The sequence below is a fragment of the Spinacia oleracea genome, chromosome 6 (genome assembly GCF_020520425.1).
Source record: "Spinacia oleracea cultivar Varoflay chromosome 6, BTI_SOV_V1, whole genome shotgun sequence".
Lineage (NCBI taxonomy): Eukaryota > Viridiplantae > Streptophyta > Magnoliopsida > Caryophyllales > Amaranthaceae > Spinacia > Spinacia oleracea.
Genome location: NC_079492.1, coordinates 123428104 through 123572282, shown reverse-complemented (window position 1 = coordinate 123572282; position 144179 = coordinate 123428104). Strand labels below are relative to the sequence as shown.

The 144179-nt window shown below is 36.1% G+C and overlaps 9 protein-coding genes, 1 long non-coding RNA gene and 1 pseudogene across 21 annotated transcripts in view; 4 read left to right on the top strand and 7 right to left on the bottom strand.

Annotated features, from left to right (window-relative positions):
- LOC110788618 (protein LOW PSII ACCUMULATION 1, chloroplastic) overlaps positions 1-6807 on the bottom strand; it is an 11682-nt gene extending 4875 nt beyond the window's left edge. The window contains exons 1-2 of the mRNA XM_021993249.2: positions 6515-6807; positions 3496-3599 (exon numbers count right to left, since the gene is read on the bottom strand). Of these exons, the coding sequence (XP_021848941.1) occupies positions 3496-3599; positions 6515-6769 (359 nt within the window). The 5' untranslated portion in view covers positions 6770-6807. The remainder of the gene's footprint in view (positions 1-3495; positions 3600-6514) is intronic.
- A 25565-nt stretch (positions 6808-32372) lies between these two features.
- LOC110788593 (uncharacterized) lies at positions 32373-34015 on the bottom strand. Its single transcript, XR_002533411.2, has 3 exons — positions 33405-34015; positions 33224-33286; positions 32373-32634 (listed from the first exon to the last, which is right to left on the bottom strand). It is a non-coding gene; the product is annotated as an uncharacterized lncRNA (long non-coding RNA).
- Positions 34016-41018: 7003 nt separating this feature from the next.
- Positions 41019-43995, top strand: LOC110788594 (putative indole-3-acetic acid-amido synthetase GH3.9). The gene is made up of 4 exons (XM_021993212.2): positions 41019-41596; positions 41673-41774; positions 42212-43029; positions 43191-43995. The coding sequence occupies exons 1-4, from the start codon at positions 41307-41309 to the stop codon at positions 43757-43759; spliced, it is 1779 nt and encodes a 592-aa protein (XP_021848904.1). The 5' UTR covers positions 41019-41306; the 3' UTR covers positions 43760-43995.
- A 5615-nt stretch (positions 43996-49610) lies between these two features.
- On the top strand, positions 49611-58360 carry LOC110788619 (heavy metal-associated isoprenylated plant protein 36). Of its 12 annotated transcripts, XM_056830748.1 has the most exons (8): positions 49629-49766; positions 51146-51223; positions 51841-51935; positions 53691-53730; positions 53854-53959; positions 54497-56615; positions 56714-56789; positions 57003-58360. In XM_056830748.1, exons 6-8 carry the CDS (start codon positions 56571-56573, stop codon positions 58103-58105), a joined length of 1224 nt encoding a protein of 407 aa, XP_056686726.1. In that variant the 5' UTR covers positions 49629-49766; positions 51146-51223; positions 51841-51935; positions 53691-53730; positions 53854-53959; positions 54497-56570; the 3' UTR covers positions 58106-58360. The 12 variants fall into 12 exon arrangements, with proteins under 12 accessions (XP_021848943.1, XP_056686729.1, XP_021848942.1 ...); XM_021993251.2 differs by lacking the exon at positions 51146-51223 and having other exon boundaries at positions 49611-49766; positions 56293-56615; XM_056830751.1 differs by lacking the exon at positions 51146-51223 and having other exon boundaries at positions 49611-49766; positions 56221-56292.
- Positions 58361-61261: 2901 nt separating this feature from the next.
- Positions 61262-63557, bottom strand: LOC110788595 (glutathione S-transferase-like; annotated as a pseudogene).
- A 287-nt stretch (positions 63558-63844) lies between these two features.
- On the top strand, positions 63845-64982 carry LOC130463565 (uncharacterized). Its single transcript, XM_056832731.1, has 3 exons — positions 63845-64071; positions 64610-64716; positions 64768-64982. The coding sequence occupies exons 1-3, from the start codon at positions 63845-63847 to the stop codon at positions 64980-64982; spliced, it is 549 nt and encodes a 182-aa protein (XP_056688709.1).
- A 3780-nt stretch (positions 64983-68762) lies between these two features.
- On the bottom strand, positions 68763-70494 carry LOC130464335 (uncharacterized). The gene is made up of 3 exons (XM_056833859.1): positions 70129-70494; positions 69670-70018; positions 68763-69486 (listed from the first exon to the last, which is right to left on the bottom strand). Exons 1-3 carry the CDS (start codon positions 70486-70488, stop codon positions 68801-68803), a joined length of 1395 nt encoding a protein of 464 aa, XP_056689837.1. The 5' UTR covers positions 70489-70494; the 3' UTR covers positions 68763-68800.
- Positions 70495-81329: 10835 nt separating this feature from the next.
- Positions 81330-83379, bottom strand: LOC130463564 (uncharacterized). Its single transcript, XM_056832730.1, has 2 exons — positions 82889-83379; positions 81330-82665 (listed from the first exon to the last, which is right to left on the bottom strand). Exon 2 carries the CDS (start codon positions 82662-82664, stop codon positions 81330-81332), a length of 1335 nt encoding a protein of 444 aa, XP_056688708.1. The 5' UTR covers position 82665; positions 82889-83379.
- A 23841-nt stretch (positions 83380-107220) lies between these two features.
- LOC110795427 (glutathione S-transferase) lies at positions 107221-109365 on the bottom strand. The gene is made up of 3 exons (XM_022000434.2): positions 109090-109365; positions 107916-107964; positions 107221-107814 (listed from the first exon to the last, which is right to left on the bottom strand). The coding sequence occupies exons 1-3, from the start codon at positions 109234-109236 to the stop codon at positions 107366-107368; spliced, it is 645 nt and encodes a 214-aa protein (XP_021856126.1). The 5' UTR covers positions 109237-109365; the 3' UTR covers positions 107221-107365.
- A 7022-nt stretch (positions 109366-116387) lies between these two features.
- Positions 116388-119830, top strand: LOC110795450 (uncharacterized). The gene is made up of 3 exons (XM_022000465.2): positions 116388-116396; positions 117234-119208; positions 119400-119830. The coding sequence occupies exons 1-3, from the start codon at positions 116388-116390 to the stop codon at positions 119828-119830; spliced, it is 2415 nt and encodes an 804-aa protein (XP_021856157.2).
- A 14642-nt stretch (positions 119831-134472) lies between these two features.
- Positions 134473-136701, bottom strand: LOC130463563 (uncharacterized). Its single transcript, XM_056832729.1, has 3 exons — positions 136182-136701; positions 135572-135995; positions 134473-135472 (listed from the first exon to the last, which is right to left on the bottom strand). Exons 1-3 carry the CDS (start codon positions 136699-136701, stop codon positions 134473-134475), a joined length of 1944 nt encoding a protein of 647 aa, XP_056688707.1.
- Positions 136702-144179: the final 7478 nt, after the last annotated feature.

Below are 144179 nucleotides of genomic sequence, written 5' to 3'. Positions count from 1 at the left end.
AGATCTTTAAAACACTGGAGTCCCATTCGCACAGGAAAAAAAAGAAGCTACTCACACAAAGCAACTGATTAAACAAGAAGGAGAACAACAGCATGCACAAAAAGGGACACATTGTACTGATTATCAGAGTTTCAATTACTCAGATGACCCTAGTTCTTCTTCCTCATGTCTACTAATACTAATAGTTACTTCATCAGATAATCTTCAAGAAGCGTATTTCCAGGATAAATCTGGGAACCAAAATAAAAGGAGAAACCTTTTTATTTTATAATTGTATGTAGAAGGAAGAAAACAATATATGTGTTTCTTTTAAAGGGAATCAATCAGCAAGTTTAGTAGCAAGTCATGGCATTTCCAGTAAATATGGTCTGTGGTACTTATACCCTCTCTTCTCTTCTCCTACTTTTTTAAACTAAAAATATCTGTACCATCGATCAATACATTTTTTTTACTGACTGAAACTGATATTTACTGATTCATTAGTACTCCGTAAAAGGTCACTGATTTTTATTTATTAAAATTGATTTTTACTGAATAATACCGATTATACTGATTAAATCTGATTGTAGTTAAAATACTGATTTTTAGTGAACATAAGAGCACAGGGGTTCATGCTGTTATGAATTTCTTGAAGCTTCTCCAACTTAGGTTTAAAAGCATCTCTAATAGAATAATAATTTATATGACTGGTAGCTAGTCCTATAGAAAGGAAACCTTTGGATCGGATATAATCCATGCAGTCATGACCATAGATTTGAAGTATGTATCCATGCAGTATACGACATCTTAGTGGATACTAGGCTACTACTACCTCTATCCTTGAAGATGTGCATTTATTGAAATGGTCGAAGTTAGAAAATTTTGACCGTCTTTGGTAGCTTATAAACAAGATAAAATATTATCAAGTGAGATCTTTGTTACTTTCACACCCTGGTTAACCAGGGGTGTCGAGTGTCAATGCGACATGACACTCTACAAGTGCCTTGAGAAGTGTCGACACCCGTGAGGAAAAAGGATCCGAAATCAAGTGTCGAGATGGGAGAAGAGAAAAAGAGAATCAAAAAGTTCAATTTACTGCCCTCCTCCGCAACATACGGCCTCTTCTTCTTCCTTTCCTTTGTTATTTTTTATTTTTATAACCCATGTAATATACGCCGTACTCCGTAACTCATAGTTGTACACCATATTTCTTCCTTGTTTTTATCTCCCTCATTGATTTTATTTCTATATACTTTTATTTTATAATTAATTATTTTTATGAAAACAAATGTCAGAAAGAATTTTTCCGATATTTTATACAATAGCCGCGCCTAAAGAACTAGTCAAGACACTCCTTTGACCGTGTCGCTGTGTCTGCAAAATTTTGTATCTAATGTCAGATCCTCCGACACCTTGTCGGGCATGACACCTAAATCCGTCTGGCCAACATAGAGTGGGATTTGATTAGATCCCTTTCACTGTGAATTTTCATAATAACTTTTTAAAATATAGCTTTATAGATAATAATGGCAAAGGTGTGCATTGTAGACCACGTAAAATGCAATGGCTAAATCTTCAAGGAAAGAAGGTAGTACAAAGATTATAAAGGCTATCAAATTATGACAAGTTACGGAACTCTAATCTAGAAAACAAAGTGAAAATAGGCAGGAATTTGGTGATCAATTACAATGGAGGAGAACAAATACTATTCTTCCAATAATGATGGACTAAATTAAAATGACCGCCTGTTTGCTTCTGTCTTAACGGGCAGCAGATGTGAAGCTGCATACTTTCAACCTCCTCCACCTTGTCATGGCCCATGGACATGTGTGCTTTTACAGGCATTGAGGTTATACTAATGATTGCTTGGACGATAAAGAATTGAACAAAGTGGCAAACATTACAAAAAAAATGGAACCTATCAAAGACAATCAGTTTTACTACCTTCAGTCAGACACACATAGCAATAAAGGGCTTCTCAAAGTATCAAATAGACCTACACACTTAATGAAGTACAAATATGTATCAGGGGTGGTTTTACGACTTGATGACATGCTAGAAAATAAGAATTCTCATTTATATTTTATTAAAAAAGGGCATTTTAAGTCTACTACAAATACAATAACACCCATCCCCACCCAACTCCAAATGGATATTACTTGAACATTAAAAAATTTAGCTTGCAAATTTATGAACTACTTTTAGTGAAGACATATGATCATTGTAATGTACTACTTTCTTTTATAACGCACCAAGGCCTTCATAAAGTATGCCTGAAAAAGAAAAATAGCAGATGGGGAATTATAAAATATTTGCCCATGATTCAAGATTTTTTTCGAGATTCAAACTTCACTAGACTCGCACACACAATAAGCTTGTTTAATACAGGCAATTCATCCTTATTCCCAAAAGGATGGGAATCATGGGATGCATGAACCCCACAAAGACCCTCTTCCCCTGTTGCTTCTATCTAGTGCTCCATACTCTTGTAAAGCCACTTTCTTCATGTCATATTTGACTTTCCTCATCCAAGTCATTTTTGGTCTTCCTCGACTTCCTTATAGAGCATCATCTGGTCGACACCTCCCAAACCGGCATAGTAGATTCTCCTTTATCTTATCCTGAATATCGGCAACTCCAACTTTCTTCTGAACATCTACAATCCTAATTCTATCCCTCAAGGTGTTCCTACACATCCATCCCAAATTCCCAACATACGCAACTTTGTCGGTCTAGTTTCCATCCTATAGAATTTCTCCTGTTAACCTTAATGGCACACTATGACCGCACAATAATTCTGTCATTGCTCTCTATATAAGCAACCCAAACTTAGTTCTACTATACTTAATCTATCAAAATGTCAGGCATGATAAAAATCAATGTGTTAAGCGATGTTTAGCTCACCTGAATCATCCCTATCTGAACTTTATTCTTCTAATCTGAACTTATTTTTTCAATTCTGAACTGATAAATTTTTTTATAACGAAGAACAAAAATAAAAACTATGATTATTATTACAAGATCTAAATATCTAATGTCATAAATCATACTTAAAACTGTTCTTATTTAAGTATATATCATTGTTAATTTGTTATACTAACTTACATATAAATAAAATTTTAAAAAATAAACAAACACAAGATTTGTTTTTATCATACTTATCTAATCCAACCTACAGTAATTTTTTTATCCGAAATACTTAATAATAAGGTCTTGAAATAAGGTGAACTAAACAAGGCCTAATTATTGTTATATTTTAAAAAATTTCCCCTTGTTTTCTCTTATGGAAATTCTATACAAAATTTAATAAAAAAAGCACAATAGTCAATTGATATTCTGTTTTCTAAATAAGTGCTTCTTAACCTACGAGTTACAATCATAAAACGCCCCGCATTGTGTAATGGAGAAAACTAATAAACTCTCAATGTAGATTTCTGAAACCTGTAGGCGAGTTAGATAACAGGTTCTGAAGCACTCTTATTCAAATTTGGATCACAAGGAAGATCAATTTGTTACCTGTAGGCATGACAACATGCTTTATTGTACAGTGCTGCCTGTGCTTCCATAGTATTAGGATTTAAGCTAAGTGCTGTATCAAATTGTACCAGAGCTTCTCTAACCTGCAAAATGCAAGTGGCCACTATCAGTCACACACACAATGCTTCAACTTTCAATTCAATGAACTAAAAATGAGAATCACTTGTTGCAACAGGTAACAATACCAATTTAAAACTGAAGACTGAAAAGGAGAATGGAGGTGCATGATAACGAATTACTGTCAGAGACTCAGAAGATGATTTTGGAATCCCAAGGTCTAGACTTGGGAACCAAGAATATCTACAGTTCTACACACATATACTCTTTCCATTGGGGAATCAAGAATTCACGACAGACCTAGAACTTGGATTGTTAGGTCAACCATGAGCAAATACCCCAATAGATTCCAAAGTCAAAATTGCGACACATAAAGAGGTACCACTTAAGTAGCTAAGATAAAGGAATGACCAGCCTCTCTATTGGCTTATACCCGTTAGGAGTAAGGCTATGCACATAGACCTCCCCAGCCGGCTGCTCCCAATGGCAAGTGGGACCTGTAATGGGTGATTACCATTGTGAGGAAATTTGTATTGTACAGCAAGTTGTGCGTACCAGTGTACAACCAAGGCTAAATTTTCTTTTTTGCTCAATAGGGGACCTATGAGTGAGAAAATATTGAGTGAGGTTATACTATGTGCATGGTAAAACTGGTTGTTCCATGAATGCTTTGTCGTTCTTGTAGCGTTAAGAGAAACACTTAGCTTCCACAAGTTGCATGGCAGAAAATAGGTGCTTCTATGTTCATCATTACTTAACTTCACTGATTGCATGGTGAAAAAAGGCAATGGCTTGTGTTTAGATAACCACTAAGGCTCTAATTCATTAAGAGGAACCAAATCCAATGAACTAAGCACCTGTGCGTATATGAATTCTTAATCACAAGACTGATTCACTGAGATCTGAAGATCAAAAGTAGACTGGTACCATGATTATGAGAATCCAAACTCTGGGAAAGGTATACATAGATGGTTTTGGACTTTGGAGTTTAGCCAACAATTGGGAAAGCCGAATTTGTATTCTTGTTCCCACAGAATCAGCACCAACCAATGGTATCAAGTCTAAATGATCCAAAACAGGTGAAACAAGAACAAAATTTTACACAAAATGAGGTTGGAGTTGTCTAGGTTTTCTACATCGGGAGAAACTGTTTGGATGACGTACTTGCATAAGACTCATGAGTGATGAAGTATCCTCATCCCAACTACTACATTACAGTATTTTACTGATTCTTGAAGTGAGTATCCATTCTCAAATCATTTCTGATGTATCCAAGTCCAGTACTGATCATTTGCTTTATTAGGACATAAAATATGCCAATATGGGAAGCCATTCACAAAACAAGAGGTGGTGCTCTAAATGCTAATCTAGTTTGCCACTCTATTGAAGTACCCAGAAAAGTTAGATCTATTTTTATTTCTAACTGCGGCTTCACACCCCTTTCTTCCAACACCAAAAAAGAAAAATAAATAGACAGATGCTCACCAATAATGGTTAATTCCAAGGAAGAAGCAGTTAGCAAACAAATATGAGCAAGAAAAACAAATATCTCATAGATAAATCTTACGAAGCATTTCATAGAAACTGTTAAAAAACAAACTACGTGAATACGATAAGTAAAGTATCTTAAAGAAGACATAGGGCATGACACTTTAAAGCAGCTTAACGCAGACACACCGGGAATATAGAGGTCCTATAGCCTTGACTTTAGGCAAGAGGCAAAAGTGGGTTCTTAGGAGGAATAACCAAATAAGGCACAAATCTTTGACTAAATATTAAGTCATAATTAAGAATACTATAAAACTGAAACACCTACTGAAAATATTCTATGGCATTCGCAGAATTTCTCATATTAATGCCTCATAATGCCATAAATTTGGGAAACATTATTGAGCAGGATAGTAAGGTTGTGTACGTAAAGATCCTGAACTAGCCCTACAGATGGTTATGCTGTGAGCTTTGTGCCTTAATGGTGCGCTTCTTAATACTTTGTGGTAGTGGTCTAGTGTGTGACTTAAAACTATATGATCAAGTGACTTTTGGGGAAAATTTCAGGAGAATGTCTTACTTCCACACAAAAAGAAAATCAAGAATAAGAAGTATATATTTCGAGTAGTCCTAGACTCCTACATGTCTAAGATATGCATGAAGGATGGAGTTTTGATAAAACTTCCTAGGTGGCTTGAGAAACTAATAAGAAGCTTAGTCTTGACTTCATTTTCATCAAGTGTTTTTAACCTTAGATTCAAAGTACTTCACTTTGTCTTGACTCTTGATGTTTTGAGATTCAACGTACCAGGTTACTACGGTGAAAATTTGCCTCATTTGGTTATTTGAATTCAAGTGTGACAAGTAAATTAAACTGGCACCAAAAATCTGTTGTGTGCTCCTGCAGGGGTGAATCAAACTTAGGTCCACTTTTGGTGCGATGAGCTTATTCTTCCTTGTCCTCTCCAAGTATCAATTGCATTTTACTACTATAAGGAGTTAGAACATCAACAACAGATGGAAAATTCAAAGCCATATAATTGTTGATTTTGTCGAATTTGGATGGCCAAAGAACTCAAGGAGCCTTTCCCCACAACATTGGTCATGTTTTCATATAGTTAAACATTATTTTGAAGCATCCAGTACCAAGTTGTGGACTTCAATTTTTGAAATTTCAATTTAGAACAAGTTAGCTCATTTCTTATCCATCACAAAGCCGATCCACGTTCTTTCACTGAACAATCAACCAGATTAAAGTCCATCAAACATTCAACTCAGAAAACAAAATTCCAATTCCGAAATTCTAAAGCAAGGCAAAATAAAAAAATATTCACATGAAATTTCCACAAGGAAGCAAATAATCATCAAAATTGAAACAAACCCACATCACAGAACCCCATAAAAGATAGAACATAATCATTGAAATGAATGAAAGACAGACAGACAGACATACCCGTCCTTTAGAAAAGAGAGAGAGACCCGTGTTGACGCATGACTCCGCCGTCTGCGCAGCCGTCTCCGGCGGTGGTGGTGAAGACGAAGAACAACAAGTGATGAGAGAGAATCGAACCCTTATGTGGGCAGTTGAATACTTGGGAATGGAGTTGAAGAACCATTGTCTTCTTTTACTGATTGTTGAATGATGATTGGGTTTTGGATTTGAGAAACAGAGGATTCGGTGATGGAGGACAAGTGAAGCCACTGCCATCTGATTGAATTTACCACCAAAAAAAACGCAGAGAGGAAATAGGGGTTGTGTAATGTGTTATCCTGACCAGAAATGGTGGGGTCGCTAAGTGTTAATTGACCGTGGTCCGTGGCTCACTAGCTTTTTGGTGTTTATTTTTAGATACTCACTCCGTCCCAGAATAGTTGTTACACTCTCCTGGATACACAGTTTAATGCGATAAGTAGTAGTGTGGTTATCAATTGTTATTTTATTGAAAAGTATATATGTGATAGGAGTTAGTGGGATATTTTTTTAATTCAATGAGAGAGGGTGTGGGGACAAAAACAAATTTAGTGGGAAGAGAGGGACAATATTATAATTGTGGGGTCATTCCTGATTTAGAAGTGTAACAACTAATCTGGGACGGACGAAAAAGGAAAGTGTAACAACTAATTTGGGACGGAGGGAGTAAATCGGTAAAAAAAAAAAAACTCGATTCCGAAAACAAAAAATTTACTCTAACATGAACAAGATTTTTAGACTCAAAATTCAATTTAATCCGAATAGAAAGATTTGTCGGTTGATGTGAGTTGACTTAGAGTCAGTATGTTAAGTCAAAGGTAAAAAAAAAAGTTGATGATTGATGTGAGTTGAATAACATTTCTCTTCAATTTTTTCGTCAATAAAATGAATGTATGTTCACTTCTCTTTATGACAACATTGAAAAACAATTGAGTGCGGACGTGTAAGAGCATGCATGGGGTCGTGATGAAGGTGTATAGTTTGTAGCCTTGACTCGATTGCCCAAGAAAAGTTTTCCACAAAAGTTTCTAAAGTATTCAATGACTCTCATTTCACGTGATTTAATTACAAGTAAAAGCAAAATTTTCCACCCCACAAAATAAAATTCTCTAAACCGAGAGGCCCTCTCTCTAGATTTTTAGAGGCAACCACCGTGTAACAACCCAACTATCACTGAACCACCGTGTATCATCAACCAACTTTTTCAACAATTAAACCCAGTTTCGCAATTTCTATTCAAACCGTCTATACACAACTAATTCAAAATCATGACTACTCATTCAACCCACACACCCAACCTAAAGAACTATTTTAATCTTCCCCTCAAAAAAATGGGACCAAAAATTAATTTTAATCAAGAGGAACTATTAATTGGGGATAGAACTTATCCCATGGAGGTGATCGGAAAATTTGTAGACTCTGGAGATTTCTCTTGCAGAGCAATTCAAGACTGGATACTGCTCAACTGGACTACAAACATACAAATAAGAATTGAAGAATGATTTCTACTTGTTGTGTGTTTATGGGTCCCCTTATTTGATTGAAAGGGATACAGTTTGAAGGACTCTAAGAAGTTTAATCTGGTCACACCCTGGGAAATTGGTAACAATAGGAGACTTTAACCAAGTTGAGTTCAGAGGGCAGAAACTGGGGGGGGGGGGGGGGAACTCTTCTATGATAGGAGCACATAAATTCTCAAAATGGAGGATGGATTGTGGTCTGCTTGATATCCCATTCCATGGGGTTGCTTACACATGGTCGAATAATAGGGAAGGGGAAGGATTAATCTACGAGAGGCTGGATAGAGCCTATAGTTCAGCAAATTGGCTTGATACTTTCCCGAACGCTCTCGTTTGGAACTTACCGATACTCATTTCTGATCATAGCCCGATTATTTTGGATTCTTCACCGGCACCTACAACAAAGAAAATGCCTTACATACTAGAGTTGTGGTGCCTTAATGCGACCCAAGCTACTGCAATGATAAATAAGGCATGGAAGACCGAGTTTAATGGTTCAAGCATGTTCACACTTCAAGCAAAAAAGCGTGCAAGCATTGGTGTCTTGACTTTAAGAAACATAATATGCTGGATTGGAGATCGATTATTAATAACCTAGCAGTGAAACAAGATACCATTAACACTCTTGAAGAGGCGAACTCAGACCTTAATTCCAGAATTTCAGTAAAACAGGAAGCTAAGCTCAAGGAAGACTACTGAAGACAGCGAGCTAAATCGAAATGGGATTAACTGGGTGTCAAAACACAACCTTCTTCTTCAGGAGTGCAACAAGTAGAAAGGGCAGAAATGAAGTTAGAGCTTTGAAAACAAAGGAGGGAACATGGGTCACCTCCCCAACTGAGATAAAGGCAGATTTCACCCTACACAGACCTCTTCTCAGGGCTGCAAGAAACATCTGATGACCCTCAACTCTTATTTTATCTAACACTAACGCTTGTCTTTTGAATAATCCTTTTTGTATGCAAGAAGTAAATGAGGTAGTCTTTAGTATGAAAGGAGATAAGTCTCTTGGGCCGGACGATGTTCCACCAGCCTTTTTCCAGAAGAAATTGGATGCTATCTCACATGACGTCCTAAATGCGGATCTGAGTTTCTTGAATGGAGGCCATCTGCTCCGAGAGATGAATGAGACATACATCACAATCATCCCAAATACTAGTAGACCCGAGTCAGTTGCAGAGTTCAGAACAATCAGTCTTTGTAATACCTCATACAAAATCATCTCAAAGTGCTTAGTTCGTCGCTTGAAGACCATCATGAAGGAAATAACAGGTGACTTCCAAAATGCTTTTATTCCGGGTCGCCTCCTCTCAGATAATTGTCACATGGCACATGGGATGATGAACTCCATGAAGAGAATGAAAAAGGAAAAAAGGATGGCAGCGGTTCTCAAAGTCGACCTCAACAAAGCATATGAACGCATTAGTTGGGACTTCTTGGAGAAAACTCCTTCAAACAATGCAATTCCCGAAGGCCTGGGTTCGTTGGATACTGCAATGTGTCTCAAAGGCTTCTTACTCTATTTTAGTCAATGGAGATCCGTCTCCCAAGATTATTCCTAAAGCGGGGTTAAGACAAGGTGATCCCTTATCGCCTTACTTATTCATATTGTGTATGGAGTTTCTCTCTCACCGGCTAACGAGGCTGCAAACAGAAGGTACAATAGAGGGGATCAAAATCTCACGACACGCACCAATGATCAACCACCTGTATTTTGCCGACAATGCTTTGTTTTTCCTGAATGCCATCATTCAAAACTTTGGGGAGCTAAAGAAAGTGATGAGTGAGTTCTGCAACATATCTGGGGAAATGATAAGCATTCAAAAATCTTATGTCATTTTTTCCAACAATATGCACCACCGGTTCAAGAGAATCTTAAGAGGAATCATGGGAGTTCATGAACAACCGAAATCGGGGACCTACCTAGGGTGCCCTATTTAAGTAAATGGAATATCGAAAGGTGCCTTTACCCCTCTTGTAAAGAAGATTACACAAAAGTTGGCTTCATCGAATTTTGTAAAATTAAACCATTATGGGAAAATGATTTTAATTAATAGCATAGTGATTGCTATGGTCTCCCACCTTATGGCAGTATTCTTGGTTCCAAAGACAGTGTTCAGAAAGATCAACTCTCTCATGTTAAAGTTCTGGTGGTCCTCCTCCATGGACAAGCGCCCCATCTACTGGAGAAAACAATCCCTCTTAGAATGCCACAAATCTGAAGGGGATTAGGAATGAGGAACCTCAACTCCATAAACTTAGCCTTTCTTTTCAGACAAGCGTGGAGGATGCATTCGAAACCCAACTTACTTGTTAGTAGGGTCTTTAGGGCGAAGTACGCGGATGAGTGGTTCACCAATGCTGCCCAACAAAATATCTCTCGAACCCCCTTGTGGGAAGCAAGGGGCATAATGAAAACGGTTGCCACTATGAAACCGGGCCTAAGACAAATAATAGGAAATGAGAATCTCACAAAGGTGGAGGAAGACACTTGGGTGGGATGTCAACCAATTACTTTCAAGCCTAGCCTTCACCATTCTCGGTATAGGCCCATGTGGGTGGAAGAACTCTTAACAACAGATAGAGCTGTCACAAATAGAGTTGAAACCGGGCCTAAGACAAATAATAGGAAATGAGAATCTCACAAAGGTGGAGGAAGACACTTGGGTGGGCTGTCAACCAATTACTTTCAAGCCTAGCCTTCACTATTCTCGGTATAAGCCCATGTGGGTGGAAGAACTCTTAACAACAGAATCTCACAAAGGTGGAGGAAGACACTTGGGTGGGCTGTCAACCAATTACTTTCAAGCCTAGCCTTCACCATTCTCGGTATAGGCCCATGTGGGTGGAAGAACTCTTAACAACAGATAGAGCTGTCACAAATAGAGTAATAACGGTAATTACAGAATAATAAAATAGGCTTAAAAATACGGGGTGTTACATCCTTACCCTCTTAGAAAAAGTTTCGTCCTCGAAACTTGATAACTCAAAACTTAAGTTCAGTCTAAACTCTGATAATCATACGATGACATACTTTTTTAACAACCCAAAAGGTCATTCACTTCTCTTAAAATTCTTATTCTCAAAACTTAACATCTAATAACCCAAATAACGGTTACACCTCAAAATATTTCTCATATCCAAAGATCATACCCAGGCAGTGCAGAGCACTTTCGGCTGGGCTCCGCTCTGATACCATACTGTAACGCCCCGACTTTTTGGCTCCTTAATTAGCGGTAATTGTGAGGGGGTCGAAAAAGCACGAGGCTAATGCGTGACCTTGTCCCTCGTGGGTGTGACGTTTCTTTTTGTCAAATCAAGTGTAATTGGATTTCCTGTGAGTTTACACCCAATTGACTAGTAATATAGGAGTCACCATTCAGTTTTTAACGACAATGAGAAAAACTGACAAAACCCGGTTATCGTGACATAAAGGGAGTGCAATTATGTTTGACCACGACGGCCGTAGGTTCCCTTGTGATCCCTGGTGTGGGGATCTCTCAACATACACCCGCAAGGTAGAGATTGAGGGTTCGGGGGACTGTAACTACCGAGAGGAGTACTCGCTCTTCGATAACTCCAGAGGCAGGATATCCTTACTAGCTCAGCATAAATAATTGAAGGGACATGTGTTAACTATTAAACTAATCTGAGTTGATTTTAACAATATGCAACATATAATACTAGATCGAGCGCGATTATCTGATTTAGATTGTATTAAGGGACCTAGCATGATAATCCAATTTTCCAAAAATATCATATTTATTAGGCGTGATAGGACAATCAGATTTAGTTAGTTTAACAGTTCATAAAAAGGGCGAGGAAAGCAATTAAATCATGGAAAAGGGACACATTACGACGCACCCTTGAGAGGTGCGTCACGGTTCTCAGAAAACTAACCACTTTGACTTTGCTATTTCTCCTTTTATTTAACGAATCTCAAATTATGGGACAGGATACGTTCTGTTCGATTTATGGATCGATTGCGACAGAACGCGTGATCAGTTTTGCAGCGTGAGGCTTAGGCTTAGGGGTTTAGAGTCAATACTCAGAATAATAATTGTGTGTTGTTCTTTTTTCACGTCGAACTTGGGATATATTTATAGAAAGAGTTCGTGGAAAGATAGAATTGTAGAGCTCTAATCCACGAGGAATTAGGAAAGAATACGTCCCAGGTAATTTCAGCGCCCAGGCCTGGGCGCCGAAGATTTCGGCGCCCAGAGCCAGGCGTTGAAAATAGGATCTTGGCTGTTTTCTTAGTCAGATTCGGATTCCTAGAGTCCAGAGTGTTTGAGACTTAATCGAGTCTTTTAGTGCGTATTAACCTTGTGACGGAATGCGTCTGAGCCCGTTACGAACTCTAGGCTCGTTAGGATTTTAATTAATACGTGACTCTTATTTTCGAATCATATTAGGAATAGGATTCTCTCATAATCTCTATCTCATTTAGGATTTATGTTGGAGTGCAACACCTAATTCTGACAGGTTTCTATCTTTAATGACTTGCCACTTTTAACAACTACCCATTACGGCAGTTACTATTTTTAGCAGGTTTCCATAAATAGCAGGTTTCGGGTGAAATGAAAAGGGGAATTGAGATTCGTTATTTTATAGGAGATGCGTTGTCGAGTGGAGATTTATGTTCTCATCATCGAACCTTCCCTTTCGGGAATGGGGACAAAAGTAGGTGTCTACAGTTAGCCCCCACTTTGACTGATTCTTGGAGTAAGACGATGGTCAAAGTATTAGACGGAGTGCGTCGCACAAGCCATGGTGACCTGTTTTCGCGAGGGTCTCACGAGCCCCCGAGTGATAACATTTGACTTAAGGGTCATCACTTGAAATGTCGATATATCCCTCACGTGTCATTGGGATTTGTCAACGGATAGTATAGAATACTCCCTCACTTTGTCATTGGAAGTATCTAAAGAGGCGTAGAAACTCCCTCACTTTGTCATTGGGAGTAGCTACAGATGTTTTCGAAATCAAAGCTATAAAGTGTAATTGGGCCTGGCCAAGCCCAATCACGAGGTAAAAACGTTTTTAAAGATTCTCATTTCCAGGGTTAGCTAAACGAGAAAACCCCCTTGTTTTTATGGGACGTAAAACGAAGGAAAATCCAGCACATCGTTCTTTTTGGAAAAAACGGAAAACCATTCTTTTAAATTTTGGAAAAAAGGAAAGCTACTCACATCGTTCTTTTTTGGAAAAACGGAAAACCAATCTTTGGAGAGGGGAAGCTACTCACATCGTTCTTTTTTGGAAGAACGGAAAACCAATCTTTGGAAAAAAGGGAAGCTACTCACATCGTTCTTTTTTGAAAAAAACGAAAAACCAATCTTTGGAAAAAGGGGAAGCTACTCACATCGTTCTGAAGGAAATAATGCCCTTGGTCCAAGTATGCATTCTATGTTAAGTCTAATAAATGCGGTTCAGTATTAATTAACAAGTTAATAATTCAGTGAGATCAAGTGAGCTGAATGCCTAGCTAGAGGCCGCTTCAGTTCAAGTGGAATTAATGATATTAATCCACAGCTTACTCTTGACTGAACCCGTAGGGTCACACAAATAGTACGTAAACGGATCAAGTATTTAATGCCATTAAATACTCCATCTATGAATATTCGGAACCGACGGATCTTGGTTTCAGTGGGAGCTAAGATCGTCACAGGCAAGAAATGAATACTCCGGAAACGATGATATTGCCGGAAACGGAAATATGGATCGTATCGGAAATATGAATATTATCCAAGTCGTAGATGTTGCCGGAAACGAAAACATGGTACGTATCGGAAAATATTATTGGAAATGGAAATATTACCAGAATCGGAAATATTGCCGGAAACGGAAATATTGTCAGAATCGGAAATATTACCGGAATCGGAAAATAATTCCGGAAACGGAAATATTAAATATTGTTCGTATCGGAAATAGATTCCGGAAATGGAAATTTAAACGGAAGCGTATCGTACGAATTAGCATCGGACGAGGCTTGCCGGACGAAGGCCCAGCACGAAGCTGGGGCCATCGCCCAGCAAGCATGCGCGCCACAAGCCCAGCCAAGGCAGCGCCCAGGCCTACCGCAAGGCAGGCCCAGCGCGCGCCAAGGGCCACGGATGCGTGGGCCGTGCTGCGCGGGGCTGCTGCTCGCACGCGCATGGGCAGCCCTTGTGGCTGCCGTGTGTGTGTGAGTTTGTGCTCATGCGTGATTCCTGAATCTACAAGAGTCAGTGTATGATTAAATTTCTATTCCTAATTGGATAAATTAATTAAATAGAATTCATGTAGGATTCTAATTTCAATTAATTCGTATCCTACTAGGATTACGATTCCTTTTCCATAACTCTATAAATAAAGGCCTAGGGGTCATAATTTATACACAAGTTTCAAAGTATTCAAAAAGTGAGTTTTTGAGAGAAAATTAAAACACACATCTTGCTCATAAAGTGCCGAAATTTTCTAGTACCTTAAGGGCGATTCTAGTTGGTCAATCTTAAGGCGGATCCGGACGTGCTGTGGACTATCTACGGAGGGACGACACTTGGAGTCCTAAAAGACTTGTTCTTGTTCGGTTCGGGCGCAGCTAGGGAGGGCACGCAACAAAGAGTATGCATCTAAATTATGCTATATGATTATGTGTAAATAATATGTTGTCCTGGGTTAATGGTTGTTTCCGCATGATCTATGTAATGTCATATGTATCATAACCTAACAGTGGTATCACGAGCCCCTTATTATTTTCATAATCTAAATTGCATGAACATGGTTAAATATTACAAATTTGCAAGAATTAAAAGGGGTGATTAATTTTCGTAATTGTTAATTAATTGCAAATTGCGTTTATTTAATTATACGTACGCAATTTTTCGGCAGTTTCTTCATTTCTCATCCGAATTGAGTGATTTTTGTGTCAATTCCGCATGTAAAAGGCATTCTAAAATTTTGACAAAAATAGTTATTTTTCTGCCGAACCCAGAATTCTCAAATTCGAAGCCTAACTATGACTTTTCGAAGGTTTTAGTTTTTCGAATGCAAAATTTCGTAAATTTAAGATGTTAAATTAAATATTTGCGATTCTTGTTGATAAATCTTGAATTTTTGATTGACCTACTGCATATGTTTAACAAGTTTGAATGCCTAGTCTTGTTAATTATGCAATCTAATTTGTAATTATGATTAATTTGTTGAAAATTAGAATAATTTAGAATTAATTTGATTTTCATAATTAATTGTAATTTAATTAGAAACCTATGATTAAAAACCACCATAAAATTGTAAATTTATGATAAATTTTAAATTTTTATGACCTAGACTTGAATCCATAACAATCGGAAATCAATTGGATAATAAATTTTCGATTTTTCGCCCTAAAATTATGAAATTAATATTATTTATTAATTTGTCATTAATTTTAAATATAAATTTTAAATTTTTATGCGATTCGTTCATAAAACTTGCACGCACGAAGCAATGGACGCTTCGTGTTACCCTTAAGGGGTGTTGTATAATGCGGGCATGCGACGACGAGCAAGGGAGCTCGTCGCCCGTGCGGCACGAATGCAATGAGCAAGGGCGTAGTGCACGAGCACAAGGCAGCAGCCCTGCCTTGTGTCGTGTGCCACGAGCAATGGACGAATGGGCATGGGCGAAGGGCGAGCCAAGGCAGTCGCGTGTGGGCAGCAAGCGAGCTGCGCCACAACGCGCGCTGCCTCGCACAAGTGCGCGCAGCCTCGCGCGCAGCGAGCGCAAGCTCGCGTGCCACGAGCGCTGCGCCCAGCACTACTCGCGCGCACAGCGCGAGATGTCGCTCGCCCAGCGAGCGATGTCGCGCCCCAGCGAGCGATGGCTCGCGCGCACAGCGCGCGATGGCTCGCGCGCACAGCGCGCGATGTCGCCCGCCCAACGAGCGATGTCGCGCCCCAGCGAGCGATGGCTCGCGCACACAGCGAGCGAGCCAGCGCGCCCAGCGAGCGATGTCGCGCGCCCAGCGAGCGATCTCGCGCGCGCGCACTGCGAGCGATAGCTCGCGTGCGATGGGGCGCTGTGCGGAGGCTTGCGATAGGACAGCAGCAGCTATGCGACGAGCGCATGGGGTGCGCGCACATGGCCAGCAATGGCTGTGTGCGTACGGCCCATGGGCGTGCAACGCGTAGGATGTTTGCGTTACGATTAGATCGTTTTGAATGTTTAATTTGAAAATTTCAGTTCACGTAATTTCAATTAATTTTAAAATTAATAATTTGAATTAATTTTTTGGATTTTAATTTTGAATATTATAATTATAATAAATGGAATTTATTCTAATTATTTTACTAAAATTAAAATCATGAATTAATTTAAATACGACTGAAATTAAATTAAATTTTGGATTCAATTATAAATTGATATGAGCTTTAAATTTTAATTAAATTTGTATGTTTCCGGTTGGACTAGAAATACATTTTTATGTTTAAAATTGGTAAAGCATATGAATTTATTGGTTTAAGTGGGAGCGCTTTTTAGTCATAAACTCTTGATTAGGTCTACAAATCCTTAAGGTTAAAACAACTTGATTAGAATTAATAAGGACTGAATAATTGGTAGATTATTGGTGCCCTTGATTAATTGCTGCAAATGTTTACGTGATGCATAATGTGTTTTACTAACCAGCTATGTGGGCCATTCATGATAATGAATGGGTGAATGGTATATATTGTATATGTACTGTTTTGCAGGTTATGAAGTGACTAGTATGGCCCAAATAGGATAGAAAATATGGTCTGCGTACCATTAATTTGAATGTAATTGGTCTAAAGCACCAAAGTTATTTTTCAATTCAAATATGGTCTGCGTACCATCAAATAGTTGTAATTAGTTATAGCTTATCCTATTTGAAGAAAATGGTGCCTCCCACGGAGATTTTCAAGACGGACTTTGAAGTCAAAGCTTCAAGATGAAGTCGGGCCATACTAGATCACAAATATCTTATGCATGTTTTAAGTTATTTACTGTTTTAAATATGTCTTAAAATGCATGAGATCAAAAGCTTGATTATGTTGCATGATTAAGGATTTTAGTTCACTTAAAATCTAACCAACATAGTAAGAGCCTTAAGTTCCAAACTTAAAAATTGAGTTAAAAGGTGCCATGCCAAAATATACACTTGCTTGGATATCCTTTACATCAATCTAGTAATAGTTTTCGCTCAGCGAGGTGTTACTTATTGGTCCTAAAGGGGCAAGGTACACAAATAATTGTGAGTACATGTTAGTTTTGGTGAAACTCAACGATATAAGTAAGGAGTCCTTTTATGTCGTGGCAAATTCGATAGGTTTACCTAATAAGTTCTTAGACGTACCTATCAACCAAGAATAGTTTCTAGACTATTAGCAAAAGGCTTTTGCTTACCTAAGATGTTCTAGGATTAAGTCGACAAACTGTGCTTAGTTCTTCAATGATTTTAGGATCTTGGAATCATTTTATTCACACCTGCCGGAACACATAACTTGAATAAAATGCTTAATAAACATTGAATTATGCATGTATGCTGGAATTTAAGTTTATTAAGAGAAACTGTGAATGGTTATTTATTTGTTTATTCTTTTCAATTGTAGTTTTAATATGGCAAACAACAATCAAAACATCATCATGGGTTCTGAGCTTATGGTCAAGCTGAACCTGACAAATTTTCTTGAATGGGAAGCTAAGCTAGTTGAAATAGTCAAACTCAATGGACTTGAGTATGTACTGTCACATCCCATGCCAAGCTACTATGCCAGAGACATGACCCCTGAGAGATTTTACGCCTGGGATGCGGATCTCAAAAAGGTTATGAGTCTCATGCTGAACAATATCCCTGATGATTGGGCTAGAAGGTTTGTAGCCTATGAACCTTTTACGCTCATCAAGAATCTGAGGGATATCTGTCGTGGAAGTACGGAGGACAGGGACCTGAACGTCCATGAGTTGATTGAATCAATGTCTGGTCTAAAGGTTAGTTCTCCCAACAGGTGTTATAGGATGGAGGTCCAAGAAACACATGTTCAGCTCCTTCGCACTAAACAGAGGGTAGGCGTCCCACTGAGGTTCCATGTGGATCTTATGTGTTCATATTTTGATCGCCTAAGTCTACTAGGAACACCAATAAGCGAAAGGATGTCAGTCTCTGTCTTGCTCAATTCACTACACAGTGGGTTTGGTCGCTTCAAGCAACAATACCTAAGTGAACCAAGAGAAGAAACAGTTGCAGAATTTATTCACCTTGTCAGAAAGGCTGAAATAGTACTGGACTGTGAAGCCAAAGATTTACTCAAGGCTAGAAAGAGACCATTCAAGAAAGGTGGAAAGTCCAAGGGCAATGCTAAATCAAAGCAGGACAAGTCCACATCAAGCTGTCTTTATTGTGATGGAATAGGCCATTACAAAAGAGAATGTCCAAAGCTAAAGGAAGATCAGAAGAACGGAACAGTCGTTCCATCTTCAGGTATTTTCGTTATAGACTGTATACTTGCTAATTCAACTTCTTGGGTATTAGATACAGGTTGTGGCTCACACTTATGTTCCAATCCACAGGGACTAAGAAGAAGTAGAAAGTTAAGCAAGGGTGAAGTCGACCTACGAGTGGGAAATGGAGCACGGATTGCTGCATTAGCTGTAGGAACTTACTATTTGTCGTTGCCCTCCGGGCTAGTTTTGGAACTGGAAGAATGTTTCCATGTTCCAAGTCTTACTAAAAACATCATTTCAGTTTCTTGCTTAGATGCTAAGGGATTCTCCTTTTTAATAAAAGACAATAGTTGTTCGTTTTATTTTAAAGAGATGTTTTATGGATCTGCTAGATTAGTCAATGGACTTTATTTATTAAGATCACGACAAACAAGTATATAACATAAATACCAAAAAGGCCAAAAAGGATGATTCAGATCTCACCTATCTGTGGCATTGTCGATTAGGCCATATAAACTTGAAACGCTTAGAAAGACTTCAAAGAGAAGGAATTCTAGAACCATTTGACTTAGAGGATTATGGTAAATGCGAATCATGTTTACTTGGCAAAATGACAAAGCAACCTTTCTCTAAAGTTGGAGAAAGAGCAAATGAACTATTGGGTTTAATCCATACAGATGTATGTGGACCAATGAGTACAAATGCTAGAGGTGGTTTCAGCTACTTTATCACTTTCACTGATGACTTCAGTAGGTATATGTCTACCTAATGAAGCATAAGTCTGAATCCTTTGACAAATTCAAGGAATTTCAGAGTGAAGTAGAGAATCAATTAGGCAAGAAGATTAAGGCACTGCGGTCTGATAGAGGCGGTGAATATCTGAGCTATGAATTTGATGACCATCTGAAAGAATGTGGAATTCTATCAGAATTGACTCCTCCTGGAACACCACAATGGAACGGTGTGTCAGAACGGAGGAACAGAACCTTGCTAGACATGGTCAGGTCAATGATGGGTCAGGCCGAACTTCCATTAGAATTTTGGGGACATGCACTAAATACAGCTGCACTCACTATAAATAGAGCTCCGTCTAAAGCTGTCGAAAAGACTCCATACGAATTATGGTTTGGAAAGCCTCCAAATGTGTCTTTTCTTAAGATTTGGGGATGTGAAGTATACGTCAAACGATTAATTTCAGACAAACTTCATCCAAAATCTGACAAATGTATCCTTGTGGGCTATCCAAAGGAAACAAAGGGGTATTACTTCTACAATACATCTGAGAACAAAGTGTTTGTTGCTCGAGATGGTGTCTTTTTGGAGAAAGATCACATTTCCAAAATGACAAGTGGGAGAAAAGTAGACCTCGAAGAAATTCGAGTCGAACAACAAACTCTAGAGAATGCTCAAGATGACATTGAGGATGAAACTCAGAGATCTTTAGAAGAATCTGGTGAGAATCATGGTCAATCTAGAAATGTTACCCCGCGTAGATCGCAAAGATATAGATCTCAACCGGAAAGGTACTTAGGTATTTTGACGAACGAGAGCTATGACGTTCTATTACTTGAAAGTGATGAACCTGCGACTTACAAGCAAGCTATGACGAGCCCTAGCTCCAAGCAATGGCAAGAAGCCATGCAATCTGAATTAGACTCCATGTCTGAAAACCAAGTATGGGATTTGGTCGATTTGCCAGATGGCTACCAAGCCATTGGAAGCAAATGGGTTTTCAAACTGAAAAAGGACAAGGATGGGAAACTTGAAGTTTTCAAAGCTAGATTGGTTGCAAAAGGTTACAGGCAAGTCCACGGTGTGGATTACGATGAAACCTTTTCACCAGTTGCAATGCTAAAGTCTATTCGAATAATGTTAGCAATCGCTGCATATTACGATTACGAAATATGGCAGATGGATGTCAAAACTGCTTTCTTAAACGGCGTTTTAACAGAAACTGTGTTTATGACACAGCCTGAAGGTTTTGAGGATCCAAAGAATGCTAAAAAGGTATGCAAGCTAAAGAAGTCAATCTACGGATTGAAGCAGGCATCCAGGAGCTGGAATATACGTTTTGATGAAGCAGTCAGTGACTTTGGTTTCATCAAGAACGCGGACGAATCTTGTGTATACAAGAAGGTCAGTGGGAGCAAAATTGCTTTCCTAGTATTATATGTCGACGACATATTGCTTATCGGAAATGACATTCCTATGTTGAACTCTGTCAAGATTTGGCTTGGGAAATGTTTTTCGATGAAGGATCTAGGAGAAGCACAGTACATATTGGGCATCAAGATTTACAGGGATAGATCTAAAAAGATGATTGGACTTAGTCAAAGCACTTATATCAATAAGGTGCTTGATAGGTTCAAGATGGCGGACTCCAAGCGAGGCTACCTACCCATGTCTCATGGAATGACTCTAAGCAAGACTCAGTGCCCAAAAACACTTGATGAGCGTAGACGAATGAATGGGATTCCATATGCATCATTGATTGGGTCAATAATGTATGCTATGATATGTACACGCCCGGATATTGCGTACGCACTCAGTGCTACGAGCAGATACCAGTCAGACCCAGGAGAGGCGCATTGGACTGCTGCCAAGAACATTCTGAAGTACCTGAAAAGGCACAAAGATGACTTCCTGGTCTATGGTGGAGATGATGAATTAATTGTTAAAGGCTATACGGATGCAAGTTTCCAAACCGACAAAGATGATTTCAGATCACAGTCTGGGTTTGTCTTCTGCCTCAACGGAGGAGCAGTAAGCTGGAAAAGTGCTAAGCAAAGCACCATTGCGGATTCTACAACTGAAGCGGAGTACATTGCTGCACATGAAGCAGCAAAGGAAGCTATATGGCTAAGGAAGTTCATAGGAGAACTTGGTGTAGTCCCCTCCATTAAAGGACCAATAGCCCTGTATTGTGATAATAACGGAGCTATTGCACAGGCAAAAGAGCCTAGACACCACCAGAGAGTCAAGCATGTACTTCGTAGATTTCACCTTCTACGAGAGTTCGTTGAAAGAAAAGAAGTCGAGATAAGCAAAATTGGAACTGATGACAACATATCAGATCCATTAACTAAACCTCTGCCGCAAGCGAAGCACAACTCGCACACTGCAGCTATGGGAATCAAGCATATTGGAGAATGGCTTTGATGTCTCTGTTTAATGTTTTAAAGTTTTAGAGTTTAAATCTTTGTAAAACATTATTGGTTAATCATTCACAATAAATGAAAGAAATTCATTTTTCCATTTAATTTGTGGTTTATTAAATGATGAGTCCCTTCAACTTGACGATATATTCAAGATAGACTGTCAGGACCAGTCCTGTGACTAAGAAATGTCTATCAAGTGAACTTGAATGTCAAAGGTTGAAAATGGTCCCTAATCGGAGTTTTCTATAAAATTGGACGCATAGAAAACGTTAGACGATTAGAATGCAAGATGACTAGTAGTTCTGTTTCTTGAACTATGTGGACATGGCAATGTCATAATCATTTGCATAGATACTTACTTTGGGAAGACTAGTATCGGACAAGACCTATGAAACTTTACTGTAAGAGATGAAAATCTGTCATGAGTAAATTTCATTAAATTATTAGACACTAAATCCTCAATACCTGAGTGATTTGAGATTACTTATTTGAGAACTGGTTGCTTTGACGTTGACCAACCGTCGCACCGTAAAAGGAGGCTATAAAGGCAACGCTCAGGTAATCACCTATCAAACGAAGTCTAATCTCAAGATCGCAAGATTGGGATTGTCCTCCCATAAATCGGGAAGAGATGCTTAAAAGTTGTACAAGGCCACTCGGAGAGCTAGAAACTGTGAAATGCATGGCCGTGCTCGGATGAATCATAGGCTATGATTATCTGTTTATTTGATCAGTTGAACTCTGAAACCGAGGAACACCTCTGGACATAATAAGGATGACAACTCTTACCTTATGTTCAAGAGCAAGCATCGAGCGACAAAGGAATTAAGAAATGCACACTTGTCCCTAAGGACAAGTGGGAGACTGAAGGAAATAATGCCCTTGGTCCAAGTATGCATTCTATGTTAAGTCTAATAAATGCGGTTCAGTATTAATTAACAAGTTAATAATTCAGTGAGATCAAGTGAGCTGAATGCCTAGCTAGAGGCCGCTTCAGTTCAAGTGGAATTAATGATATTAATCCACAGCTTACTCTTGACTGAACCCGTAGGGTCACACAAATAGTACGTAAACGGATCAAGTATTTAATGGCATTAAATACTCCATCTATGAATATTCGGAACCGACGGATCTTGGTTTCAGTGGGAGCTAAGATCGTCACAGGCAAGAAATGAATACTCCGGAAACGATGATATTGCCGGAAACGGAAATATGGATCGTATCGGAAATATGAATATTATCCAAGTCGTAGATGTTGCCGGAAACGGAAACATGGTACGTATCGGAAAATATTATTGGAAATGGAAATATTACCAGAATCGGAAATATTGCCGGAAACGGAAATATTGTCAGAATCGGAAATATTACCGGAATCGGAAAATAATTCCGGAAACGGAAATATTAAATATTGTTCGTATCGGAAATAGATTCCGGAAATGGAAATTTAAACGGAAGCGTATCGTACGAATTAGCATCGGACGAGGCTTGCCGGACGAAGGCCCAGCACGAAGCTGGGGCCATCGCCCAGCAAGCATGCGCGCCACAAGCCCAGCCAAGGCAGCGCCCAGGCCTACCGCAAGGCAGGCCCAGCGCGCGCCAAGGGCCACGGATGCGTGGGCCGTGCTGCGCGGGGCTGCTGCTCGCACGCGCATGGGCAGCCCTTGTGGCTGCCGTGTGTGTGTGAGTTTGTGCTCATGCGTGATTCCTGAATCTACAAGAGTCAGTGTATGATTAAATTTCTATTCCTAATTGGATAAATTAATTAAATAGAATTCATGTAGGATTCTAATTTCAATTAATTCGTATCCTACTAGGATTACGATTCCTTTTCCATAACTCTATAAATAAAGGCCTAGGGGTCATAATTTATACACAAGTTTCAAAGTATTCAAAAAGTGAGTTTTTGAGAGAAAATTAAAACACACATCTTGCTCATAAAGTGCCGAAATTTTCTAGTACCTTAAGGGCGATTCTAGTTGGTCAATCTTAAGGCGGATCCGGACGTGCTGTGGACTATCTACGGAGGGACGACACTTGGAGTCCTAAAAGACTTGTTCTTGTTCGGTTCGGGCGCAGCTAGGGAGGGCACGCAACAAAGAGTATGCATCTAAATTATGCTATATGATTATGTGTAAATAATATGTTGTCCTGGGTTAATGGTTGTTTCCGCATGATCTATGTAATGTCATATGTATCATAACCTAACACGTTCTTTTTTGGAAAAACGGAAAACCAGAAAAAGTTATCGCTGCAGTGATTAAGGACCTGCGCGGTTAGTGACGCAGACCCCGTCGGCTAAAGATGGCGAGCCTGTCCGCTAAGGGTGGACACCCCGTCCAATAGAAGTGGACCAATCTGTTTTTGAAATTTGAAAATAAGGACCTACGCGGTTTTGTGACGTAGACCCCGCCGGCTAAAGATGGCGAACCTGTCCGCTAAGGGTGGACACCCCGTCCGATAGAAGTGGACGAATCTATTTTGAAATTTGTTTTGTGTTTATTTTTTGAAAATGAGGACCTACGTGGTTTGCGCCGTAGACCCCGCCGGCTGAAGATGGCGAGCCTGTTTCAATTTTTTTTTTTGAAGACTCTATTTTTCGAAAACTGAGGACCTGCGCGGCTAGTGACGCAGACCCCGCCCGCTGAAGGTGGACGAGCCCTGTCCGCTAAGGGTGGACGCCCCGCTCGCTGGAGGTGAGCGAACCTGAATTCGTCTTTTCGATTTGGGATTCGCGTGGTTCGTGGCGCGATCTTGCCCGATTGAGGTGGGCAAGTCCCTATTTCTTTTGTTCATCGTGATTTCTTTTGAGAATTTCTTTTATTCATTCTTGTAAGAGCGAATTCTTTCGAGGGATGCTCGGATTTAGTTGTAACCTGAAGGTGGGTTGACAACATGCTTAGACGGACCATTGTCTCGTGGTCATCATCTTTCATGGTTCTGAGCTAGTCTTTTCGGCTCAATTTTGCCACTACCTGGGTCCTTGATTAGGGGACTATGTATAAATATCAACGGCGACCTTTGTCTTGAGGTCGTAAACCGGTTTTATTTTTTGAGACATCCAAACACGGGATTTCGTACAACGTAGTCTGGGAATATTGTTTTAAGTTTGCATAGTATATATTTTCTTTCGAGCCCCCAAGCATTCGTGCTTGACGGTCATTTCTTGTCAAAGAGGTTCCTTGGGGATACGCATTCTATAATGTCCTTGATCGCGTTTGGGATTGTGCTCGTAAGTGCGAGCGATCTTTGTAGTGGTGTGCTACTCTTAACAAAGCCGTGAGGTGCGACTTTCGGTAAAGGAATCGGCAATTTTCAAGTCGAATAAATATGGCAGGGCCTAGTAGAAGTTAGGGCCTTTTTTGAGCCTGGGTTCATTTTTGGCGCCCAGGCCTGGGCGTTGAAATAATTTACGCCCAGGTGGGGCGTTGAAAGTGTTGTTTGGGCTGGTCTTTTGATGACACAATTGGGCTTCTTGTTTTTTTCGTTTATTTCACTTGGAAGTTCTATGTATTCTCTTTTCTTTTTTTTTCTTTTTTTTAGAACGTGATGATTTTCTCGAGAAGCCGTAGCCGATTGGTGGACTACGGTGCCTGTCGCTTTGGGGCGATTATTTTAAGGAACTGTTGCTCTTAAGGCGTACAGTTATTGCAATAGTTGGGCGAGTCTATGTGGCCCGAGGAACATACCTTGAGGCGTAAGATTTTGATCGCTCTTGTATATATTTTTTCCTTTTGAATGCGTTCGTGAATGTTCGATACTTAGAATGATGATATGTATGTGCGAACGAGCGTTCATAGAATGGCCGTTGTGTGCGGTCCATTAATCAGTTTGCTTGAATCATTTTTTTTTTAGCAATGACTGATTTTGAATAGTTTGCTTAGAAGCTTGATAGGGTTCAGGCCCATTCATGAAGTGGGCTCAAACATCGTGCCCTTTCGATTGTTCAAACTTTTGCTTCGAGATTTTTTTATTTTGCTATGGTTGTTTCGTAGCTTGGAGCCCCCAAGTATGCATGTTGGGATGCTTCCTTTTGGCGTACGATTTTTGTAGGTTCTTCCGAGAAAGATGCCTTGGGGTTCCGCTCGTGTAGGTGCGAGCTATCCCTTCCGTGGTAGGTAATATTTCGCTACCTTTAATCCTTAATATAGGAGTCGTGGGGCTTGCATTTTGAATTTGGGCGACAAGTAGTCTTTGCCTCTTTTACACATGCTCTTTGGTCGTGCCCGCATTAGTGCAATATGCCTTACTCTTTTTTTTTTAGACTTGTACCGTGGGATGGTTGAACTTATGGTGCGACGTAGGCTTGTGTGACCTAACCGCATGTATTAGATCATTTCTCCAGGTGTAGGGATATCATTATTATTTTTGCATTGGAGTACTTCATCACGCCTCGTTCAGGTGCTCGAACAAGTGTAGCACCTTCTGCGTGGTTTTGCACGGCTTATTACTTCGTTCGATGCGAGGATTCATAGGTGTTCCTTTCTTATTTTTATATCTAGGCAAAACTTGGCAGGTAGAAATATTCAGCGCCCAGGCTGGGGCGTTAAAGATATCGGCGCCCAGCTCTGGGCGTTAAAAATGATTTATGGGCAGAATTTGACAGTTTTTATCCTAGCTTTTTCTTTCGCTTTTGCTTTGGAACGATGTAGACTGTGTAACGGGCGCTTTATAGGGCGAGCGTTATGTGCAGTGGTTTGGTCAGAGTTTTGGTGACTTGCGATTTTCAGTTACCCTTGATAGTGGGGTGACTTTATATATTCTAAGTAGTGCTTTAGAAATTGGGAGGGGTTGTAGTCATTCTAAGGTTCGTTTTACACGATTAAAGCTTAGGATTGTGCCCCTGTTACGTGTGTATAGCATTAGCATCGAGAATTTGCGATAAAATTGTCATTTCGAGCATTTTTAGAGTATTTTTCTCAAGCCCCCAATTGTAGCTACGGGATTGGCTTGGTGCTATAATGCTTGGCATACGTTTTTATGTATTCATGGTGACATGTATCATGAATAGTTTGAACCAGACTCGTTTAGTGCCAGGTACGTTCGAGTAGTGATTTGCTACTTTTCCTGTAAATGTCGTATTGTGCGACATTGCCATGGTCAAGGTAGTCACATGTTGAAGTGTGCCTTTGACCAAAAGCTATGTGCCTTTCTTTACCCATAATCATATTTAGAAATCCTTTGACTCACTTGCAACATTGAGATAAACGCATACTTAGCTTAAACCAACGACTCTTCATTATGTTCGAAAAAGTCTTTGAAAATTATTTGAAAATTATTTAAAATCTGAATCCTACTGTGTACAGTCCGAGGTGTCCTAAGTAAGTCTACTTATAGAAGGGTTCATACAGGATTACATGAGTGAATCAAAATACTGTTACGATTTTTGGAATGCTGTCTAAGGATTTGCTGGAAGCCAGGGTGCCGGCGTCAAGATATTACTTGTGTCCGTTTGGCATATGCTTTAGGCTTTTAGGGCCATCTTTTCCAGAATTGTGGTAACATAAACCGTTTTCAAATTGACTTAGATTTACTTGGTGTATGTCTGTACAAAAGGTCAAGGTATACTTAGTTCTTTCCCTAGCTATTTCATTTCAATTTTTAGCCCCCAGTTGCTGTTATGTCTTCCCATTAATGATGCTTTCAGATTTCGATTTTAGATGCCCGTGTCATATGTCTGAGTAGGGTGAGCCTTGGTTAAGTGCCAAGTCCTATTGACAATGTCTGATTTTTTTTCAAAGGGGATTAGCAAGCATTTGAATTACCATGAACGGGTGCCCTAAGTTCGAAGGAACGATGGGGCGATGCCGTAGAACAATCCTCTTTATTGCAAGCTTACTGCCTTTACTACTTGTTGGCGGTCATGACTGTGTCTAGTGGAGAAAGAAGGTCTTTAAGCGAACGACTATGTCTGGTGGTGAAAGAAGGTCTTTAAGTGAGTTAGTTTTCTTTAGGGAGGGTCAAGTCGAGTACTTTAGAGGTCATGGACGCTCGCGCTAGCCCCTATTCAATTGAGGCAAACGATCTTTTGAGTCTTGGCTAAGTGCCTAGGAGTGTGAGTGCTCCTTCTGGCAAGGGTACGTGCCCTTATTATTTTTCGATGTGTGCTCGTTTTGGCATCTTGGTGACTTGGATTCTTCCTTTGACTTAAATTTTCTTTCGACTTGGATTGCAAGTAATTACATTTCAATAAGGGACTCTATTTTTTATTCTTTTTATTCTATAGGCTTTAATATTTTTGCGAATTGGTTGGCCCGAATCATGAATTGCCTACGTATCCGCCTTAAATAGATTTAATTTGGAATTAGGTCTTGCGTAGTTCTTAGCCTAGAAAATGGTTTCATAGAATGCTGATTTTAAACAAGTACGTTCGAGTGGAATCGTAATGTTTGAAATAGGGTGAAATAAGTGAAGTTTATTATTATTTTAATCTGCTGCTTTGCCGTAAGCCAAAAATTTGTTTTATTTTTTAAGTACATGTATTTGCACAAAAATCTTTTCATGTGTTTTTTGGTACGTATATCTGAATACGTGATGTACCCCTCCAAGTGTTCGTTATTGTTCCGTGTATGTGCGGATAAAATGACGAGCACTTCTGGACAAAATTTGGCAAGCAGAGAGATTCAGCGCCCAGGCTGGGGCGTTAAAGATTTCGGTGCCCAGCCCTGGGCGCTGAAAATGATTTCTGGGCGGATCTTTTTTGGTGCGCTAAATGCTTCTTTTTCTTTTTATACGAACTTTTAAAGGCGCTTTGCAAAGTTTGCTTTTTTATTATTTATTATATTTTTGTACTTTTCATTTGTCTTTTTTTTTATTCGTGACTCAAGACGGTTTGAAAGATAGGTTGAATGAGTTGTATAGGTATTAGTCAAGCATGAGGATTACATCTGCTAGGACTCACAATTTGCAGCCTCAAGCTAGTGTCATGAGTTTACATCAGCCAATGCCAATGAATAGCATGGGGACGACTCAAGGGTATATCAACAGGATGTATCCAAACAAGTTATATGGTCATTATGCTAATGGTGGTGTAAGAGCAGGTATGACGCACGTGTCAATGGCCGTACGTGATTTGCAGTTGACAACAAGTTTAAGAACAAGAGTCGAGGTAATGGTTTCTTGGGTTATGGCAATGAGAACATGGATGGGTTAAATGAGCCGAACAGGGGCCCCAGAGCGAAGGCGTCTAAGAACATAAGGATTGGAAAGGGTAGACATCGTAGAACTTTATGTAGTTTTTGTGGCATGATTTGGATTGCTTCTTTTCAGATTCCAGTTTCTGGGATTTAATTGGAAATTGTAATTTAGACTTGAACTTTCATTAATCTTTCTGATTATAACCCGTGTAGGAATATAAGGAGGTGGCCTAGACTCAAAATAATGACGTGGCGTAAGCCTATAATACTTGACCAAGCAACTCTCAGACTTAGGCTAATTGGACCATAACTTTCGTTGGTTGACACTTTAGATTTTAACCCTTGGGTGTTCATTTGTCATGCGCCATTTTGCTTAATGTTGGCAAGGTAGTTAGTTGGGGAGATCGAATTTTTATTTTTGCAAGACTAGAATCATTAGTGCGGCTTCCCTCTTAATGTGTATTGCTTTACCCCAATGGTAGCCTTATGGTATGTCGATTTGGGTATTTTCATGGTTCATCATGTTGCATTCATGGAAAATCTTTTAGTCCGTACTTTGGAGTATTTCAAGGAGCGAGTGGCTCGAGAGGACTATGATGGTTGTGACCCAATGTGATCATAAGCCTTGAGGCCATTAATTTTTCTTGCCCATGGTATTGACACCTTAGGTTCACTTTGGGGGTTGTACGTACGACTATGGGGGAATGATTTTCAGAATGTGACCGTTTCCATTTCGCAAATACTATAATATATTATTTTTATTGGTGAGAGAGAGTATTGAGGCCGTGGATTCTTAGAAAGGGATGACAATTACATATGGGTGCTTATTGATTTAAATGTTAGGAAGGGAGACTCAATATGGTTTACCTTTTAACTTGCAGAACGACACCAAGCATTAGGACCGATTCTATGGATAAGACAACTAAGACTTAGGATTTAGATTGTACTTTGGCATAGCCTAGTCTAGACTCGGATTTATTTATTTTTTTATTTGAACATTATTTTTTCTTGAAGACTTTATTCGAACATCATTTTTTGAATTCTTTTCCCATGTGACATTCAAAATTTTTTAAATTAGCATGCTCGGTTTTGGTGCCGAACATCGTCGTCGTAGGGGGCCTAACAACGACACAAGAGTTATTTATTTTTTTATAAGTCGCTTTTAGAATCGAGTGCTTTTTCATACGCCCTCGTAGCAATTTTTTTTTTCACGAAAAGTTTTTTTTTGCTACGTATTTTCTTCATGCGTGGGCACCGAGGCTGCTGTGCCTGACCAAAAGGCCAGGCAGCAACTTCAGCCCCCAAAGAAGGGCGTGAGAAATATCGGCGCCCATCTAGGGGCGCTGAAAATGCGTCCCTGGCTGGTTCTCGTTTTCTGTTTGCGTCTGTTTTTGTTTATGCGACTTTGATTTAGCGTGCTTGCCTAATAACGTCCTTACGCGTTGTGCAGCGTTTGTGGGATTCGTTACAGGCCATCCCGAGCGTCGCTTATTTTTGTGGCGATCGTTCGGGTTTGCCGAACACGTATTTCGGTATAACTCTTTGGCAAATTGGTTTATGAATGTTTGGGCAATTTTTAAGGTCGTTGGTTTTTCTAGGATAGTTTGTCACACACAATCATATATTTCGCTACACATAACTAACATTCCATCATGAGGCAATAATAATATGTCATGTAGTTTATGATAGGCTTCTATGGGTAGTTATTTGAGCCTGGCTTGGTACCGCTTATATCGCAGATCCAACACATGCCCCGGTCGAGGTAGTGTCTTCAACAGACGAATTTCGCCCAAGAGGCCAATCACGATGTAAGCCAAGGGGGCATGCACCAATGAGAGGGACCTAATGGGCGAGCGATTGGGTTTGGGACGGGTGTACTACTAGCGAAAGTGCCGAGTGGACAACATTCGAAGCGTATGCACCCCCCGGTTGGCGATGGGTATCCTTAGTCCAAACTCCCTGAGGGAGCCAAGATTCGTTATGCGGTTCTGCCCGTTCACATTAATATGCTGATTTTCAGGTCGTCCCAACTTGATGGTGAAATAAACGCGGGGTAGGATCATTTCACCCTTCGGCTATTTTGATTACCTACAAGAACGCGTATTTCCTTCACTATTCCCAGTGGAGTCGCCACTGTGAGGGGGTCGAAAAAGCACGAGGCTAATGCGTGACCTTGCCCCTCGTGGGTGTGACGTTTCTTTTGGTCAAATCAAGTGTAATTGGATTTCCTGTGAGTTTACACCCAATTGACTAGTAATATAGGAGTCGCCATTCAGTTTTTAACGACAATGAGAAAAACTGACAAAATTCGGTTATCGTGACATAAAGGGAGTGCAATTATGTTTGACCACGACGGCCGTAGTTTCCCTTGTGATTCCTGGTGTGGGGATTTCTCAACATACACCCGCAAGGTAGAGATTGAGGGTTCGGGGGACTGTAACTACCGAGAGGAGTACTCGCTCTTCGATAACTCCAGAGGCAGGATATCTTTACTAGCTCAGCATAAATAATTGAAGGGACATGTGTTAACTATTAAACTAATCTGAGTTGATTTTAACAATATGCAACATATAATACTAGATCGAGCGCGATTATCTGATTTAGATTGTATTAAGGGACCTAGCATGATAATCCAATTTCCCAAAAATATCATATTTATTAGGCGTGATAGGACAATCAGATTTAGTTAGTTTAACATTTCATAAAAAGGGCGAGGAAAGCAATTAAATCATGGAAAAGGGACACATTACGACGCACCCTTGAGAGGTGCGTCACGGTTCTCAGAAAGCTAACCACTTTGACTTTGCTATTTCTCCTTTTATTTAACGAATCTCAAGTTATGGGACAGGATACGTTCTGTTCGATTTATGGATCGATTGCGACAGAACGCGTGATCAGTTTTGCAGCGTGAGGCTTAGGTTTAGGGGTTTAGAGTCAATACTCAGAATAATAATTGTGTGTTGTTCTTTTTTCACGTCGAACTTGGGATATATTTATAGAAAAGAGTTCGTGGAAAGATAGAATTGTAGAGCTCTAATCCACGAGGAATTAGGAAAGAATACGTCCTAGGTAATTTCAGCGCCCAGACCTGGGCGCCGAAGATTTCGGCGCCCAGAGCCAGGCGTTGAAAATAGGATCTGGGCTGTTTTCTTAGTCAGATTCGGATTCCTAAAATCCGGAGTGTTTGAGACTTAATCGAGTCTTTTAGTGCGTATTAACCTTGTGACGGAATGCGTCTGAGCCCGTTACGAACTCTAGGCTCGTTAGGATTTTAATTAATACGTGACTCTTATTTTCGAATCATATTAGGAATAGGATTCTCTCATAATCTCTATCTCTTTTAGTATTTATGTTGGAGTGCAACACCTAATTCTGACAGGTTTCTATCTTTTATGACTTGCCACTTTTAACAACTACCCATTACGACAGTTACTATTTTTAGCAGGTTTCCATAAATAGCAGATTTCGGGTGAAATGAAAAGGGGAATTGAGATTCGTTATTTTATAGGAGATGCGTTGTCGAGTGGAGATTTATGTTCTCATCATCGAACCTTCCCTTTCGGGAATGGGGACAAAAGTAGGTGTCTACAGTAATAAACCGCACTTAACTCATCATTAGCAGCGGAATTAGGCTTAATTAATCCTGGGACCTGTGGATTATGGGCCCACAAATAAAATAATCCTCAAACAACATTCCTTTAACTAATACAATTTTCCCAAAAATAAATATAATTCAATATTCTCATAATAATAATCTCAATAATAGAATTTCCATAATAAATAATTTCTCGTCTCGATATCTCCATAATAAACTACCATCTCCAGTAATAACTTTGACTTGAGCAACTTGAGCTCCTTAATCGAACCTGTACACCGTCATAAAATGGAAAACAGGAAAAACACGGAAAAATCAAAAAATGAGTGGAAAACTTAGTAATATTACTCCAGCCCGTAAAAACGGTTTTATTTTTGAAAATCATTTGGCACATATCAATCATTAGCATTTATTGTTCGGAAATAACTAATTTAATCTCGTTATCTTGAAAACTGTGTCGGCAAGGAATCATTTCCTTTACAGCTCATTGGCAAGTACAGGCTTTGACGGGACTTTTCTTACATCTTTTCGGGGGGGAAACTGTTTCCCTTTAACATTAACTTTGAATTTGACTTTGACTTTGACTTGCCTCCACCGTTAACTTGCCCATTTACTAGTTCAGTTCACTTTTCCATGCCGACAAAAGCAACACCGTCTTTCTTTAAAATAACTTTATAAATATCATCATTATTTCCGAACAACGTCTTAACATCATAACATCATGATCATAATCATAAACATAAACATAAACATATATCATATCATTTAGCACATAAAATACATAATAAACACATAATCACATAATAGTCACACATTTTATATACGGGCATATAAATTTAAGTACGGGACATAAAAATTACCTCAATTGATTATCCTTAATCATCTTAGTCGGGCTCCAGTATCAATGTTCATGAGCTCCATCACTAATTAGTAATGATTTACGTTAGCCTCCTTAACATTATCAATCATAAAATTTATCATTTACTTAATAGTGATCCTTAAATAAATATCAACTTAGAGTCTTAGAATAAGACCACTTACCCAACTTTATGCACAAAGCCCACCAACTTATCAACTTATGGCCCACTTCACTAACAAGTACTAACCCCTACTTCTTATGAATTGTTTTTGACCGAAGATGAAAGTGGAAGCAATAGCAGGAAAGCAACGAAGCAACATCAACAAATAACAGGGGAAAACACGGTCTAGCAGGCTACGGTGGACACCGGCGACGGGCAGTGACGCCGGGTCTGGGTTCTGATCATCGAAGGGAAGAGTTGCCGGAAGATGGTGGTGGCAGCGGCAGTGGTCAAGGGGTGGTGCCGTGGTGGTCAAAACGAAGGGGAGAGAGAATGAAGATAACATGTAACTTTCTGGGTAAAAATTGAATTTGAAGGTGTAATTTAAAATTGGAAATTAATGGGTAATAAGGCAGCAATTTATAGAGCTTAAAGAGAGTAAGAAACGTAAGCAATTAGCTCACATAAAGAAAACCATGGATTTTCCAAAACAATGAGTAAAGAGAGGAGGTAGAAAACTTACAACAATTCTAGTACGTGTAGCTATTTGAGAATGCATGGATGAGCTTATGAGTCAAAGAAACAGAGAATGTCATCAACATTTGGCAAGCAAGAATGGCTGCCAATATATCCATGTTACACGTATAAAGGAAGAAGAAAGAGAAATGAGTTTTGTTGACCTTGAAATAAAAGGGGTAGAAATGTAATTTCATGGCTTTAGGAATCATAAATCAGAAATGTGAGTAACAATCAATTGGGCTTGCAAGATGAAAACCTCTAGTATGAAATTAAATTGGGCTCAAATAGTATTATCATGTCACAATAAAAACGTGAACATCATAAGATAGTTAAGATAGATCGGAAAAATTTAGGACGTAATTACGTTAATAACGATAATTACAGAATAATAAAATAGGCTTAAAAATACGGGGTGTTACAATACCACTATACCAGCGAGCAAGAACACATGCACCCAACCATCCAATTTGACTCTAGACAAATCTTGAGAAGAATTTAAGAAGAACATTTCTCACCAAAATAAATAAATTTAGGGTTATATTCAGAAAAACAAAAATCAATATTAAGTCTCTAAGTTCTTAGAGAGACTATGATACCATATTAAAGTGGCACAATAAGAGTAAATGACTTAGCGTGCTTTTTTGTAATTGACATTAATTAGCAATACTATATTATAACCTACACAACCTCAATACCACATAAGCTCATAATAATCTTAAACATAAACCTATTAACAACATAAAACTTAACGTATTACGAACACCGGAGTATTGCACTATATTTTCTATTATACCCGACACAGTTAATTACTTCAAATTAGTTCCTAAAGGTTTTTATCTACATACGAAATGTCATGGATGAAGGGGGTGTTTGGTTATAAGAGGCTGGCAGAAAGAAATTGTTTTAATGAATTGGAGTTTGACTATTTCAAAAATCTAACAACAGTGTTTTGCTAGGAGGAGAGGTCTTGGTATGAAAAAACTAATTTTAAAAAATCTCAATTTTCAATTAGAGTTTGAAGAAGTGGTTGTAAAATAACAATTTTGTACTTTAAATGAATAAAATTACAACCCTTATGTCAATGTTCGTAATGTTCATTAATTTACACATTAAACAACTAACGACTAGTCAACTACCAGTTAATTTAATTCAACTAGGTTGCGTTTGGTAACAAGCGGATAGATGAGTGTTTAGCGGATTGAAGGAAAATTTAAAGGTCTGGCCGGTCAATCCACTAATTCGGGTGTTTGGTAACCGACGATTTGAAAAGCGGATTTTGTCCAAAACCTCCAGTTTAGAACACGCTCCACATACCAACGTTTAAAAAAGAGGATTTGGTATTAATTAATTGCTAAATTACATTCATGTCCATAATCAACTGAACAAGAAGTTAATTGCTCTCCATAGAAAATACATGGAAAAAGAATGAGAAATCTAGAAATTTCAGCGATATAATTGACGATAAAATAATATACAAGAATAAATATTCAGGTAAAATAATACTTATTCAAGAAAAATTGGTACTAATACGTATTTAGTGATCGTCCATAAAACCCAATAATTTTTTTTTTGAAATAAAGTTGACAATGAAGGAGATTTCAAGAGGAGATCAGGAGATCAATGAAGATGACCAGAGTAATTCTGAGGATCATATCAAAAGGTTGAGAATTTTGATGGTGGGTTTTTGAGGAGATTGACCCAAAATGGAAGAAGGTGGTTTTTTTTGTGGGGGTGGAAATGATATAGGTGGTGGAGAAGTTTGGAGAAAGTTACTAGCTTCTTTATTTTGTGATTCGTTTTTATTTATTTATTTTTTGGGTATAAGGATTGTACGTGATTGATTTAACATACTCCTTTACGTTAAAAAACATTTTAAGATCCATAATTATTTTGCGTTATTCTTTCTTGTGTGGCATAAAATAACATCGTACACGGATATATATGCATAATTCAAAATATTTAAATGAATATAGTTGTTGAATACTCGATCTGTATAATTAAGGAGCATTTAAATGATGCGTAGATTCATCGAATATAATTGTCAAAATTGGTGAAATTATCGGTTGAAGAATTTAAACGAATTGAGAAACTTCGAATTGAGAAACATCATGTAGATTGTAGTTCAAGCTTCCGAAAGAAGTCTTACAGCTTTATTTTACCTAAATATCATGTACGGATCAAGTACTTGATTGTCAAGTTTTGGTTAATCTCATGAATAATTCATATGAGGGATGTACATTTTCTTTTAGTTTCTTTTTCCTAAAATATGTAAGTATATTACATTTTGTGAAAAACATCATCAATATTACTCATAAATATTTGTTGTTTATTAATATTAAAAAAGAATCACGTGCATTGCACGTGCACTTCACTAGTTTAAATAAAATGGGCTAGCATAGTTGGTAACTTTTTGGGTAAAAAAAAAATCTAGCAACTTGTAATGAAATAAAAGGTTCGAATATATATTATATTTTATACACATATTGCACATATGTTACAAAATATTAAACATATACATATATAGATTGACATATATAACACTTTACCTCTTAATTTGATAGATTGTATTGAGCTTACATGTCATCTTTCTCATTTTAACTAGGTTGAAGACATCATATATTGACATTTAACAAACATTTAAATGATTAAGTGAAGGTCAATTGACCTCTCTTATTGAACAATAATCCACCCTTGTCTATACTATAAATATACACCTAGCTTTCATTTGAAAAAATATGTAAAAATCTAGTTAATATCATGTTTTCTGTAACATTTTGAGGGAAATTTATAAATTGACTTTCGGCCCACCGAATATAAAAATGCTAGATTTACCGCTGCCTATACGCATAAAAGTTGTACGCACGTACAACTTCTCTTTGGGAGTTAAAGGGAAGCAGTTTGTGATGCTTTCAAACTCATGTTCAACCAAAATAGGCACATAGGCTAAAAGTATATAATAAGACACAAGCTTAATGTTGTAATGTATAGATAGTTCATTATAAGTAAAAAGATAGCAGATGCGGGGAGCACCAACCTTATTGAATGTAGGGTGTGGTACAAGTGCTAGGGAATAAGTTCGTATGATTTTGACATCGCCTTTAGATATATGTTTTATGTGGGTACTCGGATAAGGATGTGTTTGCTAACGTATGTATTCGCTGTTCTTATTTAGCCACACGTCTGACACAGTGTGTGAGGGCCAAAAGGTAAATTTGTACTTTCTTCGTTTTCATTTAAGGACAACGTTATAACTTTCCGTCTTAAGTACGTAAAAGGAGAAAACATGATCATAGTAACGTATTACGTATGTCATAAACTACTAATTGTTCATAAAAAGCGAAAACAACAAACAAAATTTCTATATACATGTAGCATATGCATATGTCGAAGGAGAATATGAGTACATGTGGTAGTGTAACAACGCACTACACTTGCATGCATGTTAATCACCTCGATCCCTCTTTTACACGTGAGTTTTTTTTTTTTTTCAAAAGACAAATATATTCCATATCGCGTTGTTTGTGGTTTACTATGTAAAACCTATGGTGATCGAACTTTTACATGTGTGTACCGTTTCATATATGAATGCTTGTTTATAGTGGTTCTTTCGTCAAATTTATTTCTTGTTGTTGCAATTAAGCTATTAAGAAATACAACTTTTATATAAGGCGGTCTTTTAATGTCATATAAGTTGAGCAATTATATCAATTAGTTAAGCAATAAAACTAATCAGTTAACACTGGAAACAATTAGTTAAACAATAAAACTGATTAGTTAATCACTAAAACTAATTAGTTAAGCAATCAAAGTGGTGTTTCCGGTAAGGGGCGATCTTACACAAAAGCTGCTGATTAAGAAATGAGATTCAGGTGTACTAAAAGTAGTTTCTTGTTATGCCTAAATTGGTTAAGGCAAGCCTAAATGTCAAGGAAATCACATGTACGTACACAATAGCAATTGAGGGGAAGATGCCGCACTGAAGAAACATAGATTTGATGTTAGGTTCTTTGATCAAAAGTTGTGGTTTCATTTGCTCTACAAATTGTTTTGTATTCTGACAAGATCAATCTGTAAAAATCCCTCATATTTTTCATGAATCAGATGCCAATATTAATTTCCCCATCTTGTCATACTACTTTAATAATTATGTTTTTATGCTAATATATTTATCCAATAATTATATACCTTAACTATATGTATCTAAGTACAATAGAAAAAAGTAGTGTAACATCAAAATCAAAATCAATAGTGTTAGCCCCACCATTGAGGTTCATTTGAGTTGCTATACTCAAGTTTAATTTTGATTAGCCGGTGTGTACGGAGGAAAAACCTCTCCATTTTCTAAAAATAATGGACCGCCCATTTCTTAGATTAACAACTAGGAATCATCATCTTAAGCTAGAAAATGGATGAAAAAATAGAGAGGACTCTAACAACTGTGTAAATTCTCATGCACGTAGTAACACCTTACAAAAGTAAAGGGTCATTTCACATAAACATACATACAAAGTATAGTTGGGTTGATCAAATTTTGTACTCCGCAATTGATTAACATCCTTATCTGATATTAGTAACATATCTTTTATGTTACCATCTTCTAGTTAAAAAACAATAATTCCCATGCAATTTCCAGGACCCCAAAATGTTGAAATTATGGGGGTGTTTGGTTATGAGAGTTTTGGAGAAAAAATAGGTTTTTGAGATGAATTAGAGGTTTCACAACTTTTAAAAGTTAATTGGAGTGTTTGGTTATGAGAGGTATGGAAGATAGCTTTGGGATAAAAAAAAACTAATTTTTAAAAAGCTCAATATAATAGCTTTTTGCATTAGACTTCGTCCTGATGTCTAGAATTACAACCCTTACCAACCATTTATCAAGGGCTTGAGCCAGTTAGGTGGATTATGAAAGCTTTTTCTATCTTCTCGGAAGCATCTGGTTTGAAAGCTAATCAGTCTAAGAGCACTATCTATTTGGGTGGAGTTTCTTTGGATGTTAAAATTGAGATTCTTAATGCATACGCTGCATCATGTCAATGTTTTTAATGTTCATTTTGTACTTTAAGTAATTAATAAAATAATAACTAATTTACCAAATACTTTACACAATCAATTAACTCGACCAACTAGTCAAACCAGCCAGCTAACAGTTAATTGCCGAATAAGGCCCATGTGATTTGCTGTCATTATTATGAATCCGAACTCCTATCAATTTCCCGGCCACCTAATCCATGATCCTTTACACTATTAATTTCTTGAATTAGTAAAAGGTCATTTCAAAATCTGGCAAATTTTTCATTTTCTATATGCTATATGAAAACATCAGGTAACATGAGTAAGATGCAACTAATATATTTCCTTAGTTAACATGGTTAAGATGCAGTTTTTGGTACTATCTTATCTTACTAATACGGTATATATGTACACATTAAGTAAAAGCAAACTATAATCTTATCTTAACACGCTATAACGCGCCTAGAAAGTAGAAGTTCTAAAGAGTGTGACAGTTTTCTACACCTTAAGTTATGTTAATTAATTGCATGAATGCATGATAATTCATAAACCATGCATCTAACATTATTTGTTGATTAGTTCTAGCTAACACGTATCCTTTCTGTATTTGCAAGATATTGGATATAGGAGGCAGCCCCTAAATATGAACTACCTTTTTGAACGGGCGGTTGTATAGTGATTATTTAGTCTATCTTTTTAAGTTCTAATTTTATTGAGCTTTTGATTTTAGAGAGGAAATATGATTTAATAGAGGTAATTTTTGAAAGTTGAAAGAATACATAAATTAAATAGTGTATTAATATTGAGTGTTAATCGGGAATATGGAGTAGAAGATGTTGAATGAATAAATTGGTGAATTGATGTTATATGAGGAATATGAAGTGAAAGAGGCGATTGAAGTTGTATAATATATCAAAGAACAAAGAAAAATAAAATAAAATAAAAAACCAAATTGATGGAGGAAAGAATGGATGACACATGTCATCTAATCAAATGTGATGACACGTGTTGTCTAATCAAATGTGGTTTTGCTTTTTAAATACTAGGTATAGATATATGATCCGTGACAAATATTTATATATTACATATACTAAATAGACACCAAGAATGACACATGTCATTTCCTGTTGAAAATTTTACTTTTAATTTTTTTTATTCATTTATTTGTTTCAATATTTTTTTGGAAAAGATTTAGTATATTTGACTAAAATTTTATTAATCTTTTTAAAATGTGTCAAAATCTTTATACTTCATGTTACTTTATTTTCGAACAATTCTTTGTTACTCAAATACTTTATAAAAAAAATAGTCAAATTATAATTTTATAATACTTTATTCTAGTATACTCTAAATTCAATCACCAAAAAATAATACTCCATAACAAAAATATATAATACTCATATAAAGTGGACTTTCTTGGTTTGAGGGCCTATAAAATAAGGGGATTTGTGTGGTAGGGTTGTTTGCATTCCCTACGGGCCTGGGGGCAGTTTAGGGCATGGACTGTTTAACTCTGTGCGTGTCACCTCAAGTAACCATGTCGGATACTTAGTACTCCAACAGTTATGTACTGTGTGTCTGTGTCTGTGTCTGTGTCTGTGTGCACTCGAGACTTGATTTTGGAGCAAAAGGGCGAAAGATTTTCATAAGACTGTCTGAGTTTGACATTCAGACACCTGACCACACTAGCTAGTAGCGAAGTCTGTAAGAATATGCCTTAACCATTGAGTATTGCATCTAGCAGACCATAAAAAAGAAATTGTGTTAAAATAAAATAAAATCTACTAATATATTCTGTTAACATGAGATTTGCGTAGGAAGGCATTTTCTAGTAATCAATAGCTGCAAAATTGGTTGATGCATCATGCATGAGTTCGCGGGGTTAGATAAGATTAATTTCCTAGATAAGCAAATGAGTAAAAGCTCTCTTGAGAAAGAACAAGTTATATGTTTATAGCATTGCAAGAAATAGATGCCACAGTTTGAGAATCTTACGTAGGTCTAATTTTGTTTCCATGGAAAGTAAAAGTTGAAGTAATAGTCTAACAAATAATTCTATCCATATGAACATTAACATATATATGTTTCAATTCGCGTCATATATTATCATAATCTATTGGCATGGGTTTAAGACAGGAAAGTTATTGATCTCAAATCACAAAAAAGAGGCTTTTTGGAGGGTCCACATTGTGGATCAAATCAAGAGAAATTGCCTCATTTTAGGATGCAATGACGTGGGAGGAACACTTAGCCTAGCTATTGCTTTGCCCGTCCTCATTATATATAGGTGCATTACGTTGTAAGGCTCTTGCATGAGATCGAAATACTTGTGGCTTTTGTTTTCAAAACAGCGCGTATTTCTGTCTCTGTGTGTGTGTGTGTGTGTGTGTTTATCATGGACGGGAAGAAGTTTGAGTACAAAGGTGAGGAGGCGTTGAAGGAGTTAGATAGGCTTACATTGAAGGCTGATGAAGTTCAAGAGAAACTATTAAAAGAGATTATTACCAGGAATGGTGAAACTGAGTATCTGAACAAGTATCTCAGAGGCTCGAAAGATGTCTCTACCTTCAGGAATCTTGTTCCTGTCATTGGTTATAGTGGCATTAAGCCTTACATTCAGAGAATTGCCAATGGCGAGGACTCTTCCCTGATTTCTGGCCATACTATTGTGGAGATGCTATGCAGGTCTTTACTTTCATCTCTGAACTAGTACTGAATATATTCGCGAACTAAAACTGATGTTTTTTTCATGTGTTTTCAGCTCAGGGACATCAAATGGAGAACCCAAGTTGATGCCTTCAATTGCTGAGGATCTTGATAGGAGAACTTTCTTGTATAACCTTACCATGCCGGTTGTCAACCAGTAAGACAGTGGTTTGCTGATAATTAATTCATGTTCATACTGTTTTCACTGATCACATATTCTTAATGGACTTAGTAATTTTCTCAAGTACTAATCATGTTCCTTTATCCAATCCTAGATTCTGCCTAGTTTTAGTGGAGGCCATTAAGATTTTCACAATGAGTAAAAATTCAACCATAAGGCTAAAAAGCATGTTGATAGAGACACTGATATGCTTTATGCACCACCAACTAGTCATATCTAACAGTACACTGAGTACACTTAAGCTTCTTCTTTTGCCTATATCATTGCGGCTAAGTTGATGTTTATTTTTTATGCCGTCATATCGTGTTGATCTTATGTGGCTAATTTTTTATGGTAAAATTGTACTCATTAACATAATATGGTAAAAAGAAAATTGAACAGGTATTATATTTTGGTGTAAATGCTGCATGTAGGTACATTCCTGGTTTGGATAAAGGAAAAGCCATGTACCTCAACTTTGTCAAGGCAGAAATGTCTACTTCTTGTGGGCTACCAGCAAGATCTGTACTTACTAGCTATTACAAGAGCAAGCATTTTAGAGGCCGAGCGAGAAACATTCCCTTTCATGACTACACTAGCCCTGACCAGGCCATCTTGTGTGAAGACAGCACCCAAAGCATGTACTGTCAGTTACTTGCTGGTCTTGTATTCCGTCACCAAATTCTTCGTCTTGGAGCTGTTTTTGCCTCAGCCTTATTGCGTACAGTAAGTTTTCTGGAGAAAAACTGGGTGAAACTCTGCAATGATATAAGAAAAGGAAAGTTAGATGCCTCAATTACAGACCCTGAATGTCAATTGGCTATGTCAAGCATAGTTTCACAGCCTAATCCTGGTTTAGCTACTGAGATTGAGGAGATTTGTGGTGGTTCATCATGGAAAGGGATACTCTGTAGGCTCTGGCCTAAGGCTAAGTACATTGAAGCAGTGGTTACAGGTTCAATGGCACAGTATGTTCCATCACTCGAGTATTACAGTGATAAAAAATTACCATTATGCAGCCTAATGTATGCTTCAACAGAATCCTTTTTTGGTATTAACTTGAATCCCTTGGATGATCCATCTGAAGTCTCCTTTACCCTTCTGCCTAACATGTGCTACTACGAGTTTATTCCACTTGGCGAAAGTTCTTGGTCACTTGATGAAGAAATGGAGGTACCCTCGAGTAAGCTCGTGGATCTTCTGCAAGTCAAACTTGGATGTTATTATGAAATTGTTATCACCACCTTTGCTGGTAAGGCCCTGTCCCTTTTTGCTTAATTTCAGTTTCAGGGCTTATTTTTCAGTTCAGTTCAGTTCAGTTCAGTTCATTAACGTACTTTAGCATAAATCAGTGTGCTATAGAATGCTCATTTCTAACTAGTTGTTCAAATTCTGGTGCATATAATAATGTAGGTCTCTGTAGATACCGCATTGGTGATGTGCTGAAATGTACAGGCTTCTACAATAAGGCACCACAGTTCAAATTCATATGCCGTAGAAACGTTGCTTTGAGCCTAGACAATGACAAGACAAGTGAGGAAGACTTGCACAAGAGTATAACAGCAGCAAAAAAGCTGTTAGACCCTCACAACGCGATCCTGTTAGAGTACACAAGCTTTGCAGACACCTCTTCAGTGCCAGGACACTATGTCCTATACTGGGAAGTAGTACATGTCAAGTCTAAAATCCTACATGCTTCACTTGCTCAAGTCCTTGAGGAATGCTGCATAGCTGTTGAAGAAGAGCTCGATTACACTTACAGAAGGTGCAGGTCTCATGACAAGGCTATAGGACCATTGGAAATCAGGCTTGTTAAGACTGGCACATTTGAGAGTTTGATGGATTTCTGCATAAGTCAAGGAGGGTCTATTAACCAGTATAAAACACCAAGGTGTATCAACTCTAAAGCCCTTCTGAAGATGCTCGAAATCAATGTCAAAGGACGCTTCTTTAGCCCGAGGGATCCGATATGGATTCCTTAAAACATAAGTGGATTATATATCATCAAAAATCTAGTGAAAAATAAGATATCTCTGCTTAATTCAAGGTTGATTAGTGAAGTATTATTCCAAATTTCCAATATATGTGCCTCTGTGTTGCAAACAGTTAGTTGCTGCACTTTTTTAGTTTTTGTGGGAGAATCTGAGTCTACTTTGTAAAATGACTGCTTAGTGAACTATTATTCCAATATATATATGTCCTGTCTTTTCTTTGGTCATTATCCCTTTAATCATTCCAACATTTCAATAATCTAGGTGAAATTTTAAAAAACCGAGCGTGACTTAAGCATTAACTAGTTAAGAATAAAAGGGTGAAATTTATCTAACTAATTAGGAACTGAAAGAACATGCAATAGTTCAGTTGACAAACTTTTATCATTTTAGTACTGCATGTGATATTCTTGTAGCTCTAAACTAGTCCTTATTGTGGTTCCAAGTGCAGGATCCACACCTGGCACCTCATAGCTTAGTGATTAGGGAAGTTTGAAAGTTTCGTACAAGGTGGTGTCTCAAAATTACGAAATTTCTATTATATCTCGTGTATTTAGTATGGAGAAATATAAAATTATGAAATATCTCATGTATTTAGAATGGAGAAAATATAAAATTAAGGTAAAAAAAAGCGGTGATGTAATTATTCATGTTAGTTTTTTTTTTTTGGTGCGAATGAGCCACAAGGGCAATATAAATTACAAATGGGGGCGGGGGATTCGAACCTGAGACCACAGGCCCTCAGTCTTAACCACTAGGCCAAGACATCATTGGTTAATTATTCATGTTAGTTACAATACACTTATATTTTTTAAGAGGGTGAAGAGATATTTGATATCTCGTGTATCTAGCATGAGTACAATCTTACAATTTTTTAAAACTAGATTAGGCCCCGTGCACGCACGGATTTTCTAAAATTATTTAGCCTTTTTTTTATAATATACTTGATTTAATATTTCTCTCCCATAAGCTACCGCGTAATTAATAAATCTTGAACATTAGTCATTTAACCATCTTGCAATTTCAGTCCGATTACATATTGCATATTTTATATGCTTAATATGCTAATTAGACCAAAATATTTGTTATATTAATATGCTAATTTGACCAAAATATTAAGTAAATATATTTTTCATTACTCACATATTGATTTGACTAAAATATTGCCAAAAAAATAACCAATGTTTATGTGACATCTATTAGTTTCATAAACATTTACTCCGTATTCCTTTTTCTATACATAAGTAGCTAATCAAAATGATGGAAAATTTAACAATAAATAAAGTAAAGATTTTTTTAGGAAATGATTTTTGGTGTCTGTTTTATAATAAAGTAATAGATTTTCTTTGTAGGAACTATTCTTGGTTGAGTGCTTGAGCTTAGAGTTGGGCATGGGTCTGGCCATGCTGCCCTGCACGCGGGCTATTTGAACCCAACACGAATTTGGTCCGGCATGACACGAGCTTGTTGTAAACTCGACATGACACGACATGAGAGACACATCGATATCTATGGGTTGTGCATAGGGGTGCAAATGAGCTGAGCCGGTCAATAAACTACGGCTCGGGCTCGTTTAAAGCTCGTTCATGTTCGTTCATTTATTAAACGAGCCGAGTTTGAACAACTTTTGAACCTCGCTTAATAAAAGAGCTTGAACATGAACATAGGTATGCTCGTTCATTTAAGTTCATGAACAACTCGTTCATTTATGTTCATGAACAACTCGTTCATTTATGTTCGTGAACAAGTTTGTCTAGTTATGTTATGTATCATATTTTACCATATATACGTTTTTCGAATATAAATAAAAATCATGTTTTTTACTTTTGAAATTTATAATAGAATAGAAATATTTTGAAATAAAATTTTAATTCCTAAATTAGTGCTCTTTGACTCTTTCTAAATTATTAGTTTGTTTATCAAATAAAGTAATGTACTTTAATCTTTATTATTAGATATGATTATATTTTGTTAGATTTTCAAGTGGTTATACTCTAAAACTTGTTTAAGTAAGCTCGTTCATGAAAAAAGCTCGTTTATAAACTCAGCTCGATTAATAAATGAGTCGTTCACGAACAGTTTGCGAACACAAAATCTTTTAAACGAATCGAGCTTGAACAGATTTTTGAGCTCCGTTAAAAGCTAGGGCTCGGGCTCGGGCTCGAGCTCACATAAATTAAATGAACAAGAACGTAAACATGGTAAAGCCCGGCTCGGCCCGACTTGACTCATTTGCACCCCTAGTTGTGCATAGACATCTATTTAAAAATTTCGTCCGAACAAGGCGGGCTGCCCCACATGTCAACACCCTTATTTTTTAAATATTTCAGAATAAAAAATAGTAAGGGAGCCTATTAGCATGACATAGAATGGAAATCGGAAAGTGCATGCATCTAATTTATAGAAAAGAGGAACGAGCCCGATACAACACGAATTTCCTTTAATTCTAGGCACGATCCGTTAAAGCACGAGAACGCGAGGCCCGACACAGCGACATGTGGGCCTTCACGGCCCAGTACATGCCGAGCTCTACTTGAGTAGTTTAGTTGGTTCTAAATTGGCTTTTTTTTGAATAAAAAGAGCTAAATTGCCATTACAGTAAGGCCCTGTTTGGCAATTGGCTGTTTCACTTGGCTTGTTTGACCGACTGTTTCTGTTGGCCTTTTCTGTTGGCTGTTTGACTGTAAATTTTCTAAAAATGTGTTTAGTAAAGTTGAATGTTGGCTACTAGCTGTTTCATATAAAATTACCTTTAAGGACATTTGTATATGTTATTTATTTTTGTAATACATTTCTCTTTCCATAAGCCATTTTACTTTTTGTAATTTTTATTACTATTATATATTTATTTTCATAATATTAAATTTATTAGCCATAACGATAAAATAAAATAAAATTAATAATAATAAATACTAGTACTATTTATTACTTATTTCTTTAAGATAATATACCATAATATAGTTCAAGTGGATGGGGTTTTGTTTTAGGAGAGAGAAAGATTAATTGACATAGAAAGATAAGAGGGTAATAAATAGAGATAAAAATGTAATTGGAAAATAAAAAGCCAACATCCAAGTATAAAAGCTACTTCTATTGGCTTTTGAGATTTGGTTGAAAAGCCGGCTTTTTAGCCAAGAAAAAAGCTATTTACCAAACATGTTTTCTTGGCTGTTTGACCATTAAAAAAGCCAAGCCAGCCAACAGCCATCCACCAAACATGGCCTTTGCCTTTTAGGCTTTATTTGGTTTAATATTAGTAGAGGAAGGAAAGGGATTAGAAAGGAAGGGAAGAGAAAAGAAAGAGAAATGAAAGGAAATAAAATATATTTTTGGAAAAATTGACAAAGGCAGTCCCAACTATGAGCGTTTAACTTTAAAAGGGCCGAACTACGGATTATTCCTAGCAGGTCTCAACTATATGGGGTGTCAACTTTGCGTGGATCTTTTAACCGATAACCGGCTAATTAAGTTAAAATATTTGATTTTTTTATTTTACCTTTTCTTTCCAAATTATTTGAGGGAAAATTAGTAAGTGGGACGTGTTTTCTCCTTTTCACCATCCTTCTTCACCCTCCATTAATTACTCCTTCATCCCTTCATTCCTCTTCTGTTCACTCCTCTGCAAAAAGTACCTCACCACCACCCGCAACTTTCGGCCACCACCGCTAGCCTCTTATCACCCGCAGGTCCTCCCTCCCCTCCCACCCACTTGCCGCCCCTACCCACCTTCCCTCCGCATTATCCTAACCAGCCTTTCCCCACCCATAGTTCCTAGCATTTTACCCACCACCAACATCGTGTGGGAAACAAAAAAATTTAACTAACCCCAAGTTAATTTATCGGGGGAAAACAAAAAAAACAAACCCAAGATTATTTCAGTGGGAAACCCAAAAATTAAACTAACGCCGAATGAATTTATGGGACCAAAACAGAAATTTAAGCAACCCCATATGTATTTATGATGAAAAACAGAAATCGAAGTATAGAACCAACCCAAATGAAATTAAGGGCAACGATAAAAGTCGCAACTTGCGATAAGTGTTAGTTGTCGCAATCCTATGTGTCATTTTTTTAATGGTTCCACATGGGCGCCATGTAGGTCATGGGTCATCAAAATATTTTTACTATCAATGTTATATTTTTACTATGAAAGTAGTTAAATAAGGTAGTCGATACAAAAAAGGAAACAAATATTTATTATATTTACATAATTACAGTAGATATGTATTTCCGTTTATCTTATATATTACAAATTTAAAAAATAAAAAGTATTATCTAATATATACTTTTAATTAAAAAAGTACATTAATTTATAATCTGACAATATATTTTATGTAAATGAAATTCAATTACTTATAATACATTAGTTTATAATACTCCGTAACTTATTTCATTATGAGTGGGTACCAAACCGTCAGAATTTTTTTCAAGTCTAAATACTCCGTATTAAATAAGCACCTGAATACAATACGGAGTATTATGTATCAAATTGTGAGAATTCTTTTCAAAAAAAATTATGTCATACTCTAACTGATAATTGCTCACCCAAATCATCGAAGTTTTTTTTGCAACATATATACTAATTGAACTACAATTTCAATCCAATTCACCCACAATTTCTAATTCGTCAATTTTTATTTTCTAAGTATAAATTATGTAAATGTATTTTTATTTTGATTTCCTATATATATAAATACTGTAATTTTTTTTTTTCTAATTTTGTATACAAATCATAAATATTTTTCTAAAATAAAACATTAAATTATTCAATTCGTAAATCAGAATATTAAGATTTTCCTACCTTTTTTTTAAACATGTATAATAGGTTATATAAATTAAATATTTTCTTTCCAATTAAAATAATGACACGTAAGCGTGCCATGTCATCATTGTGACATGGCTTAAAGGTCGCATGTTGCGACCTTTAATTTATCATTTTCGTGAAATTAATATGCAAAATTAGAACTTGAAGGAACCAAGATGAAACTGAATGCGCATAAACATAAATTGAATTAAATAAAGATGATAAAGATTATTGTATGAAGTGGGGAAGATGATTAGGATTGAACTAATAATGAATAAATGTAGGAAGAGGGAAGAGAAGTAGCAGGTGGGTGAGAAAGGAGCAAAGAAAGAATGACGGGTGGTTTTTTTCAAAAAAAAAATATTAAACGGGTGGTTTTTTTTTTATTAAACGGGTCGCTTTTTTTAAAATGGAACTTGATATAAATGATATGTGGTACTCACCGCACACGTCATCATTTTTACCACCTCCAGCCGGTCATTTTCAGAAAGGGACCACACAAAGTTGACACCCTATATAGTTGAGACCTGCTAGGAATAATCACAAATTCTTATTTATAATTGGTGTTCAATAAATATTGTACACCGGAGTAAAAGTTGACTCAAAATGCTTAAAAGTTACATTTATATATGTAAAAGTTAACTATTTTTTAATGATAAATTTTTTCATTTGAATACAAATTATTTCTTAAAAATCACTAATAATGTATAAATTAATCATTTAACATTTTAAAATGTTTATCTATCAACTTTTTAATTTTTAATATAAAAGTTATAGAAAAATAGGTTAAAGTTACAAAAAACTGCATAAAAGTTATCTTGGTGTACAATAAATTTATTGTACACCTTGTACGCGCAAGACCTTTTGAGGAATAATTCATAGTTGGACCCTTTTAAAGTTGAACGTCCATAGTTGGGACTGCCTTTGTCAATTTTTCCTATATTTTTTGATATTTGGTATGATAAGAAAAAGTGATAGGAATTCAATGTTTGGTACACAATGGTAAAGGTAGGGAAGAAAAGGAAGGGACAACGTGGGTAATTTAATGTTTTATTTGACAGATTTTATGCACAAAACCTCCTCTCCCGAGTCTGATTCTCCTCGGTTTTCCCGAACTGCCACCATTAACAGCGCTCTTCCGCCGCTAAACCCCAGGCAGCCGCCATCTCCCACCCCCTTCCACCCTTGAGCCAGGTTCTACTCTTTCTCAACATTTGGTTTTTCAATAGGATTTTCTTGTAATTATACATTGCGTTATACTGGATGCCAATATCACATTTCATGTGGGTTTCAACCGTAAGGTCCATTTCTGTAGAATTTGAGCAAAAAAAGCCTATCTTTATTCGTCAGAATACTGCTTAAGCTTACGCTTACGCTTATGCTTCTGCTTCTGCTCAATTGAATTCCTGGTTTACTGATTCAAGTACTGATTCAAGTTCCTGGTTTACTTGTAACTTGTAAGAATAGTTGTAATGTTGTAGTGATTTGAGGATGAATTGCATGAATTAGACACCAATATGATAATTGAAAACTTTGAAGGGTTTGAGAACTGACCCAAACCAGGCATATGACACCCACAATGTAATTGTAATCTTGAGGAGTTTGAGAAATCCCAAATCAGGATTATTCATTCTTTTCCATTTAAGGATGTGGGTTTTGACACAATGTCGAAACGTATGCGCTGGTTATCGGAATACTGTGCGATAGAGGTTCTGCTAAACAGTTGGAAGATTTTATTTGAGGTGATTAAGTTGTACGCTGTCAAATTGGAGTTTGACCTTTCTGAGTTGCCAGAGTTACTCAAGGTTGAAATGACTACATCAGTGGTTAGAGTCATTGATGCCTTGGTGAATGGCTATGTTAGTTTGGGTATGTTTGAAATGTGTATAGAGGTCCTGTTTCAAACACGAAGAAAGGGTTTGATGCCTTGTATAATTACTTAATTAATCGCGTGATTGAGCAGGATGAGCTGTACATGGTTGTGGCTATATACCAACATGTTAAGACGATTGGTTTGGACCTTAATTTATATACATATAATCTTATGATTAAGGTGTTGTCGCTAAAAGGGTAATCTCGTGGAACCGTTGTAAGTTGAATGACTGGCAAATGAAGCTGTTGATAAGGGTATAAAACCGGATAATGTAACATACATAACTCTCCTTTCTAGTTGTCGTTGAGTACAAGATACTGACACAGTTGTGACCCTTTTCGATGCGATAAAAGAATAGAATTGTGGCACTGGGCTGTTGAGAAAATGAAGACTTCGATGTCAGTTTTGAAACATGTTATATTGAAAGTTAAGAAAGTACAGTTCACGCAATGAACCCACATAGTACATTAAAGTCAATGGGTTAGCTCAGAAGGTCAGTCAAAGTCATGTTTGCTCAAGTGAAGTAATGAAATGATTGTGGGTCTTGTGGCATTACACAATCTAATTCCTGTAGAGGTAAAAATTTCACAAATTATATGCGTGTTAGTCTATGATTCATTCTTGTTGATTAATAAAATTAATGTGTGGCGTAAAATTAGAAAATCCTTCTTGTGTTAATGCTTACTTTATTGATAAATAGGTACATATATGGCATGCTTATCAGTGTGAAATTTCATCTTCTATAAATTAGAGTGGAGATAAATACGAATTTTCTCAGGTACTTGAGCTTTTGGGAAGTAATGAAGGATTTTCATATTATGATTATAAAGGATCTACACTAATCCTTTTTCTCTTCAAAGCAGTTTTAACATTTGATGTCTTGGCTATAGTGAGATTCAATTCATGGATTTGTTTTATTTGGTTGGCAGTCAACTAGGAATTGCATCATTTTGTCACTTTCATTTCACGTTCAACTGTATTTTCCATCCATCTTGGTTTGTGCTTGATTTAAGGTGTTAGTGTGTTACTGACATGAATCTTTTTATACAGCATGTTCTTGATGCTCTTTTCCCCTCTGTTCTTGGTTGAACTTGTGCCATACCTGGGACTTTGGATTTGAAAAACAGTCATTAGTCAAGTAGTTCGGAATGTTAGTTTTCATAATATGTTTTTTTAATACTATTTCATGTAGGAGTTAAGTATTTGTTATGTAAGCCTGAAGTTATTAAAATGAGTTCTACTGTTTGCCGTACTCAAATCTGATGCTGTGATTTATGTTGGGGGTGGAGTGTGTAGAGAGAGGAAATGAGATGGCTGAGGTGCGGTTTGAGTTGATGGAATTTACTTTAGTAATTCATCTTTGTTGAAAATGTGACTTTGAATTCTTCATTTCAGGTTATCATGGATTTTCCTCAATTGCCATTATGAAATGAACTACACTTGTTGCAAATACTTCTAACCGCCAGTGGCTGAGGCGTCTATTTACACAGGTATAGTTTTAAATAAACTTTATAGTTGCTGTTTCTCATGTAGTCTATCCAATGTTCCACAAAAAATAACTTGTTCCATGCTTGCTCGCTATTGTGATTGTTAGTGCTTGATTTGTAAAAGGCATGATTTTGGAGAAGCCTTAAACAACCTTTAGTATCATAATTGTTGAAGAAATCCTTGATCCGACCATTTAAAACACTATTTGTTCAATAACTGTCCTAGCCCAACAACCATTCAGCAAGCGTGGAGCTATATTCTAAGAGTTAGAAGCAAATGCAACTTGCGTCTGAACCAAATGCAGTTTGGTGATATTGAATTCTAATAAACTGGGTGCAATTATGCAAACTGTAAAGAAGTTTAAGTATGAATAATCTTATTAGCATTTTGATGTTCAGCGTAGGTCTCCAGCTAAACCTATACCGTGTACATGTGCAGTGTCAAGGTGTTGTAAAGCTCTTTTAGGAAACTGCAGAAAGATTTTAGCAAATCTCAAGATCTTTTGTTGATGATTATAAATCTTAAGCTAAGTACTATCGCTTTACCTGTTGAGCCTTTAGCAGGGGCCACTCAATACTACAGCTTTCTATGTTTGAGATCATTATCTGTGTGGGGAATGGGGATACTGATTTTCATTGACCTAAAACAATGCCTTCAGTTCTGTAACCAGCACAGCTCTAACAAAGAAGAAAAAGAAATTAGTAGCAGTCTGGGGAGTGCTATTCTTTCTGAATGTTTATATATGGGAAGCATGGATTCCATCTTGCACTTAGTTCAAAGGCTTTAATTCCTTGTTTTTTCTCGTTTCTTTTCATGGGAGAAGAGATAGTTATACCTTATAGAACTTATGACCATGCAGTGGATTTGTAGAAATATAGGATCGGGTAGCTGCCTTCAAGATTTCAAGTTCAAATAAAGTAAATCTTGCTGCTTATTTATAATAAAGTCCTCTGAAATCCCGCGTCAAACCTTCGTGAAGCATAGAATCCTAATCAAAATTTTGGCATTTCTGACTTTGTACTGTTAAGGGTATAATCCGCATGTGAGTATTGTACTAGTTATCCCACATTGGAGAAATAGTGAGATATTGACTAAAATATAAGATTGGTGGGCTACTCCGCCTATCACCAATTGGTTTTAGGATGGAAACCCGTCAGACTAATATGTGGTCAATCTCTTCTCTTGTTCGGGCTCAGGACTACCATAACAGAACTTTTTCAAAGATTATTCATTAATTTCCCTCTCAACTAACAAACAAGTTTTGGGTGCCTCATTTTCTGAGATCATAATTTTACATCCTATAGTTTTTGTTCTTGAAATTATTCCTTTCCAATGGGGGGCTCTCTGTTTCTTCTCCTCTCCCTCTTCCTTTTGTGCTCTTGAGGTTGTGGAGAGAACATTGATATTACCTTCATTCATGATTTTTACTTCTTTCTGATTGAGGGTTGGTTATTTTTGTCCCTTTTTTTTTATTGACGAATGACACTCCATTTGTGTCCTGTTAATATTATTTTTTATTTAAAAATAAAGACTGAAATAAAATCACTAGTCCATATGTATATGAAATTGCCCTCATTTGCTTAGAATCAGACACTGCACTTAAAAAACTGATTTGTATTTACAGATTTCCCATATCTTAGTTATCCTTGTCCTCTGAATTTTATCTGCTTACAGATATTGTGTTACTGCATCTGTACATGATACAAATAACTACTATTGACTAGATTACTTTCCTCACCATTTCTGTGTGACCACAGGTTCATCTTCTTGTTCGGATTCATTTATAATGAGATGGAGGTCAGTGCTTGCTTTATAAAGGATGCATTGTCATGGACATTCACGTTAGTTATTTGTAAAATGATATGTATGTGTGCACTGATTAGATGTGAATGTACTCAGTGATGATTATCAATAACGCAGATCACATATGTCGGAGTACAGAGTAGATATGCATTTTCATGGACATCTATGACGTTAGTCCAAGTTACAAGTATGTGGACAGAAAGCCAACAATGAATGAGATTAGGTACGTATGCTGCTTTACATGAAGATAACCACTTTTCCCCAAACTGCAATCTTCTTATATCTGTTGTTTAATTGAAACTTTTAATTATAACTTAATTATTTGCTAAACAGCCAGGACGTTGTTCATTTGTTTATTTCATGAATTCGACAGTCATAGGACTTTCCTTCTCTTGGCTGCTTTCGATCGTTGTCTTATTCTGTAAAGTCTGAACTCAGCAGCTCAATGAAGGAATAGAGATTGCTCAATTATATAAGGAACCTATCTTACTGGGTTATGACTTATGAGATAATAAAAGTAGTTTTGCATTAACGTAAAGTTCTTCTCCACTTCATTGGTGATAATGATAGTGCATTCATATACGATTTGCATATTTAGGTAATGCTGTAGAACCCATAAAATGGCTGCAAAAATTGTTCATGGTTATTTCAGTGGATATCAGTTGATGATTGACTCGTAATGCCACTCTTGTCTCTTATCTGCTGTAGGATTTTCTTAAAATTGTGAATTATCTAATACTTTTTCCACTCCCATCTAAAGTTTGAAGTTATAGTTTTGAGGGACGGAGGGAGTGTATAAGACGGCAAAAAGAAAAACGACTTGGAATGCCCTTTTCTCCCGCTTGGTTTGTGATGGCCCAAGGGGTAAACAATTTTACTTATGTTTATATGTAATAATAGACATATCATTTAGGGGTTGCATTGCATATAAGTATTAAATGTATTTCCTAAATTGGTATTAATTTAGGATGCAAGTCAAATTCACGTGTAAATTGTTGTAATTAATGTTTATGTTAAGCTAAATTCCACTTTTACCTCTTTATACGCGGGTCACGGGCTGTATATATAATTTTCCTATATTTATTTGTGATGATTTTAAAAAAAAGTCTTGCACGCATAACTTGTACAATAAATTTATTGTACGCCATGATAAATTTTACCCAGTTTTTTTTGTAACTTTTATCAGGTTTTTAACTTTTATATTATAACACAAAGTTGATAGATAAGCATTTTAAAGGGTTAAATGATTAATTTTAATTTTATACATTAATAGTGATTTTGAGAAAATCATTTTGATTAAAATAAAAAAATATTATCACTAAAAAATAGATAACATTGACATATATAAGGGTAGCTTTTAAGCATTTTGATTTAACTTTTACTCCTGTTCTTTCCCCCCGAAAATGGAAAATACTTCTTTTAATAAAAGAAGGAATCTCAAATGTTACATAACGTTTTCCCGTCGAATCAAACACACCCTCTCTTCCTCCCTCCCCCTCCCCCTCCCTCTCCTTATCCTTAAGTCCTTTCCAGCTAATTACTTAGTACCAAAAAGCCATCTTTTTTACCAAAACATAAAAAAGTGTTGTTTTACAATGTTTCATCAACTAAGGAAACTTTGCTAGACAGTAGCAAAGGTGGTAACTGTAGTCCTGTCTAAATCTAATAATGCCTTGTGCTTTATTTATTGGCTTCTAAAGTTTTTTTTTTCTAATGGATGTGTTCATTTTTCCTCTACTTTTCATCTTTTATAAATGTTTTTAATAACTCCTTGCATTCTTTGGACTTTGAAAGATGGTCCCTACTCCTATGAGGGGTGGATCTTCAGTTAATTTTTCCATCTACTAGTTGAAAAATATTAAAATAAATATTTCATATTTGATTTTGGCACTTAAAATAGACTCATTTTGATTGTTGATTGATAGGTTAATTATGAATATATAAAACCTGTTTCCATTATTTTATTATCGTTTTAGTTTGATTGGGTGGTTAAAAAAAAGATGGTTATACTTCGCAAAGGTTTAATAGTTACAATCAAATATTGGCTACTATTCTGCGAAAGAGGGACTGTAAGTCTGTAACTAATGAGTTGATTAGCAAGATGTATAACCCATATGGCCTTATTATATTCACCTATGAATTATTTACCTTTTATTACTTAAATCTTTATGTTTGCTCAATCTCAATCAGTGAGGTTGCCACTTTTGCTTCAACCTATTACTGTCATGTGATTAAGAAAACACCATATACGCATAGTGCTGTTGCTTGTGACATAGATTTTATTCTTATATGTCTTTTACATAATATTTTGCCGTCTTACGTTTACCTAATTATTTAGGTTGGGAGCCCTGGAAAGTGATATCATGTATTACAAACTTTCAATGTTGTTATGGTAGCTGTGTTGAACTTTGTATTGAACTGTGTATTGTACAAGATTGACCGGTATCCATGCATCTACGCTGAAAACATGCAATTTTTTTTCAGAAAATGGTGGAGTTGTGTATTTAGACAGTATAAAATGGCCGATTCTGACATTTGGACACCGACTCATACTAGGTACTTATATGACAAACTAATACATCGCGGGTCCATCTTATACTATAATTCTATGCCAAAAAGTGTCTTTTAAAAAATAAATAAATTGCTACAATGCCTTTATTTCTTGTGCCTTGTTTTCTTTACTTTCTACTCCCTCTACATATATTCAGTCTGATATAAACATGAGCATACACTTCCTTAAAACACTCTTATGAAGCATTCTTTCTGCTAAAAAGCCTAAACCTCGCTTATCGAACAATATTACTCCTCTCCCTTTCACTTTAAACCCTTAAGAGATGGCTTCACCAGCTGACAATCTCCAGGGACCTTTAAAATACCAGGTATGGGAATATACCATGGATCAGATTCTGAGTTCCTCATGCATGCTTTACCTTTTTCCTGTTTCTTGTACTAATATCTTTTTAACTCGTGTTAACAGACTTGGACCTTGAGAGTTCCAATACACTGTGAAGGTTGCAAGAAGAAAGTGAAGAAAATTCTTCAGAAGATAGATGGTAAGTTCGTTTTTTTTTTTTTTTTGAGGGAAATCGATGGGAAGTTCGTAACTGACCTCGACTCGTTTTGGTTGTTTTAGTAATTATTATTTCATATATGACTTGTGTTTGGCCTATGTTGTGCTTGTGCATCACTGCATAACTTGTTTTGCTATTATTTTCCGGGTTTCATCGTACTGATAGTTCTGTTTCATATTATGCTTATTTCTGCAGGTGTTTATATGACAACAATTGATGCTCAACAACACAAGGTTACTGTGACTGGAAATATAGAAGCTCAGACTCTTCTACAAAAACTATCTAAATCTGGTAAACCTGCAGAATTGTGGGCAGACCAGTCTGTGAAGAAAGATAACATGTCGGAAGCACCAAGTAATGCGAAAGAAAAGATTAAGGCCGCAAAAGAAAGCGATGAGAAAAACATCAAAAAAACCCAGAAAGGAAATGCAAAAGCTACTGGAGAAGGTGGTCAGAAAAAAGAAAAAAAATCAGCTGAGAATCATGCAAACCCTGGCAAAACTCTTAAAGAAGGTGAAAACTCTAAAACGGTTCCTCCTCTTGTTGGTGAAAAGTCATTACAGTTAGAGAATGCAGGAGTTGATGGAAACAGCAATGGTGGAGGTAGTGATAAAAAGAAGAAAAAGAAAAGTAAAGGAAACAGTGGTAATGCTGGAAATGACAAGAACCCGATAAAACCACCAGCATCAACCCCTTCACCTGTATCCGTACCAGAAGCAGCACCAGCTATAGCGTCTGAGACCCCGGCACCAACGCCACCTGCACCAGCTTCAGTGCCTCAAGAATTACCAGTTCCTGCAGAATCACCAGTCCCCATGGAAACACTTGCACCTGAACCAGCACAAGGATTAACACCAGCCCCAACACCAGGACCGGCACCGGCACCGGCACCGGCACCAGTAGCAGTCTCAACACAAGCACCAACACCAACACCAGGAGATGGGTATTCAATGCAGCATGTCAAGCCCAACGAACCAATGAACCATGGGCCTCCAAACAATTTTGGGCCCCCGAATCAAGGTTACCCAGACGGGCCATATCACAGGCCTACTGATACCTTTGATCATCCAAATCAGCAAGGTTACATGTATCCTCCAGCTCCTCAACTCGGAATCAGTTACAGTATGGCACAACCTAGCAGTAGTTCCTCATACTATGCCCCACCACACTACGCTTACGAATATCCGCAGTATCCCATGATGCATATTCCCCCACCTCCACCGCCGAATCCGATCTATGAGGTACCTGATGATGAACATTATTACAATGACAATGGAAGTCAATGTCGTCTGATGTAGTATCATAAACTCAGAGTTGCTCCAAGAAGGCTTCAGAAGAACATATGCATTATACTGTTAAACGCCAAAGAAAAAGGAATGTAAAATTCAGATCGGAAATTCTATTTTCTTCCTGAATTTTATTTTATATTACTTAATTATCAATTGGTAGGATTTCTTCGTAGTTAGGTAATATCCATGTTAGAATATGTATATTTTGTTAGTTGTGACTTGTGACTTGTGAGGAATGAAAGATCTCTCTTTTTCTTTTCTTTACTGTCTGACGTGTATCCTCCTTCATTCTGATATGTAAAGCCATACTTTTTCGTTACTAGTGTCGTTTTTATTGTCTTCACTTTCCGTTTTTGTTCTAGACTATAGACACGGGCAATAACGTAGACGAGGTTCACTTTCCGTTTTTGTTCTAGACTATAGACACGGGCAATAATATAGACGAGGTTCACTTTCCGTTTTTGTTCTAGACTATAGACACGGGCAATAACGTAGACGAGGTTCACTTTCCGTTTTTGTTCTAGACTATAGAATGTAGAAGAGGTTCACTTTCAGTGGCTATCTTAATTTTCCTCTTGCCATTGTTTACTCCTTCCTTGTCTTGCTCACATTCGGTTTTGGTTGGAATTTGAAAATTGTCTTTTTTTAATTAGTATAATTCTCATGCACAATAAGGGGTTTTGTATGCTCGAGAGTGTCTAAGTTAGTACTAAAAAGTTAACTTTAATAAAGTAAACCTCAAGAATTGAGTTAAAAGGGGGGAATCTTATTAGGTGGAATTCCACCTGAACCAATACCCAATGTATCGAGTTCTTCCAAGCTATGTATCGTAGCATAAAATATGGAGAATTGGTGGAGTGAATAGTGATGTACCCATGTTGACAAAAACAAGGTGCCAAACGGGTCGTTCTTTGTCGCTTTTGGTTCGGGTCATATACTCTTATAGTAATTTTTTTTATAGTAAATAAGTAGTACAGTATTATCAGATGATGAGTCTTAATCAACATAAGTTGGTGGAGTTGGTAGGGAACTCACCTTGTGATTTTGAGGTCACAAGGAGTGGCTTAAACGAAGACCTGCGTAGCTGGACTGGTTAACCTGTGCTAGGTACTAGTTCAATAGGATCCCTTCTTCTTACCTAGTTAAAAAAAAAAACCAACAAATTAAAGTGTTGCTGGATTTTTCAATTACGAACGCAAACTTGGTCTTTGATTTTATTTTTTCTCTTTTTTGTTTAGTAGTTAAACACACTATGCATGTGTTTAAGTATTATATTAATTATAAATTGAGAATTACTATCCTATCATATCATATTATAAATTGAGTAGTTACTTAATGTAAAATCTAGAGTTACTATTTCAAGTGAATAAGTATCTTGATTAAAAGTAACTCTTATAAAACTATAAAAATAACCGAAATTATGAAAAAGCAGTAACCCTTATTAATATTAGGAGTAAATGTGACTATTGTTTAAAAGTAACACTATTAACACACAAAAAGTAACCTTAGTAAAAAACTAAAGTAATCAATTGAGAATAGCTCGTTTTTCTATTCTCCCTTAACAAACATGAGAATTGGACTACAATATATTCTTTCGTCCTTGGATATCGTTTGCCCAAGTTGTACTGATATAGTTTGCCCAAGTTGTCCCTAGCCATACTGGGCTTAAATCGCTCCAATTAGGCTCATTTATATAGAAACACCCTTTACCAATGATGTCTTGACTTACTGCGAAAGACTGAGAACATGTCTTGTGTCTCGAGACTTTTGGTTCATGTGGTCGATTCCATCCATTTGGAGACGGTTTTGTTATTAATTGTTACATCACTTGAAGTCTTGAACATAATGTCAAATGTCAAGACTAAATTTCTCCTTTGTAGGAAATTTTTGTAACCAATTAAGATTTTGTTTGATCAACCTTAAATATGAAAGTTAGATGATACCATCACAAAATCTTTCCTATTAATCCTAAGTCCCAACCCCAAGTATTGCTGAACATATAGATAGAATCGCTTGTGGTTTCGGGGTGCTAGTTGATGATTACAACTTACAAGTGTGTGGAATTGAAGAAGGTACTTTTGAGACAGGGGATTAACAGAGGCCCATCTGGGTGTGTAATGAATTAGCAATGGCTGATTGCAGTAGCAAAGCTGATCTCTGCAAAGTTATTCTATTTCTGGTGAATATTAAGATAAAGCAGCATTTAGCTGTTTCATAGTGTATGCTTAATGATTAAGATCAGGAGTTGGTGTAATGATTTGAATTTCTACCCAAACTCTGATTTTCTGACTAAATCTTAAGAATATAATTCATAATCTTTTGTTATGATCCCTTCCTAGAGATGCTCACCTAAACAATGTAACTTTACTACACTACCCGGAACGCGTTCCCTATCAATGATGTTTCGTTCCTAAGGCTTGTGCTCAAGAATTATGATTAAGATGTAACAACTCCCTTACCAGTTGATCTAAGCGTTTGTGGTTCCTATATTACTAAGTACATGCACGTACATAAGTTAGTCTAAGGAGCGACTGTAAGGTTTGTCTAGTTGTTGAGACTAAATTTTACAAAGTTCAAGTTATTGACAATTCGGAATAATCAATTGCAATGAACAACACTTAAAATAGGAATTTTGTAGTATTACTTCAATATCAATGCTAATAGTTGGCCTAGAAATTGTTACTTCATGGTTTGAAATTTTCTTAAGATCGATCAGTTAAAAGATTATGGTAAATTTGTGAGAAAAGACCTTGTGTTACAGATTTTGTGAAAAAACACCTTATATATTAATATTGTTGATTAAGCACACCTTAAGGTATGATTCCGACCAAAAAGTCAAGTTTTCAAACGTTGATTTCCAACATTTCCTTCTAACTATGTGCATTGGTTCCTATGATGATTTTCAATAGTATAATACACGTACGTATTTAGAGGAAAAAAGTGAGAGTCAACGCCGAAAACTTGACTTTTTGGCCGAAATCAAACATCAAAGTGTGTTTATCAAACTTGACTTGACTTTTGACTTTTGACTTTTTGGAGTAATATGTTACTCCGTAGGTGTTTTCTCACAAAAAAAAATGAAAAGGTGTTTTTTCACAAAAAGTGTAATATAAAAGGTCTTTTTCTCACAAATTTGCCAAAGATTATAGCACGTGATTAGTCCGAATTGATCGAATGCTTGAATAATAGTAGAAGATAATTGATGGTTTACTGATTTGACAATGTAAGATAATTGAACATGAAAAAGCATTATATATATTACAATGATCTCAAAATACAGTAGTGTAACTCATTTTGGCTACATGCAGGGAGAATATATAACTAAGTTTTAAGCTTCTCCTGCAAGGCCACAACTTTTCCCCAAGCAGGCCTAGACAAGATATCCTTACACCAAGCACTCACATTAGGACGCTCCTCAAACGTACATTTGCTTCTCTTGGCTGCTGGTTAAGTAGTGTACAATAGGCAAATGATGAAGATCAGCCAAGGTAAAGGTTTCACCACCCAAGTAATTAGATTGAGCCAACCGCGATTCATAAACATCAAGGACCTTAGACAACTTCAACTTGTTTTCTTCCACAACTGCCATGTCGGCTTCCATGTTGATCGAACATCTTCTTGTAGACAAGCTCCCACCCTAGTTTTATAGCCACTGTGTCAAATTGGAGAGCTTCTACTTCTGCCCAAACTTCCACAAGTGCCATTTTTTTTATTAGTAATTGATTTCCTTTGCTTTCGTATTCATGTGCTATGTATCTTGTAATAGCTCTTGATTCTATTTTTACAAAGAAATTTGTTACAATGTGTCATTTTACATATATAACGCAAATAATTAATTTAAACTAAGAATTTTTTTGTCAATGGACTGTTTCTAGAATCCGTAACTAGTTAGTTGATGTACGGACTACGGAGTAGTAGCTTACCGAAAAGCTTGACGTCTCCATCTTCAAGAGCCGGAACTTGACCAAATGGCTGCAAAAGTGCAAATACAACACATATGGCATATGTAGGAGATGCAATTAATTACTTGTTCTTCTGTCTATGTAAACTATCAAAACGCATGGCGTCGACGTATGGGCTTTTCCAAGCCAAGTTCGAATTTGTGGCCAACTGTCGCCAAAATTAATTTTTAATACTCCGTATCAAATTGTCACTGAATTTGGTTTTTTCATCAATTGCCGAATGAACAACTTTTATTTCTCCCTCCATCTCTTTTGTTACATTTGGTATTTTGCACGTTTATTAATGAATGTGCATTGAAAATCTCTACTTTTTTATTTAAAAAAGAAAAATTACGTTTATTTATAACATGTCTTTCGCAAATTTGTGAAAAAACAGAGAACATGAGAACATTTTAATTTCCTATTGGAAATATGTGAAATATTAAATGATCAAATAAATTTAATTGATTAAAATAATAATTAGACACAAAATTTAATAGAATATTAAAGCATTTATGTAATAATATAATAGGAAATGCAAAGAACATTTTGGGACACCCAAAAAGAAAAACGTAAAGAACAAAAAGAGACGGAGGGAGGGAGTATTAAATTGTCGTTCAACTTTTTTTTTTACCAAATTGATCAAACGGCCTCTTCAATTCAATTGCGGGTAATTTAAACAACCCATAAAATCCTTGTTAAAAAAGTCAACCTTTTACTATAAATCACAATTGAAAGGCATAGGCCGGCATTTGCTGGCCTCTCGCGTACATAGCAAAGTTAAACCAGTTGGAAGTACAAGTTGAAGATAGATATTACCCCCTTCCAATTTTGCAAAGTCTAGGTGAAAGTAAAGTTACAAGGTGAGTTCTCCACCATTCCTATCAAATGAGTTTTTGAGTTTTAGTCGACTTATTTAAGAAATAGTTTAATTTCTTATGAAATAAATTTCAAAAACGCGCCCTAGTAAATTATGCAGGGAGTTTAAGATAAATTCAGGTATAGATAAGCTTACGGAATTTCAAATAAGTCCATCTTGTTTCCGAGTATAGTATATCTAAAGCTAGGTATACGAACCCCCTAATGTCCCTTTTAACAAAAGGGACTATCCATAATCCTATTCTTAGGCATATCGATCGGAAACAAAATATTAAAATATAGTATGACATGACAATAAATAATAATTGATGTAAGATGTAGAAGAAGTAAAAGCGTACAGACATTGAGGGAAAGGTAAGGGTGGTGCTTGTGAGCACCGGACTTGATGTCAAGAGGGACGTAGTCAAACTCCAACTCCTTCTCATATGCAGCGGCTAATACTCTCATCACGTTTGGTGTTATTGGATAATCACTCCCATACACCTTCATCCTCATCTAATCTAATCAACCTCTACAACAGATCCACCAGATTTTGTAGAGAGAAAATATTTATTGTGTGAATCAATCAAAAGGTTGACCTTCATCTACAGTTGTAACAAGTGCATAATTTTCTATATTATATGTGCGTCATCCCTTATTCTTAATATTTTTCAATTTTATGGTTTAATAATCTACAACACCCTTGACTCAACCTTATGTTACTTAAACAATACCCAATTTATTTACTTACTAGTCTTATATACATGCAATGCGTGCGAATGTAAGAAATAAATTTGTGTTATTACATTTACACCTTAAATAACATATAAAAAATATAATATAAATGAGATTGATGCGAATATAAGAAACATCTAATTTAGATAGAGCCGAACGCATATAAACAACTGAAGTTTCAAATCTTCCTCATGAACCGAGGAAAAGGAGAAAAATGATACATTTTCATCCAAGTGATAAGGATACTGTTATAAGAGAATACATTCAAAGGGAACTTTGTCAACCTAAAACATTTGCCTTTCCTTTTGGTACTTTTAGGCAAAGAATACGTCGATTTAACCCCAAATGGTTTGATGATCATGGAGATTGGCTTGAATATAGTATTGAAAAGGATGCAACATATTGTTTTGGTTGCTATTTGTTCAAAAAAGACAACGCTGGGTATAATGCTTTTGTTGCACGAGGTTTCGAAGTTAGAACAAACCATAGGCATTAAAGAAGCATATTGGTGGTCTCCCCACGAGTGCTCATAAACAAGCTAAGGAAGCGTATACCGATTTTCTCAACAAAAAAGGTTCTCTTACATCTTCCTTTGTCAAGCAAACCAAGGAATTCACAAGTCAATACAAAACTCGCTTAGAAGCTTCTGTTAAATGTATGAAGTGGCTTGCAATTCAAGGATTGTCTACTCGGGGTCATGATGAAAGTCAAGATTCATTAAATCGTGGCCATTTCATTGAACTTGTGAAGTTCCATGTAAATGATAGACTTGATATCGAAAATGTTGTTTTGGAAAATGCCCCTAAAAATTTTCAGATTATTTCCCAAAAAATTCAAAAGAAAATTATGAATGCATGTTCCAGAGACAAAAGCAATTATGGAAGAAATGGGCGATGGATTTTTTTTCTATCCTTACGGATGATTATGATGATATATCTGATACATAACAAATTTCTCTTTGTTTGCATTATATTGACAGAAGAGGGGAGGTAAAAGAGCGCTTTCTTGGTATTATTCATGTTGCTAATACTGTTGCTGCTACTCTTAAAGATGCAATTGAATCATTACTTATGGAGCATTCTCTAAGTATTTCTAGTATCTGAGGTCAAGTATATGATGGTGTAAGTAATATGCAAGGTTCGATTAATGGTCTCAAAACACTTATCTTGAATGATTCTCCATCTGCATATTGTGTGCATTGTTTTTCTCAACAACTCCAATTGACGCTAGTTGTTGTTGCTAAAAATAACACTGATTGCAGCTGGTTATTTGTTGATGTCCTTCCTCTTTTCTTGAATTTTGTTGGTGGTTCACCTAAGCGGAAAGAATTTCTTCGAGAGATACAAGCTTAACGTGTTGTAGATGCTTTACCATTAGGTGAAATTTAAACCGGGAGCGATTTAAATCAAGAACTTTGCTTGAAGAGGCCGGGTGACATTCGTTGGGGGTCTCATTTTAGAAATATTGTGAATGTACTGGATTTGTATCGTCCTATTCTCGAGTCACTTGATGCCATCGCTGATTCTACCATTGATAAGGCCGACCAAAACAAAACTTGTGCAATAACAAACTTGTTGATGTTACCTGATTTTCTTTTTGTGGCACACTTGATGGTGTCAATCTTTGGGATTACATATGAGTTGAATTTTGCATTGCAAATGAGTGATCAAGACATTGTGAATGCAATGAATATGGTTGATGTAACCAAGAAGAGTTTGCAAAGGTTGAGAGATAATGGATTGTATGCTTTCCTGAACAAAGTTACTTCATTTATGAGGAAGAATGGCATTGAGATTCCTATATGGAGGGATCGTATTGAAGGAAATAATGCCCTTGGTCCAAGTATGCATTAAATGTTAAGTCTAATAAATGCGGTTCAGTATTAATTAACAAGTTAATAATTCAGTGAGATCAAGTGAGCTGAATGCCTAGCTAGAGGCCGCTTCAGTTCAAGTGGAATTAATGATATTAATCCATAGCTTACTCTTGACTGAACCCGTAGGGTCACACAAATAGTACGTAAACGGATCAAGTACTTAATGGCATTAAATACTCTATCTATGGATATTCGGAATCGACGGATCTTGGTTTCAGTGGGAGCTGAGATCGTCACAAGCAAGAAATGAATACTCTGGAAACGATGATATTGCCGGAAACGGAAATATGGGTCGTATCGGAAATATAAATATTATCCAAGTCGTAGATGTTGCCGGAAACGGAAACATGGTACGTATCGGAAAATATTATCGGAAATGGAAATATTGCCGGAATCGAAAATATTGCCGGAAACGGAAATATTGTCAGAATCAGAAATATTATCGGAATCGGAAAATAATTCCGGAAACGGAAATATTAAATATTTGTTCGAAACGGAAATTAATTCCGGAATCGGAAATATTAAATATTGTTCGTATCGGAAACAAATTCCGAAATCGGGAATTTAATCGGAAGCGTATCGTACGAATTAGCGTCGGACGAGGCTCGCTAGACGAAGGCCCAGCACGAAGCCAGGCCATCGCCCAGCAAGCCACACGCATCACCAACACACGCCAAGCCTCGACCAGGCCCAGCGCAAGCCAGGCCCAGCCGAAGCCATGGGCGCGCGTGGACAGCAGCATGGGCCTAGCGTTGTGCGCTCAGCGTGGGCCGCAAGGCCTGCGCGGGTGTACGGTGCTCGTGCGATGCTCGTGTGCGAATCCTAAAGCTATCGGGATTCGATAAAAGATTAAATCCTAAACCTATTAGATAAAGTTTATTTAATAGAGTCCTAGCAGGATTCTAATTAAATTAATTAGTATCCTAATAGGATTCCAGTTCCTTTTCCATACCTCTATAAATAAGTGCCTAGGGTCATTATTTACAGACACGATTGAAGTATTCTAAAGGGTAAGTTTTTGAAAGAAAATTCAGTCATACACTTGCACAACAATAGCCGAAAATTCCTAGCACCTTAAGGGCGATTCTAGTTGGTCAATCTTGAGGCGGATCCGGACGTACTGTGGACTATCTACGGAGGGACGACATTTGGAGTCCTAAAGACTTGTTCTTATTCGGTTCGGGCGTAGCTAGGGAAGGCACGCTACAAAGTGTATGCATCTATACTATGCTAAATGATTATGTGTAAATAATATGCTTTCCTGGCTTTATGGTTTTTTTTTCCGCATGATTTATGTATTGTCATATGTATCATAACCTAACAGTGGTATCACGAGCCTCTTATTATTTTCATAATCTAAATTGCATGAACATGCTTAAATATTACAAATTTGCAAGAATTAAAAGGGGTGATTAATTTTCGTAATTGTTAATTAATTGCAAATTGCTTTTATTTAATTATATGTACGCAGTTTTTCGGCAGTTTCTTCGTTACTCATCCAAATCGAGTGATTTTTGTGTCAATTCCGCATGTAAAAGGCATTCTAAAATTTTGACAAAAATAGGTTTTTTCAGCCGAACCCGGAATTCTCAAATTCGAAGCCTAACTATGACTTTTCGGAGGTTTTAGTTGTTCGAACGCAAAATTTTGTAAATTTAAGATGTTAAATTAAATATTTGCGATTTTTGTTGTTAAATCTTGAATTTTTGATTGGCCTACTGTATATGTTTAACAAGTTTGAATGCCTAGCCTTGTTAATTATGCAATCTAATTTGTAATTATGATTAATTTGTTGAAAATTGGAATAATTTAGAATTTATTTGATTTTCATAATTAGTTAATAATTTAATTAGATACCTATGATTAAAAACCACCTTAAAAATTGTAAATTTGTGTTAAATTTTAAATTTTTATGACCTAGACTTGAATCCATGTTAATCGGAAATCAATTAATTAACGGATTTTTCACCAAATGCCCCTGAGGTTTACTTTAATGCACCAAATACCCCTAAACTTTCCAAAATGCACCAAACACCCCTGACGTATGCAATAATATCATTAAATGCCCTTTTGTCTGACGGACGTTAACCCTCCGTTAGGCAGTTAGTTCGTTAAAACATAATGCACCGAATACCCCTGAGGTTTGGTAAAAAGCACCAAATACCCCTGAGGTTTGGTAATTTTTTTTCCAAAAACTAGCAGTTGAATTTGAATAATATAGCCATTGCAGTCACCCATACACTAATTTCCCTTATATATACCATACCCAACAACAACACCACACTGCCCTAAACCCCAATCCCCCCCAACTGCACAAACAGTCCACCCCAAACCCCCACCTGCACAACCAGAACACTGCAACAGGAGCACCAACAACAAGCAGAACCCTGCAACACCAGCAGCAGCAACAGCAAGAACAAACAACAACAGCAGCAGCAGCAGCAACAGCAAGAATAACAAGACAGCAGAGCAACAAGAACAAACACCAATAGCAGCAGCAGCAAGGACTTCAACACAGCACAACACCAGCAGCAAGAACAACACAGCAACAACAAGAATAGACAACACCAGCAGCAAGAACAACACAACACAACAACAACAATAACAAACAACAGAAGCAGCAACAACAGAAGCATCAACAACAGAAGCAGCAACAACATAGCAGCAAGAACAACAACACAGCATGAGTTCTTGTTCCAATACATCATCATCCAATCTGTTTTCATACATACTTGTTCTAAACAAATGTTGTCCTATTTGTTCCAAAAAATGTGCAATAAAAAGCTCCGAGACATCCAAAAATCCACAGAGGCTATATTACAAGTGTGATCCTTGTAACCATTTTATGTGGTGCAAAGGAAGTGTTCTACACCAAAATCAACAACACCAACAGCAACAGAGCAATATAGAGTATGAGGGAACATCGGAAGACAACGACAATATAAGTGACGAACTGAAGAAACTGAAGAAAAGAGTGAAAGAGCTCAAAAAATTCCAAGCTGCAGCAATTAAAATAGGAATTGTAATGTTTTTGTGTCTAATGTTTGTAGTAAAGAAGTAATCAAGACAAACAATGATGGTTGTAATGGCACGAGCACATGAATTTCATTTATCAATAATATGCAAGTCTTTGAACTCGTAACTGAAATAGTTTGTTTCCAAAATAAACCGAACATCAAGTTGTGGGTAGCTTTACAAAAAAATGCCAAAATGTGCCACAACCTAAGTTGTTTTTCAAAATAAACCTAAGCTTTAAAACAAAAATACTAAACTGAATCCTAAGCTTACTTCTAGTTATGCAGCTTTGGACTTCTTGCTGCTCGATGCATTAGATGTTGGAGCCTTCCTCTTCCTAGCACCAGATGTTGATGCACCAGCAGAACCAGCAGCAGCTGCAGCAGATTCTTTCCTCTGTTTTGCAGTGGAACCTCCTTTACAGGTTCTTGAGTTATGCCCAATTTGCTTGCATTTCCCACACTTGACAATGGTGTTTCTTTTCCCCCTCTTCTTCTCATGAGCACCTCTTCTTCTCTGCTTGGCTGGTCTGCCAGCTGCCCTTCTCATTAGTGGGGGAAGAATCCTAGGTAGCTCAAATGTAGGCCACTGTGTTGAGTCAGGCATGGGGTGAATATGCTCTGAGTATGTGAGCTTATAGGCTGCCCCTTTGAAGTAAGGAGAAACAAAATCTGTAGGATTGAGTCTTTGATGGTATATTACCCTAATAGCATGCTTGCAAGGTATACCACACCCTTGCCATTTCCCACAACCACAAACTCTAGCAGCAAGCCTAATAGGGAACTTCACATGACCATCTAAAACCTCAAATTCACCCCCCCCAGCATTAGTTGCATAACAGAACCTCGAGTCAGCACTCCTCTCTTCAAGCTCCTTAGTAGCATATGGCGTCAATTGATCGGGTCCAATGTCAACAGCTTTATCAAATCTGGCCCCGATCTTCGTCATGCACCAAGACCTTATTTCTAACATAACAGAATACAATAATTGGCATCACACATTTTAATGCAAAATAAATACCCGACTCGGAAACTTGAACACATACCCGACTCGGACACTTGAACACAAACCCGACTCGGACACTTGAATACAAACCTAAATAAATAAGTTCCAATGACACAAAAATAGGATAAAATGTAAAGGATTACCTTCAAGAAGTGACAAAACAGGAAGATCCCTAAAGGGTTTGGTACACGCGTTGAAGGATTCCACAAAGTTGGTGGTGTTGTGATCACAAGTGACCCCAACATCAAACTTGTGTCTGGACCACTGTTCAGGCACTTTGTCAAGATATCCCACTGCTTCTGGGATGAGTTTGCCAATCTTTTCCATGGCTTTGTTGAAGACATATGGATTGTATGCATCAGCAGCAACCCAGAACAAGTCATGGAAGGCTGTGCCACTGTATCCAGCTTGTCTGCAGTTGGTATACAGATGCTGAGCACAGACCCTCCTGACTGCTTTGGGGAAAACATCATACAAAGCAGATTCTACTCCCTGCATAACACAATTCCAAGTTTCAATAACTAGGGAAGTGAACCAGAAAACTGAAAAAAATATAAACAATACTACAAATAATAAAAACCAAGAAAGGGAGGAGTAATTACCCTCATTCTGTCACTAATAAAAGTCCAGTCATCCCTCTGGCACCCATGTTGAACAAACAAAGCCTTCAAACTTCTGAAAAAATAGGACCATGTGTCCATACTCTCCGTACTCACAATGCTATAGGCTAATGGAAAAATCTCATTATTCCCATCGATAGCAACTGCAGTGAGGAGAATTCCCTTATAGTATCCACTCAAATGTGCACCATCAATGCCTATGATAGGCCTACAACCTCTTAAGAAACCCCTAACTTGTGCAGCAAAGGAGAAAAAGCAAGCCTTGAAACGGGGTGTCACGTTACCAGAATCTGCAGTCCAAGTGACCAAGGCATAACTCCCAGGATTGGTAGATTTGATCATTTCAGCATAGGATGGTAAAAGTGAAGGAAATAATGCCCTTGGTCCAAGTATGCATTCTATGTTAAGTCTAATAAATGCGGTTCAGTATTAATTAACAAGTTAATAATTCAGTGAGATCAAGTGAGCTGAATGCCTAGCTAGAGGCCGCTTCAGTTCAAGTGGAATTAATGATATTAATCCACAGCTTACTCTTGACTGAACCCGTAGGGTCACACAAATAGTACGTAAACGGATCAAGTATTTAATAGCATTAAATACTCCATCTATGAATATTCGGAACCGACGGATCTTGGTTTCAGTGGGAGCTAAGATCGTCACAGGCAAGGAATGAATACTCCGGAAACGATGATATTGCCGGAAACGGAAATATGGATCGTATCGGAAATATAAATATTATCCAAGTCGTAGATGTTGCCGGAAACGGAAACATGGTACGTGTCGGAAAATATTATCGGAAATGGAAATATTGCCAGAATCGGAAATATTGCCGGAAACGGAAATATTGTCAGAATCGGAAATATTACCGGAATCGGAAAATAATTCCGGAAACGGAAATATTAAATATTTGTTCGAAACGGAAATTAATTCCGGAATCGGAAATATTAAATATTGTTCGTATCGGAAATGAATTCCGGAATCGGAAAATTTAATCGGAAGCGCATCGTACGAATAAGCATCGGACGAGGCCTGCCGGACGAGGCCCAGCATGAAGCCAGGCCATCGCCCAGCAAGCCAAGCGCGCCGCACAAACAGCCACGCCAGGCCCAGCGCAAGGCCAGGCCCAGCGCAAGGCCAAGCCCAGCAGGCTGCGCGCAGCGCACAGCGCGCACAGCGCGCGCGGGCGCTGAGTGGGCTGCTGCTCGCGCGCACGCATGGGGCCCATCGTGGCTGCCGTGCGTGTGTGTGCAAGTGTTTGTGTTCGTGCACGTTTCCTAAAACATGCAGAGTTCGGTTAATGATTAAATTCCTAATTCTATTTGATAAATTAATTAAATTAGAGTTCTTATAGGATTCTAGGTTTAATTAATTTGTATCTGAATAGGATTTCGATTCCCTTTCCATACCGCTATAAATATGAGGCTAGGGCTCACAATTTATAACACAAGTTTAAAAGTATTCAAAGTGAGTTTTTGAGAGAAAAATTCAGTCACACATTTGCCTATAAAGTGCCGAAAATAATAGTACCTTAAGGGCGATTCTAGTTGGTCAATCTTAAGGCGGATCCGGACGTGCTGTGGACTATCTACGGAGGGACGACACTTGGAGTCCTAAAGACTTGTTCTTGTTCGGTTCGGGCGCAGCTAGGGAAGGCACGCAACAAAGAGTATGCATCTAATCTATGCTAAATGATTATGTGTAAATAATATGTTTTCCTGGGTTTATGGTTTTTCCGCATGATTTATGAATTGTCATATGTATCATAACCTAACAGTGGTATCAGAGCCCCTTATTATTTTCATAATCTAAATTGCATGAACATGGTTAAATATTACAAATTTGCAAGAATTAAAAGGGGTGATTAATTTTCGTAATTGTTAATTAATTGCAAATTGCGTTTATTTAATTATACGTACGCAGTTTTTCGGCAGTTTCTTCGTTACTCATCCGAATTGAGTGATTTTTGTGTCAATTCCGCATGTAAAAGGCATTCTAAAATTTTGACAAAAATAGTAGTTTTCTGCCGAACCCAGAATTCTCAAATTCGAAGCCTAACTATGACTTTTCGAAGGTTTTAGTTTTTCGAATGCAAAATTTCGTAAATTTAAGATGTTAAATTAAATATTTGCGATTCTTGTTGATAAATCTTGAATTTTTGATTGACCTACTGCATATGTTTAACAATTTTGAATGCCTAGTCTTGTTAATTATGCAATCTAATTTGTAATTATGATTAATTTGTTGAAAATTAGAATAATTTAGAATTAATTTGATTTTCATAATTAATTGTAATTTAATTAGAAACCTATGATTAAAAACCACCATAAAAATTGTAAATTTACGATAAATTTTAATTTTTATGACCTAGACTTGAATCCATAACAATCGGAAATCAATTGGATAATAAATTTTCGATTTTTCGCCCTAAAATTATGAAATTAATATTATTTATTAATTTGTCATTAATTTTAAATATAAATTTTAAATTTTTATGCGATTCGTTCATATAACTTGCACGCACGAGGCAATGGACGCTTCGTGTTACCCTTAAGGGGTGTTGTATAATGCGGGCATGCGACGACGAGCAAGGGAGCTCGTCGCCCGTGCGGCACGAATGCAATGAGCAAGGGCGTAGTGCACGAGCACAAGGCAGCAGCCCTGCCTTGTGTCGTGTGCCACGACCAATGGACGAATGGGCATGGGCGTAGGGCGAGCCAAGGTAGTCGCGTGTGGGCAGCAAGCGAGCTGCGCCACAACGCGCGCTGCCTCGCACAAGAGCGCGCAGCGAGCGCAAGCTCGCGTGCCACGAGCGCTGCGCCTAGCATTGCTCGCGCGCACAGCGAGCGATGTCGCCCGCCCAGCGAGCGATGTCGCGCGCCCAGCGAGCGATGGCTCGCGCGCCCAGCGAGCGATGTCGCGCGCGCACTGCGAGCGATAGCCCGCGTGCGATGAGCGCTGGCGCGCGCAGCGAGCACCAATGCGTGCGGAGGCTTGCGATAGGGATGCAGCAGCTATGCGACGAACGCATGGGCTGCGCGCACATGGCCAGCAATGGCTGTGTGCGTGCGGCCCATGGGCTTGCAACGCGTAGGGTGTTTGCGTTACGATTAGATCGTTCTGAATGTTTAATTTGAAAATTTCAGTTCACGTAATTTTAATTAATTTTAAAATTAATAATTTAAATTATTTTCTTGGATTTTAATTTTGAATATTATAATTATAATAAATGTTATTTATTCTAATTATTTTACTAAAATTAAAATCATGAATTAATTTAAATGCGACTGAAATTAAATTAAATTTTTTGGATTCAATTATAAATTTATATGAGCTTTAAATTTTAATTAAATTTGTATGTTTCTGGTTAGACTAGAAATACATTTTTACGTTTAAAATTGGTAAAGCATATGAATTTATTGGTTTAAGTGGGAGCGCTTTTTAGTCATAAACTCTTGATTAGGTCTACAAATCCTTAAGGTTAAAACAACTTGATTAGAATTAATAAGGACTGAATAATTGGTAGATTATTGGTGCCCTTGATTAATTGCTGCAAATGTTTACGTGATGCATAATGTGTTTTACTAACCAGCTATGTGGGCCATTCATGATAATGAATGGGTGAATGGTATATATTGTATATGTACTGTTTTGCAGGTTATGAAGTGACTAGTATGGCCCAAATAGGATAGAAAATATGGTCTGCGTACCATTAATTTGAATGTAATTGGTCTAAAGTACCAAAGTTATTTTTCAATTCAAATATGGTCTGCGAACCATCAAATAGTTGTAATTAGTTATAGCTTATCCTATTTGAAGAAAATGGTGCCTCCCACGGAGATTTTCAAGACGGACTTTGAAGTCAAAGCTTCAAGATGAAGTCGGGCCATACTAGATCACAAATATCTTATGCATGTTTTAAGTTATTTATTGTTTTAAATATGTCTTAAAATGCATGAGATCAAAAGCTTGATTATGTTGCATGATTAAGGATTTTAGTTCACTTAAAATCTAACCAACATAGTAAGAGCCTTAAGTTCCAAACTTAAAAATTGAGTTAAAAGGTGCCATGCCAAAATATACACTTGCTTGGATATCCTTTACATCAATCTAGTAATAGTTTTCGCTCAGCGAGGTGTTACTTATTGGTCCTAAAGGGGCAAGGTACACAAATAATTGTGAGTACATGTTAGTTTTGGTGAAACTCAACGATATAAGTAAGGAGTCCTTTTATGTCGTGGCAAATTCGATAGGTTTACCTAATAAGTTCTTAGACGTACCTATCAACCAAGAATAGTTTCTAGACTATTAGCAAAAGGCTTTTGCTTACCTAAGATATTCTAGGATTAAGTCGACAAACTGTGCTTAGTTCTTCAATGATTTTAGGATCTTGGAATCATTTTATTCACACCTGCCGGAACACATAATTCGAATAAAATGCTAATGACTTGCTTAGATTGCATGATTGCTTTCATTTTCAAGTTATTACTCATGATAAATGTTTAGACTTTGCATGCTTCAATGAATGTTTTAATTATTGTTTATAATTAAATATCTTGCACTGCAATAAATCCTTTTAGAAAGGTAACAGTAAATTTCCTCGATTGGTAGTGAATCCAAGAACGATTCACGGAAATGAGAGAAAGTGAGCAATTTAAAGTGTACGTTTCTTATAGCGACTTTTATGGTTGTTTTCGAATATCAAAATCGAATGGCAAACCAATTGGTGCTTGTGAATTCAAAATACAATGTAGTTTTGAGATCGTAAAGCATTGAGTTTAAACGCTCAGCCTTACCAATGGTTAACAACCTAATATCGTTGTCCATTTAATTCTCGAATGAGTCTAGTCCCTAGACATTCGAATAGATCGATGCTTAGAGAACTTTAGAAGCTTCTGGTAAGATCATCTAGTTGAAACAAAATATTCAACATAAATTAAAATGGTAAAGAACCTTGTTGGTGACATTGGACATGTCTAACAAAGTATAAAAGTCAACACTAAAGAATTCAATTCTTAAGACTATAAGAAAGGGTACAAGAAATAGGAAAACGAGGAACAAATGAAAGGAATTTACGATTCCGTTTCTACCTATAAGTTTATGTTTAAAGAGAAGTGACCTAGCAATCAAACTTCCTTGGTATCATATACCGCTCGAGGTTCTTACTTCGGTAATAACTCAAACAATGGAAGCTAGGATACACTAATGACCTACAAGTGGGAAATGAAGCATGGCATTGCTACATTAATTGTAGGGTCATCTAGTTTGTTTTAAGTCCTTTCAAAGGCTGGAACTTAATGGCTACTTTGTTCCATAATCAGCATACCTAAATTTCTGTTTCAAACACAGAAAGACTCACATTCAGAAGAACAAAAACAATGTTTGTTTGTTTATTTGAATGAAATGGTCAATTACAGGTTGAGTCAATATGCTTGATTAAAACAAACAACTCTTTAAAGAACTTTACTAAGGTTCAAATCAAACCCTTGATTTGAGTTCCACTAATCTTTGGCATTGTTGCTTAGACCATATCAATAAGTTAAACTTCAAAAGCTCTATTTTGATGGACTTTTGAAAGTTCATTGATTTCTAGATCAATTTAAGACGACTAGTCTTACTTGTTGAAAGTAACAAAAGATATGAACTATTGTTAGAACGCCTAGACAATAGAGTTCAAAGCTAAAGAAAGATTTTATGACTTTATTATTTCACATGGATTTGAGTGAATATAGGTTTATTTACTCAAATGTGATATAAGTTGAATCTGTTTGGCTAGTTCAAAGATTCAAAAGTATAAAATCCACTTGGCAAGAAATCATAAAGATCTAGGTTAGATCATGTTGATGATTACTTGAGACCAAATATGATCATCAATGATTGTGTGTTGTAATTTCACAATCTAGCTCCATAAGATATGGCATATCTACGTTGGAATGATCGAAGTCAATTAGTACTTGATTCGATCAATGATGAATCATAAAGACTTTTCCTATAATTTCTAAAACAAAATGCTCAACTACCACCAAACTAAACCAAATTCGTCAAAGCTATTGAAAAGTAATTTCAGGATATCTTTTCAATTATATATATCTAAAGAATTGCTAAACTCAGTGGGAGCTTAGTGTTTGTTATTCAACAAACTAAGGCCCAAGTCTAGATATATGTTTCATTGTGATTTATTCAAATGAGACACAAGGGTATTGTTTCTACCACGAATTTTTGAGAACATAATGTTTGTTTGCTCGAAATAATGTCCTTTTGGAGATTCGTTTCCAAAATGACAAGTGGGAGAAAATAGACCTCGAAAATCTTCGAGGCGAACAACAAACATAAACGGACATTCCGGAGGCTTTTCGAAGTGCTTCAGAAAATCCGAACTTATTCTTTAAGACTTTAGAAGTGGCTTTAAAGAATAGACATCTCTTAGAAGACTTTACAAGTGCTTCAAGGAGAACAGAATATTCAAAGGACTTTAAGTGGCTATTGATATTCTATTGTTTGATGTTCTATACCCAAGTAGGCATAGAATTCAAGTCACTGAAACTATGAGATTCTTCTATTAGATAGTGAAGAAACATAGAGATCAGGTCAATGAAACTATGAGATTCTTCTATTAAATAGTGAAGAAACCTACAACTTGCAGTCAAACTATTATCATGTAGATTAATGAGTTTGTGACTTGTAAGAAAGCTATGACGAAACCCAGATTCCCTAAAATGGTTAGAGGCCATATATAGACTCAAATGTTTTAAATGGTTAGAGGCCATAAAACATACTCAATGTTTTGATGACAAAATTGAAATTTTGTTGATTTGCAAGAATAGTTTCACACCTATTGGTTGCAAGTTTGTTTTAAGGATAAAAACCATCAAACATGGAATTGTGTTCACACACAAAGCTAGATTAGTTGCTAAAGGTTACAAGCAAATTCATGGTGTAAATTGTGTTGAAACCTCATGCATAATCGTAATGCTCAAGTCTATAATTCAAGCAATGATTGCATATTGGTACATATAGCAATTGGATGACAAAACGTATTCCTCAATCAAATGTTGGAATAAACTATGTACATGGTATGTCATAGGATTTGTGGATCCAAATAAATGCTTGAAAGAGAAAGCTAGCTTATAAAATCTAAGTACATATTTAAGCAAGCAATTGGGAATTGGAACTGTATTTTAAGTGAAGCTAATAAGCATTTTAGTTTCATAAAATATACATGATTCTTATAGATATATAAGAAGTTTAGTGGGAGTACATAAAAACTTATTTGGTCCTATGTGTATCACACACATATCTCTCTATTGTGAAACAACATTCAAATGCTAATGACTTAGATTTGAAATTATTCATCAATGATGGACCATGGCGAAACTTAGTACATACTGGATATTAAGATCTATTTACAAAGATCTTATGATATTGTTTTGGATTAAGTAATGGCATTTACTAAATCAAACACGAAAGACTCCATTGGAGATATTCGACCCATATGAATAAATCTAAGTAAAGGATGTTTGAACTATGTATAAGCATTTACTAAGTTAAACATCAAAGAATCTAAGTAAGATTCTTAAACCTATATTATATGTCAAAGAATTTAGCTGGATTTAGTATCTACTGAAACTAGATGAGCTAAAGTTACATGAATAGAATTCAATTGGGAATTATTCTGCAAAAGAACTTATCATGTATGATATAATATGAGGATCGCCAAAAACGTATTGTATGACTTTAGCCATGACGAACATATACCAATCTCTATTGATCTAAGTAAAGATCAACTAGTTTGAGATCAAGAATACTTATGGTACTTGAAAAGGTACATAGGAATAGTTCTTGAATTCAAGGAAATAAAGATATGCTAAATATTGATGCTACACGCATAAACACTGGCAAAGGATCAAGCAAGACCCTTTGGAGTTAACCATTGATAAGGACGAGCTATAGAGCATCGTGTTTTGAAATGGCAACATGGATTGGAGACCATGAGTTGTTGCGTGGGAAATTAAAATAATAATTTCTATGTTCTAAGATATAGTTGGAGAGTCTTCCACTTATCTATGAACTGCTTGGATAGGTAAAACCAAACAAAGCATCACTAGCAACCTATACAGTTGAAGTAAAAGTAATTATTGCCTAAGAAGCAATAAAACAGGGTTGTTTAAAGAGTTCTTCACTGAACTTGGGAAGATCACCTATCTGCTGGCTTGATGGTTCTTCATTGAAAAATGCGTAGAACCACTCTTGAAGCAAGAAAAAGGTCTGCTAACTTGATGGTTCTTCATTGAGAAATGCGTAGAACCACCATTATAGCGAGAAAGACTAGATCACAAAATAAACATGCTCAAAAGATCTTATCATCTATCTCGAAGAACATTCGATGAAAAGGATATTAAGATTGGCAAAGCATGATAACTAAACCTATGCAACAAATGAGAAGCAACACTTACATTGTAGCACTGGAAATCAAGCATAGCTTTGAAATTCCATGAACTGTTTTAGAAGATGGGTTTGAGGCCCATGGTTGTAAAACATTGGGGTTGAACATTTATCATATATGAAATGTATTTTCATATTCCATTTAATCTTGGTTTAGTATTAAATGATGAGTCCCTTCAATTTGACGATATATTCAAGATAGACTGTCAGGACCAGTCCTGTGACTAAGAAATGTCTATCAAGTGAACTTGAATGTCAAAGGTTGAAAATGGTCCCTAGTCGGAGTTTTCTATAAAATCGGACGCATAGAAAACGTTAGACGACTAGAATGCAAGATGACTAGTAGTTCTGTTTCTTGAACTATGTGGACATGGCAATGTCATAATCATTTGCATAGATACTTACTTTGGGAAGACTAGTATCGGACAAGACCTATGAAACTTTACTGTAAGAGATGAAAATCTGTCATGAGTAAATTTCATTAAATTATTAGACACTAAATCCTCAATACCTGAGTGATTTGAGATTACTTGTTTGAGAACTGGTTGCTTTGACGTTGACCAACCGTCGCACCGTAAAAGGAGGCTATAAAGGCAACGCTCAGGTAATCACCTATCAAACGAAGTCTAATCTCAAGATCGCAAGATTGGGATTGTCCTCCCATAAATCGGGATAAGATGCTTAAAAGTTGTACAAGGCCACTCGGAGAGCTAGAAACTGTGAAATGCATGGCCGTGCTCGGATGAATCATAGGCTATGATTATCTGTTTATTTGATCAGTTGAACTCTGAAACCGAGGAACACCTCTGGACATAATAAGGATGACAACTCTTACCTTATGTTCAAGAGCAAGCATCGAGCGACAAAGGAATTAGGAAATGCACACTTGTCCCTAAGGACAAGTGGGAGACTGAAGGAAATAATGCCCTTGGTCCAAGTATGCATTCTATGTTAAGTCTAATAAATGCGGTTCAGTATTAATTAACAAGTTAATAATTCAGTGAGATCAAGTGAGCTGAATGCCTAGCTAGAGGCCGCTTCAGTTCAAGTGGAATTAATGATATTAATCCACAGCTTACTCTTGACTGAACCCGTAGGGTCACACAAATAGTACGTAAACGGATCAAGTATTTAATAGCATTAAATACTCCATCTATGAATATTCGGAACCGACGGATCTTGGTTTCAGTGGGAGCTAAGATCGTCACAGGCAAGGAATGAATACTCCGGAAACGATGATATTGCCGGAAACGGAAATATGGATCGTATCGGAAATATAAATATTATCCAAGTCGTAGATGTTGCCGGAAACGGAAACATGGTACGTGTGGGAAAATATTATCGGAAATGGAAATATTGCCAGAATCGGAAATATTGCCGGAAACGGAAATATTGTCAGAATCGGAAATATTACCGGAATCGGAAAATAATTCCGGAAACGGAAATATTAAATATTTGTTCGAAACGGAAATTAATTCCGGAATCGGAAATATTAAATATTGTTCGTATCGGAAATGAATTCCGGAATCGGAAAATTTAATCGGAAGCGCATCGTACGAATAAGCATCGGACGAGGCCTGCCGGACGAGGCCCAGCACGAAGCCAGGCCATCGCCCAGCAAGCCAAGCGCGCCGCACAAACAGCCACGCCAGGCCCAGCGCAAGGCCAGGCCCAGCGCAAGGCCAAGCCCAGCAGGCTGCGCGCACAGCACGCGCAGCGCGCAGCGCGCGCGGGCGCTGAGTGGGCTGCTGCTCGCGCGCACGCATGGGGCCCATCGTGGCTGCCGTGCGTGTGTGTGCAAGTGTTTGTGTTCGTGCACGTTTCCTAAAACATGCAGAGTTCGGTTAATGATTAAATTCCTAATTCTATTTGATAAATTAATTAAATTAGAGTTCTTATAGGATTCTAGGTTTAATTAATTTGTATCTGAATAGGATTTCGATTACCTTTCCATACCGCTATAAATATGAGGCTAGGGCTCACAATTTATAACACAAGTTTAAAAGTATTCAAAGTGAGTTTTTGAGAGAAAAATTCAGTCACACATTTGCCTATAAAGTGCCGAAAATAATAGTACCTTAAGGGCGATTCTAGTTGGTCAATCTTAAGGCGGATCCGGACGTGCTGTGGACTATCTACGGAGGGACGACACTTGGAGTCCTAAAGACTTGTTCTTGTTCGGTTCGGGCGCAGCTAGGGAAGGCACGCAACAAAGAGTATGCATCTAATCTATGCTAAATGATTATGTGTAAATAATATGTTTTCCTGGGTTTATGGTTTTTCCGCATGATTTATGAATTGTCATATGTATCATAACCTAACAAAAAGGGCATATGACTCATCAAAACCTCCATAAATTTGCTGCCTCCCGAGGCTTCTCACCTTGTACATCAACCTCTGTTTCACTTGTACCCTATAAATCCCCAATGCCTTTCTTTGAAGTGTCTTAATTGGGATTTCTGGATTTGCTTCAATGTCAGGAAGTAGTTTGGTGCATAGCCACTGAGATGTCACCATGGGATTCTCCTCAAGTCTCCCACAAGACTTGTGCTCACTGACAAGAGTTTTAATGGCCCAACTGACCCCATCCAACAACACACAGGCATGGATCCTCCAATTGCATGACTCAACGAGACACATTGCAGTGAATCTGGTTGTATCAGCCTTTTCAACACTCACAGCAAATCCCTCTTGAATACAGAAGTCTCTGAAGACCTCCATGAAGTGTGTCTTGCTTTGGAATATCATCCATGGTTGCAACTTGATAGTCCCCCATGGCATGCTTCCCACAACTTTCCCATTTGCATACAAATTATCCAGCTTATTACTCCCATTAAATGATCCTCAAAACTTCTCTCAGAAATTACCTCCTTAAGAACATCTTGTTCTTCATCTTCTTCAATTTCTTCGTCAATGAAATCGTCGGAGTTGAAACCAGTTTCACTATCACTCTCACTCTCCTCAAAATTTTCATCATCACTCTCATCATCCCATTGCTCCTCTTCCTCCACATTGTATGCAGTGGGTTTCCTCACCCTTGAACCAGCAGGCCTTCCCCCCCTCTTCTTAGGAACAAACTCACCCGTCTTCTTAGCATGACTTCTGGAAATTCTGAAACCCCTCCCTTTGTTTAACTCAGCCCTGTTAGGAGGGGGTGTCTGATCTGGCTGGTGTTCTGTTTGATGTTGTTGCTGCTGTTCTGTGGGTTGGTGTTGCTGTTGTTCTGTTTGTTGTTGTTGTTGATGTTCTGTTTGTTGTTGTTGCTGATGTTCTGTCTGTTGTTGTTGTTGCTGTGGTTGTGTTTGTGGTGAGGTTGGTGGTGGTGAGGGACTTCTTGGTGGTGGTGATGGACTTCTTGGTGGTGGTGATGGATTATTTGGTGGTGGTGAGGGACTTCTTGGTGGTGGTGATGGATTATTTGGTGGTGGTGAGGGACTTCTTGGTGGTGGTGATGGATTATTTGGTGGTGGTGAGGGCTCTCTTGGTGGTGGTGAAGGCTCTTTTTGTGTATTTGGTGGTTGGGAACCTCCCGGGGAAAAGCAGTCAACATGTTGTGAGCTGTAAACACGTACGTACTCTACGCTTAAATCCTCAACATCATACACAGGCACCTCAACTGCCACTGTGTTTGCCAATTGCTCCTCCAAATCCCTTTGAATCTCAGCCTCCCTTTCTAACCTTCTCCTTTCCTCTTCCCTCTCCCTCTCAAACTCCTCAGCTTTCCTTCTAAGTTCTGCAGCCTTCCTTTCCTTCCTATCCTTCCTTTTCTTAACTGCAGTCCTAAATTGGATTGAAGTTTCCTTCTCATTTGCCTTCTCTATCCATATTTCCACAGTATCTGTGCGCTTAAATAAACCCCACATGCCCATCAAACCAACATCATTCAACAATTCTACTCTTTTATTCGTACTAGGATTAACATAAAACAATCTAAATAAATCGGGAATCAGAACATCTTGCTTAATAGAATCATCAAACAAGTCATCAACCAAATCCATGTAGTTCGTTTCATCAGTATCTTGTACCCTCACATCAAAATTCCGATCATTATAATGACATAACAACCAAATTGCGACCATCCTATACAAACAATAAACACAACACAAAAATTCAAATTAATGAACTAAATCATTAGGCAAAACAACAAAGCACAACCAGACACTATGTTTTACCATTAACACCCCAAAATTCAAGTTAACCCATCTCATGGAAAAATCACGATTTTAGCAAAACCCTAACCCTAATCAAAGCAAAATTCGCAAAAAATAGCACCAAGAACAAGAAACGAATTGAGTGAACTAACCTTGACACAATTTTGATGAAGTTGAAGCCACAAATTCCAGTCCTTTGCTCTCCTTGCACCCACTTTTGTAGGACTCGCGAAAACTGCAGATTTTTGGACCAAATTGTCGATCTTTTCGTGGGGATTTACTTCGACTAACTATTGCGAGTTGTTTTACACAAATCCCAGCAAATTTCGATCTTTCTCTCTCTTTGGTTTGGTACTCAAGTGCTCTCTAATGGTGTAAGAGAACAGAGAGAAATGTCGAGGAAGAAGTTGGGAAGTTAGGTTTTGAATTTGTTTTTTTTTCTTTTTTTTTTCTTTTTTGATATGGCGCCAGAAAGGACAAGTAAGGGCAACAAGGTAAAAACATGGTAACGGAGGGTTAACGTCCGTCAGACAAAAGGGCATTTAATGATATTATTGCATACGTCAGGGGTGTTTGGTGCATTTTGGAAAGTTTAGGGGTATTTGGTGCATTAAAGTAAACCTTAGGGGCATTTGGTGAAAAATCCGATTAATTAATAAATTTTCGATTTTTTGCCCTAAAATTATGAAATTAATATGATTTATTAATTTGTCATTAATTTTGAAAATAAAATTTTTAATTTTTATGCGATTCGCTCATATAACTTGCACGCACAAAGCAATGGACGCTACGTGTTACCCTTAAGGGGTGTTGTATAGTGCGGGCATGCGACGACAAGCAAAGGAGCTCGTCGCCCATGCGGTACGAATGCTATGAGCAAGGCTATGGTGCACGAGCACAAGGCAGCAGCTCTGCCTTGTGTCGTGTGCTGTGTGCGACGGGCGAGTGGGCAAGGGCGAGAGCAAGGCAGCGACAGTCGCGTGTGGGCAGCAGGCGAGCTGCGCCACGACGCAACTGCCGCGCGCAACGTGCGAAGCCTAGCCCGCAGCCAGCGCAAGCTCGCGTGCGACGAGCGCTACGCCCAGCGATGGTGAGCAGCGAGCGTGTTGCGACGAGCGCTGGCGCGCGCCTTGCGATGGTGAGAAGCAGCAGATGCGACGCAGCACATAGGCTGCGCGCACATGGCCAGCGATGGCTGCGTGCGTGTGGCCTATGGCTGTGCGTTAAGTGGTGATGTTGCGTACCTTATGTTACGATTAGATCGTTTTAAAATTTTAATTTGAAATTTTCAGTTTACGTAATTTTAATTAATTTTAAAATTAATAATTTAAGTTATTTTCTTGGATTTTAATTTTGAATATTATAATTATAATAAATTTCATTTATTCTAATTATTTTACTAAAATTAAAATCATGAATTAATTTAAATACGACTGAAAATAAATTAAATATGTGGATTCAATTATAAATTTATATGAGCTTTAAATTTTAATTAAATTTGTATGTTTCCGGTTAGACTAGAAATACATTTTTATGTTTAAAATTAGTAAAGCATATGAATTTATTGGTTTAAGTGGGAGCCCTTTTAGTCATAAACTCTTGATTAGGTCTACAAATCCTTAAAGTTAAAACAACTTGATTAGAATTAATAAGGACTGAATAATTTGTAGATTATTGGTGCCCTTGATTAATTGCTACAAATATTTATGTGATGCATAACGTGTTTTACTAACCAGCTATGTGGGCCATTCATGATAATGAATGGGTGAATGGTATATATCGTATATGTACTGTTTTGCAGGTTATAAAGTGACTAGTATGGCCCAAATAGGATAGAAAATATGGTATGCGTACCATTAATTTGAATGTAATTGGTCTAAAGTACCAAATTTGTTTTTCAATTCAAATATGGTCTGCGTACCATCAAATAGTTGTAATTAGTTTAATTGTAGCTTATCCTATTTGAAGAAAATGGTGCCTCCCACGGAGATTTTCGAGACGGACTTTGAAGTTGAAGCTTCAAGATGAAGTCGGGCCATACTAGATCACATTTATCTTATGCATGCTTTAAGTTATTTATTGCTTTAAATATGTCTTAATTATGCATGAGATTGTGGCTTGATTATGTTGCATGATTAAGGATTTTAGTTCACTTAAAATCTAACCAACATAGTAAGAGCCATAAGTTCCAAACTTAAAAATTGAGTTAAAAGGTGTCATGCCAAAATATACACTTGCTTGGATATCCTTTACATCAATCTAGTAATAGTTTTCGCTCAGCGAGGTGTTACTTATTGGTCCTAAAGGGGAAAGGTACACAAATAATTGTGAGTACATGTTAGTTTTGGTGAAACTCAACGATATAAGTAAGGAGTCCTTTTATGTCGTGGCAAAATCGATAGGTTTACCTAATAAGTTCTTAGACGTGCCTATCAACCAAGAATAGTTTCTAGACTATTAGCAAAAGGTTTTGCTTACCTAAGATGTTTTAGGATTGAGTCGACAAACTGTGCTTAATTCTTCAATGGATTTTAGGATCTTGGAATCATTTTATTCACACCCGCCGGAACACATAACTTGAATAAAATGCTTAATGAACATTGAATTATGCATGTATGCTAGAATTTAAGTTTATTAAGAGAAACTGTGAATGGTTATTTATTTGTTTATTCTTTTCAATTGTAGTTTTAATTATGGCAAACAACAATTCATTCAACATTCGATCAATTCTCGAAAAGGAGAAGTTGAGCGGGAAAAACTTCCTTGACTGGCAAAGGAACTTGCAAATAGTTCTTATGCAGGAAGAAAAGGAGTATGTCCTGGAAGAGGCGATGCCCGAAGCCGCAAGCGACGGGGTCACTCAGGCAGCCCTCAATCGTTGGATTGATGCCAACAAGGATGTGTAATGTCTAATGCTCGCCACCATGAGTGCAGATCTACAGAAAACATTCATCAACTCAGATGCTTTCACGATCATCAGTGAGTTAAAGAACATGTTCCAAGATCTGGCCCGAGTCGAAAGATTCGAGACTCATAGGCAAATTCTTGAGACCAAGCTTAAGAAAGGCGAGCCCGTAAGTCCACATGTTCTCAAAATGATTGGACTCATTGAGAATATGAGTCGGCTAGATCAGCAATTCTCTCAGGAAATGGTTGTAGACACCATCCTCCATTCTCTTCATAACGGGTATGATCAGTTCAAACTGAACTACAGTATGAATAGTCTGGACAAAACGCTCAGTGAGCTTCACGGTATGCTGAAGACCGCTGAAAAGACGCTCAAAAGTGATAAGCAAGATGTGCTTATGGTGCGTGGGGGCAAGTTCAAGAAATCTGGAAAGAAGAGGAATGCTAAGAAAGGTGGCAACAAGGCCAGCCCAACTAAGCAAACTGGCGCCAAGTCTGAAAAGAGGAAGGTCAGTCAACCCACTTCTGAATCCGAATGCTTCTACTGCAAGAAGAAGGGGCATTGGAAGAGAGATTGCTTGAAGCTAAAGGAAGATCAGAAGAACGGAACAGTCGTTCCATCTTCAGGTATTTTCGTTATAGACTGTATACTTGCTAATTCAACTTCTTGGGTATTAGATACAGGTTGTGGCTCACACTTATGTTCCAATCCACAGGGACTAAGAAGAAGTAGAAAGTTAAGCAAGGGTGAAGTCGACCTACGAGTGGGAAATGGAGCACGGATTGCTGCATTAGCTGTAGAAACTTATTATTTGTCGTTGCCCTCTGGGCTAGTTTTGGAACTGGAAGAGTGTTTCCATGTTCCAAGTCTTACTAAAAACATCATTTCAGTTTCTTGCTTAGATGCAAAGGGATTTTCCTTTTTTAATAAAAGACAATAGTTGTTCGTTTTATTTTAAAGAGATGTTTTATGGATCTGCTAGATTAGTCAATGGACTTTATTTATTAGATCACGACAAACAAGTTTATAACATAAATACCAAAAAGGCCAAAAAGGATGATTCAGATCTCACCTATCTGTGACATTGTCGATTAGGCCATATTAACTTGAAACGCTTAGAAAGACTTCAAAAGGAAGGAATTCTAGAACCATTTGACTTAGAGGATTATGGTAAATGCGAATCATGTTTACTTGGCAAAATGACAAAGCAACCTTTCTCTAAAGTTGGAGAAAGAGCAACTGAACTATTGGGTTTAATCCATACAGATGTATGTGGACCAATGAGTACAAATGCTAGAGGTGGTTTCAGCTACTTTATCACTTTCACTGATGACTTCAGTAGATATGGTTATGTCTACCTAATGAAGCATAAGTCTGAATCCTTTGACAAATTCAAGGAATTTCAGAGGGAAGTAGAGAATCAATTAGGCAAGAAGATTAAGGCACTGCGGTCTGATAGAGGCGGTGAATATCTGAGCTATGAATTTGATGACCATCTGAAAGAATGTGGAATTCTGTCAGAATTGACTCCTCCTGGAACACCACAATGGAATGGTGTGTCGGAACGGAGGAACAGAACCTTGCTAGACATGGTCAGGTCAATGATGGGTCAGGCCGAACTTCCAATAGAATTTTAGGGACATGCACTAAATACAGCTGCACTCACTATAAATAGAGCTCCGTCTAAAGATGTCGAAAAGACTCCATATGAGTTATGGTTTGGAAAGCCTCCAAATGTGTCTTTTCTTAAGATTTGGGGATGTGAAGTATACGTCAAACGATTAATTTCAGACAAACTTCATCCGAAATCTGACAAATGTATCCTTGTGGGCTATCCAAAGGAAACAAAGGGGTATTACTTCTACAATACATCTGAGAACAAGGTGTTTGTTGCTCGAGATGGTGTCTTTTTGGAGAAAGATCAAATTTCCAAAATGACAAGTGGGAGAAAAGTAGACCTCGAAGAAATTCGAGTCGAACAACAAACTCTAGAGAATGCTCAAGATGACATTCAGGATGAAACTCAGAGATCTTTAGAAGAATCTGGTGAGAATCATGGTCAATCTAGAAATGTTACCCCGCGTAGATCGCAAAGATATAGATCTCAACCGGAAAGGTACTTAGGTATTTTGACGAACGAGAGCTATGACGTTCTATTACTTGAAAGTGATGAACCTGCGACTTACAAACAAGCTATGACAAGCCCTGGCTCCAAGCAATGGCAAGAAGCCATGCAATTTGAATTAGACTCCATGTCTGAAAACCAAGTATGGGATTTGGTCGATTTGCCAGATGGCTACCAAGCCATTGGAAGCAAATGGGTTTTCAAACTGAAAAAGGACAAGGATGGGAAACTTGAAGTTTTCAAAGCTAGATTGGTTGCAAAAGGTTACAGGCAAGTCCACGGTGTGGATTACGATGAAACCTTTTCACCAGTTGCAATGCTAAAGTCTATTCGGATAATGTTAGCAATCGCTGCATATTACGATTACGAAATATGGCAGATGGATGTCAAAACCGCTTTCTTAAACGGCGTTTTAACAGAAACTGTTTTCATGACACAACCTGAAGGTTTTGAGGATCCAAAGAATTCTAAAAAGGTATGCAAGCTAAAGAAATCAATCTACGGATTGAAGCAGGCATCCAGGAGCTGGAATATACGTTTTGATGAAGCAGTCAGTGACTTTGGTTTCATCAAAAACGCAGACGAATCTTGTGTATACAAGAAGGTCATGTTAGGTTATGATTCATATGACAGTTCATAAATCATGTGGAAAAACCATAAAGCCAGGAAACATATTATTTACACATAATCATTTAGCATAGTTTAGATGCATACTCTTTGTTGCGTGCCTTCCCTAGCTGCGCCCGAACCGAACAAGAACAAGTCTTTAGGACTCCAAGTGTCGTCCCTCCGTAGATAGTCCACAGCACGTCCGGATCCGCCTTAAGATTGACCAACTAGAATCGCCCTTAAGGTTCTAATATTTTCGGTTAGGTAGGCAAGAATATTGGCTGATTTTTCTGCTTAAAAATCTTAGTTTTGAATACTTAAAACTTGTTATATAAATAATGACCCCTAGGCCTTTATTTATAGAGTTTATGGAAAAGGAATCGTAATCCTAGTAAGATACGAATTAATTGAAATTAGAATCCTACATGAATTCTATTTAATTAATTTATCCAATTAGGAATAGAAATTTAATCATACACTGACTCTTGTAGATTTAGGAATCACGCATGAGCACAAACTCACACACACACGGCAGCCACAAGGGCTGCCCATGCGCGTGCGAGCAGCAGCCCACGCAGCGCGGCCCACGCATCCGTGGCCTTGGCGCGCGCTGGGCCTGCCTTGCGGTAGGCCTGGGCGCTGCCTTGGCTGGGCTTGTGGCGTGCGTGCTTGCTGGGCGATGGCCCGGCTTCGTGCTGGGCCTTCGTCCGGCAGGCCTCGTCCGATGCTAATTCGTACGATACGCTTCCGATTAAATTTCCAGTTCCGGAATTTATTTCCGATACGAACAATATTTAATATTTCCGATTCCGGAATTAATTTCCGTTTCGAACAAATATTTAATATTTCCGTTTCCGGAATTATTTTCCGATTCCGGTAATATTTCCGATTCTGACAATATTTCCGTTTCCGGCAATATTTCCGATTCTGGTAATATTTCCATTTCCAATAATATTTTCCGATACGTACCATGTTTCCGTTTCCGGCAACATCTACGACTTGGATAATATTCATATTTCCGATACGATCCATATTTCCGTTTCCGGCAATATCATCGTTTCCGGAGTATTCATTTCTTGCCTGTGACGATCTTAGCTCCCACTGAAACCAAGATCCGTCGGTTCCGAATATTCATAGATGGAGTATTTAATGCCATTAAATACTTGATCCGTTTACGTACTATTTGTGTGACCCTACGGGTTCAGTCAAGAGTAAGCTGTGGATTAATATCATTAATTCCACTTGAACTGAAGCGGCCTCTAGCTAGGCATTCAGCTCACTTGATCTCACTGAATTATTAACTTGTTAATTAATACTGAACCGCATTTATTAGACTTAACATAGAATGCATACTTGGACCAAGGGCATTATTTCCTTCAGTCTCCCACTTGTCCTTAGGGACAAGTGTGCATTTCCTAATTCCTTTGTCGCTCGATGCTTGCTCTTGAACATAAGGTAAGAGTTGTCATCCTTATTATGTCCAGAGGTGTTCCTCGGTTTCAGAGTTCAACTGATCAAATAAACAGATAATCATAGCCTATGATTCATCCGAGCACGGCCATGCATTTCACAGTTTCTAGCTCTCCGAGTGGCCTTGTACAACTTTTAAGCATCTCTTCCCGATTTATGGGAGGACAATCCCAATCTTGCGATCTTGAGATTAGACTTCGTTTGATAGGTGATTACCTGAGCGTTGCCTTTATAGCCTCCTTTTACGGTGCGACGGTTGGTCAACGTCAAAGCAACCAGTTCTCAAACAAGTAATCTCAAATCACTCAGGTATTGAGGATTTAGTGTCTAATAATTTAATGAAATTTACTTATGACAGACTTTCATCTCTTACAGTAAAGTTTCATAGGTCTTGTCCGATACTAGTCTTCCCAAAGTAAGTATCTATGCAAATGATTATGACATTGCCATGTCCACATAGTTCAAGAAACAGAACTACTAGTCATCTTGCATTCTAATCGTCTAACGTTTTCTATGCGTCCAATTTTATAGAAAACTCCGATTAGGGACCATTTTCAACCTTTGACATTCAAGTTCACTTGATAGACATTTCTTAGTCACAGGACTGGTCCTGACAGTCTATCTTGAATATATCGTCAAATTTGAAGGGACTCATCATTTAATACTAAACCAAGATTAAATGGAATATGAAAATACATTTCATATATGATAAATGTTCAACCCAAATGTTTTATAACCATGGGCCTCAAACCCATCTTCTAAAACAATTCATGGAATTCAAAGCTATGCTTGATTTCCAGTGCTACAACGTGAGTGTTGCTTCTCACTTGTTGCATAGGTTTAGTTATCATGCTTTGCCAATCTCAATATCCTTTTCATCGAATGTTCTTCGAGATATGATGATAAGATCTTTTCGAGTTTGTTTATTATGTGATCTAGTCTTTCTTACTTCGATGGTGGTTTTACTCATTTTGCAATGAAGAACCATCAAGATAGCAGACGTTTTTCTTGCTTCAAGAGTGGTTCTACGCATTTTTCAATGAAGAACCATCAAGCCAGCAGATAGGTGATCTACCCAAGTTCAGTGAAGAACTTTAAACAACCCTGTTTTATTGCTTCTTAGGCAATAATTACTTTTACTTCAACTGTATAGGTTGCTAGTGATGCTTTGTTTGGATTTACCTATCCAGGCAGTTCATAGATATGTGGAAGATTCTCCAACTATATCTTGGAACATAGAAATTATTATTTTAATTTCCCACGCAACAACTCATGGTCTCCAACCCATGTTGCCATTTCAAAACACGATGCTCTATAGCTCGTCCTTGTCAATGGTTAACTCCAAAGGGGTCTTGCTTGATCCTTTGCCAGTGTTTCTGCGTGTAGCATCAATATTTAGCATATCTTTATTTCCTTGAATCAAGAACTATTCCTATGTACCTTTTCAAGTACCATAAGTATTCTTGATCTCAATCTAGTTGATCTTCACTTAGATCAATAGAGATTGGTATATGTTCGTCATGCCTAAAGTCATACGATACGTTTTTGGCGATCCTCATATTATATCATACATGATAAATTCTTTTGCAGAATAATTCCCAATTGAATTCTATTCATGTAACTTTAGCTTATCTAGTTTCAGTAGATACTAAATTCAGCTAAATTCTTTGACATATAATATAGGTTAAGAATCTTATTTAGATCCTTTGATGTTTAACTTAGTAAATGCTTATACATAGTTCAAACATCTTTTACTTAGATTTATTCACATGGGTCGAATATTTCCAATGGAGACTTTCGTGTTTGATTTAGTAAATGCCATTACTTAATCCAAAACAATATCATAAGATCTTTGTAAATAGATCTTAATACCCAGTATGTACTAAGTTTCGCCATGGTCCATCATTGATGAATAATTTCAAATCTAAGTAATTAGCATTTGAATGTTATTTCACAATAGAGAGATATGTGTGTGATACACATAGGACCAAATAAGTTTTTATGTACTCCCACTAAACTTCTTATACATCTATAAGAATCATGTATATTTTATGAAACTAAAATGCTTATTAGCTTCACTTAAAATACAGTTCCAATTCCCAATTGCTTGCTTAAATCTGTACTTAGATTTTATAAGCTAGCTTTCCTTTTCAAGCATTTATTTGGATCCACAAATTCTATGACATGCCATGTACATATTATATTCCAACATTTGATTGAGGAATACGTTTTGTCATCCAATTGCCATATGTACCAATATGCAATTATTGCTTGAATTATAGACTTAAGCATTACGATTTTGCATGAGGTTTCAACACAATCCACGTCATGAATTTGCTTGTAACCTTTAGCAACTAATCTAGCTTTGCGTGTGAACACAATTTCATGTTTGATGGTTTTTATCTTTAAAACAAACCTTGCAACCAATAGGTGTGAAACTATTCTTGCAAATCAACAAAATTTCAATTTTGTCATCAAAACATTGAGTATGTTTTATGGCCTCTAACCATTTAAAACATTTAGTCTATATATGGCCTCTAACCATTTTAGGGAATCTGGGTTTTGTCATAGCTTTCTTACAAGTCACAAACTCATTAATCTACATGATAACAGTTTGACTGCAAGTTGTAGGTTTCTTCACTATTTAATAGAAGAATCTCATAGTTTCAGTGACTTGAATTCTATGCCTACTTGGGTATAGAACATCAAACAATAGAATATCAATAGCCACTTGAAAGTCCTTTGAATATTCTGTTCTCCTTGAAGCACTTGTGAAGTCTTCTAAGAGATGTCTATTCTTTAAAGCCACTTCTAAAGTCCTTAAAGAATAAGTTCGGATTTTCTGAAGCACTTCGAAAAGCCTCCGGAATGTCCGTTTATGTTTGTTGTTCGCCTCGAAGACTTTCGAGGTCTATTTTCTCCCACTTGTCATTTTGGAAACGAATCTCCAAAAGGACATTATTTCGAGCAAACAAACATTATGTTCTCAAAAATTCGTGGTAGAAACAATACCCTTGTGTCTCATTTGAATAAATCATAATGAAACATATATCTATACTTGGGCCTTAGTTTGTTGAATAACAAACACTAAGCTCCCACTGAGTTTAGCAACTCTCTAGATATATATTATCGAAAAGATATTCTGAAATTTCTTTTCTATAGCTTTGACGAATTTAGTTTAGTTTGGTGGTAGTTGAGCATTTTGTTTTAGAATTTATAGGAAAAGTCTTTATGATTCATCATTGATCGAATCAAGTACTAATCGACTTCGATCATTCCAACTTAGATATGCCATATCTTATGGACCTAGATTGTGAAATTACAACACACAATCATTGATGATCATATTTGGTCTCAAGTAATCATCAACATGATCTAACCTAGATCTTTATGATTTCTTGCCAAGTGGATTTTATACTTCTGAATCTTTGAACTAGCCAAACAGATTCAACTTATATCACATTTGAGTAAATAAACCTATATTCACTCAAATCCATGTGAAATAATAAAGTCATAAAACCTTTCTTTAGCTTTGAACTCTATCGTCTAGGCGTTCTAACAATAGTTCATATTCTTTGTTACTTTCAACAAGTAAGACTAGCTTGTCTTAAGTTGATCTAGAAATCAACCAACTTTCAAAAGTCCATCAAAATAGAGCTTTTGAATGTTAACTTGTTGATATGGTCTAAGCAACAATGCCAAAGATTTAATGGAACTCAAATCAAGGGTTTGATTTGAACCTAGTAAAGTTCTTTAAAGAGTTGTTTGTTTTAATCAAGCATATTGACTCAACCAGTAATTGACCATTTCATTCAAATAAACAAACAAACAAGCATTGTTTTTGTTCTTCTGAATGTGAGTCTTTCTGTGTTTGAAGCAGAAATTTAGGTTTGCTGATTATGGAACAAAATAGCCATTAAGTTCCAGCCTTTGAAAGGACTTAAAACAAACTAGATGACCCTACAACTAATGTAGCATTGCCATGCTTCATTTCCCACTTGTAGGTCATTAGTGTATCCTAGCTTCCATTATTTGAGTTATTACCGAAGTAAGAACCTCAAGCGGTATATGATACCAAGGAAGTTTGATTGCTAGGTCACTTCTCTTTAAACATAAATTTATAGGTAGAAACGGAATCGTAAATTCCTTTCATTTGTTCCTCGTTTTCCTATTTCTTGTACCCTTTCTTATAGTCTTAAGAATTGAATTCTTTAGTGTTGACTTTTATACTTTGTTAGACATGTCCAATGTCACCAACAAGGTTCTTTACCATTTTAATTTATGTTGAATATTCTGTTTCAACTAGATGATCTTACCAGAAGCTTCTAAAGTTCTCTAAGCATCGATCTATTCGAATGTCTAGGAACTAGACTCATTCGAGAATTAAATGGAAAAAGGATTTTAGGTTGTTAACCATTGGTAAAGCTGAGCGTTTAAACTCAATGCTTTATGATCTCAAAACCACATTGTATTTTGAATTCACAAGCACCAATCGGTTTGCCATTCGACTTTGATACTCGAAAACAACCATAAAAGTCGATATAAGAAACGTACATTTTAAATTGCTCACTTTCTCTCATTTCCGTGAATCGTTCTTGGATTCACTACCAATCGAGAAAATTTACTGTTACCTTTCTAAAAGGATTTATTGCAGTGCAAGATATTTAATTATAAACAATAATTAAAACATAGATTGAAGCATGCAAAGTCTAAACATTTATCATGAATAATAACTTGAAATTAAAGCAACCATGCAATTCAAACAAGTTATTAGCATTTTATTCGATTTTATTGTTCCGGCAGGTGTGAATAAAATGATTCCAAGATCCTAAAATCATTGAAGAACTAAGCACAGTTTGTCGACTTAATCCTAGAACATCTTAGGTAAGCAAAAGCCTTTTGCTAATAGTCTAGAAACTATTCTTGGTTGATAGGTACGTCTAAGAACTTATTAGGTAAACCTATCGAATTTGCCACGACATAAAAGGACTCCTTACTTATATCGTTGAGTTTCACCAAAACTAACATGTACTCACAATTATTTGTGTACCTTGCCCCTTTAGGACCAATAAGTAACACCTCGCTGAGCGAAAACTATTACTAGATTGATGTAAAGGATATCCAAGCAAGTGTATATTTTGGCATGGCACCTTTTAACTCAATTTTTAAGTTTGGAACTTAAGGCTCTTACTATGTTGGTTAGATTTTAAGTGAACTAAAATCCTTAATCATGCAACATAATCAAGCTTTTGATCTCATGCATTTTAAGACATATTTAAAGCAATAAATAACTTAAAACATGCATAAGATATTTGTGATCTAGTATGGCCCGACTTCATCTTGAAGCTTTGACTTCAAAGTCCGTCTTGAAAATCTCCGTGGGAGGCACCATTTTCTTCAAATAGGATAAGCTATAACTAATTACAACTATTTGATGGTTCGCAGACCATATTTGAATTGAAAAATAACTTTGGTACTTTAGACCAATTACATTCAAATTAATGGTACGCAGACCATATTTTCTATCCTATTTGGGCCATACTAGTCACTTCATAACCTGCAAAACAGTACATATACAATATATACCATTCACCCATTCATTATCATGAATGGCCCACATAGCTGGTTAGTAAAACACATTATGCATCACGTAAACATTTGCAGCAATTAATCAAGGGCACCAATAATCTACCAATTATTCAGTCCTTATTAATTCTAATCAAGTTGTTTTAACCTTAAGGATTTGTAGACCTAATCAAGAGTTTATGACTAAAAAGCGCTCCCACTTAAACCAATAAATTCATATGCTTTACCAATTTTAAACATAAAAATGTATTTCTAGTCCAACCGGAAACATACAAATTTAATTAAAATTTAAAGCTCATATCAATTTATAATTGAATCCAAAAATTTAATTTAATTTCAGTCGTATTTAAATTAATTCATGATTTTAATTTTAGTAAAATAATTAGAATAAATAACATTTATTATAATTATAATATTCAAAATTAAAATCCAAGAAAATAATTCAAATTATTAATTTTAAAATCAATTAAAATTACGTGAACTGAAATTTTCAAATTAAACATTCAAAACGATCTAATCGTAACGCAAACACCCTACGCGTTGCACGCCCATGGACCGTACGCACACAGCCATTGCTGGCCATGTGCGCGCAGCCCATGCGCTCGTCGCATAGCTGCTGCTTCCCTATCGCAAGCCTCCGCACACATTGTGCTCGCTGCGCGCGCCAGCGCTCATCGCACGCGAGCTATCGCTCGCAGTGCGCGCGCGCGAAATCGCTCGCTGGGCGCGCGACATCGCTCGCTGGGCGCGCGACATCGCTCGCTGGGCGCGCGACATCGCTCGCTGGGCGCGCGACATCGCTCGCTGCGCGCGCGAGCCATCACTCGCTGGCGCGAGCCATCGCTCGCTGGGGCGCGACATCGCTCGTTGGGCGGGCGACATCGCGCGCTGTGCGCGCGAGTAATGCTGGGCGCAGCGCTCGTGGCACGCGAGCTTGCGCTCGCTGCGCGCGAGGCTGCGCGCTCTTGTGCGAGGCAGCGCGCGTTGTGGCGCAGCTCGCTTGCTGCCCACACGCGACTGCCTTGGCTCGCCCTTCGCCCATGCCCATTCGTTCATTGCTCGTGGCACACGACACAAGGCAGGGCTGCTGCCTTGTGCTCGTGCACTACGCCCTTGCTCATTGCATTCGTGCCGCACGGGCGACGAGCTCCCTTGCTCGTCGTCGCATGCCCGCATTATACAACACCCCTTAAGGGTAACACGAAGCGTCCATTGCTTCGTGCGTGCAAGTTATATGAACGAATCGCATAAAAATTTAAAATTTATATTTAAAATTAATGACAAATTAATAAATAATATTAATTTCATAATTTTAGGGCGAAAAAATCGAAAATTTATTATCCAATTGATTTCCGATTGTTATGGATTCAAGTCTAGGTCATAAAAATTTAAAATTTATCGTAAATTTACAATTTTTATGGTGGTTTTTAATCATAGGTTTCTAATTAAATTACAATTAATTATGAAAATCAAATTAATTCTAAATTATTCTAATTTTCAACAAATTAATCATAATTACAAATTAGATTGCATAATTAACAAGACTAGGCATTTAAACTTGTTAAACATATGCAGTAGGTCAATCAAAAATTCAAGATTTATCAACAAGAATCGCAAATATTTAATTTAACATCTTAAATTTACGAAATTTTGCATTCGAAAAACTAAAACCTTCTAAAAGTCATAGTTAGGCTTCGAATTTGAGAATTCTGGGTTCGGCAGAAAAATACTATTTTTGTCAAAATTTTAGAATGCCTTTTACATGCGGAATTGACACAAAAATTACTCGATTTGGATGAGTAACGAAGAAACTGCCGAAAAACTGCGTACGTATAATTAAATAAACGCAATTTGCAATTAATTAACAATTACGAAAATTAATCACCCCTTTTAATTCTTGCAAATTTGTAATATTTAACCATGTTCATGCAATTTAGATTATGAAAATAATAAGGGGCTCGTGATACCACTGTTAGGTTATGATTCATATGACAGTTCATAAATCATGCGGAAAAACCATAAAGCCAGGAAACATATTATTTACACATAATCATTTAGCATAGTTTAGATGCATACTCTTTGTTGCGTGCCTTCCCTAGCTGCGCCCGAACCGAACAAGAACAAGTCTTTAGGACTCCAAGTGTCGTCCCTCCGTAGATAGTCCACAGCACGTCCGGATCCGCCTTAAGATTGACCAACTAGAATCGCCCTTAAGGTTCTAATATTTTCGGTTAGGTAGGCAAGAATATTGGCTGATTTTTCTGCTTAAAAATCTTAGTTTTGAATACTTAAAACTTGTTATATAAATAATGACCCCTAGGCCTTTATTTATAGAGTTTATGGAAAAGGAATCGTAATCCTAGTAAGATACGAATTAATTGAAATTAGAATCCTACATGAATTCTATTTAATTAATTTATCCAATTAGGAATAGAAATTTAATCATACACTGACTCTTGTAGATTTAGGAATCACGCATGAGCACAAACTCACACACACACGGCAGCCACAAGGGCTGCCCATGCGCGTGCGAGCAGCAGCCCACGCAGCGCGGCCCACGCATCCGTGGCCTTGGCGCGCGCTGGGCCTGCCTTGCGGTAGGCCTGGGCGCTGCCTTGGCTGGGCTTGTGGCGTGCGTGCTTGCTGGGCGATGGCCCGGCTTCGTGCTGGGCCTTCGTCCGGCAGGCCTCGTCCGATGCTAATTCGTACGATACGCTTCCGATTAAATTTCCAGTTCCGGAATTTATTTCCGATACGAACAATATTTAATATTTCCGATTCCGGAATTAATTTCCGTTTCGAACAAATATTTAATATTTCCGTTTCCGGAATTATTTTCCGATTCCGGTAATATTTCCGATTCTGACAATATTTCCGTTTCCGGCAATATTTCCGATTCTGGTAATATTTCCATTTCCAATAATATTTTCCGATACGTACCATGTTTCCGTTTCCGGCAACATCTACGACTTGGATAATATTCATATTTCCGATACGATCCATATTTCCGTTTCCGGCAATATCATCGTTTCCGGAGTATTCATTTCTTGCCTGTGACGATCTTAGCTCCCACTGAAACCAAGATCCGTCGGTTCCGAATATTCATAGATGGAGTATTTAATGCCATTAAATACTTGATCCGTTTACGTACTATTTGTGTGACCCTACGGGTTCAGTCAAGAGTAAGCTGTGGATTAATATCATTAATTCCACTTGAACTGAAGCGGCCTCTAGCTAGGCATTCAGCTCACTTGATCTCACTGAATTATTAACTTGTTAATTAATACTGAACCGCATTTATTAGACTTAACATAGAATGCATACTTGGACCAAGGGCATTATTTCCTTCCGGTCAGTGGGAGCAAAATTGCTTTCCTAGTATTATATGTCGACGACATATTACTTATCGGAAATGACATTCCTATGTTGAACTCTGTCAAGATTTGGCTTGGGAAATGTTTTTCGATGAAGGATCTAGGAGAAGCACAGTACATATTGGGCATCAAGATTTACAGAGATAGATCTAAAAGGATGATTGGACTTAGTCAAAGCACTTATATCAATAAGGTGCTTGATAGGTTCAAGATGGCAGACTCCAAACGAGGCTACCTACCCATGTCTCATGGAATAACTCTAAGCAAGACTCAGTGCCCAAAAACACTTGATGAGCGTAGACGAATGAATGGGATTCCATATGCATCATTGATTGGTTCAATAATGTATGCTATGATATGTACACGCCCGGATGTTGCGTACGCACTCAGTGCTACGAGCAGATACCAGTCAGACCCAGGAGAGGCACATTGGACTGCTACCAAGAATATTCTGAAGTACCTGAAAAGGCACAAAGATGACTTCCTGGTCTATGGTGGAGATGATGAATTAATTGTTAAAGGCTATACGGACGCAAGTTTCCAAACCGAAAAAGATGATTTCAGATCACAGTCTGGGTTTGTCTTCTGCCTCAACGGAGGTGCAGTAAGCTGGAAAAGTGCTAAGCAAAGCACCATTGCGGATTCTACAACTGAAGCGGAGTACATTGCTGCACATGAAGCAGCAAAGGAAGCTATATGGCTAAGGAAGTTCATAGGTAAACTAGGTGTAGTCCCCTCCATTAAAGGACCAATATCCCTGTATTGTGATAATAACGGAGCTATTGCACAGGCAAAGGAGCCTAGACACCACCAAAGAGTCAAGCATGTACTTCGTAGATTTCACCTTCTACGAGAGTTCGTTGAAAGAAAAGAAGTCGAGATAAGCAAGATTGGAACTGATGACAACATATCAGATCCATTGACTAAACCTCTGCCGCAGGCGAAGCACAACTCGCACACTGCAGCCATGGGAATCAAGCATATTGGAGAATGGCTTTGATGTCCTTATTTAATGTTTTAAAGTTTTAGAGTTTAAATCTTTGTAAAACATTATTGGTTAATCATTCACAATAAAAGAATAGAATTCATTTTTCCATTTAATTTGTGGTTTATTAAATGATGAGTCCCTTCAATTTGACGATATATTCAAGATAGACTGTCAGGACCAGTCCTGTGACTAAGAAATGTCTATCAAGTGAACTTGAATGTCAAAAGTTGAAAAAGGTCCCTGGTCGGAGTTTTCTATAAAATTGGACGCATAGAAAACGTTAGATGACTAGAATGCAAGATGACTAGTAGTTCTGTTTCTTGAACTATGTGGACATGGCAATGTCATAATCATTTGCATAGATACTTACTTTGGGAAGACTAGTATCGGACAGACCTATGAAACTTTACTGTAAGAGATGAAAATCTGTCATAAGTAAATTTCATTAAAATTATTAGACACTAAATCCTCAATACCTGAGTGATTTGAGATTACTTGTTTGAGAACTGGTTGCTTTGACGTTGACCAACCGTCGCACCGTAAAAGGAGGCTATAAAGGCAACGCTCAGGTAATCACCTATCAAACGAAGTCTAATCTCAAGATCGCAAGATTGGGATTGTCCTCCCATAAATCGGGATGAGATGCTTAAAAGTTGTACAAGGCCACTCGGAGAGCTAGAAACTGTGAAATGCATGGTCGTGCTCAGATGAATCATAGGCTATGATTATCTGCTTATTTCATCAATTGAACTCTGAAACCGAGAAACACCTCTGGACATAATAAGGATGACAACTCTTACCTTATGTTCAAGATCAAGCATCGAGCGACAAAGGAATTAGGAAATGCACACTTATCCCTAAGGACAAGTGGGAGACTGAAGGAAATAATGCCCTTGGTCCAAGTATGCATTAAATGTTAAGTCTAATAAATGCGGTTCAGTATTAATTAACAAGTTAATAATTAAGTGAGATCAAGTGAGCTGAATGCCTAGCTAGAGGCCGCTTCAGTTCAAGTGGAATTAATGATATTAATCCACAGCTTACTCTTGACTGAACCCGTAGGGTCACACAAATAGTACGTAAACGGATCAAGTATTTAATGGCATTAAATACTCTATCTATGGATATTCGGAATCGACAGATCTTGGTTTCAGTGGGAGCTGAGATCGTCACAAGCAAGAAATGAATATTCCGGAAACGATGATATTGCCGGAAACGGAAATATGGATCGTATCGGAAATATAAATATTATCCAAGTCGTAGATGTTGCCGGAAACGGAAACATGGTACGTATCGGAAAATATTATCGGAAATGGAAATATTGTCGGAATCGGAAATATTACCGGAAACGGAAATATTGTCAGAATCGGAAATATTATCGGAATCGGAAAATAATTCCGGAAACGGAAATATTAAATATTTGTTCGAAACGGAAATTAATTCCGGAATCGGAAATATTAAATATTGTTCGTATCGGAAACAAATTCCAAAATCGGGAATTTAATCGGAAGCGTATCGTACGAATTAGCGTCGGACGATGCTCGCTAGACGAAGGCCCATCGCGAAGCCAGGCCATCGCCCAGCAAGCCACACGCATCACCAACACACGCCAAGCCTCGACCAGGCCCAACGCAAGCCAGGCCCAGCCGAAGCCATGGGCGCGCGCGGACAGCAGCATGGGCCGAGCGTTGTGCGCTCAACGTGGGCCGCAAGGCCTGCGCGGGTGTACGGTGCTCGTGCGATGCTCGTGTGCGAATTCTAAAGCTATCGGGATTCGATAAAAGATTACTCCCTCCGTCCCGGAATACTTGACCTGTTTTCCTTATCGGGTCGTCCCTTAATACTTGACCTGTTTCTAAAAATGGAAATATTCTAACAATATTATATTATTTCTCACTCCACCCCTATTAAACCACTTACCCCTACTCCATACAAAAAATAATTAAAAATTCAACCCCTACTCTCCCCCAACCCCACCTCTTAAACCACCTCCCACTAACTACATTAAAATAATACACCACTATCAACTACTACCTATTAAATTAAATAAGTCAATTCAAGTCCCTTAAACTCTGTGCCGGTCAAAACGGGTCGAGTATTCCGGGATGGAGGGAGTAAATCCTAAACCTATTAGATAAAGTTTATTTAATAGAGTCCTAGCAGGATTCTAATTAAATTAATTAGTACCCTAATAGGATTCCAGTTCCTTTTCCATACCTCTATAAATAAGTGCCTAGGGTCATTATTTACAGACACGATTGAAGTATTCTAAAGGGTAAGTTTTTGAAAGAAAATTCAGCCATACACTTGCACAACAATAGCCGAAAATTCCTAGCACCTTAAGGGCGATTCTAGTTGGTCAATCTTGAGGCGGATCCGGACGTACTGTGGACTATCTACGGAGGGACGACATTTGGAGTCCTAAAGACTTGTTCTTGTTCGGTTCGGGCGCAGCTAGGGAAGGCACGCTACAAAGTGTATGCATCTATACTATGCTAAATGATTATGTGTAAATAATATGCTTTCCTGGCTTTATGGTTTTTTTCCGCATGATTGATGTATTGTCATATGTATCATAACCTAACACGTATGTCATTTATGTCATCCCAGGGAGAAGGATGTATCGTGGTAATATGCCACAACCGACAAACCTTCATCATTTTCGAGTTGAGGTGTTTTTTAGCGTCATCGGCAAGAGCTTGAAAATCGTTTCGATGAGGTAAGCAAGGAACTATAATTTGACATACAAAAGTTAATTGCTTCGATTTGCCGAGTTTTATCCAATTGAATTTTCAAGTGCTGACATATTTTCCTCTGAACATCAACTCGAAATGTTCATTGATGATCTTCTATATGATTAGAGGTTTTGGAACTTAAAGACTTTAAATGAGCTCTCCATGAAACTAGTTGAGACGAGAAAACATGTACCACATAAGAAAGTTTACACTCTTTTAAGGCCCTATTCTTTAGAGCTGAACTGAACTGAACTGAACTGAACTGAACTGAACTTAACTTAACTGAACTGAACTTAACTTAACTTAACAGAATATATTACCGAAATAAATAATAAATAATAAATAATAAATAATAAATAATAAATAATAAATAATAAATAATAAATAATAAATAATAAATAATAAATAATAAATAATAAATAATAAATAATAAATAATAAATAATAAATAATAAATAATAAATAATAAATAATAAATAATAAATAATAAATAATAAATAATAAATAATAAATAATATAAATGATAAATGATAAATAATATAAATGATAAATGATAAATGATAAATGATAAATGATAAATGATAAATGATAAATGATAAATGATAATGATAAATGATAAATGATAAATGATAAATGATAATGATAAATGATAATAATAAATAATAAATAATAAATAATAAATAATAAATAATAATAATAATAAATAATAAATAATAAATAATAAATAATAAATAATAATAATAAATATAAATAATAAATATAAATAATAAATAATAAATAATAAATAATAAATAATAAATAATAAATATAAATAATAAATAATAAATAATAAATAATAAATAATAAATAAGAAGAATAAATAATAAATAATAAATAATAAATAATAAATATAATAATAAATAATAATAATAAATAATAAATAATAAATATAAATAATAAATAATAATAATAAATAATAAATAATAAATAATAAATAATAAATAATAAATATAAATAATAAATAATAAATAATAAATAATAAATAATAAATAATAAATAATAAATAATAAATAATAAATAATAAATAATAAATAATAATAATAAATAATAAATAATAAATAATAAATAATAATAATAAATAATAAATAATAATAATAAATAATAAATAATAATATAATAATAATAATAAATAATAAATAATATAAATAATAAATAATAAATAATAAATAATAAATAATAAATAATAAATAATAAATAATAAATAATAATAATAAATAATAAATAATAAATAATAAATAATAAATAATAAATAATAAATAATAAATAATAAATAATAAATAATAAATAATAAATAATAAATAATAAATAATAAATAATAAATAATAATAATAAATAATAATAATAAATAATAAATAATAAATAATAAATAATAAATAATAAATAATAATAATAAATAATAAATAATAAATAATAAATAATAAATAATAATAATAAATAATAAATAATAAATAATAAATAATAAATAATAAATAATAAATAATAAATAATAAATAATATAAATAATAAATAATAAATAATATAATAATAAATAATAAATAATAAATAATAAATAATAAATAATAAATAATAAATAATAAATAATAAATAATAAATAATAAATAATAAATAATAAATAATAAATAATAAATAATAAATAATAAATAATAAATAATAAATAATAAATATTACCTCCGTTCCTTAATGTTCTTTACGCTTTGGAATACGTGTCCAAAGTATGAAAGCTTTGACCGTGGATTCTCACTGTTATATACATCAAAATGTTATCATGTAAGATCTTGTTAGATTGGTCTCGTTGTCTATTTTCAAAATATCAAATTTTTATAATTTTTTCACATACGGAAATGGATATATAAGTCGTTAAATATTGCATTGGATTTCGTGCAAATAGTAACCGTAAAGAACATTAAGGAACGGAGGTAGTAATAAATAATAAATAATAAATAATAAATAATAAATAATAAATAATAAATAATAAATAATAAATATAAATAATAAATAATAAATAATAAATAATAATAATAATAATAATAAATAATAAATAATAAATAATAAATAATAAATAATTAATAATAATTAATAATTAATAATTAATAATTAATAAATAATAATTAATAAATAATCATTAATAATTAATAATTAATAAATAATAATAATAAAAAATGTTAACTAATTACTAAAGAATACTTATTAATTAATAACTAAATAACTATATAATAAATAATAATAAAAAATGTTAACTAATAACTAAAGAATACTTATTAATTAATAACTAAATAACTATATAATAAATAATAATAATAATCTGTAATTGATTACTAAATAATTACAATAATGATAAATATTAATAATAATAATAATAATAATAATAATAATAATTCATATTTAATAACTAATAACTAAATAATTAATAACTAATAATCGATCCGTAACTAATTAATATAAATAATTAGTTATAAATAATAATAATATGTAATATAATAATATAAATATAAATAATAAGTAATATAATAATATAATAATATAAATATAAATAATAAGTAATACAATAATATAAATAATAATATAAGTAATAATAATAATAATAATAATAATAATATTATTATTATTATTAAATTAAATTGAATTGAATTAAACGGAATTAAACTGAACTGAACTGAATGCTCCTGAACTGAACTGAACTGAACTGAACTGAACTGAATGCTCCTGAACTGAACTGAACTGAACAAAATGCTCCTGAACTGTCAAATAAGTCCTGAAGCTGAAATTAAGCCAAAAAGAACAGGGCCTAAGTTAGTATTGCTTCTTTCCGTGTCGACGACATGCGTTGAAAGAACATTTTCTTGAATGAATCAAATCAAGAGTAAATTGCGAAATTGCATGGGGGATGAGTTATTAAACGACAATTTAGTTACATTTCTAGAGAAAGATTTGCTTTTGAATGTTAGCCTTGATGCTATTGTAAAGCGGTTCCAAAATATGCAAAATCGAAGAGAACATTTGTAACAAGTTCTTTTAGGTTGTAATTTTTGTTGTACAACTTTTTGAATATGTTTGGTTACGACGTAAAAAAAATTTGTGCCCCCTGTTTTGAATTCCTGGGTCCGTCACTGATGGTTGTTACCCATTTTCTGTAGTTGGTAATTTATGTACTCCACATTTTTTATTTCATTTGATTACTAAGTAAAATATCAGTATATGGTCTTTAAATATTAAAGTTGCTAATTAATACGATACTCTACTTGCTAATACTCTTTATTATTATTTGTCTTATTGCTTCAATTTTTTGTGAAATTTTTCCATTAACACATGTCATCCATGGATCCTACTACATGTACACCTAGTGTACAAGACATCTTATACACCATGCTTTTCTATTGGTTGAAATGACATATTTATTGTCTTTCATTCTCATTTTTAGTGGATTTGATGATATGTCAACAAATTAATGGTGATGTACAAGAGAATCTTGTACACTAGGTATACATGTAGCATTTTTCGTCATCCATCAACTAACATAGAAATATATAGAAAAACTATGCAACAAACCCATTAATATTTCTTCACCTTGCCCTCATGTAACTAAGCTCCACAAAATAATGCGCAGAAAGAACAAAATTAGGAATTTCAGTTGCCTAACTTTTAACGTTTTAATTTCAGTCCATTAAGTCACCTTAAATATTATTCCAGCTACTTGTCAAACATTACTAGTTTTTAGTGGAGACTTAAATTATCAGCAAATAATTATTTAAGGTGACTGAGATGTGTTGTCAAACAGAGCCCAAGAGCCATGTCAGCTGCAAAATATATGTAAATGTCTCAAGCTGCATAGCTAGACTTGCTAATATAGTAATATATAATAGATGTTGATTCATTAAGGTTCTGATATATAGGGAAAAGGGTTTGACATTTCAGGCTCAGATTAATCACGAAGTCATGAACCTACAAATTTTCATTTCACCGTCGTCGTACTTGTATGGTATTTGTCTAATTATAATGTTAATGGTTAAATAACAATGAGTTTTCTAGGTGTTTGGGCCTTGTGTAGGAACTGCGAACTATCTTGCGCCTAAGTACACGGGCCAAATTGCAATCCTCTTTTATGTTTCCAAACTCAGGAGCGGAATAGCATGATCCCTATCCATGGGAGGTCGAGCTGGGCTTTCCCATTTCTACGCTTGTGTTTTTTGTTTTTGGTGTTAGCACCCAGACGAGTTCTGGGTGGATAGATTTCAGTCCCCTACCAATTGTTGTTGCGAGGTACATAATGGATCCCCATCCCCTGCTTCACATCATTGCTGTCATTCTCTTTCAGTGGTTGATTACAGGCAACTTCATCACTAAAAAAATACGACTCTATCAAACTAGAAAGTACCCATCCCCCACCAGAAGAAACATATGATAGGATAAAAGATAGGATATTCTTAGATGCGATAACATATACTTCAATACTTGGTATTATTAGATCATATCACAACTAAAAAGTCACATGTTATAGCATGTGTAAGGTTATCCAAGCCATTTCCAATATTGTATGACGAAGGGAACACTAAGTATTTAACAGATCACGAGCCAAGTTAAAAACTGGGAGAAATACAATAATCATGTACTCATATTGTTCTGTTGTTCATCTCATAAGAAATACTTGATATAATTTCTTAACTTAAAAAGGACTGGTGATTTTATTTATTCGAAATATAAGTACACAACTAACAAACACATCCACATAGAAAGTAATAAACAAGATTGGGTACATCACACAGCAACACAGCCGGGAACTAAACCACGGTAATGTAACCTTAAGCTTGTTTCTGCAAAGCCAAGGACTTCTCCCAAGATGGCCTAGCCAAGATATCCGTGCACCAAGCACTCACATGGGGACGTTCGTCGAATAACTTCTTCTCTTTTGTGCTCAACACGTAATGCAGGGTTGGCAAGTGATGAAGATCAGCCAAAGTGAAGGAATCACCAGCCAAATACTTGGACTTTGACAAACGAGTCTCATAAACATCAAGGATCTTAACTAACTTAGCCTCGTTCTCTTCAACTACAGCGTTGTCGGTTTGCATACCGAACATACCCTTGTAGACAAGCTCCCAAGCGAGTTTACTGGCTACTGAATCGAATTGGTGAGCCTCGACTTCCATCCAAACGGCCAAGTCTGCCATTTCCTTTCCTTCTTTGTATACAAGAGGAGTTCCTTGGGTATCATAGTTGTATGCTATGTATTTTGTAATAGCCCTTGACTCTGTTACAAAAATGAGCATATTTGGTATCAAAACATGAAAACAACTAATCAAAACATTGTGATTTCATGAATAATCATTGTGTAGGTAAGGCTTGTCTTACCAAATAACTTGACATCTCCATCCTCTAGAGCTGGAACTTGACCAAATGGCTGCAATATGAAAATTGTAAGAAGATGTTCTATAGGGATCAAACCAAATGTTACCAACTTAGGGTAAAAGTTTTTACAAATAAAAAGAAAAAAGTACTACACACTCCAAAACATGAAAACCTTGATCATAAATTTGAATGGGGTTATTGTTTAATTTAATTTGTTGCACAAGGATGGTCCATGTCAAGAGGTGAATCATGAAGCAAAATGGAGGGGTATGCTCTACTTTACAGATGTAAATAATCAACATTGATTTTTGTTCAAGGTACACGTTTTACATCTGTGAAGTTAGTTTTATCTTTGACATACTTCGTAGGTCACAATCACATGACCCTCAGGACAACAACTCAATTGAACAATAGTCTCCAATCAATAAAATGATGCAACATCAGCTTTTTTCAACATGATGCATAGTGCACACTACACATAATCCACAAATAAATACATATAGGCAAAACTTTTTCCATTATTTTCACGATGAGCGGTGTTAAATCGTTAACATCCCCAGTGTATAAACAGTAATTTTTTTGGTGCAAATGAGCCACAAGGGCGGGGATGAGGATCACCTGGAATCGGGATAGAAGCTCTACCAACTGAGCTATCCATCACTCTCAAATAGTAATGAGCTAATATAGTATCACAATTGGGGAATTAATAACGATATAAGTATATAACCCTATTCATCCGGTCATTCTCAATTAGTCAATTGGGGTGGTTGCTCTCGATTGACTATTCAACTTTGGTTGAAATGTAACCACTACATCATCCATTATCTAATCATCTTTAACAAATCATTTTAAAGATTATACATAACATTTAGTTACTACCTATAAACACAACAGAGTATGTATTTAAATTAAAATTGTTTAAAATGAACAAATAATTCCAATAAGTAACACCGATTCGTTATAGTACTACACTACTACATCAACATAAAAATTGAAAACTCTAACTACAAGATCTTGCTAGATTAATCTCAATTTTAGTATAATCTAATACAGAGTATGCGAAATATATATGAATAAAGATTATCATGATAATATAAGGAATCATACATGTATTACTATTCACCTATTAATTTCCAGATCGAGAAAATATATAGATCAAAAAAGGAGAAAAACTTACATTAAGAGAGATGAAAGGCTCTTGCTTATGAGCACCGGTTTTCATGTCGACGGTAACAAACTCATAGTCAAGCTCTTTCTCATGAACCGCCGCCACGACACGGAGGGTGGCGGTGGAGAGAGGACTTCCATGAATCTTGATTCCCATTTCTGTTAAACTTTTTCAAATTTTGTAGAATGTAATTAAAGATCAAACTATGAGAGGAGATAATTAAAGCTTTGGTTGTTTTGTTTTGTTTTGCTGATGAAAGTCGAACTATCCAGAATAGAATATTTATAGGTACAGCTTTTTAAGTTTCTAGACTTCTCTGTCTTGATTTATTTCTTTTCTTTGATTTTTTTTTTTTTAATTCCATTTCTAAAGTTTAAAAGTCTTAGGTGGGTAATTGACTAATTGGGAATGACTTGGAATTATCTGACGTCTAGAATGACGTAGACGTATGAATGTAGAATCGCTTGGGTTTGGTCAACAGAATGGAATGCTCCCTTTGTCAAATTGTGAAAATATTAAATGGCTTCACACATTGTCGATCGTGGGTTTACGTTCACGTCCAATGCCACAACATTCACAAGGCAAGGCGTCAAGGCCAGAAATATGGTGTGAGAGCTGCAAAAGAACCCAACTGATCGTGAATAGTTCAGAATCGGTTCAATAAAAATTCAGCTCGAGCACAAATCGTTTGTTAATGAACCAAGTTCGAACTTGAATTTATAGTTCGATAACTAAATGAACCAAACTCAAACTCAAACTCAATGGTGTTCGGCTCCAAAGTCGGTGAGCTCATTAGTTTAAGAAAAATAACTCATGTTTATGAGAGTATAGTTATATATCATTTAATATAATGCCTAATCTGTCAATTAAAAGAGGAAATACTTTTTACATAACTTGTCCCAAAAAAACATACTCCCTCCGTTTCAAAATGTTTGTTACGTACTCCCTCCGTATTTATTTAAGGGATACACTTGCCTTTTTCGGCCGTATTTATTTAAGAGATACACTTGCCATTTTTAGTAACTTATCAACCCCACCATCTAATTAAATAATACATCTAATATACCTATCACCCACCATCCTATTAAACAAATAATTTCATAAACTCACCCCATACTCCACCCACCAAAATGACATGGTCCCCACATGTTTAATTATTAAAATATCTATTCAACCCCACTTGCTTTATTATTTTATTTCATTCAATTATTCTTCTTAATACCCGTGCCCGGCCAAGTGTATCTCTTAAAAAAATACGGAGGGAGTATTCCTTTAATAGTGTTTCAAAATGTTTGTTACATGAAGAATCTTTCTATTTATAAACTTGTTATTATTATTATTTTTTGAGCCAACTTTTATTTTTAATTGGTCCAACTTTTCAATTCAATAAATTTCATTCACAATTTCCGAGTAAAACAACACTATATTCTAAGAGAGTAATAAATGTTAGAATTTGGAAAATTGAAATCAGATTTATGATGGAATCTAGAACATTTAAAATTTAAAAAAAAAGAATCTTAAATATACGTTAATAAACGTGCCAAAATTCAAACGTAACAAACATTTTGAAACGGAGGGAGTACTTTTTAGAGTTGATTAAAGAAACTATTAACATACTAGTTAGCACCCGTGCATTTTCATTAAAAAATAATGAACTATTAGTTTATTCAAATGTTACATTAATATTTGTGGCAATGAATAATTTCAAAGTGGACATTAGTTAATTATTTAGATTTTCTATATGCCAACAACTAAAAAACAAGTTGTATTTAGATGCAATACATAACAGGGAGTTACCTCGTATTTACTATACCATTAAATACTTTACAATCATTATTTGTTTTCAAGAAATGTGAATGAGTGGTTGTACTTAATTCCTAAAGTGGAGCGTTAAAAGTCGCCCCATATTATTCAAAACCGCCCTATATATTTACCCATAAACCCTCCTTTATTTACCCCCTCATTTATTTACTCAAAGCCAACACCGCAGGTTAGCAACACCGGCCACCACCGCCACCACTTCGCCGGCAACAAAATGCGTAGTAATGTTTACATGGCCGAGTCTACCGGTGGAACGTCGAATTCACAAGAATTATTTTTTTTTCCGGAAAAAGTTTCAGAAACTTATGCAATTTTAGCTTGTACCGTGGTTCAGGCTTGTGAATTTTGAGTTTGTACCATGGTACAGACTTATGAGTTTTTAGCTTCGACCATGGTATAAACTTATGCACTTTAAGCTCGTACCATGGAAGGAACTTAAAATTAATAAGTCTATGCCATGGTGTGAGCTTAATATGCATAAGTCTATATTATTTAAGGTTTTGATTTGTTGTTGAATTTGATTTAATCTACTTGAAAAAAAAAATTAGAGACTTATAAATGTTTAGCTTCGCCATGGTACGAGCTTATGAATTTTAAGCTCGTACCATGGCAGAAGCTTAAAATGCATAAGTCTATACCATGGTCGAAGCTAAAAACTCATAAGTCTGTACCATGGTACAAGCTTAAAATTCATAAGCAATGCATAAGCTCTGAAATTTTTTCCGGACAAAAAAAAATATATTTCTTGTGAATTCGACGTTCCACCGATAGACTCGGTCATGTAAACATTACTACGCATTTTGTCACCGGCGACGTGGTGGTGGCAGTGGTGGCCGGTGGTGCCGACTTTGAGTAAATAAAGGAGGGTATATGGGTAAATAAATAGGGAGATTTTGAGTAATATGGGGTGGTAAATAGTGAGCACCTTTCTAAAAGAGCATTAAATTAAAATAACAAAATAAACAGGTAAAGTTTTGAAGGAGAAAACTTGTGATTTAGTATGATATATAGATATAGAGTTGTTATTGTGTTTATTAATTGTTGGAATATGCTTAATCATTTTATTGAATGAAGGCTCAAAAAAGCTCGAACCTCGGTTAGAATTCAAATAATTTTATCAAGCATACCTCGATAAAGACTTTACGCTCAAGGTGAGTTCGAGACTAACCAAACGAAGCAGAGCCATATTAGAGTTTGGCTCGTCTCCACCCCTAAATTAGGGACTATCATCCATTTGGTCTACTCAATTCCATTGATATAGTACTGTACATGCAGACCTTGAATTGAATCGTTGAACCAACAAACTCCCACTCTCTGATTTCAATCTCTATGGATATACAAATCATTTGACTTATCAACGGAGCATTGCCATTCCTCATAACACCTATGAAATCTTAAGTGTTATTTTAGAAGAAAACTAGTTAGTGTCCCGGGCGATGCCCCAGAGTATTGCATATAGTTTGATTTTTTTATTCATTTCAAATTTACTTATAAATTTCTTTATATATGCAATTTGAGAATAATATGAATTTCATGCGGTTTAAGAATAAAATTGTTTACCAACTATTGTTGAACTAAATTTTTGAGTAATTTTTTATTTGTATAAAACTTTATTTTTTGTAATACTTTAATTACAACTTATAAAAAAGTTAAATTACAATTGTATATTAAGTTACAAAGTCGAAATACATTTTAGAGAAAAAAAACACATTTGATTGGCTAAAAGACAGTGCAACATAATTTTTATCCTATTCTTTTCTCTATTAATGTCATGGTTTTATGTTTGATCTAAATAAATTTCTAGAAAAGATATATGTTTTGATTAGTAAAAGAATAGAAATTAAGAAAAAAAAAATTGTTATCATTAATTGTTACTCAAATACATAAATTTGGGTATTAAATTTTTATACTACTTTTCTCCTTTTTAGTTGTTTTAGAGTCAAAATTGTATTGTTGGAGTGATGGATAAAACCTAGCATTAGCATATAAGAGGTCACGGGTTCAAGGATGAGTAGCAACATTTTTTTTATGTGAGGACACAATAAACAATCATGTGATGTGGCGCTACAATGTCATGTCACTTACCAAGTCATCGTGACACGTGGAGAAATGTCATGGATTGCCTTGGAGATTTAATAATATATATAGATAACATCATAATGTCAATAATAATGAAATTTATCTCAAAACATGGTATTTTTTGTCATAAATTTGCATTTTCACACATATCACTCCGTAAATGATAATGAATGGCAATGAAAATTTAAGCAAATTTGGCGAATACAACTTAATAAAGTTCTTATTTGCCAATTACAGTCTCAAACTTCTAATTTTGCTTCAATTATAGCCTTAAGCTTATATATCCTTTTTAAATTACAACTCGAAATAATTTTCCGTAAAAATCACTGGAAGATGATGTCATTATGTTAATAAAAAAAACAATTACATAATATCTATAAAATTTGGCAAATACTAACTAATAAAGTTCCCTAAACCTCGCAATTATTTTAATATCTCTCTTCCTACTATTAAAAATGTAGTGTCTCACACTCCCTCAAATTCAATTAAAAGAATGATCAAATACTCTGCTTCTACCACGTCTACTTTTCAACAAAGTAATAGTATTACCCTATCTCCTTTCAAATCTACTATACGGAGTAATATTCGATAATCAAATAACAACTTACTATGAATCTTGTAAAAAATTTTGTAAGAACCAAAACTAATATGTAAAATAAGAATTAAGGAGTACCACGTAATAGTTAGTTGTCGGTTGAATATTGTATTGCCAATTCATGATGGGAAATTTAAGCTAGTTAAATTCGTAGTACATATATAAAGTTTTGTCGTGTTTTATGTTTTTGTGGACAGCTCAATTGAGCATTTTCTAAGTCGGTAGTGGGAATACTTTGTAGATTTTGTTGGGATTACTTTACCTACAAAAACTGGTCGCTTTTGCTTTATGATTACAAAAATAAACATGAGATTATGGTTTTTTTTTTTTTTTTTTTTTACAATCTTTTCGCAAAATGCACCTAGATTTAACAAAATGCACCTACATTTAACAAAATGCACCAAATATTCCCAATTTTTTTAAAATACATCAAATAACCCTGAAAATATAAAAAATTTCCTCGAGGCTGATGGGCATTAAGTCTCCGTTAGGCTGTTAAATAGTTGAAACATATTGCACCAAAATACCCTTTAGGTTTAATATAATGCACAAAATACTCCTAATATTTAAACAACATTTTTTTCCAAAAATTAGCCGTTGGGATTGAATAAATTAGCCACTGTAAACCCCGATTTTCCTTACAAATACCCCATACAACCTTAAACCCTCCCCCCTTGCACGAGATTCAACATCAACAACAACAACCTCCCCCCTTTCCCAACAGATTGAACAAAAACAACACCGCCCCACACTGCAATCAGATTGAAACCAGCAGCAAGAAAACCAGCCAATCCCCCACCAACAACAGAGCAAACGACAATAACAACAACAATAACAACAGCAGCAGCAACAACAACAACAACAACAACCCCCCCCCCATATGCACCGGATCAAACAACCACGACAACAACACTTACACAGTCACACCAAATAGCAGCACCTCCCCCCCCCCCCCCACGTACCCCACATTCATCATGTGTTCATCATCCAATACATCGTCACCAATGGCTATATATATTCTCCTACGTTACAGTTCCAAACAAATGTTATCCAAGTTATACAAAAATTGTGCTATAAAAAGCTCCGAGACAGAAAAAAATTCAAAGAGGCTATATTACAAGTGTTGTGATTATTGTAACTATTTTAGGTGGTGCAAAGGAAGTGTACAACAAATTCAATAGTAGTAACATCAATAAAGCAAGACAAATGAGTACGGATGCAACATCGAGTATGAGGGAACATCAGAAAATAAGAACAATATGAATGGCAAATTGACGAAACATAAGAAGAGAGCGAAAGAACAACAAAAATTTCAAGCTGCAACAATTAAAATAGGGATTTTAATGTTTATGTTGCTAATGTTTGTAATGAAGAAGTAATGAAGAAAAACAATGAACTTTGTAATGGCACGAGCAAAGAAATTTCATAAATAATATGCTAGTTTTTAAGAATAGAGCAACTGAAATAGTTGGTTTCCAAAATAAACCGAACATTAAGTTGTCGATAGCTTTACAAAAAAGGCCAAAATGCCACAAATTCACAAAAACATATGAACTAAACTAAAGCCTAAGCTTATTGAAACTTACGCGGCTTTAGACTTCTTGCCTTTGGATGATGTACCAGGTGCACCATTCCTTTTTCTCTTTGATTCACAAAAAATGCCCTTGTTTCTGTTCAATCTGTTGGGAGGGGGCGGGGGGAGGTTGTTGTTGTTGTTGTTGTTGTTGTTGTTGTTGTTGTTGTTGTTGTTGTTGTTTTTGAATCTAGTGCAAGGGGGAAAGAGTTTAGGGTTGTATGGGGGTATTTGTAAGGGAAATCATGGGTTGCAACAGCTAGTTTATTCAATTCCAATGGCTAGCTTTTGGAAAAAGTTGATGTTTAAAAATCAAGGGTATTTGGTGCAGGATATTAAACTTAAGGGGTATTTGGTGCAATATGTTTCAACTACTTAACAGCGAAACAGAGACTTAACGTCCGTCAACCTCAAGGGCATTTTTTAATATTATTTTAAACTTCAGGGGTATTTGGTGTATTTGGGGGTACTTGCTGCATTTTGTTAAACCTAAGACGGAACTTTTTTTATTTTTTTTTATTAAACACTCCATTTTTTAAGTGTTATTAATATTATTATCAGAAGATAGGATACGTTTTCCAATACACAACTTTCATTGACCATCAATATATATCTTTAATTTTGCTTAATAAAAAATATATAAATAATACATGAAATATATACTTCAGTAATTTTTTTTAGGGATATTATGAAAATACACATTGTGTCTAATTAATCCAACAACGTCTTATAAAACAAATTTCTTTTTTTCATATTCCCTCTGCCTCAGATTATTTTTTACACTTTCTATTTTCGCCCGTCCCAGATTACTTTCTACATTTCTATTTTGGGAAAGACCCCACAATTATTTTAGTGTATCGCTATTCGACGCCCGCCCACGCTAAAAACGCCCAACTATTCATAGTGAAAGTACAGAAATACCCTTATAAAAACTTACCCCTCCCTTTCATTTTTTTTACCCTTCTCACCTCACCTTTCCCTCACCTCTCTCTCAACCCCCCTTCCCCACCAACTTGCTGTCGGAATGACGCCGGAAAAATGAAATTACGGCGAGTATTTTTTTACCCCTTTTATAGTCGCCGGAAAACTGAAATTCATACATGTTTCTTCATTATTCGCCGGAAAACTGAAACTCCGGAAAACGTTTGTTTCTTCATAATTCATGTGGGAGTTGCGACGGTGTATATAGTTGTGGAATTTGTCTCGGAAAATCGGCTCCCGGAAAGCTCGTAAGCTTCAATGGAGGAGGTAAAAATGGTGTTTTTTTTTTGTTTTTTTATTAAATTCTGGCGCACACCATTTGCATTGGTTCCATGAACCTGGCACACGGAATTTGCACCAGTTCCATGGAACTGGCGCACAGAATTTGCGCCAGGTTCATGGAATTGGTGCAAATTCCGTGCGCCAGGTTCATGGAACCAATGCAATGTTTGTGCGCCAGTTACATGTCCTTTATGCAATGTTTGTGCGCCAAAACTAAATATGAAATTCAAATTTATTTAAATAAAATTTTATTTTCTAATGTAAAGTTATTCGAATTAGTATTATAATTAGTTAATTTAATAATTATTTATTTAAGAAAATTATGTTAGTGATTTTATAAATTTGTAGAAATTGAAATTATATAGTTATTTTAAAATTTATTTATTTTAGAATTTATGTTAGTTATTATGCGCAAAATTAATATTATAATTTATTAATTTAATTTTTATTTAGTTTAGAAAATTATGTTAGTTATTTTAGAATTTATTTATTTTAGAATTTATATATTTTAGAAATTATGTTAGTTATTATGCGCAAAGTTAGAATATAATATGATAATTAAATTTTTATTTAATTTAGAAAATTATGTTAGTGATTTTAGAAAGTATGTTAGTTATTACGCGCAAAGTAACATTATTTTAAAAATTATATGTTAATTTAATTGTTATTTAATTTAGAATTACATGTTCATTTAGGAAAATTTAGAAATTACATGTGTCATTTTAATTGTTATTTTATTTGGAAATTATATTTTAATTTAATTTTTATGAATTTTAGAAATTATGTTAGTGATTTTAATTATTAAATTATGTTTTATTATAGGCCCCACTTCCGGATTATGGTGGCGACGGTGTTGATTATAGTTATCTATTTGCAACAAATGAAATATTCGATGGATTTGAAAACGCAGCGAATTGGGCAAAGCAAGTGGCTATCGGATCGGGGTTCATATTGATAAGTAGCTCGTACAAAACGACGCAAAAAGATGGTCGTAAGTACCGCTACTTGAAATGCGATCGGGGAAGGAGGGAAAACAATTGTAGGGATCCAGAGACCGCAAAACGACCAAACACAAAGAGTAAGGCATGTGGTTGTCGGTTTATGATTAAGTGTGAACAACAACGAGTAGAAGAAAATAATTGGGTTATTGAGTTGCTTCATGATCGTGACACACATAATCACACATTGATTGTATATCCCGAGGGTCACCGTGGTGTTAGTGGTCTTAGTCAGGGTGCAAAGGAAGTTGTTCGCGAGATGAACGATGCACAAGCTAAGCCAAAAAATATTATGGTGGCCATTAAAAACAAGTTTCCAGATGAACATCCCAACATGAGGCACATTTACAACTTCAAAGAAAAGATGAGACGAGAAGGTTCAGAAGGAAGAAACGTTGCTGAGCAGATGTTGCATCTAGCAAGAGAGCACGACTATATAAACTGGGTCTCTTGCAGTGACCGTACGAGTAAAGTCATAAACCGCGCATTCTTAGCTCACCCTACAATGGTGGAGGTGTTACGCACATATTCACTGGTTATTGGTTTGGATTCGACGTACAAGACTAACAGATATGGATTTCCTTTCTTGGAGATTGTTGGTGTGACACCGACAAATCAGAATTTCCTAATCGCCTATGCATTTATGAAAGACGAGACTGCAGCGAGCTACCGTTGGGTGTTACAGAAGTTGAAGCTGCTCCTCGGGGAGGGTGTCATTCCCTCGGCAATATTGATGGACAAAGAGGGTGGTCTAATGAGACCTGTTGCCGAGGTTTTTCCAAATTCCATACATTTGCTATGTACTTGGCATATCAACAACGACGTGGAGGCCCGCGTATCATTTTTGTGCAACAATAACAAGGACGTTGGTCGAGCGTTCAAGAATGGAGTTTGGAAAAGAATCATGGAGGCGTGGACTGTGGAAGAATATGATCGTGCAGTTGCAAGCATGGAAGATCACTATGTAAGATGGCAGAGCGTTATCGATTATGTGCACAACACATGGCTTACTGATCATAGGCATAAGTTTGTTCTAGCTTGGACGAATGAGGTCCTTCATTTTGGCAACATAACGACTTGTAGGGTCGAGAGTCAACACTCTGTCGTAAAGAGTTGGCTTGGAAGTTCGCAAGGGTCATTGGACACTGTTTTTAGAAAAATGCATGCTTCTATCATAAACCAAGTTACAGAGATTAAAAATGGATTAGAGAGTTCAAGGCGGCGACATGGTGCGTTATTCAAGAGTTATCTATACCAACACCTTGTTGGTCGTGTGTCCCATCATGCTTTGGAGATTATTTTGGAAGAACATACGAGGATGCGACAGTTAAGTACCGAAGTTTTTGAGAGGTGTGGTTGTGCTAAATTGTCCACTCATGGACTTCCATGTGCTTGCAACATATATATGGCGATCCAAGGTGGAGTTGGTTTGTATCTTGACCTTGTCCATCGATTTTGGAGGACCTTGGAGATCGGAGATGGGGCGGACATTCCTGAGTTTGTGGAGGAGTCCGCACAAGTCATTGAGCTATTCCGATCCCTTGTCGATGACGTGTTAACTCGAGATATTGCAGTTGTCCGAGATATTTCGAGAATCGTTCACGATGAGTTGCATCCCGAGAATGCGGGTTTTGAGGAACCGGAACCCAACTTAACTAGGAGAGGGAGACCAAGGAAACAAAGAAACTCCACTACAAGGAATCTCAGTTTTGTCGAACATGTGCGTAATATGGGTCCTCGTCGGAGTTGTGATCAAGGGTCGTCGTCAATGAGCACCCAACAAACGAGGTCTTCATTAGGTAATTACCAAAATATATATATATATATATATATATATATATATATATATATATATATATATATATATATATATATATATATATATATATATATATATATATATATATATATATATATATATATATATATATATGTTAGAGTTTGTTTTATATTAAATCGTTAATGTTGGTTTTATTTTATTTTTCATTAGGAAGCCATATGAGCATTGATCTAATCCCGCCTGGTTTCAAAGAGTGGTTACCTCAATTCATGTTGCAGTATATTAGAGGATACTGTGATGTAATCCCTGATGGGAACTGCGGATTCCGATGTGCCGCAGAGTTTTTCTTGGGTGATCAAGAACGATATGGTGAGATTCGATCAACGCTTGTTGGAGAGATCGGAAAGCTTGAACAATACCGCCATGTATACCGTCCTGATTCTATTGCTAATGTCTCGTGGCGTATAAATTGGAGAGGTGGACGATGTGGAGAGGAACATTGGATGATTACCGATTGTGACTTGTGGCCTCTTGCCACACACTTCAATGCGGTTGTTGTCATCTTGAGTATCGGCAATCGTGGTGGTTTATTTCCTAACTTCACTATTCTTCCATTGGAAAACAGGTACGAATCTAATTAATTATACATACATTATTATGCATATATATATGTTTATCAATCTTCCATGCTTGATTAAATTCAAAACTGGTATGAATCCACGAGGCCAACCAAAGAGATCGTGTTGGCATTTGTAAATACCAATCACTATATTCTTCTGGATTTGACTCCTGATTTTCCGTTACCACCCATACCACCGCGTTGGAGAGAATTGGTAGATTACAGCGTTCTTGAATGGGAATCAAGATATCATACTAGGAGACAAGCTTGGGATCGATATTCAGATGAGTTTAATTTTAGGAGCGGTAGATCATAGTGTAATTTAAATATTTATGTTGTAATAAACTAACTGAATTATGTTGTGCTTCATTTTAGTTTGTATTAATTAAAAGACTTTGACGTAGTTACTTTGATTTAGTTATTTGGAAATGCGATGTTAACGAAATTACTTATAAAAGTCAAATATAAACTAAACAAACAAAATCATCCCAAATTAAATTACAAAGTCCATTCTAAACGTCCAAACAAACACGAATTACAAAGTTCAAATAAACACGAATTAAAAAGTCCAAATAAACACGAATAACAAAGTCCAAATAAAAATTGAAATACAAAGTCCAATGCAACTGAAGTTCATGAAAAGTTATTACAGTCACTGGGGATGCAAAATAAAGTTCCAATCATCCAATAACTTCTGGGCGGCTATCACCATCGGGTGATGAGGATCATTATGAGCTTCAATAAGTCCATGAACGACTTGGTTATATCGCCCAATCCACTGCAATATGAATTTAGGAAAATGTTAACGACAACCAAATGTTTAAAAAATACAATTATAAAAGTAAATAGACTTACGTATTCAGTGTGAGAGCGGTCAGGTACAACTACAGTCGGTGGAAATGCAGCAAAAGCAGGACAAATGTATGGATGAGAGTGACCCATAAACCATGTATCATAATCATCTTCACACAAGTAAGGAACACCATCTAGAACAGGAGTCAGAGACGCGAGAATCAAACTGGCAGCATAACCATCGGCTGCGAAACGTTTCCACAACTTGTCTATATGTGTCAAGTCATGAAACTCCACCTCATACTTCCTCGAGTTAGGTGGCCGGTACGCTTTACCAAAGAAAATGACTTCATGCGGAACACGCTGCACATAACCCAATTGTCGAGTAACCCGATCAGGGTTGTACATTTCGCCAATGTCACGATAACATATGGGCCCAATATAAGTAGTCCTCGGACAAGGTGCGGCGGGGTTGGCGCCAAATGGCGTCCACAAAACCTACGAATAATGACAACATCAACAAAATATTATAACTAATATAAAACATAAGCAATATGCACTTAAAACAATTAATTATGTTTGTTATATTACCTGCTCTGGTGTGAGCTTGTCTAATCGAGCACGAAACGATGCCAACCTAGTCTGATCCTTACTCTCTGGAGCATAAACCCATCTCAATGCACGAGGATCACTATGTCCTATATCCTTCCTGACCGATCGTGGTCGGAAGCATGGAAAATGCTCGTATATCCACGCCTGAAGAAGCGTGAGACAACCTCCAATACCTCGTGACTCTGATCGTGTAGCCATACCCAGCTGGCGATAAAGAAAGGCTAAGAAAGTTGAGCCCCAAGAGTAGCTCGGTACACGATCCAAATGATCTAGATTACGTAATGTAACACCCCGGCCTCTAATTCAATTATTAAAGCATAATTAACAGCAGAATTAACCTAATTCGGTCGGGGCATTACCTGCCGTAACTCCCTCTTGGGAATTACGAGGCAACCATCAATCATAAGCTATTAAATCCCAAAAGTTAATACAATAATCCTTTATATTAACGAAATAAAAATACATAACTTACTAAGAGTCTTTAATTAAACTATTAAAACATTAAGCATAAAATAAGTGAATATTATTCAAGTGAAATTCCTCGCCACTACTCGTCTCCATCGTTCCCCGCAGTACCTAAAAAAGAAAACAAAAATGGTGAGCTGAAAAATCAGTAACGAACTATTCTAGCAACGTAAATTCATTTCAATTCATTTTATTTAATAACACGGGGAGAATAGAATAATGTAAAACATTTTATAAAGTCCTTTATTTAATTAATTCATAACTTTAGGGTGCACATGCTAGCCGTGGCAAGTATGACATGGTGGAACGTCTTCCACGATGGACCGCTGTCCATAAACATGGGGCCTTGGCCCGGGAACATGAGAGCCTTGGCTCAATGGGCGGATGCCCCATGGGTACATGCATGACCGAGAATCGTAACCTGTGAACATATACTGCCAAACGAACTAGGTATTTCACTTTCATTTATCATGTTTCGTTTAATTTTACATTTTAGCCTTTCTACTTCAGTTGAAGTAACATATTTCCTTCATCAAAATAAATCATCATTCCTTTCATGGTTTCTTATAAACATTATTTTATAAGAACATTCAATCAATCATAATATAAGGAATAATTCCATCAAATCGTATTATAATAAATAATTCAATAAAATCATATTTCATTTCCCGCAATTCACAAAACATGTCAAAACATTCATTTAATAAATCAATCATAACGTTGTAATTTCATAATCGCATTTATAAGGGAATTGCGGGTACTAGCAATAGCCGTTACCTACACTCCGCGATTGCTAAGGCTTTTCCTTGGTTCGTTCGTCCTGAGCTCCGAATCCAATTTCTTTCAAAATATTAAATCACTGAATTAGTATTAAATCGACAAATAATTTAAAATCGATATCTTATAAATAATAAATTTTATAAGTAATGGTTTTATAAATAAATATAATTTCATACTTTAATGAAAATATTATTAAACGAAATTTAGTCGAAATATATTTATATATTTCATAAATCGATTTACATAAAAAAATATTATATAAATTCTTGTTAAATAAAGCTAGTAATTTATTTCATTAAAATCGATAATTAAACCTGAAAAAATAATAACCAATTTTATTAGTAAATAATTATATTATAAAGATTATTAAAACATGTAAATTAATAATTAGAGAATCTGAAATTTAATAATTAGGAAATTTGAAATGGTAATCAATTTTTAACTCACCAAAGGCCCAAATTGAAATAGCCCAACTCAAGTATGGGTTTGAGGTGAATAAAAATCAAGGTTTCACTTAGAAACCTGATTTTCGGTTTTTCTGGGAAAGGAAATAGAAACAGGGGAGGGGTGCGAAACAGGGGAGGTACGAAGAGGGGCGGGGGGAAGGAAGGAGGGAGGAAGGGAGGTGGTGGCTGGCTGGGCGGCGAGGCGGGGTTGCGCCGGTGGTTCATCAAGGCAGGGCCGCGAGGGAGATGGTGGATGAGGGCGGCGCGGAAATTGGAAAAAGAGAGGGGAGTGCGAGGGAGAAGACGAGGGTGCAGGGGTGGCGGCGGTGGATGTGAGAGGTGGTTGGAGAAGCTCGGTGATTGAGGGTGGCAGCGAGAGTGGTTGGGGTTGGTGGTTGCGGCACGGTGGTGCGGCGACGGGGAGAAAGAAAGAAGGAGGCAGGGGAGTGCGTGGGAAAAAGGAGAGCAGGGAGACGAGGGTGGTGCGGTGGTGATTGCGGTGGTGAACGGAGATAGACAGTGGGGGCAGTGGTGGTTAGAATGGTGGTGCACGGCGGTGGCTGCGGTGGTGGCGGGCGGTGATTGATGGTGGTGGGTTTGAATCACAGAAAATTGAGATTGAAATTGAAATTGTGCTTGGTTTGTTGTTGAAATTCCATCCAAAAATTCTGATTTTGTACATGAGAAGTGTGATGAACAAGCTAGGAATTGTGCTTGGGGTCCAAGTATCTGCACTTGGACTGAATTATGGGAAGGAAGGAAGTTTTTGACTTCCTGGTTTGAGCGTGGGGAGCAAGGAAATAAAGCAGAAAATGATTTTTCCCTTTTTTTTTTTTTTAAATAAATTCACAATTTTGGAAAAATTCAGAAATTGTTGTAATTTTCAGAAATTGCTAAAAATAGAAATGTTTAAGTAAAAAAAATAATTCTTAAAAAAAATTATCGTTAACGAAAATAAACAAATTTTCGTTTATAAATTTATCGTTTAAAATAAATCGTAAAAACGATTAAAATAACGGAATTCGATTATTCGTAATTTATTTAATACGAAATCAAGTTAATAAATGTTTTTAATTTTAATAAATCGAGTTTAAAATTTCGGGGTATTACATCCTTACCCCCTTAGAAAAAGTTTCGTCCTCGAAACTGGAGCTTAGTCTAACTAGCCATTCATGGAATCATATAATTCATACTTAATCGTTTTATTCGCTATACAAACATGGCGGAATAATATTATAACACAGTCATTCCAATTACAGATTAGAATTCATACATCTTATCGTTTCTAAACGAATAACTGGGGATATTTCGATCTCATTTGCGCTTCGACTTCCCATGTAGCTCCAGATGTCAAGTGATTGGCCCACAAGACTTTAACCATTGGAATTACTTTGCTTCTAAGTCGTTTCTCTCTTTGTTCTAGAATTTCAATTAGTTTCTCCTCGTAAGTCAAATCGTTTCGCAATAGCAAGGGTTCGTGCGTAATCACATGGCTAGGATCGGGAACATATTTTCTTAACATCGACACGTGGAACACATTATGCACCTTCTCCAAGTCGGTTGGTAAAGCTAGTCGATATGCTACTGCACCTACTCTTTCTAGTATCTCATATGGCCCGATGTATCTTGGGCTCAACTTTCCCGTTTGACCAAATCTCATTATTCCTTTCGTTGGCGAAATTTTCAGGAACACGTGATCTCCGACCTCAAACTCTAGTGGTCTTCTTCGTTGGTCTGCATAACTCTTTTGCCTACTTTGCGCTGCCATCATTCTTGATTGGATTAAACGAATCTTGTCAGTAGTTTCTTGAGTCAATTCTGGTCCTATAACACGTGCCTCATCGATATCACTCCAACATAATGGTGTTCGACATTTCCTTCCATAAAGCGCTTCGTACGGTGCCATACCAATGGTGGCCTGATAACTGTTGTTCTACGAAAATTCAACCATAGGTAGAAACTTTTCCCAAGTTCCTTGAAAATCTAAAACACATGCTCTCAACATATCCTCAACAATTTGGTTAGTGTGTTCTGTTTGTCCATGAGTCGTTGGATGAAATGCAGTAGTGAAGTTAACTTTCGTCCCAAGAGTTTTCTGCAATTCTTTCCAATAGGTTGATTGATACCTCGTATCACGATCAGAAACAATCGAACTAGGCACTCCATGCAATCGCACAATAGTGTTCACATATAGTTCAGCAAGTTGATCTAAGCTCGAATTGCTCTTCATTGCTAAGAAATGCGCTGACTTTGTTAATCGATCAACAATAACCCAAATAGCATTCATTCCCTTGGTTGATCTTGGTAAACCTATGATAAAATCCATTGCAACTGAATCCCATTTCCATTCTGGAACATCCAGAGGTTGCAACAAACCTGCTGGTCTTTGATGCTCGATCTTGATTCTCTGACACGTCAAACATTTAGCCACATATTCTGCCACTTCTTGCTTCATGTTGCTCCACCAATACCTTTGTCTTAAATCCTTTTACATCTTATCTCCTCCAGGGTGAATCGAGTATGGTGAACTATGAGCTTCTTCTAAAACTCTCTTTTTTAACTTCTCATCATTTGGCACACATAATCTTCCCTGAAACCTCAACGTGCCATCTTCTTGAATGACAAAACCAGGTGACTTCCCATTTTCCACTTCACTCCTTATTCTTTCTAATTGCAAGTCCTTACATTGTGCTTCCTTAATTTCATCAATCAAAGTTGGCTTCATTACCAACACATTCAAACAAGCACTTCCTTTCTTGATAAACTCAATTTCCATCTTTTGCAGATCATCTTGGTTGGCTCGAGAAAAAGTTAGGATTGAGCTTAGGTGAGATTTCCGACTTAATGCATCGGCAACAACGTTAGCCTTTCCGGGATGGTATTGAATATCAAGGTCATAATCTTTAAGAAGTTCTAACCACCTACGTTGTCTCATGTTGAGTTCTTTTTGGGTGAAAATGTACTTAAGACTCTTATGGTCAGTGAAAATTTGACACGAAACTCCATACAAATAATGTCTCCAAATCTTAAGGGCGAAAACAACAGCTGCAAGTTCGAGGTCATGGGTAGGGTAGTTTTGTTCATGGACTTTGAGTTGGCGTGAAGCATAAGCTATGACTTTTCCATTTTGCATTAAGACACATCCTAGCCCATTCTTAGAAGCATCACTATAAATCACAAATCCGTCAGTTCCAGATGGAAGGGTAAGAATAGGGGGAGTGGTGAGACGTTTCTTAAGTTCTTGAAATGCACATTCACAATCATCATTCCACACAAATTTGGTATTCTTTCTAACTAATCGGGTTATGGGTAAGGCAACCTTAGAAAAGTCTTGAACGAATCTTCGATAGTATCCAGCTAAACCCATAAAACTCCATACTTCGGGTACATTAGTTGGTCTAGACCATTCCACAATTGCTTTTATTTTATCAGGATCAACAGATACACCTTTCTCAGAGATAATATGACCTAAAAATGATATTTTCTTAAGCCAGAATTCACATTTCGACAATTTAGCATATAACTGGTTTTCGATCAACATATCTAACACTTTTCTCAGATGCTCCTCGTGTTCCTCATTACTCTTAGAATATACCAAAATATCATCAATGAAAACAACTACAAACTTATCAAGGTATGGTTTAAAAATACGGTTCATCAAATCCATAAATATAGCTGGCGCATTGGTTAACCCAAAAGGCATCACAACAAACTCATAGTGACCATATCTAGTTCTAAAGGCTGTCTTTGGAATATCCTCATGTTTAATTCGAAGTTGATGGTAACCTGACCTCAAATCGATCTTAGAAAACACTTTTGCACCTCGAAGTTGGTCAAACAAATCATCAATACGGGGTAAAGGATACTTATTCTTAATGGTAATCTTGTTTAACTCTCGATAATCTATGCATAACCTCATAGTTCCGTCCTTTTTCTTCACAAACAAGACAGGGGCTCCCCAAGGTGAAACACTAGGTCGAATATATCCTTTTTCAAGTAACTCATCTAATTGTTTCTTTAATTCTTGTAACTCAGCTGGTGCCATTCTATATGGTGCCTTAGAAATGGGGGTGGATCCTAGAATTAACTCAATGCTAAAGTCTAATTCTCTTTGTGGGGGCATACCAGGTATTTCTTCTGGAAACACATTTGGGTATTCACAAACAACGGGTATGTCGGTAATGGAAGATCTAGGGGTGTTTAAGTCAACAACACTACACAGATAACCAGAAAGACTACTCTCAATCGTTTTACGGGCTCGCAAAGCATGGACAATCTGGATCGTTGGTTCTCTTACTAACTTATGGAATGAAATTCTATCTCCATTTGGCGTTCTAAGGGTCACACTTTGCCTCGAACAATTAAGGTTTAGCTTCATACTTAGTCAACCAATTCATTCCCAAGATTACATCAAATTGAGATAGGTCAAAAGCTATTAAGTCTGCTAGAAACTCAACTTCCTCTATTACAATAGGACAATCCTTATACATGGTTCTACATTTCACAATTTCTCCGCTAGGAAGGGCAACACTCATAGCATGAAAGTCACAAGATGGTTTCAAAGTTAAACATTTAGCAAGCAATGGAGAAATAAAGGAATGCGAAGCACCGGAATCAAAAAGAACATGGGCAGGTGAAGAATGGATAGAAAAGGTACCAGTGATAACATTATCATCCTCATCTGCTTCATCTTGTCTCATCACAAACACTCTTCCAGTTGGCGGGGGTCGTGGTGGATTGCGGTTCGAACCTCCTGCATTGTTGTTCCGACCACGATCGTTGTTAGTTGAAACTGGTCCTCTCATGGTCGGTGTCACTTGATTTGGGCAATCTCTGACGTAATGATCATGGCTTCCACATCGATAGCAAGCATTTGTGCCAACACGACATTCACTCTCAACATGACTCCTTTTCCCACATTTGGCACATCCTTGTGACAGATTGTTCCTTCCTTGAAATCCTTGTCCCCTATTATTTCCTTTATTACCATCATTCCTCCTTTGATTTCCCTGGTAACTTTGGTTAGGCTTCTTTGCTCCTCCTTGGCTTTGGTTATCATTTCTCTTTTTATACCCAAAATTCTTCGCTTCTCGAAGTAGTACCACTCGCTCTACATTAGCTGCAATATCAACCATATCCTGGTATGAAGTAAACCTCTGAGTGGACAACCTTTCCTGGTACTTAAGGTGCAGACCTCATTCGAAACGGTTCATCCTGGACTGCTATGTCGACACCAAGTCTGGTGCAAACCTTGACAACTCCATAAACTTATTTGCGTATTCCAACACGCTCATTGTTCCTTGTTGCAAGTGTAGAAATTCATCTTCTTTTTGTTTCCTCAAGGATGGTGGATAAAACTTGTCTCTCATTAACTTCTGTAGTTCGTTCCAACCAAATCCAGGCCCATTCTTTCGTTCCTTGTTAACCTTCCACCATAATCCTGCTTGACCCGACAAGTAAAACACTGCGAAATCAACTCTCCATCTCTCAGGGCATTGCAGGGTTTCAAACAACTGATCAATGCGACTTATCCAATCCTCGAACTCAACTGGATCGGGCTTGCCATCATAGGATGGTGGGTTGAGTGACGAAAAGTTTTTGAACATCGTTGCGCTCTCAGCTCGTTCCCACTAACATCTTTCTTTTTCCGAGAATCATGGACTAATTCGGCCAACATTGCACTCACATTTTCCAATCGTTCCATCCTTTCCTCGTGGCCATTAAGATGGACATACTCTTCATGAGTGATGTCGTTATCATCGTGAACATGATGCTCGTTGCGAGCTCCGTTGGTAACATCGTTGATAGCATCGATGGTCGACATTCTGCATAACATATCTTATCAGGTTGAAGCGAAATAATAATATAAAATAAACCCTTTGATCCCGTTCCTACACTCACACTCATATTCATTTTAACTTAGCAGGATTTTAGAACATTCTTTTTAACTCATTCCTTATAATTATTTACTTAAAGCCTAGTGAATTCTATTCGTGCGAAAACCCGTAAGGTTTAGCAGTTATGGTCCGGAACCTTTGCTCTTGATACCAAACTGTAACACCCCGACCTCTAATTCAATTATTAAAGCATAATTAGCAGCGGAATTATCCTAATTTAGTCGGGGCATTACCTGCCGTAACTCCCTCTTGGGAATTACGAGGCAACCATCAATCATAAGCTATTAAATCCCAAAAGTTAATATAATAATCCTTTATATTAACGAAATAAAAATACATAACTTACTAAGAGTCTTTAATTAAACTATTAAAACATTAAGCATAAACTAAGTGAATATTATTCAAGTGAAATTCCTCGCCACTACTCGTCTCCATCGTTCCCCGCAGTACCTAAAACAGAAAACAAAAACGGTGAGCCGAAGACTCAGTTACGAACTATTCTAGCAACGTAAATTCATTTCAATTCATTTTATTTAATAACACAGGGAGAATAGAATAATGTAAAACATTTTATAAAGTCCTTTATTTAATTCATTCATAACTTTAGGGTGCACATGCTAGCCGTGGCAAGTATGACATGGTGGAACGTCTTCCACGATGGACCGCTATCCATAAACATGGGGCCTTGGCCCGGGAACATGAGAGCCTTGGCTCAATGGGCGGATGCCCCATGGGTACATGCATGTCCGAGAATCGTAACCTGTGAACATATACTGCCAAACGAACTAGGTATTTCACTTTCATTTATCATGTTTCGTTTAATTTTACATTTTAGCCTTTCTACTTCAGTTGAAGTAACATATTTCCTTTAGATCATGTGATCAAAATAAATCATCATTCCTGTCATGGTTTCTTATAAACATTATTTTATAAGAACATTCAATCAATCATAATATAAGGAATAATTCCATCAAATCGTATTATAATAAATAATTCAATAAAATCATATTTCATTTCCCGCAATTCACAAAACATGTCAAAACATTCATTTAATAAATCAATCATAACGTTGTAATTTCATAATCGCATTTATAAGGGAATTGCGGGTATTAGCAATAGCCGTTACCTACACTCCGCGATTGCTAAGGCTTTTCCTTGGTTCGTTCGTCCTGAGCTCCGAATCCAATTTCTTTCAAAATATTAAATCACTGAATTAGTATTAAATCGACAAATAATTTAAAATCGATATCTTATAAATAATAAATTTTATAAGTAATGGTTTTATAAATAAATATAATTTCATACTTTAATGAAAATATTATTAAACGAAATTTAGTCGAAATATATTTATATATTTCATAAATCGATTTACATAAAAAAATATTATATAAATTCTTGTTAAATAAAGCTAGTAATTTATTTCATTAAAATCGATAATTAAACCTGAAAAATAATAAGGCTCATAAGAGATCTGCTCGTGTCGTCTTAGGTACAACTCACTACACTCCCCTCCACAGGAATCCCAAGTATCGCCTGAACGTCATGAAACATGATCGTCATCTCTCCAAATGGCAAGTGAAAAGTGTTCGTATCCGGTTGCCACCTCTCCACGAAAGCTGAAATCAAAGGAGCGTCAATGTGGGATGCCATCATAAATGGCAAATGACTCAACGAACTTTCACCTAGCTTATCTCGCAGATCTTCTTTCATTCCACGATACCACTTCATTAGCCGCTTACATACCACTACTCTACTCTGGCAATGCAATTTACCTCGATTGAACGTGGCTTCCCATAAGGACCTCGCAACGTGAGTCGAGTAGCTAGGAATAACGCTACCGTCTGAAGGACCTCCGCCCATCGGGCCAGTAACTAACCATGTGTCTCTAGTCCCCTTATCTCTACGACAACGTCCGGTGGTACTCATACTCCCCTCAGGGTTACGAATAAACTTCCCTTTACGTCGATGGATAGTAATAGGAGCATTAGAGTCGCGCACCACGACGCGAGGTGGAATGACTGGCTCCTCATCGCCCTTAGAACCCTCATCCTCATTGCCCCCAGAACCCTCATCCTCATTGCCCTCAGAACCGTCATCCTCATCGCCCTCAGAACCCTCATCCTCATCGCCCTCAGAATCCACGTCATAGTCATGGCAAACCTTCGACCCATGAGAAGACTGAGGTGGCGAGCTATTCAACTACGCCTGGGGTGAGGTGGATTGCAAGGCGTTATCCAAATCAATTGTGAAGTCCTCCAAGTCCTCCTCAATATACTCCTCACCCAATGGTAAACCATCTCTCTCTCTCTCTCTCTCCTAACCGAAGCATTTACACACCGACTTCTCGTGTGCCTCACTCCAGAACCAACAACGACATCATTCACATCATCCACATTATCCTTATCAAATTCGACGTTGGTCTTCGTAAGTCGCTATTATTCATCAAACGTGACATATATTAGGTTGATTTTCATTAAAAATTAATTCCTCCATTAATATTCAATTATATTTTCAAATCGATTCAAAATTACGTTACTCATTTATAAAGTGCTAAATATTGCTAATAAAATATTCAAAATTACGTTACTCATTTCTAGTGTTGCTAAATATTCTAACATGACATATGCTTATTAACAACTATTCTTAATACCAACGTGACCTGGATTACATTTTTAAATTTTTATTAGCGTGACACATACTTGTTACCAAACTAACATTTATATATCGTTTAAACGCTAATAATTTTATAATACATTTTGATATTATAAACTATATTTTTATTTATATAAACTATGATGTATATAATAATTTAATAATATTTACTAACATTTATCAATTAATTATACTCCCTAACATCAATTAATAATATTCCCTAACATTAATAATTAATTCCGTTAACATAATAAATATTAATCAACTAAAATATTATAATCTAAATTAAAACAGATAATTAAATAATAAAAAAAATCGAAAATTATAAAAATTTAATTAAAATTCAGTAATAGTACAACAATAATAAATAAAAAAAAAAAATTAAAATTTCAAATGCAGAATCCCCGCCCACGCACACAAATTGCGTCGACCTCCATGTCAACCGCGCACAGCCTGTGCGCCGGTGACATGGAGGTGGTGCACCAGATCTGCACGAACCCCATGTCACCGGCGCACAGGCTGTGCGCGGTTGACATGGAGGTCGACGCAATTTGTGTGCGCCACCCAACCCCTTTCAATTAAGAAAAAAAATTTAATTACCTTTAACGCCGGCGGTTGTGGAGGAGACAAAGGCGTCGATGTCGGTCTCCTCTTTGAAGCCATTGACGTTGACAATATCACTGGCGAAAACCAGCTTCGTGGGCGGCGAAACAGGAGTCGTGGCCGGCGAAACATGGGTTGGAATAACAGGGGATGGGCGTCCGGCGAGAGACGATTGAATTAAAGAGGGAGGTTTTAGGACGCCGGTGGCTATGGTGCGTGCAAGAGGGGGCTATGGGTTTGCTCCGGCGGCTATGGTGATGGGAGTTTTTTGACGCATTTCCGGTCGGGTTTGCTCGACAATTAGAACAGAGAAGGAGACAAGCGTTGGTCGGCGAAAATATGGGTTTGCTCACCCGACCGGAGTTGGGCTGAGACGGCGGCGGCGCAATTCTAAGGCTGCCGGCAGGAGGAGGAGAGGGAGGAAGGGAAAGAGCAGAAGGAGAAGGGTGATGAGGGAGGGGGGTGATTTTGATTTTAAAGGGCAGAATCGTACTTTCACGTCAAAAGTTAGGGCGTTATTAACGGAACAGGGCGTCGAATAACAATCCCCTTATTTTAATACCTCAATATGTATTTCCACTACAAAAACAGTTAATTACGGTCTCACATTCTCGCGCTCTCACGTTCAATTTAAAAAATAATCTCATATCTTCTATTACATCTACTTTTTTATATAAAATAATACCCCACTATCTCCTTTAACCTATTTTTCCAATAAATTAATACTTCGTATTTGATAAACAAACAACAATTTACTCCCATTGTCCAAAAATGTTCTTTACGTATTCCATTTCGGGTGTCCCAAAATATTTTTTAACCTTTCCTTTCATATTATCACATAAATTCTTTAATATTATATAATTTTAGGAAATTTGGTGAAACACTACCTTTAAGTTTGATATTTTTGTGAATTGCTACCTTTTAAAAACTTTTTTATATTTAACTACTTTATAAGTTTAGTTTGTTTGACTAACACTACCATTTGACGTTTGTAGTTAATTTTTTACATCTTTGTACCCCACCACAACGTTTATTTAATATGGCAAATGAACAAAACAACAAATGAAGATAGCTATTTAAAAAAATAGAAGAAATACACGAAGGAAAAAATTAACGGAAAACGTCAAATAGTACTATGGTAGTGTTAGTCAAACAAACCAAACTTATAAGATAGTTAAATTTAATTTTTTATAAAGGTAGTTAGCAATTCACAAAACCATCAAACATAAAGGTAGTTTTTCACAAAATAATTAAATTCATTACGGTATTTAATCTTTCACATTTTTCTATTAGGACATTATGTTAAATCTTTTCCATTTTTCCAATGTCATATTTTTTGTAACAGTGAAAATATTATAAATAAATATAATTTATCTTGCTTAAATAAAAAAAATGGTGGATATTAATTATGAATAGTGAAAAAAGTTAAAATTAGGTCAACTAATTATGAATAGTGAAAAAAGTTAAAATTAAACATTTAAATAGATACGGAGGAAATTAAATCAAAATTAGTTTTACAAAAACAGTAAATTATTATAATTTTTATCGAGTGTTACTTAATGCAGAAAAGATTTTCTTTATGCAGAAAATAAAATTACCAAAATATCCCTAATTAATTAATTAAGAAATATTAAAAGAAAAACTATTAATCACACGTGAACATTAAAAGAAGACATAACATTCATTAATTATTAAAGTGTCGGTGTGATGTGCTTAGCAATGACCACGACATAACATTCATTAATTATTTTGAGGTTCTTTTTATCTTTTGATAACGTACAAAAATTATGTCTTACGATTTCACTTTATTACTCAAGTAGAAGGTCTAGCTTTTACAAAACTTAACATACTCGATAATAATCGTTCGTACATAACGTACTTGAAATACTATAGAAAAATAAAAACCTCTAATACTATATAAAATTAATCGTTCATACATACCTAATAAATATTATTGTCCATTCTGACAATAAAAACATAATATTCAAAACAACTAATTGTATTCACTAAACTCAATGTTTATCCACGTAACAACTTCCATCTATCGATTCTGGGATAAAGTGGAGCATCCCATCCTTGTACTGTACCATCGTGAAAATTAAACCAAGGTCCCCAAAACTCTGGAACAGGACACTCATTCATCAAAGTAACCTGTAAATAATTGTTACAAGGTAAAATTAATATAATATAAGGAATAAATTATAACTTGACACTATTAAAAAGTAGTATATACATACCGAAACAAAGTGTACACAGGATCTTAGATATGCGACGCCAATGAGTTTCTCTGGAGTTACAATGCCTTCTGGTACATATAATGGCAAATATGTCATAGTACCAATTTGTATCGGGTCTAGAGTAATTAGTATCACATTATACGCAGTCGCAATTACAGGACCCATATAATGCATGGACATCTAATAATCTTGCGGACAAGGACTCTCGTAATAGTTAATCCTGCGTAGTATATTTAATGCCCCTTCTTGACTTTGATTCCATATAACCATCCAAAAATTTAAACGACTCTCTATGAACAAATATAAATCCATACGCACTCTTCTCCATTGGTCTTCTGACCCGTAAATTTGATGTGCCACCGCTCTATAACCACAATTACCATCTGCACCAACATTTTTATATTCATAAATAAATGGAACCACATGAACTGGAATCTCAAGAGATATAGGATCCTCCCTCGAAGAATTTTTACTGGAATTAGATTTTCTTTTATTATTCGATGAAGGTTGTTGAGTACCACGATTAGGAATCTTTTTTTGAACATGCTCCCAGTATGACATGTCTCTTTTTGTGGAACTTCTAGTTGGTGGACGATCCTTAGGTTTCCGCTCACATACAGGCTCTTCCAATGGAACTGATTCAGGATGTATTATCTTCTGCAATTGAAATATATATTGTTTCTTGGCTTCCGAGGTTTGATTCTTCATATTTTCAAAATACGATTTTAATATCTCATCATCATCTTGATATTGACTACAAGGCCCATTGGGTACATTAGAAGTTTTAAAACCTTCCATATGAAGTGTCCTCCAGAATATATGAACATCATTTAAATCAATAGGCTTTCCTTCTCCATCAAGTAACCTCATCTCATGTGCGCATGGGAGACCATGGGAAGTTCGCAAATAACATCCACAAGTTGCAGGGTCAATTCCTACTTTATGTCGACCATATTCTTCATTAATTTTTCTTATTGCCAAATGAGAAACTTTACCTTTTAACTGACTAAGAAGATGTAGAACAGTAATATGAAGATCAATGTTCTTAGACCTAACAAAGCTGGCTTTAATTTCATTTTCCTGAAGTTCTAATAAGGAGTGCAACCTTTTCCAAATTGTATTCATACTCCCTGTAGATGTCTTCAAAAACCTCTTTAAAGCATTATGAGCACTTTCAACCCTATTATCAAACAAGAAAAAATTAACCACAACCAAAATAATAAAATATTAATTAATATGATTCTTATAATAACAAGATAACAACATTAGCTAGTAATACCTATTTGTAGTACGATTTCCTAAGTGAAACATCTTTTTGGTATAAGATTGCACAAATTTCTTTGCATGAATCAACCATGTATCTTCAACATAGTTCAGTGTCTTTGGATGGGAAGCAAAAACCTTTTTTAATTGCATTACCCTTTCTATATACTCAGCTTCTGTCTCGTCATAAACAATTTTGTTCCAATAACTAAGAAACGCATTCGCAAATAGAACACTCCTAGTGTCAGTTTTTGCCCTAGCTTCCACATTTTTAGCAATATGTCGTATGCACAACATATGATCACTCTCGGGAAATACATCATCAATCGCGTGTATCAAAGCATACTCTCTATCCGTAATAATAACTTCTGGCATATGATCTGGGTCAAAGAGAGATCTCACACACCGAAGTGCCCATTCAAAACTGTCCCTTTTCTCATCTTGGAGAAATGCAAATCCAACGGCAAAGTTTTTCCCAGTTGGAACACATCAAATTATTTCTAGCAAGGGCACTTTGTATCTATTTGTCTTATAAGTGCAATCCATCATCAAAACATAATTAAATAACCTTAACATGTGCACAGCCTTTTTGTTAGCAAAAAATAAATCGGTTAATACATTTGTACCTGGTGTAGTTCGGTACCAATAAAAGTAGGATTCATCCTTTAAATATTTTAGAGTTTGTTGCATAACTGATCGACCATCCATTTCTTCGTTCCTTATTTTGTGCCGAAAGTTGTATATTTGTTTCACTGTGGTTAAGTTTTCCTTATTTTCATTCTTTATAGACACCAAAATCTGTGAAGGTGTCACATGAGCTCGAGTCATTTCCCTTGTTTTATTCTCCTCATCCTTGGTCAACCTACTCATTATTGAACGACCCACATTATATGCAGGAAAATCATGATTGTGATTTCCATCGACTACAAACAATCTCCAAGTTACCCCAACCATTTCCTTTCCATTAAGACGAAATGGACACTCACATCTCTTGGATCCGGTGTTACGCTTGGTATTAACTTGTACACTAGGATTATTCCTACGATAAGGTAAAGATCTTTCACATCCCAACCATACATATGCTTCTCCAGATCCGTTGCCTGCACCTCCTCTTGAAGTGATAATAACTACACCTATTTTGTGCATTTTTCCGATATCTCTAGCAAAATTTATTAACTCAATTCGACTTTTAAACGTCACGTTTGTCTCGAATAAGTAGCCAAAATCCTTCAATTGGCTCGAATTTAATTGGACATAGACATCCTACAAAAAATAAATAATACAATATGATTTTACTACGTTATCATATATGTACATTTAAAGGGCTCATATATATACAGTGAGAATGCCAATATTCTTTATAGCCGTATCAAACAGGTTGGTCAAATTGAGTTTAACGATCAAAATTACAATAAAAAATATGTAATATAGCCAAACACTATGTAAAATATTTGCAGGAAAGTGGATATCACATTTATATATAGGAACATGTTTTTTTGTCAGTTCATAGCAACATGGTTGAGGTCAATATACTGACCAGGTTGTTTTGTATCCTTCCCATGTTAGTTTCAGTTGAGACCTATTTGCAGTCTATTTTATTTTGCTTGTAAGTTGTAACTCTGGTATATGACCTATATTGTTGTGCATTCACCAAAGATGTCTCACTATATAAATACTATATATATAGCTAACGTAATTGCATTATACTCCGCATTATGTAATTTTGTTCTTTACGTTCTATTGTTTGTGTCTGAGGTCTTTTCAAAAAATTTAAGCAGTTATACGGATAGTTGGCTATGTCACTTGTTATTGTCAACTATTTATACAATATATATTCATCTGCATGTAGCTATGTGTAAGCGTTGATGTAAATAAGTGAAACAATTAAATATAATTATTACAAATAAATCGTTTGCTAACCATTATGAATTAACCACTACTCTAATTTAATTGATCGTTGAAGCATAAAAACAATGAATACAATCTATTATTAAACACAAAGTCAAACCAATATTATTTTACTATACCTCAATTGAATCTGTATTTGTTGTATTGTCAAAATTTCCTTGTCCTTCCTCCATACTCTTGATGTGAACAACTAACGTGTTCTTATTATCATCAAAGGTCGAATGCTCTCGTTCATTGATATGTTCATCATATTTATAAAAAATTATTGTCAATTTCTAATATGCATAAGAAACGTTATATCTATATAACTCTAACTCTAGAATCCTAATACATACAAACTTAGACAATAATATTTGTAGTGTCACAAAAGGAGTAAAATTATATCTTGGCCAGCTAGGTGTGACCATGTATTGGGATAGAATATTAAGAATATTAAGTAAACTAGTACACTTAGAAGTACATTCGACGTAGGACTAATTAGTAATCCCTTATTAGAGTAGCGATAGGAGTCAACTACTTGTAATATACGAAGTATATAGGTGCTATTTTTTTTTATTTTTTTTGCAACGATATAAAAACGACCATTACAGGGTCAACAAGACTTCCTAAAAGAGTAGAAGAAGCAGACTCAACATTAATAATTAATGGCTGCATAGGTATGCATCTATCTCTAGATGCATATGAGCTGACACACTACATTATACATACCCATTTTTCTCTCTCCTCTAACCTTTCCCCATTTTCTCTCTCATCAAACCCCATTTTATTTTTCTCTCACCATTTTCTCTTTCATCAAAACCTCCACATTCTCTCTCATCAAACTACTATTTTCTCTCATCAAATTTCATATTTATCTCTCTTTAAACCTCCAATTTGACTCCGATGGATTCCACAGTGACGGTTACTCATGCGATTCCGGCGAATTTCTAGTCGGATTCGTCGAATTTCTGGTAAGATCTGTCGAATTTTTGGTCGGATATGTCAAAATTTGGTCAGATCTGTCGATCTTCTGGTCGAATATGTCGAATTTCTCATCGATTCCGGTGAATTTTTTATCAGATCTGTCGAATATCTCTCTCCTCTCTTTATGTCAATCTATGTTTATTTGTATGAAATTCGTGAGTTTCCTTTGTAAATTGATCTTTAATATGCATTTATTCAAGGTTCATTTTCAGCGAATTCGTGTTTAATAATTTGTTAGTTTCGTCACCAAATTTGATTGTGACTTTAATTTACATATTCGTGTTTAATTGATTTCGTGGTTGGAGATGTTCAAATTAATATATGTAGATGTTCAAATTAATATATGTAGGTGTTCATTTTTTTTGAACAACAATTTTATGCTGCGATTTTAGATCTATTACTGTTCATGTTTAATTTATAAAGTTCGATGTTCAGAATTGTAGAATGAACTACATTTGGTAACTTAGTATTGTGTTGGTGTTGTTGTTGTTGTTGGTATTGTTGTTGGGATTGTTGTTCGTGGTGGTTGTGGTAGTTATTGGTGAAATATTAATTTTGATTTTGTTATGTTCAGTTTATAATTTATCATATTCAACTTATAAAAGATGATGTTCACAAAAAATAACACTTTTGTATGATGTTCAGTTTTTCAACTCTCGTGTTAAACTTCTAAATAATCATGTTCAACTAAATTTAACTTATAAAACTGATATGTTCAACACTTTGGTGTGATGTTGTTCAATAGAATTTAACTTATAAAAATAATATATGTTCAATACTTTTGTGTGATGTTCAGTTTCTCAAGTCTCATGTTCAACTTACAAAGAATTATGTACAACTAAATTTAACCTATAAAACTATGACATCTTCAACACTTTGTGTGATGTCCAGTTTCTCTAGTCTTATCTTCAACTTATACAGAATCATGTTCAACTAAAAGGCAAGCATCAACATTAATAAAAAAGCATCAACATCAAACAACGAGCCAAAAGCATTCTTTAAAACAGATGTTCATTATTCTTTACTAAAAGATCATGTTCATATTTTATAAGCAGGTGTTCATTATTCTTTACTAAAATATCAAAATTGGCACCTTCTAAATATTGTCATGTTCAGTTTATAACTCATCATGTTCAACTTATAAAAGATGGTGTTTAATTTATAAAAGATGATGTTCACAAATAAGAACACTTTTGAGTGATGTTCAATTTTTCAAATCTTATGTTCAACTTATACAAATTCATGTTCAACTAAATTCAACTTATATAAAACTAAAATATGTTCAATTATTTTTGTGTGATGTTCAATTTCTCAATCTCATGTTCAACTTATAAAGAATTATGAACAGAATCATGTTCAACTAAAAGGCAAGTAGCAACAGTAATAAGCAGATGTTCATTATTATTTACTAAAATATCAAAATTGGCACTTTCTAAATATTGTCATGTTCAGTTTATAACTCATCATGTTCAACTTATAAAAGACGATGTTCAATTTATAAAAGATGATGTTCACAAATAAGAAAAATTTTGTGTGATGTTCAGTTTCTCAAGTCTTGTGTTCAACTTATAACGAATCATGTTCAACTAAATTCAACTTATAAAACTATCATATTTTCATGAATAAGAACACTTTGTGTGATGTTCAGTTTCTCAAGTCTTATGTTCAATAACATTATGATTTTCATGCAGGAAGGAAAGGGTTAATATGAATGCGCCAACAAAAGAAAAAACCCGAAATTGAAGATGTGGTATTAAGAGAGGCTGCAAGAATTGAAGGAAAAAACAAGAAAAGAATATGCAAATAAGGAATCAGATAGAAAGAGAAAAAAGACCGGTGTAGCGAAAAAAGTGGAACCCGAAAGGAAAGAAGCAGAAAATTTAAAAGCATATAGAATATAGAAATAGAACTAAAATAGAAGAAGCATATAGAAAAATAGATGATAAAGTTCATTTTTTGAACATGAATATTCATTAAGTTACTTTAAATGTCCATTTGTTTGTTCCTTATGTGTGCTTGCAGCTTACTCAAATAATGAGATTTTTTTGGGGAAAACAAGCGTTATACAAAATTTAGAAAAAAAAAAAAATTAATTAAAATTTTTAATTAAATTTTTTTATTTATTTTTAAAAAGGAAATGCACTAAAAAATGAAGGCTGGAACTGGGGATGGCAACGGGTAGGATCTGGACCGGATCCTCTAGGATCCAGATCCAGACCCGTTTTTTAGGCAAGGATCCAGATCCTACCCGGATCCGCTGGGTAATTAAATTGAGGATCCAGATCCAGATCCGACGAATCCTACGGATCCGGGTCCAAAACGGATCCAAAACGGATCCTAACTTATTTTTTCATCAAACGAAACTAATTTTCATTTTAACCTTAAAACATAGTTTAATAAAACTTCAATAACAAAGCTATTTTTCCATACAAGCATTTACTAAAATAAAATTTAACAAATCCAACATAAATAATACTAAAAGTTCAAAAACTTCAATAATACTACAAGTCTTAAGTCTTTACTTTTATATTTTTATATTTTTTTTTTATAAAAACGGGTAAACGGATCTGGATCCGGGTAATGACTTAGGACCCGATCCAGATCCGTTTTTAAAACCAAGAATCCATATCCTACCCGGATCCGTCGGGTCCAAAAATTGAGGATCCAGATCCGTTGAAAACGGATCTGGATCCACGGATCCGGGTCGGGTCCATTACCCACTGCCATCCCTAGCTGGAACTGCTAAAACAAAGCAGTTGGAGCTCGTATGCATGCAAAATTGCATGCATAGCTATGCAGCCAAAAATTTGGGGACTCAACATTATGATAACAACAATTAGAACTTAAAAGTAGCCATATTCTTCTTCCATTAGCGGTAGTGGTGATCCAAAGATGTGGGCCTTGTTAACCATCAATTGTCCATTCTGACCAGGAAATTATCTTCCACAACTTCGTAAGAGCTTTCTCAAATTTCAGAGGTACTATCATTGATGGACTCTTGACCCAGCCTTAGAGTTAGAATAAGTGATGGATCTCCCTTGAACAAGCTGCTGCTGATACACATACTCCATGGCCATTCCTGGATAACTAAAATTCTCAAACAAGCTCACAATAACTCTATCATCTTCTTCCCAACACTCATAATGATTCAACAAAATAGGAGCCAAACTTCATTCTACCCCAATCCCATTACGAGAGATAACTTAGGACTGAAATTTAAACTCTTCGAAAACCCAATTAAACTTCAACAGACTATTAAGGAAACAAAATACAAAACACTACTAGAGACACCTCAAGGAGAGGGATGAAAGCTACACTACACTTACAGATCGATCGTTTACGGTGGAGACAAAATCCTTGCGATTAGCCGCGAAATGAAGCTTTTTCCCTAAAATTAGTAGGAAATTACACTCGCCGGCGACCACAGAAGTTAGATCGGCCGCCGACGAGCCTCATGGTTGTTGAACTGACAGAGCGGTGGAGGTGGGGTTTTGGGTACTTCCCATTTTTGTCGGTTCAAAGATATGAAAGTATAAAGGTTCTCAATTGCTTGTTATTGGAAACAAAAGATTCTCTTATTATTTGTCAACGTGAATTCATTTTTTATTAATAATTTTTATTAATTAATTAGGGATATTTGAGTAATTTTAATTTATGCATAAAGAAAATCTTTTCTGCATTTAGAAGCTATGTTTTTATTTTTCACAAAATGCATACAGTAGTATATACCCCAGCTTTTAGAGGTACTAGTATTGAAGCCCGTGCGATGCACGGGTTTGTAATGAAAAGTACATATCGCACGGGCTTGTAATGAAAAGTACATATTTGTTATTATTATATCATCGTACAAAGATAGAAGTGCGATGCACATATCTGTTTTTAATTATTTAAGTTACTATGGGTATCTCTTAATTTAAAACTAATTTCATTTTATTTAATTTTACACCAAATTTCTATATATTTTATTCAGTTCTTATTGTTAAATTGTTTTTAGGATTATTTTACAATAGCTACATTAAAATTGTAGTCATAGTAACCATCTCCAATATGTATTGTGATTTTAATATATTTTACCTTGACCATTCATATACTCAACTAACATTTAAACTGAATTCTTAGAGGGATTTTCTTTTAAAACAATTTACTAATCATTCCGGACTGCTATCGATCAATAAACGTAGCCACTTGAATTAGTAGTTGGTTATTCATGTAATTTAACAAAATCATTACATATAAATTGTATAAGTATAGACTCCCTATATCTTTGTTTTTTCACCCCATTTTCTATTTAGTCGATCCTGAATTAAATTGGATATGATGACGTTATTTTTCCTTTTGTACATACCTCTTCGTCAATTAAGACCATGTCCAGACAAATTACACTATTTTGTTTAGTGAAGTTTAGCACATCAAAAAGCCTTGAAACACGTACTTTTATTTTCCAATCGTTTTTGCTTGAATTAATTCCTCGAATCAATGAAATATTTCTGAAAAATAAACATACAGAGTACTTAATCATCGTAATAACTATAGGGTAAAAGGAAAATCAAATATAATAAGATCATCATAATAACTATAGGGTAAAAGGAAAATCAAATATAATAAGATCATCATAATAACTATAGGGTAAAAGGAAAATCAAATATGATAAAAAGAGGAGTATAGTTGTATAAACTTACGCAGCCATGATCACAAAAACTTGAGTTTACTATAGGGTAAAAGGAAAATTAAATATAATAAAAAGAGGAGTATAGTTGTATAAACTTACGCAGCCATGATCACAAAAACTTGAGTTTTTTTTTATGTAAACTATTATGTTGATGGTTAGACATGGGTTGAACATGTCATATATTTATAACCGGAAAAAATAGTGTAATGCAAATAGAATTCTAATGTAAACGTCATAAGATAAAATTTGCACACGTAGAATTAGAGTTCGACGTCTAATAGAAAAGTCCTAAGATAAAATTGGTGAAGTTATAATCTATCTTTATTATAATATACTTACTCCTAAGATATTCGGCCCACGTATAACATTAGAAGTATAACTCCTAAGATGCCCACGTATAACATTAGAAGTATAACTCCTAAGATATTTTATCTTATGTAATCTAATGTATAACTACGTAATTTAAAAAATTTCAATAAACATTATTATAATTATTATAATTTATTTTTATAACATTATTAAAATCTATTTTTTTTAATAAACGTGATGACGTGGAAATCCTACGTGGACGCTTTCAATGATCTCCAAAAAACTCCCCTTTATATATATATATATATTAGATTGATATAACTATATAAGTCATATAACTAGAATTCATGTGCAATCTGGGATATTTTTATTCTTTGCCTTCTTTTTGATAATTGTCACATTGAATGCGTAGTTAACTTATGTACTACGTGTCTACGGATTATTCTTGCGTGGATCTAGTCCACAATAATATTAGTGTGGACCCAAAACCAATAATTTTCTCTAGCACCATTTTTATATACATAGTGACCTTTATTGTTCATGTGGTTCATTTAATTAATTAAACACCAAATTTCTTAGATATATTAACTATTTTTTGTATCATAGTAACCTATGTTTTTAAAAGTTAATGTGACTTAAAATCATATTATTCAAGCGCAACATGTATCAACTACACCAATTTGATATGTTTTTTTCATAATAATCATAATAAACATGCCAAAATAAATTAGGAACATGGTATTAACCTTCTTTTAGGCATGGTCCACACTAAATT

Excerpts from the sequence above, each read along its gene's own strand:
- LOC110788594 (XM_021993212.2), top strand. The coding sequence starts at position 41,307 with ATGGACGGGAAGAAGTTTGAGTACAAAGGTGAGGAGGCGTTGAAGGAG. Across the intron at positions 41,597-41,672 it reads ATTGTGGAGATGCTATGCAG|CTCAGGGACATCAAATGGAG; the intron begins GTCTTTACTTTC and ends ATGTGTTTTCAG. Across the intron at positions 41,775-42,211 it reads ACCATGCCGGTTGTCAACCA|GTACATTCCTGGTTTGGATA; the intron begins GTAAGACAGTGG and ends TGCTGCATGTAG.
- LOC110788619 (XM_021993251.2), top strand. The coding sequence starts at position 56,571 with ATGGCTTCACCAGCTGACAATCTCCAGGGACCTTTAAAATACCAG. Across the intron at positions 56,616-56,713 it reads AGGGACCTTTAAAATACCAG|ACTTGGACCTTGAGAGTTCC; the intron begins GTATGGGAATAT and ends TCGTGTTAACAG. Across the intron at positions 56,790-57,002 it reads AATTCTTCAGAAGATAGATG|GTGTTTATATGACAACAATT; the intron begins GTAAGTTCGTTT and ends TTATTTCTGCAG.
- LOC130463565 (XM_056832731.1), top strand. The coding sequence starts at position 63,845 with ATGATACATTTTCATCCAAGTGATAAGGATACTGTTATAAGAGAATAC. Across the intron at positions 64,072-64,609 it reads TTCAAAAAAGACAACGCTGG|AAGAGGGGAGGTAAAAGAGC; the intron begins GTATAATGCTTT and ends TTATATTGACAG. Across the intron at positions 64,717-64,767 it reads ACTTATGGAGCATTCTCTAA|GTTCGATTAATGGTCTCAAA; the intron begins GTATTTCTAGTA and ends GTAATATGCAAG.
- LOC130464335 (XM_056833859.1), bottom strand. The coding sequence starts at position 70,488 with ATGATCAAATCTACCAATCCTGGGAGTTATGCCTTGGTCACTTGGACT. Across the intron at positions 70,019-70,128 it reads TTATTAGTGACAGAATGAGG|GGAGTAGAATCTGCTTTGTA; the intron begins GTAATTACTCCT and ends TGTGTTATGCAG. Across the intron at positions 69,487-69,669 it reads TGTTTTGTCACTTCTTGAAG|AAATAAGGTCTTGGTGCATG; the intron begins GTAATCCTTTAC and ends CTGTTATGTTAG.
- LOC130463564 (XM_056832730.1), bottom strand. The coding sequence starts at position 82,664 with ATGGTCGCAATTTGGTTGTTATGTCATTATAATGATCGGAATTTTGAT.
- LOC110795427 (XM_022000434.2), bottom strand. The coding sequence starts at position 109,236 with ATGGGAATCAAGATTCATGGAAGTCCTCTCTCCACCGCCACCCTCCGT. Across the intron at positions 107,965-109,089 it reads AGCCTTTCATCTCTCTTAAT|CCATTTGGTCAAGTTCCAGC; the intron begins GTAAGTTTTTCT and ends TTCATATTGCAG. Across the intron at positions 107,815-107,915 it reads TGGAGATGTCAAGTTATTTG|AGTCAAGGGCTATTACAAAA; the intron begins GTAAGACAAGCC and ends TTTTTGTAACAG.
- LOC110795450 (XM_022000465.2), top strand. Across the intron at positions 119,209-119,399 it reads ACAAACGAGGTCTTCATTAG|GAAGCCATATGAGCATTGAT; the intron begins GTAATTACCAAA and ends ATTTTTCATTAG.
- LOC130463563 (XM_056832729.1), bottom strand. The coding sequence starts at position 136,701 with ATGCACAAAATAGGTGTAGTTATTATCACTTCAAGAGGAGGTGCAGGC. Across the intron at positions 135,996-136,181 it reads TTGGTACCGAACTACACCAG|ATGAGAAAAGGGACAGTTTT; the intron begins GTACAAATGTAT and ends CATTTCTCCAAG. Across the intron at positions 135,473-135,571 it reads GGAAATCGTACTACAAATAG|GGTTGAAAGTGCTCATAATG; the intron begins GTATTACTAGCT and ends GTTTGATAATAG.